We start from the raw sequence: 121,896 nt of genomic DNA on the forward strand, positions 1-121,896 counted from the left end.
TCTCTATTCTCTGCGCCTGCTACTCACTGTATAGCTTCTCTGTCTCTGCCCCTGCTATTCTCCCTTCTCTCATGGATAACCCTGGCCGGGTCCAGTCTGCTGGCCATGTTTAATATTCTTTCTCTCTCTGTTCTGGGCTTGCTCTTCCAGCTGCTTCTGGTTCTCTCTCTCTCCCTCCCTCTCTCTCTTGTCTACAATTAAACCTTTCCATACCATAAAGCAGTCATGTTGTCAGCTTATACACAGAGACGATCCAAGTTCTCCAGATTCCCTCTGCCTGCCCCCATCCCCACCCTCCACAGACTAGAGGGGCAGAGCTAGCCTGAGTCCAGGTGGGATTTATATTCCACTCCTGGAATGCAGCCATCCAGACAGGAGGCAGGGGATCCCCTCCTGGATGGCCAGCCTGTGTCTTCATCTCTGCCACAAAAGCCCAGTCTTGGCTAGGTGTGTCCAGCCTTAGAGGACCCATCTTTGACCTATGCCTCATTACTGGATAATCTTTACTTCAGGCCGGTCGTGTGTCCCAGTTCTGATCAAGTAGATGATTCCAAAAGTCCCTGGGAAATTTCATTTCTTAATAAATGGCAAGTCTCTACTTCATACTTGGAATACAGTAGATAAAGATGAGATGCTCGGAGCTATGGCAGCTCTCTTATGGGCAGGAGGTAGTCTGTACTGTTAAAGAAAATCTATCTATGCCAGAAGCGTAAAGAGAGTTCTCAGAGAGAGAGTTCCTGTTGCTAGCTCTGAGTCGTTGAGCCACCCTAGGGCTGCCAGTCGGTGACTGTCCAACAGAGATGGCTTTCTTACGATTCTATTAATTAGTTGCCCTGTTGCTTTGAGCCAAATACATCCCTAATAAATCCTGCAGGTAAACACAACCTAAGGAAATTCCATCTTGGAAAGATGGCCCTTCAGAGTGAATGATCCTGGCTTTCTAACACTAACATCTATTTGTGCTCTGTTCTTGGAGACCCCTCCCCAGTTCCTGATCATCACTGACTTAGCGGGGAAAGAGGATGGGGAGATGGGTGTGAACTGCCGGGCACACTTCCCATCCCTTAGCGACCTCTTTTGTTACTACATCCTCCCCAGCATCTCACAGAACTGACAGAGCACCCTCCTTCCTACGCTGGCCTCAAGTACTGGGTGTGTATTGATAGTGGATGGACTCTCGACTCCTTCTCTGTATGTCCATTGGCCCTTTGGTCTGCTCTCTCGGCTGTTTAATGAACACAGTTCATAAATGACATCATACATTCACCAGGCAAGATCAGGGCAGCCCTTTCGATTTTCCCAAGCCTATTCTCTACTTATGATCCCAGATGCCTTCTATAAGGCACAGTGTGGGTAGGTCAGCAGACAGAGCTGAGGACTGGGTTCCTATGCTTCTGCCCCTCCCACTACCTGGGGGCGGGGTTCTGAGGTGGGAGTAAGGGCGCATGCTTAATGTGGCCGTGGGTTGTATCAGGAACCCTGGGCGTTTGCTTTGAGGAGCCTTGGCACTCCAATAGGTGTGCCCTCTGCCTCTGCCCCTGCCTCCATCCCAAACTCCTGTGTGCCATCCCCCACCCCACCCAGTTCCCTCATGCTCCTTCAGACAGCTACAGCGCCTTCGCGTATAATTCCCGTATAGTATAATTCCAGCACACAGCCCAGACCTCTGCAAGAGCAACCACTCTGGAGCCCTACCCCCCACCCCACCCCACCCCACCCCACCCCATCTAGGAGCACTTCCTGCTTCAGCAAACACGCTAGAGCAGGACCCAGAAGCTTGTAGTTCTGGGAGCCTGACCGTGAACTGGCTGGAAGTCTGACTCTCCTGTGAGGAGGGACAGGAGAGTTAGGAATGACTGACTCTGCAAGCCTGGGGTTTGGGCAGAGGCAGGAGAGGCGGTGGAATGGTTGAAGAAAGGCCATAGGGGTCAGAGGACTGGAGGGAGGATATTCAGATTGCAAGCAGACCTTCCCCACCCTAGGAAAACAGGAAGTAGTTTTTCCCTCCTGATGCTGAGCCAGTAGGAGAGGAGTGACACCTGAGCACCCCAGACACAACTTTCTTGCCTGGGAAAGCAAGGAAACCCTAATTCCCTGCCAAGGGAAACACCTACCTAGCTTTTTGGTAGAGAAATAATGACGTCCCGTGGACATCTGTGTCATCCCTAGGTGTGGGCCAAGTTGAAGGGCTGGGACCATAAAGAGCAATGAATGGGTTGGGTGCTGGAAATTTGAGTTCCAATACAGCCCTTGTTGGTCAGCTGTGTGACCTTGGGTACGTCATTGCCCTGCCCCCTCTCTGGACCTCTGTTGATACAGTCAGTGTCTCCTGTGTATTGCTGCACTGACAAACTCTCCCATATTAGATAACGTGGGTCTCATGCTAAGACTAGCTGCAAGGAAAGGAAAGACAACTTAGAAATCAGAAAACTTGAGTTCAAACACGGAGCCCTCCCAAGTGAAAGCAAGGACCACCCCTAACAGATGAAGTTTTGCAGAATGGGCTGGTGGCTTCCCTACCATCAAGGGTAACAGCCAGTGTAGGGTGAGAGCCTGAGGGGTTTGCAAAGCAACGTCTAGAATACAAGGAGGCAGATGTGTGTCTACTCTGAGAGCAGAGAGGGCGAGGTAGATGGAATCATGGATATTGGTGCTTAGGGACCCTGAAGAAGGGCCTCAAACAACCACAACACCTGAAGCAGACTGCACAGCATATCGTGAGACCTCAGAGACCTCCAGGCCAGATCAGAACACGGCCAAGGCCACCTGTTAGTGGTGGAAGAGTCACCCAGGCCAGGTTAGAGGGAAGGGGAGCCATGAGAGAACTGGACGCCCCCCCCCCCCCAACACACACACACATCAATCTCATCCCACTGCCGTCCTGAGAGGGATGAGATGTCACGGCTAAAGGGGACTGAGCTGTGAATCCAAATCAACAGAGCTTAATTCCCTACATTTGAACTAGAAGGTAGCTGCCTTGCATGGTCTGCCACAAAGCACACCATGGGGGCCTCGGAAATCAGCCTCAATCTACAATTGAGGCTGTGTTTTCACAGTTTAGCGCCCATGCCTGAGGAACAAACATTCTGGAAGGAAGCAAGGAATCTGGATGTCACAGGATGTTGAGAGGGCTTCCAAGCCCTCCTGCTTCCCACTTATCTCTTCCTAAATGTGGCTCCCGGTGGGTAGAGGCCAGGTTTACAGATATGTCTCTGAAAAGGTTCCCTGTCATTTGGCCTCAGAGAAGAGGAGCAGAGAATGGGACACCGTCATATTTAGTGCTTGTATTGCTATGAAGAGACACCATGACCAAGGCAACTCTTATAAAGGACAATGTTTAATTAGGACTGGTGTACAGGTTCTGAGATTTAGTCCATTATCAACAGTCAGGAGGCATGGCAGTTTCCAGACAGAGATTGGGCTGGAGGAACCGAAAGTTCTACATCCCCATCAGAAGGCGGTCAGAAGACTATTCTCTACAGGCTCCCCCACAGGAAGAACTTCTCTTCTGTCCGCCCCCACTCACAGTGACACATTTCCTCCAACAGGGCCACACCTCCTAACAGTATCACTCCCTGTGGGCCAAGCATTCAAATATATGAGTCTATTGGGGCTGAACTGATTTAAACCACTACAGACACTAACCCCTCTGAGGTTAGCCTGGTTTGGACATGGTCCAAGTCTCCATATGCATAGTTTAGTCACAAATCTACTGCTTGCTGAGTGGCTCAGAGATAGCATCTCCAGACCACAACACGCCTGCAAAGGAGGTATTAACCTCACACCTACCCACTTGACCAGAAGTGACTCAGGGGTCCCTTGAAGAGAGGTGATACTCTCCAGGTTTCATGGATAAGAAGTTGAGGGACTCGAGTTTGAACTAGCTTCAAGACCCTTCCACCAAAGACTCTGAGTTCAGGAGTGTTCGCTAGGCCCCATGGTGTGCAAGGTCTTATGCTGAGGCTTCACAAGGACACAGAGGACTTCATCTGCTCAGTGAGAACTACAGATTGACACAAGGCTCCTCACCTCATGCACTTCACTTCCTGTAGATTCACAAAAATGCTTATGACTCCCACCAGCGTCATATAATTCACATAAGGTCACTCAGCGGTGCAGTGACAGGACCAGGACTCAGTCTCCTGTCCATGCTGATATCAACAACAACTTTGACCACTCTACGATCCCAGAGGAGGAAGGCATGCATGAGGAACACAGAGGATGCCTTGATAGCATCAAGGCCTTAACTGTGCCTTTTGGTTTTCAATCATCAGTATCAGCAGCTACATTACCGTGAGCAACGATACCACCATCAGCAACATCATCAGGAACCCTGTCACCTTCATCATCATCATCATCATCATCACCACCACCCCCATTGTTACTGCCGACATCATCATCAACATTGTCACCACCATCATCACATCATCACATTTATCATCACTACAGGAGTTCTTTCTCTTATCACTGTGATAGAGTCATTTCTGACATGTACAACTTAAGAGGGGAGGTCGGTTTGTTCATAAGGCAAACAGTCCATCATGGCCAGGGAAGCACAGCAGCTGGGATGCAGCCATGGCACTAAGATCTTGTAGCACACAGCTTGCTATATCTTGGTCGATCAGGAAACAGAAAGACCAGAAATGGAGTCAGTCTATGATGCTCAAAGCCCATTCATATGCCTCACACCCACCAACTAGACCCCATGAGCAGAAGGTTCCTGTCCTAGTTAGGTTTCCATTGCTGTGAAGAGACACCATGACCAAGGCAACTCTTATAAAGGGCAGCATTTAATTGGGGCTGGCTTACAGGTTCAGAGGTTCAGTTCATTACCATCAAGATGGGAAGCATGGCAACGTGCAGGCTGACATTGTGCCGAAGAAGGAGCTGAGAGTTCTACATCTGGATCAATAGGCAGCAGAAGTGAATGCCACACTTGGCCTGGCTTGAGCATCAGAGACCTCAAAGCCCACCCTGACAATGACACACTCCTTCCAACAAGGCCACCCCTCCTAATAGACTGAGCACTCAGACACATGAGTCTGTGGGGGCCATACCTATTCAAACCACCATAGTTCGACAACTTTCTCAAATAATACAGGAGACTTGGAGGGTGGCATTTTACATCCAAGCCCTGATGACCATTATCACTGTCATTACCATTGCCACCATTACCACTACTATAGCACAATCATCACCACAATCACCATCATCACAAGACCATCACCATCATCATCATCACCACAGTTACCACCAACACCATCATTCCAGTCATCCTGGCACCACTATCATCAATCATCACTATTCTATCATCCAAATGCCTCAAAGTATAAAGCACCTTACTTCTCATCCTTCCGAATTTGCCCTGTGTTGAGATTCTAACCCTTGATGTTCTCAGGCATGGAGGACTTGTAAGTCCCATTTGCAAAGTGAGCTGTGATCAAGGAGCTCTTTTCCCACCAGCCCCCTTCTTCCTGAGCAGCTGGAAGCCATGAAGTGGGCCAGCAAGCCTATTCCCAAAGCAGGCTAGACCATTGTGGTGGTTTGAATAGGTATGGTCCCCAAAGACTCATGTATTTGAATGTTTGGCCTGTCGAGAGTAGCATTATTGGGAAGTGTAGCCTTGTTGGAGTAGGTGTGACCTTGTGTCACTTTGCAGGTGGGCTTTGAGGTCTCTTCTGTTTAGCTAAGCTCAGTATGGCACACAGTCTCTTCTTGCTGCTTTGGATCAACATGTAGACCTCTGGGCTCAGCCCCCAGCACCATGGCAGCCTGCATGCTGCCATGCTTCCTGTCGTGATGATAATGGACTGAACCTCTGAACCTGTAAGCCAGCCCCAGTTAAACTCTTCGGAAGAGTTGCCTTGATCACAGCAATAAAACCCAAACTAAGACAGTATAGAGATTGTTCTTGCGATATTTTGGTGAAGAATGTGGCTGCTTTGTGTTTTTGTCTGAAGAGTCTTCCTGAGGCTAAAGTGAAGAGATTTAGATTAATTGCGTTGGCAAAGAAAAATCTCAAAATAGCCTAGTATAGACTCTGTCATGCGAAAAATAATGTTAACTCTTTTTTTCCTTTATTTATTTATTCACTTCACATCCTGATCTCATCCCCCCTTCCTCCTCTCCCCCTAGCCCCACCCACCATACACCTCCTCACCCTGAGAAGGGAAGCCCCCCCCCCCAACATGGGTACCAACCTGCCTTAGCATATCAAGTGGTAGCTGGACTAGGCACATACTCTTTCACTGAGGCCAACCAAAGCAGTCCAGGTGTCTCAGCTAGAGGAAAGGGATCCAAAGGAAGGCAACAGAGTCAGAGACTGCACCCACTTCAGTTATTAGGGGACCCACATGGACACTGTACTGCACACCTGCTACATACGTGTAGGGCACCTAGGTCTAGACTAGGCATGTTCTTCTGTTGTTTGTTCGGTCTCTGTGAGCCACCATGGGCCCAGGTTAGCTGACTCTGTAGGTCTTCTTGTGTTGCTCTTGACCTCTCTGGCTCCCTCAATCCTTCTTCCCATTCTTCCACAAGACTCCCTGAGCTCTGCCTAATTTCTGGCTGTGGGTCTCTGTATCTGTTTTCATCACCTGCTGGATGAAGCTTCTCAGAGGAGTTATGCTAGGCTCCTGTCTGCAAGGATAGATGAGTATCATTAATAATGTCTAGGGTTGGTTTCTCATGGGATGGGTCTCAAGTTGGGCCAGTCATTGGTTGGGCCTCCCTTCAATCTCTGCTCCATCTTTGTCCCTGTACATCTTATAGGCAGGACAAATTTTGGGTGGAGGGTTTTGTGGGTCAGTTGGTGTCCCCTCCCTCCACTGGAAGTCCTGCCTGGTTACAGGAAGTGGCCATATCAGCCTCTATATCCGCCACTGCTAGGAGTCTCAGCCAGGGTCACCCCACAGATTCCCAGAAGTCTCCCCCCTTGCAGGTCACCCGCTCATCCCAGAGATGACCTCCTACAGTGATTTCCCTTCTCTCTCCCAGCCTTCCTGCCAACACCCACAAGTGATCCCCATCCCTGTTCCTCTCTCCACCTTCTCTCCCGCCCAGTTCCCTCCTTCCATCCACCTCCGATGACATTTTATTTCCCCTTCTGAGTGAAATTCAAGTATCCTTCCTTGTTACTTAGCTTCTGTGGGTCTGTGGATTGTAACATGGTTATCCTGTATTTTATGGCTAATGTCTACTTATAAGTGAGCACATACCATGTGTGTCTTTCTGAGTCTGGGTTACCTTACTCAGGATGGTATTTTCTACTTCCATTCATTTGCCTGAAAATTTTATGATGTCGTTGTTTTTAATAGCAAGTAGTATTCCATTGTGTAAACGTACTACATTTTCTTTATTCATTCTTTGGTTGAGGAACATCTAGATTGTTATGAATAAAGCTGCTATGAACATAGTTGAGCAAGTATTCTTGTGATATGGTGAAACATCTTTCGGTTATATGCCCAGGAGTAGTATAGCTAGGTCTTGAGGTACAAAAAATTCCAAATTTTTAGGGAAACTGCCAAATTAATTTCCAGTGTGGTTTGACATGTTTGCACTCCCACCAACAATGGAAGAGTGTTCCCCTTGTTCTACATCCCCAGCTGACACTTGAGTGTTTTATCTTAGTCATTCTGATGGGTGTAAGATAGAACCTCAGAATTGTTTCAATTTGCATTTCCCTAATGACTAAGGATGTTGAACATTTCTTTAAGTGCTTTTTGGCCATTAGAGATTCCTCTGTTGAAAAGTCTTCATTTAGCTCTGCACTCTATTTTTTAATTCGGTTATTTGGTTTGTTGGTGTCCAATTTCTTGAGTTCTCTATATACTTTGGATATTAGTCCTCTGTCTGATCTAGGGTTGGTGAAGATATTTTCCCATCCTGTAGGCTGTTGTTTTGTCCTAATGATGATGTCCTTTGCCTTACAGAAGCTTTTCAGTTTTACAGGGTCCCATTTATTCATTGTTGATCTTAGTGTCTGAGCTATTGGTTCAGGAAGTTGTCTCCTGTACCAATGAGTTGAAGGCTATCCCCTACTTTCTCTTCTAATGATTTAGTGAATCCAGTTTTATGTTGAATTCTTTGATCCACTTGGACTTGAGTTTTGAGCAGAGTGATACATATAGATCTGCATTTTTCTATATACAGACATCCAGTAAGACCAGCACCATTTGTTAAAGACGCTTTCCTATTTCCACTGTATGGTTTTGGCTTCTTTGTTAAAAATTAAATGTCCTTAGGTGTGTGGGTTTATTTCTGGGTCTTCAATTCTACTCCATTGATCAACCTGTCTGTTTTTATGCCAATGCCATATGGTTTTTATTGTTATTGCTCTGTAGTACAGCTTGAAATCAGGGATAAAGATATATCCAGAAGTTCCTTTTTTTGTACAGAATTGTTTTAGCTATCCTGGGGTTTTTATTTTTCCACATGAAGTTGAGAATTGCTCTTTCAAGGTCTATAAAGAATTGTGTTGGAATTTTGATGGGAATTGCATTGAATCTGTATATTGCTTTTGGTAAGATGGCTATGTAATTTTTGCTATGTTAATCTTACTGATCCATGAGCATGGGAGATCTTTCCATCTTCTGAGATCTTCCTCAGTTTCTTTCTTCAGAGACTTGAAGTCCTTGTCATATAGGCCTTTCCAAATGTTAACTATTATGAAAAGCATTTTGATGAAAAGGAGCAGGCTGAGCAAGGAAAAATACAAAATGTTTGTATGGTTCAAGGATTAAAGGGGCACCAGGAAGTAGAATGAAGCTGAATCCCGTGTTCAAGGAGATAAAAGATTAAAGATATTAAGTGAAATTAAGGGAGTAGTGACCTCAGGGCAAAATCCCACCCAGCTAAGCTTCCATCTTGTGAAAAGGAATTAAAGAAAAGCTTAGGTGGTGCATACTTTTAATTCCAGCACTCAGGAGACAAAAGCATACAAACCTCTGAGTTCAAGACCAGCCCAGTCTACAGAGCAAGCTCCAGGACAGTCAAACTTAGGCAGTGAAGGAAACCATTGAAAACAGAAAGCTGGTGAAGATGTAATTGAACAAGGGAGCCACGTCCCAGACCCAGCAAACAGCAGAACTTGGCGGCTTCAACCATGTGGCTCTGGCTTTAGAATCAAGAATAGAAGAAGAGTTATGGAATCTCCCTTCAAGACTAAGGAAAGTCACTGAGGCCAGGACTGTGTCAGGGGTGTTCCTTCCTGGAAGCCTAGAAAGCTCACTGTGTGAAGCTTCAAAGGTGAAGTGTGGATTGCCTTGGAGACAGCAAGAGGTTAGAGAGGCCAGAGCCATGGGATACCTGCTAAAGAAAGCCCCACCAGACGAGGAGAGGAAGAGTTTGCCCAACTGATTTTTTATCTTGCTTTGGTCCAGTGTTTCCTTTACTCCATTTTGGAATGGTAATATATATCTTATGCTATTATATGTTGGAAGTATATGATCTGCTTTTTGATTTTTATTTTACAAGGGATAACAGTTAAGAGATTGTATGAATCTCAGGGGAGATTTTGAACTTTGCACTTTTAAACAAGTTTAAGACTATGATAGACTATGGGCACTTTTGAAGTTATGGCTCTGTTATGGCTACAAGTCAGAGAGTGGAATATGGTGGTTTGAATAGGAATGGCTCCACAGACTCACATGTTTGAATGCAGGGAGTGGCACTATTAGGAGGTGAGGCCTTCTTGGAGGAAGTGTGTCACTGTGAGGCGGGTGCACACAGTCTCTTTCTTATAGCCTGTGGATCAAGATAGAGAACTCTCAGCTCCTTCTCCAGCACCATGCCTGCCTGGATGCTACCATGCTTCCTACCATGATGGTAATGGACCAAACCTCTGAAACTGTAAGCCAGCCCCAATTAAATGTTTTCCTTTGTAAAAGTTACTGTGGTCATGGTTGCTCTTCACAGCAATAAAACCCCAACTAAGACAATAAATCTGCTTGAGGACACAGCAAACTCTGCCCCTGAGCCAGCATCATGGCAACAAGGTGCTTAAACTGAGGTAGAGCCAGGCTTCAACCCTCATGGCCTATCCAATGGCTCTAGACCCACAGAAAGGACCTGAAAGTTGGGTTGGAAATGGGTGAGCCTTGTGCTCACATGGTTAGTTTTTCATGACCACCCAATGAGCTTCTCCAGAGGGTTCAAGGAGGAAAAGAGACAATGGTCATGGACCCAAGACAGACATAGCCACAAAAGTTACCTCTGACAACCTGTAATCCCAAGTTTTGTAGCAGACAAGGTAGAACTGGGAGCCAAAAGGAAGCTGAGCTCTTTGTAAATCCACTAGGCTTGTGATTTCCAAAGCTTTAGGGTGGTGATAAGGATGATGGGAGCAGCCTGGATTCAGGTCCATCTACTGGTGACAGACCTTGGACAAATCCCAGGGTTTCTCCAGGACCTGATGCTCCATTGGAACATATATCTTGAGTGAGAAAATTTAATAATATGGTGGGAATTTCTTGATAGCATGCTCGGCAGTAAGCACATAGAATTAAATCTTCCTCGGGCAGCCCTTGGAGATCCCCAGAGTTGTGGAACACAGAACAGCAGAGCCCCAGGAGCAGCAGTCCCCGAGCCAAGCTGAGGACAAGGATCAAGCACTGCCTGCTCACTGAGTCACAATGGCCCATACACTGCTACAGACTGGCATCACACTGGCAAGACTGTTTTTGAAAAGGTTAGACAGTGTCTTGGAGGGTGGGTTCCAACTACTGTTTCACCGTAGAGACAGTGTCACCAGAGAGACTTTGTATAACCTTCTGTGCAGCTGGAGAATGTATTAATATTCTGGTGCATCTGGTTCAGACTGGTAGAGCACACTTGGCTGCATGCCTGCGAGGCCCTTCTGGGGGGAATCAGCAGAGGGAAGAAGACTCACCTCGAATGGACTCACATTCCAGTAGGTGAAAGAAAAGAAGAAAAGGGGGAAGGCTGTTAACTCGGGCATTCTTGTTCCTCTCTGCTTCCTGGCCACAGTAAGGAGAGCTACTGTGCCTCACCATCCCCTTCATGCCACAGTGGAGTCAAATACAGAGTTGCTCCTCTCAGGAAAGGTGCGGAGTGAAAAGTGAATGATATTCTGACCCTGTGTCTCAGCCACAGACACTAAAGGGATCGGTCAACCCACTTCTCCTGTCTCTGCTTCACTTACCCATCTGCAAAATGGGCAAACAATAGTACTCTCTGAGGATGCTGGATCAGATGAGGAAATTACCCAACACAAGCCTAAAATCAGATATTTACCGTTCCACTAGCAGAATATTTCCAACGCCTGTGTCTCAAGGTCATGTTTCTGGCTAGGAAAGTCAGTTATACAGAGTTGTAAATAGTTGGGCCTCAGAAGTCACAGGGTGCACACCTACAGGTCCAGCAGCCTTATGTGAGATGGGAGAGGGGATCTGCCTATGCAGGTTCCTCGGTACTGTGTACTTAGTAATGCTGTCCGCAGCCACAAGAATTCATAGATGAGTGGTAGTCTGTGTCACAATGGCAGGCTCTGCACAAACACTGAACCATTTTGTAGGGTGGGTCTGAGTATGCAAGGATTTTGGTACCCGAGAGGTCCTAGAATTATCACCTGAAGATAACAAGAGGCTACTGCAATGCAGTGTCTGCCTTCCTTAGTCATGAGGTAGGTGTCATGAGGTCAGGGATATTGGTTTTGACCCTCCCCAGCTCTGTATGTAGCACATAGTAGGCCTTCAAGAAATATATTGAAGAAATATATTGAAGCCAGGTGGTGGTGGTGGTGCACGCCTTTAATCCCAGCACTGGGGGCAGAGACAGGCAGAGCTCTTGAGTTCAAGGCCAGCCTGGTCTAGAGAGAGAGAGTTCTAGGACAGCCAGGGCTACACAGAGAAACTCTGTCTCAAAAAACAAAAGAAAAAGAGAGAGAGACAGAGAGAGAGAGAGAGAGAGAGAGAAGGGAGGGAGGGAGGGAGGAAGGAAGGAGAGAAAGAAGGAAGGAAGGAAGGAAGGAAGGAAGGAAGGAAGGAAGGAAGGAAGGAAGGAAGGAGAGAAAGAAGGAAGGAAGGAAGGAAGGAAGGAAGGAAGGAAGGAGAGAAAGAAGGAAGGAAGGAAGGAAAGAAGGAAGGAAGGAAGGAAGGAAGGAAGGAAGGAAGGAAGGAGAGAAAGAAGGAAGGAAGGAAGGAAGGAAGGAAGGAAGGAAGGAAGGAAGGAAGGAAGAGTGAGTCTCTAGTAAGACTAGAATCTAAAGTCACACAGAATGTGCTGGATGGTGACATGAACCATTTAGATGACTTGCTAGATATGTCTCTGTGGCGCAACAGACAGCACATCGAACTGGTGAATTACTTGCTCAGACTATCCCTCTGAGGAGAAGGCTTTAAAGCTGAGACTTGAATGAGGAGGAAGCAGCCATGTACACAGCCGAGGGAAATGTGTGTTAGGCAGAGACAGCACATGCAAAAGTCCCAAGGTGGAAACAGAGATGGGGACCACTCCACAGGTACAGGGAGAAGCCTGATCTGAAATAGCAGGTGTGAGACCTCCCACAGCCCACAGCAAGGAGTTCCTGTGAGAGTCTGGGGACAGTGGTGGCCACTGGAGTGTTGGCGGGGAAGTGGCCTGGTCTCACTTGTGTATGGAGATTGGTTGGCCTTGTGTGACAGATGAGTTTCAGCCGGAAGACAACAGTGTAGTTGTTCACAGAATCCCAGACTGATCAGAGCTGCACTGTAGGTCGATGTCCTTAAGGTCACACGGGCCATGCGCCAGCCACCAGCTCTGCTCTTTGTCCCTATTGCCTTTCACGCTTTGCACGGTGTCTGTGCCTGCTCTACAGAGCTGGCAGGTGACCTTCAGTGGCAGACAGCTTCTCGTTTCAGGTGAGGACGGGAGATGATGGTGCCCAGACAGGGGAGTGTGGCCTTCCTTTCTATGCCAAGTGGCTCCAACACACTTTTTCAAGCACGCACATGGTTTTACCCAGGCTCCTCCATAAGAGACACACTTTCGGATGTGTTTTGAAAAATCTTCCATATGCTAATGGAATGTCACCATCTGCCAAAGAAGGCAGAGCTGTTTTTAAAGGGAAAGCTATTACAGAACTGAGGTATTCACAGAGGGGCACTAAAGAACCAACTGTCGCTGACCTGAGGCTGACCTGGGCCACCTGTGTTACCAACATGAAAGGGAGCAAGGAAGTCTGAGACCAACTCCCCCCACACTCCCTCCCTCCGTCCCCCTCTCTCTCTCTCCCTTTCTCCCTCACTCTTTCCCTCCCTCCAACCCCCTTCTTGGAGACATGATGAAATTTCCTGAAACAAAAGCTCACAGCCCATGCTACAAACCGCTTTTGCCTTTGGTGGAAAAGTCCCCACGGCCCCTTCTATCTCCCATAGCTGAGGTACAGACCTGGCCCTGGGCTGTTTGTGCAGATGGGACTCAGGAACATTCCCAAGGAGGGAGCCAGCCAGCAAGAGCCAGGGAGAGGCAGGAGGCTGGAAAGAGTGTGAGGCAGGCAGGATTAGGTGTCCAGTGTGTGAGCAGCAGACAGGCATGGCTCCCAGGAGACGCCTGCATTCTGGGTCTGTCTGTACCGTGGCTTACCCTTTACCCTTCCAAGCACATCCAGACTCAGAAGCCACCAAAAGCCCCCTCTCTAGGCAGCTCTCAGGTCAGCACCTCTCTGGACACCTCCGTCATTCAAACCCCAAAACACTACCTGTCCAACCCTGGCCCCACCCCAATGTTTTTTTTTTCTCCTATCTAGGGGACTGGATGCCCACTCCAGGGGTTTCCCACCTCAGGGCCTTTGCATCTCCATCCGCAGCCTCATCCGGAACACCTTTTATTGACTCAGCATGTATCTAGCTCTTTACCTTTGAGGTCTTGGCTCAGTTGACCCAATCCTCCTCCAACCCCTGCCGGAGAGAGCTCCTCACTGCTCTTAATCATCTTAATTTGTCTTGTCATTCCATGTGTTCCAGCACACTGGAGCAGGCACAGGGACCATTTCTTCTGGAACACAAGCCTCCTGAGAGCTGGGGACTGTGTCACCTTTCTGTTACAGCGACTTTTAATGGTACAGGGGAGACACATACCAAATATGGGAGGGAGCCTGCCACCTGCTCTACCTCCGGCCACAGGTAAGGCTCATCGTTCCTAGGTCCTTAACACCCATCCAAGCCCCAACCCTCATCTTACCCCACCCCTGACACATCCTGTGTTCTTTCTTATTCCAGACCTCAGCATCCTTCTGAATTAGCACAGAAGACACCCAGTTCACCAGCTCAGCACAGAGCCTGATGCCTGAGAACCCCACCCCTTTTGAGATCTCAATCACACTTTGAGTGTAGGCCCAAGCACATCACACGTTATTACTGATCAAGAGTGAATACCAGTAGCTGGATTTGGTGGCCCATGCCTTTAATCTCAGCACTCAGGAGGCTGGTACAGGTGGATCTCTGTGAGTTCAAAGCCAACCAGGGCTACACAGTGAGACATGATCTCAAAAAAAAAAAAAAAAAAAAAAATCAGAGTACAATGCATGCCAAGGATATGGACAAGGAGAGATAAAGGAGCGTCTTGTCAGCATGAGGGGATCACACAGCCTGAGGCCTGGTTCCTCTGCAGGGGGTGGGGCTCTGCTGGCATCTTGGCACTCACAGAGCATGGAGAGGCAAGAGCCACCTACAGAGAGGTCAGCTATGAACCCATGGGCCAGAAGCAAATCTAGGCAACGTATTCTCCCATCTTTTCCACGGAGGACACAATGTACACCCTAGACCCTGCTTGAAAACTTGGGGCTCCTTTGTGAGGGCACAATCCTGACTGGGGACCATCAGCTCATGGGCTAGCTGCAGTACCTATGTCCCCTCTCATGCCATCCCAGACGCCACTCTGCCCTGAGCACACTCTTAGCTATTTAAGTGCCACTCACGGAGCTCCCGGGCATTATGCTAGGCATTGCTTCTGGGGCACGAACTCAATGTTTGGTTATCTTAAAGATAGATCTTTTTTAGGTTATACCACCTAATCCCCACAGCGCTCTTAAAAAACACTGTCTCTACTATCTAGTTCTAAAGCAATGACTGTCCTTGTCCACTATCCTGACAGTGCTTCTGCCCTGGGTCCAAAGTTACCCTTTCTTCTGCCAGCTGCTAGCAGAGAAGCCCTTGGAGAACGCTCTGTAGCAAGATCTGAGACCATGCTGGCTGTCGGATGTGAGAGTACAAATACAGCCCGCAAGCGTATTGAGGATGGGCAGAGGGGCCTCCCCAGGACACCAGGCTTGGGTTGTTCCTAAGACCCTCACCCTGGCTCTCCTAAGTTCTGGGTTTTCCCAGGCTAGCCCAGGAAGAAGTTCCAGAGTCACTGACAAAACCAATCGGCTCCTGGAGAGGATCAGAGGAAAGTGGAGACAGGGGAACCAGGGAACTGTGTGAGGAATCCATTTGCTCAACTCCTGCAGCTGAGAGTCCACCGGAGGAAAGCCACATGTCTGCCCCGGCACTTTTGCAGTTATGCCTGAGCAGTTCTTAGACCCACGAACTAGGTCATCGGGGCCCAGGCAAGGCACTGTGGAGTGTGCCTATGATACCAGCACCAGGGAACAGAGGCAGGAGGACTGCTGTGACTTCAAGGACAGGTTAGGCTACAGAGGCCATTTCAAAAAACAAAACAAGCAACAAAAAGCATCAAGGGTTCACTAACCCATCCTCAGGCAAATAATGGTACCCTACGACAGCTGCATGGTCTATGATAGCTGCATACCTCCTGGGTACGGGACACAGCTTAATGCAAGGATCCTGCTTGAGTCCCAAGACTTTGAAGCTCTGCAGAGACAAGCATCTAATCTTCTGACAGAGACCAAGACAACCCCACACCTAAACCTTGCCCTGCCTCCTATGAGGCTACTCGAGTCCAGGCAAAGCAGGCAGCTGACCTGAACACTCACTCAGCAATGGAAGACTAATCCAGTTCTTGGCTCCTTCCTCCTCTGGTCTTCTGTTAAATACCTCTTCATAAACCAACATCCTGGAGTGACTACTGTATACTATACACAATGCTACAAGGTCTATCATCTATCTTGGTCCTTTCCTCTATAGGCCCTAAAGTGACACAGTGAATCAGCAGATCACTAAAAACGCTTAATGTCACACTAGCTCAGAGATGCAAGCTGGTGAGGTTGGTTTAAAAAAAAAAAAAAAATCACCAGAGGATGGGGAGATGGCTCAGCAGAGGGCCTAGGTTCAATTCCCAGCACCCACTTGGTGGCTCAGATTTGTAACTCTAGTTCAAGGGCGCCTAAGGCTTTCTTATGGCCTCCGTAGGCAACCTGGTGCACAGACATACACACAGGCAGGCAGCGCTCTATAGTTTTATCACAGGCTTGACACAGGCTGGGGTTAGCAGCAGTCAAGCATGGCTCCAGTGCCTGACTTCCTTCAGTGAGGGAGTGCGACCAGAGGATTTAAGCCAAATAAACCCTCCCCTCCCCCACCCCCACATACCTTATTGTATTTAACAGTCCAGGTTTTGGGAAAGACCGGTGAAGAATGGATGAGAATGGATACACAAGAAACAAGCCAATCTCCACTCTCACTGGAACTGGCAAAATGGCATATCCTTATAACCATATACTGAACTATTAAACAAGAACGGCATGGAATAATCATCAGAAATGGGGTGTGATACAGCTCAGCAGACTGGTACCCAGCAGACACAGGGGAGGTGGGCGGGGGAGGAGGGAGCAGGAGAGCTGCGTTCCACTCTTAGGATTGTAAACTGATTTTCTTATCCAAATCCCTGTCACATGTTTTAATGAGACTTGCAGCTCCATCACTCACTCCATCTCAAGAGGAAGGGTCCTCTCTCCTGCAGTACTGGGGGCCACTTTCCCATCTTGCAGAACTCATGACATAATCATGCTCACCTGAGCCCAGATGTGCTGGGACCAACTCCAGGTGGGAGTCCTCCCTCCGCTCTTGAAGCTTTCTGGGAAAACTGAAAGTGAAGAATTCCACAGGCCAAAAGCACTGCCCTGAGCTTCACCTTATAGATGATTTTGAAAATCCACCTTTAAAGGTATGTCACTTAATTCCTGGTACGACAAAACTGCTTTTCTGAAAAATGTGACAGAACATTGGAGTACTGCAACACTTTATTTAGAGTATTGGCTTGAATTAGTAGCTGAAGTAACAATCGCCATGAAGCCAGGTCAGGTGTACTGCATAAGACTCATCTTGATTTATTGTCATTACTTAGCAATTTATTGGACAAAGGTCAAACTTTTGTTTTTATTAAGCACATTCCACAGTACAAAGCCGTCATGATAATATCTGTACAATTTAACAGTTTCAATAGCTGTTCAGACACACATTTCTTTCAAACAGATAATTGGCAAACATAATTAATTACCAGTTAGAATTAGACTACCCCAGTGCTGGAACACATTAATATAGCAGTAATTTACAGTTGCTCAATTACGGCTAGCAAAATAAAGTCCAGAGTGCACTGGGAATTACTACTGCAATCCCAGAAATTGGAATTCCTTGGGTACCCAAGTCCCCTGCTATAATTAGTAGGCACAATTTAAAGGTCGTGTGCATATCTGAAGGCTGTGACCTCCCAAGGATCGACAGGAACTTCTATATTAAACATGCAAAAACAACAGAAAAGTCCAATTGTGCAGAACTCACCTCCTCTCTCCTCCCCTCTGGGTGATCCTGTCAAATGGGTGATAACCTGTGAGGTGGTGTGTTTGCACCCTCTTATGGACCGGGGCCTACTCTCTATACATTTGAGCCCCCACCTCTCAGAAACAAACATAGAAGCATGTGAGAATGATTTATTGGGAAAACAAACTAACTAAACTAAAAAATTTTTTAAAAAACTAAAAAGGAAAGCCAACCCAGTAAACACTTCCACTACACACTGACCCCACTGCATTCACAATGCCAGGACAAGCGGAGCCCAGAGGCCGTCTCTCTCCTAGAGTGTGCTTCCATGGGAAGAGGCTTCATTCATAGAGAGGGGATGGTTGGTCCTTTAAAACAGTACTAACATTCCTTGATCTTTGAAAATAACGGCAAGGGGAAATCAAAACCTAATCTGGAAAGAGGAAATCATGTCACCAATGTCCTGCCTGGGTGGCACTCTCATGTGGGAACTTGGAGAACCACAGTGAGGAGTGACAGCAAAGCTGACCGGGCCTGAGGCAGGAGTGCCTTGTCCCCAGTATGGGCTCTGAACAGCTGAGCTGCTCCCCAGGCTCTGACTCGGCAGCCCCCAATCCCCATCAGAGTGCAGGGAGCCCCGAGCCAGGAGCCCTGGCCACAAGGCCGCCAGCCCCATCTCAGGGTCACTGCCATGTGATGGGACGCTGGACAGAGAAGCCAATGGTCACCCCGAGGAGGCGAGCACTAGCTCTCGGGGTACTCATGAGGAAAAAGAACAGTGGTGTGGAGACTGTGAGGATACCTGCCCACTGCAGATGCCACACAACAAATAACATGGGAAACTTCTCAAGTTCCATCTGAAAACACACAGCACACACACAGACAGTGACAACTAAACCCAAGTGAATACTGAAGGAAGGTCTAGGCCAGCACAGCAACCCTGGAGTCAGGTGTGACATTCTCCACAGTAGTGTCTCAGGTGCAGGGGGCCCGGCCAGCAACCTTGAGCTTGAACTGTTATGTACATTATATCTACATGCGGATACAGTATTTTAAATTAGGAGGCAAGCACTCGGATAAAGGTGTTACTCTACCAAATATAAGAAGATGAGAGGGGAACAGAGAACAGTTAATAAAAGAAAATAGCTATATTACCTGTGCAGAGGTAATATAACCTGCTTATTTTTTAAATTAAAAGAAACAGAAAGTGTAATCCAAAAATACTAAAGTAATCCAGATCTGCCCATTGTCCGACACATTCCTCTGCACGTCAGAGGCGACGGCGACTGTGACTGACAGTCTAAGGAGAAGCTGCTGCTGGAGAGGAAAGCCCTGAAGACTCTGGGTAGTCGTCTGGCACCCAGCATTTCACCAAGAATGCAAGGCTGCTTTTAGTACCAAACCAAGGCGCAAAGCGACGATGTAAATTAGAAGCAGGGCTTCTCCTGACGATCCTTGCTGTGTGTCCTTCATGGAAACATGTGCATTGGAAGCTCTGGGGTCTTCACTGAAGGGAGGGGCATGAGCTGCTGCTCTACTTGCAGTGGTGAGCTAAGGAGTCCTTCTCCAAGTAGAGCTGGGGCGCAGTGAGAAATGTCAGGGCTTGAGGGGTGGGGCTGCTCTGTGTCTACCCAGCATCTGGAACCAAGTCCAGCCCCCAAACTCAGCTGTGAACGAACTCCCTTAGGCATATGATAGCCATGTAGCCAGTAGTTCAAGACCAGGAAACCCTGATGAAGAAAGGAGAATGACATTACTTAACTAAACAGGACATGGAAGGGACGCAGAAGGCAGGTTCAAAAAGGAAAGAGGAAGACAGGGGTGGGGTAGGGTGTCAGACCTTCTCTATCTCTTTCCCGTGCCCCTTAGGCTTTTCTGACTATGCCTGGTGAGGAGCTCTGTGTCTTCTGCCTCTGTAAACCTCTAGAGTCGTGTGCTCTGAAAACATAGCTCAATGAGCACTGGACTTACAAGAGAAAGCAGTGAGGGAGATGACTGTATTGGCAGAGACAGTGTGAATAATGGACGACCAGGAGCGGGAAAGCTGCTGATGGCCCCAACCCCCACACACACAGCAGGTGTCACCAGCCCACCTTGCCCTGCAGTCCTTTGGGGTCCACAGCTGTTCTAAAGGGAGCCCTCAACTCTCACTACTGGTCAAACCCAGATGTTCACAACAGCACAGAGCCACCATTCCCGATGCATAGCTCTGATTCTTAAAGTAATTGGCTGACATGTTATACTATAGGCTGTGTGAGTCCTAACTACTCAGTTCTGCCACTGAAGCCCGGAAGCAGCCACAGTGACATATGAGTGCAGCTAAGCTGCAGTCAAACTGATATTATGGAGGTTGGAATTTTAATATCACAGAATTTTTTATATGGCATGACATTTTTCAGGTGTAAGCATTGTTTCTGGCTTGCAGTGGCAGAGAAACAAAGCAGACAGCGGGCCAGTTCCAATGCTGGACTAGTGTGATAAGCCTGAGCAAGACAGACGTGAGAGTCACTTACGGACTTGGAACCTAGACTCAAAATAACTGAAACAGACTAATGGTGTGTGCCAGTGTCACCTAGCTTCTTCTTTTAGACTTTAATAAACTAGAACGTAAGTAACAAAAAGCTACAAAGAATTAAGTAATGCTTTTTAATTAAGAGAATTTAACCACAGTCTTTAAGTAGTCATGAAGTAGACAAAGTGGGATGAGTACAGAATCCAAAGGCCTCTGGCAAATCTTCCAGGTGGGAATCCTGTTCCCAGTAGTCATGCAGACCTGGGATGTGGGCAAGCCGGGCTTCTCCCTTCTAAACTGAGCATGGAGGTGAGCAAAGCATCCTGTCCCCAACAGTATGACGGCTTTGTAACTAGAGCCAAGGACCTGCTTTCCGACATACCTGTAACCCCTCCCTCACCATGAAAAATGGCTTTCAATTTGCACAGCATAATTAACTGTTCCCTGTGGGGACTGCAGTGCAGAGTGGATGGTGGTGATGGGAAGAATGTGGATTGTCTGGTGTGTATGCATGCATGGGCATGTACATCTGTCTATCTGTCTGTCTGTCTGTCTGTCTGTCTGTCTGTCTGTGTGCCCACCTGCCCGCCTACCTGCCTGACACAGAACTGAAAGACCAGGTAGAAAAGTTGATTTCTGCACTCCAAAATCAAACCTGAAAAGCGATCCTGGTGTTAGACAGCTATGACCATGTAGGAACTCATTTAAGTAACTAGGTTTTTGGTTTTTTTTTTTTTTTTTTGGGGGGGGGGGGGTGTTCAAGACAGGGTTTCTCTGTGTAGCCCTGGCTGACCTGGAACTCACTCTGTAGACCAGGCTGGCCTCAAACTCAGAAATCCGCCTGCCTCTGCCTCCCAAGTGCTGGGATTAAAGGCACGTGCACCACCACTGCCCGGCTAGTACCTACTTTTTTAAAAACAAGCATAGCCATCATCACCTATCAATGGTGACATGAGAGCCCACAATGTGCAGCGGAGCCTATGGAGACTTTACCTGTTAGGTCTGGTAGAGGGTGTCACTCACATCACCTAGAAACCTCAGTCTCCTAATTCCCAGAGGGAAAGTAAAGCCCAGAAGCAAGGTCTTGAAAAGTTCTCTTGAAGAGCCCAGGCGGGAATGGGGTTTGAGCATACTCACCAGATTGGGCCAAAGTGCAGGCTGCTATCTGGAGATATAGGTGTAGGTTCTGGAGGGAGAGCGTGTCTCATTCTGGGCACTGGGAGGCACATTTAAGAAATCCCAAATCAAAATAGTGTCATCATGGGAGCTGCTGATGATTTGAAACTCATCAAACTGCAGCCGAAACACACGTCCAGAGTGTTCCTACAGAAGAGCAGATTGGTTAACATGCAGTGAGAACAACTTTACAGCCCCTACCACCAGAGCTGGGACTCAGCTCAGGTTGGAAAGTCAGCGCTTCTCAGAGCCTCCTGCATGGCCTTCCAGACACCGAGCTGCATCCTTTCTCTGAGAAAAAACACTCTGCTTTCTCTGAGAACAAATGCCTTCTAGGTTTTTCTTTTTTAAATTAAACATTATGTCCTACATCATGGCCTAGTAATATGTCACAAAAGAAAAACAGAGGTCATGAGAGTTAATAACTACCTAGGATATACTGTAAAACCTAACTCAGAGGGGCGAAGTTGCTACAAAAAATTTTTTTTAAGATTTATTTTATGTATATAAGTACAATGTAGCCGTCTTCAGACACACCAGAAGAGGGCATCGGATCCCATTACAGATGGTTGTGAGCCACCATGTGGTTGCTGTGAATTGAAGTCAGGACCTCTGGAAGAGGAGTCAGTGCTCCAAACCGCTAAGCCATCTCTCCAGCCCCCTATAATTTTTTAAAAAAAAGGATGACCAAGAACATCTATGTTGAATCACAGCAGACATCAAAATTCATGGTAAAAGTAAGAGTGGCCCTTACAGTTCTGCCTGCGCTAGTCAATGCAGGGAGATAAAAAATACAAACACAACTGTAGGTCTAGAGAGCATGCTCAGTAGTTAAGAGTACTTGTTGGTCTTGCAAAAGGACTCAGGTTCAATTCCCAGCACCCACATGGTAGCTTACAACCATCCAGAACTCTAGTTCCAGTGGATCCAACAGTCTAACACAAGGTGACCATATACACAAGTAGGCAAATTATTCATACACATAAAGCTAAAATAAATAAATACATATATATTTATTTTATCTTTTGAGGCAGGATTATCTATGCAGCCCTGGCTGTCCTAGAACTCACTCTGCAGACCAGGTTGACCTCAAACTCAAAAGATCCACCTGCCTCTGCCTCTCAGGTGCTGGGATTAAAGGTGAGCGTCAACAGCGTGACCCTAAAGATCATTTTCTAAAAAGAAACAAAATTGCTGAAAATTTTCAAGAAAAGCCTATCACTGTTTTCAGATGTCTTCTCAAAGGGAAAAAAAAAATGCAACAGAAGCAGACACAGCGTTAAAAGTCAACAGCTTTGAGAACACTCAAAACGACTCTCATATCAAAATACAAGTATTTATTTGGTCTTAAAGCAACAAGACATTGTGCCATTACATTGACATGGACAATCAATCACCTGGAGGGCATCAGCGTAAGTGGACTAAAGTAGACACAGAAAGACAGATCCCACAGACTGGAATCTCACAGAAATGAAGCAGAAAGAAGGGTGCAAGGGCTGAATGGGAGGAGAAAGGTGGGCTGAATCCAAAGTTTCACCTAGACTGCAGAACTCCCTGTCAATCCTCCACAGCACTAGAGTGACCACAGTAAAACGCATAGTGTTGAATGTTTCAAAATTTATTAAAAGTATATGTAGCCAAGGTCTTATGGCCTCAAACTCACGATGTAGCCAAGAATGACCTTAGACTCCTAATCCTCCTGCCTCTGTCCCAAGAGCGGAAGTTACAGGTCTAAACTACCATACTTTGTTTAAAAAACGAATTTTTAATATTTCTATCAAAGAAATGAAAATTGACATATTAATTAGTTGACAATTTTTCTATAATGTATGTTATAGACCAAAGTATCACACTATTCTCTTTAACAACATAATTATTCATTAATTTAAAATAAATTTTAAAAATTAAAGTGTTTCTATGTGCCAAAGGAGTCCAGGAGACTGAAGGGAAAACTCAACCTTAACCATCCGCCACTGTGCAGTTATAAAACATAACATTAGCACATGCTATAGACACCCCTAAGGCTACAGGAGAGATGTAACATAATCACGAGGGTGCCTGCTCACTACAGAGGACACTGCAGTAGTGTAAATGTACTATGCTCTGGATGGCCAAAATTACCCATGACTCTCTGAAAGCATGGTACAAGACACAAGCTTTCCTGGGCACCCTCCCTACTCCAACAAATCACATACCACCAAGGTGCGCAGACACAATGTGCTTGCTGGGGCCCGAGGGTCAAGAGCAGCCTGCAAGTCCCAGACTTTAATCTTCCTACAAGGAAAAAGGAGACTGAAGTTAGTAAAAGAGTTGACATTTTCTACCCATTTTTCATGACAAAACAGCGTACTTGAAAGGTCTACAACCAAACCCAATGGGCAACATGCTGGTGTTTTTAAGTTTCTGAACTTAGACTTTGAATATTTGATTTTAGAAAAAAGAACCTAAACCCTTTCAGAATTCCTGAAACCTTAAAGGGATTATTACTGCTGAGGAGACGAACACACAAAAGACTCAGGGTTACCTAAACTCATTTTCTATGTTACAAAATTCAATATTCGGGGGACTGAGTATGAGATTCCCAGGTTGCCTTTCTCCAAATGAAAAAATGTTTAGCACACTAATGGCCCACTGAGCAAGCATATATAAGGCAGGACTGGGACTTATAGCTTCCATCTGTCATTGAGAAAAAAAGGAGAAAAGGGGAATTGTATTACCGAGATCATGGGGGAAGGAAGTGTTTCCTGGTTTATTTATAATTAAGGGAAAGAATTCCCTATAGTTTAATCTGTGTATGTGCATGTCTATGTGTGCGTGTGTGTCTGTGTGGGGAGGGGGGTATGCAGGTCTGAGGACAACTCTTCTAGAGTGAGTTCTCTTCTTCACCAGGAATGAACTCAGGTCACCAGGCTTGTGCAGTAAGCACCTTCACCAATGCCATCTTGCAGGTCCTGCTCTTTATATCTCTGTTACTGGTTACAGCACAAGTTAGACTTCAGGTGCCTGGCTACAACATGATTGAGGAAAGCTTTACTTCATCTTCCTGGATCTGAGCATCCGTCACCTGACCCACTGCTATGACGGATCTTTCTCACATTGAGTTCTGAATTGACATTGCTGTTTCACACACAGCAACTTTGTTCTCGACAAGACTACAACAGCCATGCTCATGCAGATGAAACACATACCCATCATAGGCGCCACTGACAATCCTCTTGTTATCAAAACGGATGCACCGGACCAATTCTTCGTGTCCCTCTAAGACTCTTAAACAGGCACCACATTCAATATCCCATAACCTTGAACAAGAAGCAGAGTCACTGTGAAACATATTCCTGCATGGGACTCACCGCCCCCAAGTTCTGTGCAGGTGAGACTTTCCATTCTCCTTGGATCCCATATTCCCCTCTCATAGCTCATAAAAACCGCTAAATCTAACATTCGTGCTTTTAGACTAATTTAGGCAGAAACCTCACTTTCTGTTATATTTTGTTTTATGCAATTTGAAACCTCTAAAAGTCATTTTCTAGTTAAAACAAATCATCAACAAAAACATTTCAATTATGCTTAAATCCTGGGAATTCTGATGTCTCAGCTGATAATCCACAGAGCCTAATGGCCTCGGAAAAGCTTTTCTGGAGGAGATGTGGACTTGAGGCAGGAAAGGAGAAAAACAGCAAGGGAGGGCAGGGGGATCACACACAGCCAGCCAGGGACTCCACCGTGGTGGTCTTCCCATCCCAAGGAAGCTCAGTCATGACTCGTGTACACTAGGTACCAGGGTGATTCGGTTCCTAAGGAGTGGGCCTTGGGAATACAAACCCACTGGCCACATATTAAGTCTTTGCTTTGCCTGATTCACAGGGTGTAAACTTCTATGTGTTCTGATTCGGGAGTGAGAGACTTTTTTGTTTTCTACAGTGGTTTTGGTAAGAAGAAACTGATTTCTACGCACCGGATGGTATTATCTGATGACCCACTGACAACAAGCCGGTCCCGGTACTGCAGACAGGCGATACCTCGCTTGTGCCCATTCAGAGTACGAACGAACTCACAGGTGCTCGTGCTCCACACCTGCAGAAAGGCAGCAGTGCAATTAGGACAATACCTTTGGAGAGCACTGGCAGGGATGTGTACCCTACGATCCTGGCATTCAAGAGATAAAATGTGTGGCTACAGAGTAGGGAGAGAGGGCACACAAGGATCACCCCAAATGTCCAGCCATAAACTCTCTTCTCAGTTAATGATAGGCTGAACAGAAGTTGGCCAGTGTGAGTCTTCCTGGCCATGAGTGATAAAGCTGGAATAAAATTCAGGGGAGTTAAGAAGTCTAAAGTTAAGAAGATCTCTAAAGAGATCTTCACAAAGGTTCAGGCCTTTCTTTCTGTGGAGCAAAGAATCTGTGGCTATGTTTCATGCCTGCTCACATGTCACACTTCATGCACCTGACAGACATACTGAATCCTCACTGTCCGCATCTCCCACTTCTCACTAGTTTCTTGAGTAGCACCATTTATTTTGCCATAGACTCCTAATATTCCATACATGATTTAAACATCTCCTCTTGTGAGTCCATCTGTAAGATCCTGATGCACCCAGGCATACTACACTTACTACATGGTGAACCACAGAAGGACACACACAGTCCTGAAGTGACAGTGACAGCAGCATTTGCAGCTCAGCAGAATGAGCAGACATTTCTATGCCCCAAACCCATGCCATATACGAAAATTTAATTCAAAGAGATCAAAGATCAAATCGGAAGAGCTGAAATTATCAGGGGAAGAACAAAGCAGCTGTAAACCTCTAGCATTAGGCAATGGTTTCTTAGGTGTCGCAGTGAAAGTACGTACAATACAAAAAATAAATTGATAAACTGGATGTTATCAAAATTAGAGGTTTTCGCACTCCCAAGGATGACATCGACAATGTAAAAGAATGAAAGAAAAATCATTTATCGGATTAAGGGGCTCATCTCCATAGTGTATAAAAAATGGTTTTTTTTTTTTAAAAAATACAACTCAACCAGAAAAATAAAACTATCTAAGTTTTAAGTGGGCTTAAGATACACGTATCCAGAGAGGCTACAGAGACCAACAAGCAAGCAAGCAAGCACCACTAGCCACTGCAGAGTAAAAGCAAATCACCACATCCTCCTGCAGCCCAGGATAGCTAGAGCTCAAAATAAGACAGTGACAAGTGTGGACAGGTGTCATGTGGAACAAACTCCCCACAGAAGTGACTTCTAATCAGGCCCAAGTGTTCCTGACTGTCAGGGCTGCTCTTGTGCTGACTGTTGTCATGTGGCTGAGTTAATGCACACAAAACCCGTTTGTTCAGCTTCCAGACACCTATGGTTTCATGTAACACAGCCCATGACTTATAGGGTGAGTTATTAGGGAACAGAGCTGTCCAGTGCTAACCATTAGAAATCCTTAAAGCTAGCACATGCTGGCAGGACCGTAACATGGGACAGCAACCTGGAAAACCATTTGTAGTTTCCTACGATGTTAGTTAATTAAGAGAACTAAATAAACGTGCAAAAATAAATGGGTAAATGTTTATAGCAACATTATTCATGACTGCCAGGAAAGGGAACCAGCAACAGTCCGTCAGCACAGAAGGAGAAAACAAAGTGTGATCTAGTCAGAGTGAAGATAGATTTGGCCACCAGAAGCAACAAAGCATTGCTCTGTGCTGAACTGTATACTACATGAGAAAGCCAGACACAAAGGGCCACACAGCACGATTCTGTTTACATGACATGTCAGAACAGGCAAACGCAGGGGCAGAGGATAGGCTGCTGAATGCCAGGAACACGCGAGACAGGGGAGCTGGTGAATGTGATCAGCATGGACAGTGTGAAATTGTCACAGAATCAATTCAATTAAGAAAAAAAAATGTGTGTGTGTGTACACATACAAACAAAATCAGTTAACATAGATATGGGAATCAGAACTGAACTTCTTACACCCAGTGGGTTATCTTAGTCTACAATTGCTGGCCACATGTTTGCCTTCCATCTGCCCAAATGGAACTTCTTGAAGGCAGAGACATGTCTTGTTCATCCTTCTTTCTCCAGCATCTAACCATAACAGCAAACTATCAGAAGACCATAAACCAAATCTAAGCTCCACATGACTAGTGTGAGCCATGTTTGTGAAACAGAGACACTCACCGTAGAAAAGCATATGGGGTGGCAGTATGAGATGGCCCGTGTAAAGTCCCTTACACACAGCACACTCAGGGCAACTACCCATGGCATCTCATGAAATTAGCAACTGTTCTCTATTGGGACTAATGGCTTTTTCTTGCCTTGCCCGTCATGGCTCCAGAAGCATGTGGAATGGGAAGGCCTCATTTGAATACATAAAGAATAGACCCTGCCACTTGGCATAAGCCACGTCTGCCTTTTCTGTGCTGTATAGGGACAGGAACAGTCAGGCTGAAGACTGCAGACACACTCACTTTAATGGTCCTGTCTCCAGAGGCAGACACGATGTACTTATCATCAAAGTCTACAACATTGACAGCAGCACGGTGGCCAACAAGGACACGGCGTAAAGTGATATCGGTGGCAGAAGCCATGTCCCACACAGCGATGGAGCGGTCCTTGGAACAAGTCACCATCAGTCCATTGCTGAAGCGCAAGTGCAGGACAGCCTCATTGTGATGGATGAGTGTGTTGAGAACTTCACCAGTGTTCACATCCCAGACTCTGGAAGAGACCAGAAAGCTGTGAGAGTGAAGGCCAGGGAAAGGTGACACATGGGCTCATGTCACTCTTGCTGGACCAGGTATGTGCTGCCAGCAGAACCCTGACAGCAACCTTCTTCATGCTGATATATCTAAGATGCATTTTAGAGGAAGTTAAATCTGGCTATCTCACACTTTTAAGTAATTAACTCAGAGATGTCTTCATTCTGAGGAATCTGCTGCTTATATCTGCAAATTAAGCTGTGGTGTTTTATCAAAGCACTTTCTGTCTGACACTTGAGACATTGGGTGCACAGGTGTAACATCTCTAGAAAACGCCCCAACATTCTAAAGGATACTCTGTCACAGACCAGAAGACAATCCTGAAGGCTGAGCAGTGAGTGACCTGAGGCAGAAGCAGCAGCCTAAAGGCCAAGCCAGGGCAAGGGCAGCCACTGTGCTGTGGGCAGGGTTGACTAGAGTCTGACAGTGTGACATGATAGAAAAGGGGACATCATAGAACCCAGGGGTAGAATCAACAACTATCCTATCTCCTCAGTGTGCCTGTAACTGAGCAGTCATCTCTAAGCATGAGACACCTGAGAAGATTTGCTCCTTTCTGCTCCTCATTCCCTGCAGTCCCCCTCAGTCCAGCCAGACTTTGCAGTACAACGCCCTTTTCTCTGTTGGACTTGGGTCACCCTGCCTGCAAGCCTGTCAGGCATGGGAAGGTGTATAGGAGCATATCTCAGTGACGTTCCTTTTTTATCTTTGATACCCAACTACCAGTCACAGTTCCCGTCTGCAATGTCTTCTCCACTCTGCCCTGGGTTGACAACTAAAAACTAAGGTCTCCACCATTGCAATTCCTATAGATACAGTCACGGGTTACCTAAACTCAGAGTTCAAAATGCACTGGTGTGACTTCCAGGAAATTAACTTCTTAGTTTTCTAAGGTACCAACAAAGATGAAGACGATGCCTCAAAGACCTAAAGGAGATGCCTGTAATCACAATGTATCATCTCTGCCTCTCTCTCAGAGCTCATTCCCCAGGGTCTGCAAACAGCCTGATTCTCTCAGTTTCCCACCCTTCACACTTCAACAGCAGCAGACTTCTTCCCCTCTGCTCTGTTGGCAGGCTCCTAAGAACAGGAGGGAAGTTAACAAAAGGCAGTGTGATTATATAGGAGAGCATACTGTCATCTGTATAGAACATGGCAAGAGGAACAGGACACATCTAAAGCTCAGCCTTCTGCTCTATCTGCTTAGCACAACTCCATCAAAAAGAATCTGGAGATATAGTAAGTTAAAAATATGTCTAGAACACATGTGTGCATGCACGTAGGTGTGCAAATCTCTGACGAGGGTATACATCCCTGTCTCCTCAGAACTTTGTCTTTAAGATCAGAGCACGAAGCCAGAGCACTCACCTCACTGTGGAGTCTGAAGAACCAGTTACAATGACTCGTTCATCATACTGGAGGCAGAGGACAGAGCCTGTGTGTCCTGTTAGCACTTTCAAACATTCCAGGCTGCTTTTATCCCAGATCTATTGAGACAAGATCAAGCACAGCAGTAATTTAGCGCACACACTCACACAGAGATTCCCATGCATCCTGCACTCTGAATCACCAAAGAAACACACAGGGTGTAGGAAATAGGATGAACCTCAAACAGGAGAAGAAATGGGCAATACCTTCCAGCACGCAGAGTAGACACACAGCTCTCCTTACGGTGCAAGGAGCCATTAGCCACTGTGCTCATTCAATCAGCAGGTTGACAAAGGGGGTTTTTAATAAAATCTGGAAAGGGCATTTTACTCTCAGGTAAATGTGACAGCCTCTATGAGGACCCTTTAAAATGCATACTCCTTATAGCTTCAAAACTTTAAAAATATAGAACAAAGTACCAAGGTTCTTAGTAGGAAAATGCTCTACTACAAAGTTAAACTAAGCACTTGTTTAGTGCTTAGTTTAACATGTGGTGACACATGGTCCTCATTTCTGGAAAGGAAGGAAGCAGAGCAGCAGCAGCAGCAGCAGCAGCAGCAGCTCCTTTCCCAGCCTGAGCTCTTCCTTCCCTCCTTTACTGTTCTTCAGAGTTCTACTTCCAGTGCAGCACACACTGAATCCTCCATCGGGCAGCCTTGTCCACTCTGCTCTTTAACTCAGTAACATTTACTTAAAGCTCTCCACGTCTTCCTATGGCTTGTTAAGCAAAATCTTTTCAATGCTGAAGTTATCCTACTACCTGGACGTGCCCCAGCTTATCCATGCCCCACTGCAGGACACCTGCTCACTCCCAAGGCCTGCCAATTAGAAATAAAGTTGCTGCAAATGTGTGCAGGTTTTGGGGTGGACTGAATTTTCAACTGGATCATATATGATAAGAGTGTTTACTAAGAAACTGCCAAGCTGCCTTCCAAAGTAGCTGAACCATTTCACACTTCCACAAGCAACGGATGTGGGCTCTGCTGGATTCCTCACCTTCACCCAGCACTGCCGTCCGCCACACTATGGAATGCGATGCTTCTCATTGCTGCTTCCCCTTTCTTGACGGCTGGCAACATGGCCATCTTTGCAAATGCTGTTTTGTTGGCTAGACACGCTCTTTGGAGCTGTATCTATTAAGGTCTCTACCTGTTTTTTAAAATGTGTTTTCTTATTGTTGAGTTTTTATAGTTTCTGCACACTTTGGCTAGGACTCCCTCATCAGATGTGTCTTTTGCATGTATATCCTGTCAGTCTGAAGCCTGTATTTTTCTCTCAGAGCAGAAAACTGTCACACTACTGAAGCCTAGCCAATCAATTCTTTCTTCACAGACCATAGTCTGGTATTACATCTACGTCATCCCTAAACCCAAGATCATTTTACCATACAAGGTAGCAATCCAACTTCCAGGTTTTCACTCACTCAAGTGAACTGAACTTACATTCTGACAAAGACCTTGCACACATTGATTGCTAGAGGCTTCATTCACAATCCTGAGAAGCCATAGGCAGCATGCACACCCCTGAGAACTAAATGGATTAGCACACTATGATGCACCCAAGAACATGGACTGCTACTTCACACCAATATGAACTACTGCTAAACAACGCAGAAGAGTGAGGTTGAATGCACCTGTACTGAGCATAAGAAGTCAGTTCTAAAGTCTGTTGCGTGTTATATGGTTACACTAATAGGAAATGCTAGATTTTACACACACACACACACACACACACACACACACACACACACACTTGAAATGTGGGGGGGAAGCCGGGCGGTGGTGGAGCACGCCTTTAATCCCAGCACTTGGGAGGCAGAGGCAGGCGGATTTCTAAGTTCGAGGCCAGCCTGGTCTACAGAGTGAGTTCCAGGACAGCCAGGGCTACACAGAGAAGCCCTGTCTCGAACCCCCCCCCCCAAAAAAAAAAGAAATGTGGGGGGAAGACCACTGGATTCCTGGGTGTAAGGATGGTCTGAGGGAACAGGACAAGTGAATCTGGGGGATATCATAAACAGAGAGGACCAAATATGAATACGCTCAGGGACAAGTGAGATGAGACCGGGGTGGGGGTAAGGGGCGCCGAGGGAGCTGGTTCCTACCCCCAGTAGCAGAGACTGCCACACCCCAGCACCTTACCCCTGAGCATCACTCTAAAGTAATACACAGATCAGTAACTCACCTTGATAGAGTTGTCCCGGAGGCCACTGATAATTTTGTCATCATCATACTGCAAGCAGTAGACACCCTTACTATTTTCAGAGCGGCACTGGATCCTCTGCAAGTTGTGTCGGCCACACCGCCAGTTGGATTCTATGGTCTGGAGGAAGGAGGCAAGAGGTAGGGTTTGTGAGCCAACTGTTCCCGGAGATTTAACAATCTGGTATTGCTTCCAGAAGCAGAACACCAGAGACCCTGTGTCTGGTGTTTTCCCAATAAAACACAAAACAACAATGTTTCTTCTTAAACCCTCCTTGCCTACCTGGCAGGTATCATGGGATTTCCAGTGAGCTCTGGGTTAGATTTGAAACGGCCTAGACAGAATTCAGTATGTTTAAAGAACATCACTTGCCCCCAAAATACAAATAGATAGTAACTCACTGAGTCACTCCCTAATGCCAGTTAAAATACCTGGCAAAAGACTGCCCTATTACTAAGCACTAACTGAAGAGTTGTCTGATCACTGAAAAGACAAGACATTGCCAACTCCACAGAGAAATGCATTGTCAGTTTTAAGCTCCTGCCAGACTGAAATCACTGTAAATAAGAACTGAAGGAAGGAAGGAAGGAAGGAAGGAAGGAAGGAAGGAAGGAAGGAAGGAAGGAAGGAAGGAAGGAAGACAGACTTTTGCCTGGTGGTGGTACATGCCTTTACTCTCAGCAAAGGCACGGGGATCTGAGCTGGACTCCAGCCTGGTCTACCAAGGGAGTTCTGGGACAGCCAGGACAAAAGAGAGAAACCCTGGGGGGTGGGGTCCAATTCTCTATCATCATGTGTTGTTTAATGAGCTGTCAGCACATTCCCAGTATCATTAAGTACGTAAAAGATCAACAGGATGCATACTGCATTCCAAGGAGGCATAAAGCCAATTGTGAGGGCAAGTATTTGAAATCCCTAGAAACTGAGGCACAAGATGTTAAGTTCAAGGCCTGCCTGGGAAGCAGATCGAGATCCTTCCTACACACCTGCGGGAGCACACATTCTCTCCCTCCCCCTCCTCACTTTTAATGGTTAGGCTTAACTTTTTTTCTCTTGGCCTTAAAATGCAAAAAAAGTAATACATATTCAACAGAAACTGTATTTTGAATTTTGATCCTTTCCCTAGCTAGCCAATTGGATGACAGCAGCAAGCCATGACCTGGCAATAGAGCATAGGAGGAACACACCTGGACTCCACAGTGTGTTTCTCAAGTAGGCTGAGCAGCAGGCTAAGTACGTTATCCACATTTCAACCTACACTATCTTCAACTTACCATGAATTTATCAGATATAATCTCATGGTACACTGAGGGACACCTAGCCTCTGAATTAAATTTACTTGGTTAAAGACTAAGTCAATAATCTTGTTTCTCATTGTTTTCCTTTTATAAATAAGCAAACAGTTTAACCTGCTTAAGGCTACAAAAGCAGTAACTGATGAGCTAGAAGTTACACCCAGTTCTGATCAGCTAGGAATACATTCATCAGTCCAAAGGATAGTCCTAGCTCTTAGGCAGAGAACACAGAACACAAACATACAGTAACAATCCCAGGTACTGTCTGTGTCAAACAAATGAAACAAACTCTGGCTACAGGACCTGAAAGCCACCAAAAGCTCTCTGGCCTGAGACCACGGTCCAGTTCAATAAGGAAGTAGAGTGTGTCCACCAGAAGGCCCAGCCTCAGCTAGGAGGGACTATCCAAGATTAAAAGTCGTAAGTCTCTACTAAGACTAGCTGGTCTGGACTCTTAGCCGTTGAAACCAGTAGACAACAGGAGCCACTGTCTACAACTTCTGAGTCCAGGTGGAAAGAGGTTCTTGGAGTAGCTAAGGCTTGAAGTGCCTGCTGTCTTAAGAATGTAAACCCAGCCTGTACTCACAATAGAGGACCAATCACTGGTCCTCTGGCACCCAATAAGCCAAGAGTCCTTTGCTCTGAGGTCTGCATTCTTTTGAACTCTCTAAAATGCTAACATTCTCCGAAAGCTCCCTAACACTGTCCTGTGCTTTATACACGGTTGTCTCTAGGCATTCAGAGGAAAGAATCCTACAATCCAGCACAGATACCAAAATCTATAGTGTAGATTTTGTAAAATAACATAATTATGTAAAACAGCATAATTACTTTGTTTTGTGATTTGCTTTTTTATTAAGGTACTCCTCACTATGTAACCAAGGCTGGCTTTAAACTCCTCACTATGTAGCCAAGGCTGGCTTAAACTTTCCATTTTCCTGCCTCACTTAATTAAATGGTATAGTATTTTCCATATACCTATGCATATCCTCATATATACATTAAATCATTTCTAGATGAGCTTTAACAGTAAATATGATACAAACATTGGGGAGTTTCTGTGGGTTTTGTTGTTGTTGTTCTTTCTGGGTTGCCTGGGCTGTCCTGGAACTCACTCTGTAGACCAGGCTGGCCTCAGAACTCATAAGATTCACCTGCCTCTGCCACCCAGGTGCTGGGGTTAAAGGTGTGTGCTACCATGCCTGGCTTAATATAAATATTATATAAATAGCTGTGATGCTAAAATATTTAAGGAATCACAACCAAAGGAGAGAAAAAAAAATCTGGTCCATGTTCAGTACAAATGCAATGTTTCTAATTCGTTTCCACTGTGGTTGCTGAGTCTGTGGAAACACGGCTATAGAGGACCAGCTGTATTTCTAGCCAACTCATCACCTAATGTTGAGGCAAGTGCCACCGTTCACATTATCATAGGGAAAGAAACAGAGTTGGAGCTATTAATTATTATATCAATACATGTATATTTAAAGAGCAAGTGTCTGTCATTTGTGACCTCTGTGCTCAGCACAGGCCCTGGGAACATCTGGGTCCTCAGAGAGCCAGCACTGAACAAGCAGGACAGTGAACAGTCAACAAGCGGGATGGCACACGTCCGACTCTTAGAGACAAAAGCGGTATAGACAAGCTCTTCTGTGCATCTGCTACCATCAGGACTTCCTAGGCCGGGCAGTGTCTCCAGTGGCTGACAAATGTCAAAACCAGGAAAACTAACTCACCCCACTGTATAACCATCTCTCATGATAGGTTTCAATTTGTCTCTATGGCAACTTTTTAAAGGGATCCAGAGCATAATAACCCATTTAAACAAGCCCATTGTTTAGAAACATCTAGAGAAATAGTGGGTTTTTGGATAATGACTGGGCCATCTTAGCAAGCTAAACACTCCATGGAAATGCTGACTTAGGAAGCCAGAGATACTAGAAAGGAGTCTATTCCTAGCCAGATATACTTTCAGGTGTCATCCACTGGGAAGAACAAGAATTAATAGAAAGTGTATAATTCCATTTGAACACAAAGCATTGAATATATAGCATGCCTTGTACACCAGGCATTTTTAAATCATATAGGTATCTTTGGGTTTTATAGTAGTGTGAATCTAAAGTAGGCTTTACTTTGTGTACCGAAGAACAGAGAAAGCACATTTACATCACATGGGAGCTGGAAGGGAAAAAAAAAAATGTTCTTCATTCAAATAGAGGAACTGAGAGGATTTCTTACATACTTCCTACTAATCGTCAAGGTATCTTCTAGAACAGTAAGCTGGCCATAATCTTTAACTGCACCTAACACACTGAGGACAAACCAAGATGGCACCACATGGTCTTCATCTTCTGTGGTGGCCAAATCAGTTCTTGATACACCTGGGCACAGAAGAGTCAATATTAAAGCTAAACTGTCTCATTTACTCCTGAGCCTCAGCCAGCTGTGAGAGGACAGGGCTTCTTCATATGAGTGTCACCAGATAGCCCACTTGCCTTCCAGTCAGAAGGAAACCAGGGTATGGCTGAGCTTCTCCATGTTCACAAGGTTCCTAACTTTCTAAGATATTTTTATATTTTAAGGAAAAGTTCAGAAGACTCTTGGTGAGTCAGACTGGAAAGCCCCGACTTAGGGCAAGTTTTTAAATCTTTAGGTTCTTGAATCCAAGCTCACTAGAACCAACAGGAAGTGTCAAGATAGCCATGCAGCCACCAAGGGTACTCCTGAGCCTGCCTGTCTCTGGTTCTCCAGGCCACCTCCACACACAGGCAGCTCCTGCTGACGACTATGCCTACCAAGACCACTACCACCATGTCTGACCACTGCAGCTCTCACTCCAGTTCTTCTAACCCAGGTTCTCACAGAAGCAGCCCTCAGGCCTGGCACGAAGCCTCGGCCAGTGGTGCGGCTGAGCAGCAGCTTCCACCTCTCTGAAGCAGGTCAGTAGGCCTGCTCCCTCAACTATCAGAGGGACTGTGTAAGACAAAACACGAGCTCATCACCACCTATTGGGTACACTAACAAAAACAGTGAGCTGTAATTAAAAGGGGAGGGCTCTCCCCAAATTATAGGAATTATATTATAGGAATTACATTATAGGAATTATATCGGCCTGGCTGCTATTTATTGTTGGTAGCCTGCACTTCATAGAAGGACCATCAAGGTGCTCAGCCTTCACATGAAACCCAGCTGTTACTCTGGTGCAGCGGCAGCGAGGGCCATCCCACACAGGTGCCCTCTCTAATACCTGCATACCATGAGCCATAAGGTGGTTCAGCTACTGTAGAGGAGGATTCCACGTGGTAGACAACTTGTAAAATCGCCTTACCCTGCGCAAAATCTCAAAACACTGGGAAAGTAGCCATGATATACAGAGTATACAGCGGCATTTAAATTGGCAATAGAGTGAAAACAGATGTCTGAGTATAGAGGAATAACATTATTTTTAGAAGCCTAAACATAACTGAGTGGGTGGGCAAGTTTCAGCATTTTCTAGTTGGGACAATGTTAGTATCAAGTTTGCAAACCACAAAAAAAGCTTTCTACTTTCCCTGAATGAAATGTGGTTTATTAAAAGGTGTGATACAACACACCATCATTTTCCCCATGGCCAGCTCCAAGGAAAGTGCTTCAAAGCCACTTACCTGGTAAATATATAGTCACTACTCTGGAATGGCAGAAAAGAAAAATCCTACATCAGGACATTAGTTTGCTTCTAAGAGCAACAGCCTTCCATCTGCAGAGGCATTTGGGAGTGTGGGTGAACAGAGCCTGGGGAGTCAGGCAGTTACAGTTAATCAAGTCCCTGTGGTGAGTGGACAGTGAGCTGCCTTGAAAACAGCACTGCCATGGACTCTAGATATCGAGAGAGAGTGACTACCTCTGGGTGGGACACACCTCAGGTTTGCCAGGAGTTCCTTTTCAATTTAGAGGCCTGAAAACCTTCTGTGTGGCAAGAACACCCAGGAGAGAGAAACCTTTGCAGAAAGTGAAGAATGTGAACTATTCTCCACAGACTCCAATTCTCACTTCCCCATTTTCTGAACAGCAGGGGCTAGCCACACAAAACCAGGTTGTCAATTTTTCCTTAAAATACAGCCAACTTCTGGTGGCTTGATGTGGAAGGCAAACAAAGTTGGGAGAGGAACCTCTTCCTCTCTGCTCATGACAGCCCAAGCTAAGAATGATGTACTTCAGGAGTCAGCAAGCTGTCAGGCAGAGCAGAGGGTAACAAGAGTGCGATCAGGAAAGAGCCGATCTGTGATGTCTCAGGGAAAGAGAGAGAGAGAGCTGTGCACAGGCTGGGGAGACCTGGACATGCTGCTGTTCCTTTATCTTTGGGCAGTGTGCTTAAGAGCCTTTCAATGCTACCTTTTCCCTAACAGAACTAAAACAAGACCAAGGAATCTCATCTGAACAGTCAGAATTAAGGTGCTGAGTTTCCACATATTCAGAGGAAGACAAGTCTATAGGAATACAACATGCTTTTCTCCTTCACTTCCTGAACTTTCTACTTTGGAAATAGCAAACAACTAACTGAAAGCCCAAGGCTAGACAGACCTCAGCTAAAAGCCCACCTCTTCTATGTAGCACATTCTAAAACTTCTTTTAGTCTCAGTTTCCCTTTGTGATATGATACAATACAATATGGCTTGATACAGACCTTGTAAAATCATTGCAATTATCTGTGTAAATCCCTCACAATTCATGGTAGACTATAGGGGTGACAATCACTGTGCCCTGCAGGTGATACTTTTTAAAGTAGTCATTATAGACAACTCATCTGTGTGCCTCACAGACATGGATCACAGAGAGAAGAACTTCCACATTTATGCCTGCCCTGACAGAAGACAGCACACTCCTAAAACAGAGGGTGGAGCTCTGTTCAGAAGTGGTGCCACTGATCTATACTCAAAGGTCTTGTATGAAAAGCCAGAGAGTATGTGACTGGTCATGGGCTCTCCACTCAGTAACTGCATTTGTTAGAGTATGTGGATGGCTGTGGACTGCACCACTCAATACTGTGTCTGTGAGAGTATGTGGCTGACTAAAGGCTGTGACACTCGCTGTGATCCAGGGTAACCGTTTACCTTGTCAGCCCATGTTTCTTAGATTTTCACTGTGGACTTGACCTACTTTTCAGGGTGTCTAGACTATCGAATGAGAAGGTATGCTATAAACTACTAAACAAAGTATCTGGTACAAGTAAGTATCCTATTAGTGGTACACCGTTTCTGTCACTATTACTATTAGGGAGTACACTGAAGTATAAGCATCATCCCTTGTACTAAGAAATTTAGCCACAAATATTTGGAGGAGACTCTGTGGCCAGGCAGTGGTTTTCCCAAACCACACTTTAAGAACCACTGGGAAGACCACCGTGATGCAGAGGTTTTGTGTCAAACAGCGTTTCCCCATGGCTCCATTTCCAGTCACATCTGCCTCCTTTGCTAGCTCTAAAGTATTTTTTCAGCCTGAGGAAATGGTTATGGTAAGTGCTGTCATACTGTCAATTATAATGGTAGTCATGACAACTAAATAAAATAATCTACATCACCAAACCTCAATCAGATAAAGGTTCTCCCGAGTTCCTGTTTATTAATGGACGGCTTTAAACAACATCCCCTTAGAAGGAATGCTTTCTTGAAACCACTCATGGAAAGTAGGAGAGTCTCTCAACAGTTACCCCTGCCAAAGAACAGAAGGACATTTCCAAGATGTGCATACACAATGTCTTGGTGCACTGACCTAGAGCAGCCCCTTCCCTCCTGGAATGCACAAACCCTAACCTGTAATGACAGTCTGCTCTATGTCACCCACTAAGCACTGCAGGACCAAGTTTTGAACAATAAGTCAATTAATTCTTAAACTTTATGTGGCAGTGGTTTAAAATTATTGATCCCTCCCTAAAAGGTTAGTATTTAAGTTGTTTTAGAGAGCACTCAGTCAAGAAAAGAGTTTCCTCTTTTAAATAATGATATCCAGTCACACACAGATGAACCATTAATGGGATGGATCCATTAGTTCACATCTGCCTAAGAAGGGGCAGGGGATGAACTCCACAAAGGCACATGTTTCTCCATTAACGAGTTTTGGCACAATAACTTTTATGTTCATCACCTGGGGAAGAGGATTACTTCACAGTTTGGAAACTGGCTGTAACTTTATGGGAGATACTGCACTGGCCAGTGAAAGCTCAACTTTTCTGCCAAAGAGGAAACAGTGGAAAAAGCAAGAACAGACAAGAACATATGTGAAAGAGTTAATGAAGAAGTACCTGGGCGTGTCTATCCTGGTTTAAGGGAAAGAGCTTAATAATAAAAGTGGATAAGAGCACACCGACGATGTCGAATGTGGCTAACATCTCTCAGCAAAAGCACAGAGCTCTGCTGGTCACTGAAGTTCTACTCAACTTCACAACAGACCCAAAGTATAACCTGCTTCACAAAGCCCACTTCATAATGGCTTAGAATAACTTGAGACATTTTTATGAAAAGCTATGCATGACTTAAGAGGAGACTACACACATGCCTTCCACGGAGATGGCTCAAAAATATAAAAGTATGTTTACCTAAAAAACTGGGCCTTGGATTGTGGAAAATTTATCAAATTAGAATATAGTTTATCTTGGATTAACGTTTTAATTAACTGGCAGCCTTACAGAAGCATTTCGTGTTTTAGAAAAGCTGTATTTCTATAAAAAGGCGTGATCAGCTCTGAAAACAGTTACAGATTACACACTGTGACATCTATTTCCAAAACTCAACTTTTAAAAAATGTTAGTTCCATGAGTTTAGAACAAAAGGACTTTGAGAATATAAAAAGTTGAGAACAAGCCCCCAAGGGTGTCAGACAATTAAGTAAACAGTTACCTCTATGTCCTGGATAATCTTTGGGTATAATGATCTATAAAATGAGTTGGGAGGGCCATCTGTAGGTCTGTTTTTAAACAGGTACTGATCCCTGGCAAATGAAAACAAACAGATGTTACATTTCTATACATAAAAGAAGGGATTTTACGTAAGCATGCTTATAAGGACAACCCGTGTTTCGTGTCTGTTCCTTGCACTGAGTGTTAACAGTTCAAAAGGAGGGTTTCTAACAAACTGCAGTTTCCATGGTAGAGACAATCTAGTTCTGGCACGACGCTGGTCTTTTGTTTTCTGAGTACTGTCCCACAAATAATTAAGCTTTCATTTTAGAGCTCCCCCCCCCCATTAACTTTATTAGTAAAAACTTGCAAATAAAAAACAGGACACACTGAAATGAACCAGTCGCAAAGTCTGTACATTTTAATGAACCTCTTAAAAATTACACGAGGCATTCTGAAGCTGTGAACCTTCACACTGGATTTTACATTTTTACTATCAAATATATTTTTATGGTCTCCTATCTACTACGAAAAAATGAAAACTCCATGCTAGAGTTAGAATTAGAACAATTAGCTTGCTCTCCCTTTTCAGAATTCCTCATGCCCATTAGCTGCTCTCAGCCCTTGCTCCCTAGGACTGTGCCTTCCTCGAGTTGTGTGCTGTTACACTGCGCCCACATGAATAGTAAGTGCTAATGAAGCTTGTGAAACGTCTTACCGCACATTAGACTTCCTCCCATCGTGAACATACAGCCTCACCCTCCAGCTTCCCAGCCTTGTGCCTGTCTGTAACTTTCTCTATGCTGACTGAACCAGATCGCTGACAATGTACAGGACATCAAATTGCATTTAAGCTCACAGGCTTCCCTAGAAACCCCTGTGCTGTGTGTGTTTCTATTCTTCCCCATGAGCAATAATAAACACAGAAATGACAGAACTCGGGCTGCTGGAATAGCTCAGTGACAGAGCAGTTGATTCGATCCCTAGCCAATTAAAATACAAAAGTAACATTACTAGATTCTCATATTTTCCTTTAAAAATTTGTTTTATGTATGAGGGTTTTACTTGTGAATATGTCTGTGTACCACATGTATGCCTGGTGCCCATGGAGGGCAGAAGAGGGCATCAGATCCTCTGGAACTGGAGTGCCAGAAAGTTGTAAGCTACCAGGTAGGTGCTGGGAATTGAACTGGGGTCCTCTAAATGAACAGCCAATGTTCTTAACCACCAAGGGATCTCTCCAGCTCCAACTTCACATTTTTTTCCTTACCTTTTTGTGATGGGCAAAAGCATAAATGTAAAGCTTTAAGATGACTGTATCAGCCATTTGAGGTATTAAAGACTTTATAATAACAAACCCACGACAGAGGGGAATTCTAACAGCTTTAACCTATCATTTTTCTTCCTTGTTTAAATAGACTGACATAGTCACAAATATTTGCCTTGAGTAATCAAGCTGACAGTACACACAAGGCCTCCATACTTACCAGCCTCTTCTCTCTGAGAGTCCTTTCCAGAGAGGGTCGGTCCGCACCATCCTCTCAATTAGCTTCTTCCAAAGCATCCCCTCTGAGATCACTCGCTGCCATTCTTTACACACCAGCTCTGCTGCACACAGAGACCTGGCATCCAGGTAGGAAAGAATGTTCTCTGCTATGTGATCTAAGCCTTGCTCTACAAAACAAAAAAGCAATGAAAGGAATGGGTAGGGCAGTGCACAGACCAGCCCTTCTTTAAAGTAAAAACTAAGTAACCCTTGAGCAGGAACAACACGAAGGTGCAGTGCATGGAAAGGGGCATGAACAGGTGCAGCCCGCAGCAGCTGTTCTTGCCATGAGAGCTGCCCTGGGACAGCTCTGTCTTTGGAATTTTCAGAACTCCCTCCCCATTCTTCTGCCAAACTTTACGGGCCAATGGTTCTCCAAAGTTACAGCCAAGGCACAAGAGGGAAAGCTCTTGGACTGTGCTCTGTAATGAAGCCAGGATGGAAACATATTCATGAACATGAGCAATAAACCACACTCCACCATCAACTCTTGATAGCCACGGGGGTCAAAAGGTAAGACTGACACATTTTTAAGGCATGTAGAGAATTAAGCCGGGTGGTGGTGGCCCACGCCTTTAATCCCAGCACTTGGGAGGCAGAGGCAGGCGGATTTCTGAGTTTGAGGCCAGCCTGGTCTACAGAGTGGGTTCCAGGACAGCCAGAGCTACACAGAGAAACCCTGTCTCAAAAAACAAAACAAAACAAAACAAAAAAATAATTAAAACTGTTCACATTGGGCTGGAGAGATGGCTCAGCGGTTAAGAGCACTGACTACCCTTCCAGAGGTCCTGAGTTTAATTCCCAGCAACTACATGATAGCTCACGACCATCTATAATGGGATCTGATGCCCTCTTCTAGTGTGTCTGAAGACAGCGACAGTGTGCTAGTATAAATAGGTAATTCTTAAAAAATAAAAGTGTTCATATCAATCTTCTCATCTCCCTCTGACAGAGAACTATTTTCTGTTCTGAGCAGATGGGTAAGAACCCTCAAAAGCAACAGCCACATATTTACTCACTTCAGGACTTACGGGAAGAGCCTGGTCAATCTATGGACCTGAGGAACCCAGTGGAAGGAGATGACCAACTCCCAAAGTTGTCCTCTCACCTCCATACAAGTCAAGAGTGTTGTGGTACACACATACACACACATACACACACATACACACACACACACCCCAGATATATGCAAGAGAAAACTGCAAGGGCCTTGCAAAGAAATTCACTCTTTCAGCAGCAGCTCTGCCTGAGCTTTGCCATGAAGATCACCATGAGCACCACGGTCACCGGCTAGTGCATTCCTTCTTGAACTTGTAGGTGTGTCTTCTATAGCTGCAGAATGCTCAAATTTCATGTCCCAAGTTGACTGTGCACTGCTGGTTCTACACCCAAACCAAACACTGACACAACCCTGTTAGCAGCAGCTGCTGCCTCCATTTCCTTCTCTGCAGAGCATGGACAAGAACCGCTGGCTGTGAGAGTGTCGTGTCAACACAAAATGACACATAAGGAAGTCTTCCCCACCCACATGTGGCGGGCACCCATGCCTGACATTTTAGTTGGAGAAAGGGAGGCAGCAGGCATGCTTTACAAACAGAGATTGCCTTAATGTCTCAGAATGACATGGTCACACTGCTGATGACAGTTTCCAAGACTTTCATATACTAATTCAATCCTAGACTAGATCTAAGACCCAGGCTCCACCCTGAGGCTATGTGGCACCACTGCTATCCTGTTTACTTGAATTCCTTCCCCAAATGGCCACATCACAGCAGACTCCTGAGATGGTTGCAAGTTAAGATAAAATCTATGTCCTTCTCCCCAGTTGCTATTAAAACAATTCCCTTTAACTCTGTATTTGACCACCAGTGGGATAGGATCAGAAGCACTTTATGCTTATCCCACCTATAATTCAGCTTCAAATTTTCCATGTGACCTAGCCACTGCATTCTCCAAGATTCCGGTTTTTAGAACCCAGAAAGGGGTATTCCTCAGCAGACCTACATAAGGAGCAGACTATCTTTACCCACAGCTGAGTACAAGCATGGGAAATGGGTCAGAACCAAGGACAGCAGCTCTCCCCTGCAGGCTATTCCTGATGAATCTGATAATACTCCAGGTCCCGAAACTCAGCTACCAGCTCTGTATATCTAAAATAGTTCAGTTCAAATCTGTCACTTCAGTCAACAGGAACATCTGGAGAAGCTCCCATGAAGACACTGCCATCTTTAGATCATTCTTCTGATTTTTATTCTGGTAAGAGCACCCAGATGAAGAGCCAATTCAATCTGGCTCACTTCACTCGCTCTCCTTCTTACTGGTACTTACTAGCTTTGCAACCTTTCATTTGCAAGTTGGCACCAGTTGCTTTGGGTCCCTTCTTAACATATACAATCCATGCTCATTGGAGAAAAATTACAAAACACACATAAATAGATTAACTGCCAGCTCTAAAACCCTCATCCAAGAGATCTTTCATAGCTTGCATTCACCTTTTGAAGATTATCCACCCTTCCTAATTCTTTCAGGTGCTAATTAACTTTTTAAATTAAGATGAGCTGAAGAGTAATATCCAATGTTGCAGCTGCATCCAACAAATACCTCCCCAGTTCTTAAAACCTGGAGACTTGTCCAACAGTCTCCTCTGGACACCATCAGGCAGGACTATGAGCCCAGCTGCACCAGCACTAAGTCACTTTCCAGAACTTCCCAGTTCTGAACATCACTCCCAGGCTCTTCCTGAGCCACACTTTTTCTTTCCCTTATTGTTTAAGAGACAGAAAAGAACAGGTAAAACCCGAGTGGAAACAGACCAGCCTGCCATCTGCTTCCCGGACATTATCCCTACATTCCTTGTAGACTCCCCTCCAGATGGCTGGATACTTTGTCTTCAACTCTTCTTATCTGAACAATCTGACATAACGTCCAACTCTGTGTTCTTGATACCATTCTCCAAAATCCAGACACCTTGGGTGAGCGACATGTTCATGTGCCCCCTCCTACCTCTTCTATGTGTAGTCACACAGGTTGGCCTCTCTCTCCACACCACAGCTATAACTATGGATTCAAATTACAGAATCTCTCAGCTGTCATAAGCCAAGTCTATACTTATCCCAACTATAATCACATTAAAACCATGCTTAATCACATTTCTCTAGCCACAGGGTAACATTCTCAGTTCTTAGATTTCTCTAAAGCTGGGGGCTCACTGGACTTCCTCCCACAGGATATTAACAGTGACTTTACATGACTCCCATGACTTCCCCACTAACTGGATCCTCCTAATTGGTTATCAACGTGATCCATCCAATTCCCCTTTCAAATCCTCTATTCTTAGAAAGATGAAACAAACAGCAAGGCAAACATGCATTAGAAAGACAGCTGCCTTTCCATGTCTCTGTCGCAGGGTTCCCATGACCTGTGAAGAACCAGGAGAACAGCATCCAAACTTCCACTCTACTGACAAGCCAGAGCCTGCAGCCATGGGATACTAAAGCCATAGACTGGATGGGAATCAACTAGGGTCACTGACTTTCAAAAGCACAGCAACAGAACAGATCCCTCACACTTCCTACTCAACCAGCCTCTGGAGGTGACAACCTAGGAATCCACTTCTTAGAAATGCCACCTAATTCTGACAAATGGGGTTCTACTGGTGTATAGCAAGGGCACCCTAGTGGTCTTGGATCTTTCCTCCTCACTGATTGTTCACACAACTAAGCCACTAATAAATTTTTGCATAAGCAAATCTCTTAAGTATTTCCTCTTTCCAGTGCCATGAGCTCATTTAAACAATGCCCTAGTGACACCTAAGGTGAGACTTGTTTCCTTCGGTCACTACTTTAAACTCCCGTTGTCCTTACAGGAGGCAGCATGATTTAGTCTTATGGAAATGCAATGGCTGTCAAACCAGAGAACCTGGCTTACATTTTGCTTCAGTCAACTGCTATGTGAGTGGCCATAAGCAAAGCCATTATCCTTTTTTTTTGATATCATTAGTCCATAACATAGGAACAATATTAAGTGCTGAAAGAAGTTATCTCATATAAACCACAAAGTAACTCTCCAAGGTAAGTGTTCTAAATATCCACATTTTACAGGGAAGGAACCTCGCAAGTCCACTAGGAAAGCTAGTAAGATATTTAAAGGGCCAGATACATAATAGGTATTCAATAAATGCCCTTAATTTTCTCCCCTCCCCTTCAATCTCCTTAGCTGATATGAATGGTGAAGAAGCTATCCAAGTTTTCATCTGCAAAGAAAACAATGCCCATCTCTGCTAGCAAAACCAGCTAACTTCCACTCTATTAGCATGAGCGTCATATTCCCAAAACGTTTTGAGAATAATCAAATGTTCTATTTTGGGCACCTTGATCCACTGAATACAAGATGCTTCAGTAGCCATACTCAAGAGCCATATGAATCTTGCAACTTTCTGGTTTCAAGTCCACTGAGACAAAAAAAGGTTATGGAACAAATGAACGCAAGGCGATCTTTAGCCAGGGCTGAAGGGCTTGAGGTGTTACACTAAGTATTTTCCTCAGCAGTGTGTCTGGCTCTTATTACTCTACCATGCTGATGGAGCAGCCCCTCCTCCTCCTAAGGCAACACGAGGACACATCACTGCCTCAGCAGAATACAGCCGGATAGTGCACACACATTTCTGCACATCATTGCCTCAGCAGAATACAGCTGGATAGTGCACACACATTTCTGACAGTGCTGCTGGTGCTAACTGCAGGCACCTCATGAGAATTCAGAAAAATGTCAGCAATAAACTTAAACAATTAAAAGGCACTGATTTCAAAGTTCAATGTGTAAAAACTACCATATCAAAATGAACCTCAAATGTGTGATGTCAGCTCAATTGCCTTGGTGAGGCCAGCTTAACACAGCTGCTAAGATCATACAGTAACTTCCGGTAGTTCAGAGACCTTCGAAGAGCAGCTGTAGAGAGCCTCAACCCCCACCTCTGCTGCTCCTTGCTTCACGAGTCACAGCTGTGGTTATAAAATCTTAAGTTAAAAACCTTTTTAAAATAAAACAACCACCTACAACCAGTGCCCAAAGCCTTTGCTGGTTCTGTGTGAGTCTAAGGGATAAAGGAAGTGAAAATAAGCATAGGTCACAAACCCAAGGCTTCCCATTACACCATCCAGAAAACCAAATGACCAAGTGAAAATGCTTCCGAGTCACACCCACTAGGTGGTAGGCACACTTCAGACACACAGTCTTTAATCCTCCCCCACACTGTGCCTACATAGAAGAGGATGGGCAAGCCGGGCAGTGGTGGTGCACGCCTTTAATCCCAGCACTTGGGAGGCAGAGACAGGCGGATTTCTGAGTTCAAGGCCAGCCTGGTCTACAGAGTGAGTTCCAGGACAGCCAGGGCTACACAGAGAAACCCTGTCTCGGAGAGAGAAAGGAAAAAAAAAAAAAAGATTTAAGGAAAAAAAAAGAAGAGGAGGATGGGCAACTGTGTGTGGAGTCTGGGACTGAAGCCTTGGGGCTATCTAGTTCCAGTGCCCACACTTTCCACTCGTGATGCGGGGTCTCTGGCCCTGTACCCAACCTGAAGTCTCGGCTCATTCCTGCCCATCACTATGACCTTTGGTCTGCTCTATCGTATTTATAGTCTGTGATGGGCTTCTGTCCTTACTTGGGGGCTAGAAAATGAATAAACCATGGGCAGGGAGCTAAGCATTTCAACGTTTTAATTGTACAGATACCTCACCAAACTGATCAGCAAGACTTATCATCTTTTTTGAAGTACAATCTGCCTCTATTTTAAATGGTATAAATTTTCCCTTTAACAACAGTTCTTACAAACCACAAACTTAGCCTGCAGAAATTGACATTGCAGACTAAACATTTACCATGATTTTTAGAAAAGCGTATCATAATTATCACTTTTTCCACTGAACCAAAAGGAGCCAGAGACCACAAACATTTTCCACTTTTCCTATACTGACAGGTACGATGCTCACAGTAAGCACTTTTTAAAAGCCAAGACTATAGACAGTTTTTTAGAACTTATGCTTTTCACAAGCAAAAGTTTAAAATGATTATCAATCTTAAGAGTAGAAGGCCAAACTCCAGATACTTACTGAATGACTGGACACTGAACTAGCAGACTGGCTAAGTATTCTACATCGTACTAAACCTACGAAAGTGCATAGAGACTTCTCCTCCCCATAATGCTCTACCAACATAGGTCTGAGAAGAACTAACGCCAGGTTTAATCCAAGTCTACTAGCCACAAACACAATCAGCTGGGCCAGCTTGTCCCTGGCTATTAGATTCTCGTGTATGAAATATACTGACATATGTATATATGTTCAGATCAAATCCTGTTAAAACAAATAGCATTTTAACAGAAATATTTCCATGTCCTAGCCAACAGTCCATTCATTTCATATAACATTCAATACCACAAAATTCCACGTTAACAGAGATATGGACAATGCCTTAAAATTTGCTGTAATGAAAACTGAATTGTATGCAATTATACTAACCATATTTATATACATAACACATGTTCATCTGTTCTGCCTCTTCTCCAAGGCTGTGCACACCCCAGAAGAGGCTGCTGGAAACTATCAAGGGAACTTCAACAGTGCCACCTTGTGGCTATTCTGTAAACATACGCGGCAACTGCCCACATCTAAACCATTTGGAAAGCAAATAAGAAAATAAAACCAAAACAAGAGAAACAAACAATAAATAGATTTGCTTGAGAGAATGGAGGCTCCACCTCATTCCTTAGTAGCCACTGACGAGGAACAGTACAATCAGCAACTTGAAAGACTTTCCTGACCTTTCCTGGTGCAGCACAATGCCAGGGCTCTGAAGTTCCAGCAGCGCACAGAGGAGGTATGCACAAGAATCCATTCCCCTATACCTTTCTCTCTCACAGTGAAAGGTCCTCTTCTCATCCTCCATAACTACAAGTGAACTGAGTCACTGTCCTCATTAGGTTTTTATCAACTTGACAAAGGCTAGAGTTATGAAAGAAAGCAAACTGAGCATGCCCGGAGAACAGGCCAGTAGGCAGCGGTCTTCGTGGTTTCTGCTTCAGCTCTGACTTCCCTCAATGGAGGACTGTCAGCTGTAAGATGAAAAAGTGCCAACAGCTGAAAACCTGCTGCTGCTGAGGCAGGGCTGCCCCATCTTGGGAGGTTCCCACCTGTGCTGGCATGATGGCAGTAAGCGCTGCACTGACTGTCTAAGGAGAACCAGCATTCTCCTCAGAAGTCAGAGCTCAACATCTTACCAACCAAACTGAAAATGAAACACTTCAAAGTGAGAGAAAAAAGTCTTAAGTGGTTAAAACCCAAAGTACAGTGAAGTAAATACCTTCCGTGTGAGCGATGGGTGCAAGTTTGCATGTCACCAGCCCCACCACGATGTACCCCAACAGGGAATTAAAATGTCTAATACAGGTTTAAGGTATGATAGTACATCAGTAGGTTCACCAAAGACCACAAATGCAGCAGGACGAGGACAGCACAGATGCTGTGTGTTGGGAGGCGCGGGCACAGGGGGACACAAGAGGTCTCTGTGCCTTTTTGGGGGAGGGGGGAAACATGATTTTAAATATTCCCATCTTCTCATCTGTATATAAATGTCAGAGTTCTCGGTCAGACTTGAAAACACTTTTGAACAAGTCCTTGGCAATCTCTAAATTGTTCTTGGTGACCTTGATAACCCTTTGATCAAAATTGAGATCAGAGGGACATATAAAAAGTCACCTTTGTGTCTTTTTTTTTTTTTTTTTTTTAAGGATTTGCTCAGGACTAAAACTGTCATAAATACAAATAAAACTTAACCAGAAAACTGTACCCATAAGTGCACATGCATGAGAGAGGATGGTGGGACTTCACTAAGGAGCAGACAGAGAAGCAGGTGTCAACAAATGTTAACAGGCTGGAGAAAGGGACCAGGCTGGGTCCCAGCAGCCACACAGTGGTGTGGCTCATAGTCACCTCTAACTTCAGTTCCAGAGTATCCTACACTCTTGCATCCTCCATGGGCACAAGAAAACCACATGGCACAAAGATCTACATCATACAGACAATACTCATACACATAAAATAGGTAAATTGAAACAAAAGAAGAAAAAGAAAAACACTAACAAAGACACACTACCAGTTTCCTCAGCTTCTTGGCCATTGCCTAAGTATCACTTCAGACAAGGGAACAATCTCAACTCTTTGAGGCTTGCTAAGATTCAGACTTACTGTAAAGCAGACGTGTGTGTGTGTGTGTGTGTGTGTGTGTGTGTGTGTGTGTGTGCATATTTTGTATGTCTCTCCCTGGTTGGCCTCAAAATAATCCCATTTTAGCCTAATGAGTTTTGGGAGAACAGGCATGAGTTGCCATGCCTAGCTCATACATTTTTAAAATTACATGTTAAGTACAGATTGTCTAGATAAAATGAAATAGTGTTATCTTTAAAAACAGAAAAGCAGCTAGTACTGACTAGCACACAGCAAGATCAATCGCAGGAGTGGCCTGCGTTTCCTAGAAATTCATCTACTGCATTTTACTATATGGCACTTGAGGAAGGATTAAAGTCTAACTACAAATCCAGTGGCTGTCCAGAAACAACAGCTCACAGTGTACTCGCTCATTCTGCCATTACCTTCACAGACCCCACTCAGCGCTGCCAGGTTTAGGGACCAGTCACCTTGCCTGCCCAGTAACTGTGAGGAGAGATACAGCTACCTACCTGGTAAAGCGGTGATAAAGTCCCGCTGCAACATGGGCTTCAGGTAAGAGTTAATATGTCCATGCTGGTAATGACACATCCGTGAGATAAGGTGCTCCACAAATTCCACCTGATCTGACTCAGACCACTGGTCAAAGTACTTAATGCACAAGTCCTTCTCTTTCTGGTAGTTCCCCTCTGATGGCCTCTTTCTGGAGACAATCACAGATGACGTTCCATTACTTATCTGTTTTGGAAAAACAAAGAAACAATAGTTAGCTAGAAAGGTATTTAATCAATTTCATTAGAAAAACCTTTCGTCCTATGGATTTATTCTTAAAATACCAATTTTAACCTAAGCCAAATTAAGTTCTTTGTTCATTCATTTATTACACAAATAAAATGTACTGAGGGCTCATAGCCTCAAATTAACTACCACAGTAATTACTGAAGTTGCAGTTGTTTCTAAAGCTGACTGGTGTCTTAGCTTACCACTCCCCATTGTGTACTGCACCACCACTCCACCATTAGATAACTCATTTGGAGATGATCATCTTAGAGGCACTAACTGCCCAACTTGATAAGCCAGCATCTAGTCGGCTAGGAGTAGTCTGTCTCCACTTCCTCAAAATTAAAAGTTAATGTTTCTCTTATATTCTCAAGATTTTCTAAGACCTCAGATAGATGCCTGAAACCATGGACCCAAACACTACATGTTTCTGCCTATACATACATACATACATACACACACACACACACACACACACACACACACGAATGATAAAGCAGAACTTATAAATTATGCATAGCAAAAATTATTGACAATAATAGAATACTTAAAAATGCTATAATATGTACGTCTGTCTGTCCTCCCAATCTACACTTGTGAAGTTTTTCATTTAGCATGTTTAGATACAGCTGACCATAGGCACCGTGAGTGATCACAGCCAGAGCAGGGCTGGACTAATATACAACAACACTAGTGGTTCTCACAGCTGAGCATGCATTGGAGTAGCTGAGTTAACACAGACTGTGATTCTGTCTGTCTGGATGACAGTCTCAGAATCTGTATTTTAAGTTCCCAAGTGCTGCTGAGTCTGCTAGACCAGACTGCATTTCAGGGGATCACACTGAGAACCCCCATCTATCTTAATAGAAGAGGGGCCTAAAAGTAAGTCAATCTATAAAGCTTCATTTTCTCCTAATAGTTTTGACCCTTCCACATTAGTTCTGATGGCTAATAAATGCTGGCCAAACAGCTTAGGTTTTCCACCCCCTTCTTTTTGCCCTATTTCTTAGAAAATAATCCCAAATCCTGGAAAGGTATTCATCTGGACGGTTTTATATGACCAGCATGGTCCTTTCTCATCCATCAGTTCCATCGACCTTTCCCTGCACAGCAGCATCATCTAACCTGATGACACAGCTTAGCCTAAGTTGGACTCTAGGAACCCACAAGTGCAAAGAGATCTCTGACTCTGTGGCCTCCATACTTGTCCTGTGGCCTCCATACTTGCACTATAAAATGTGTGCACATTTATTAATTAAACATTTTAATTGAAACCACAGGACTCTAGGTATAATCCTGGGAAGGGTTCAGTTGCAGCACCCCTTCCCTAGAAAAAGAGAAAAGAAAAAGCCACAGATACTACTTCTTAGATGCCAGCACCCAACAATCTAAACGCTGGGAAGATGCGCAGCAGGTAAGAGTACTGGATCTGTAAGCATGAGGACCAGAGTTCAAATCCCCAGAACCCACATAAAAATCTAGACATGGGCCAGACATAGTGGTGCATGCCTTTAATTCTAGCACTCGGGAGGCATAGACAGGTGGATCTCTTTGAGTTTGAGGCCAGCCTGGTCTACAAACAGAGTTCCAGGACAGCCAGGACCATTACACAGAGAAATCCTCTCTAAAAAAAAAAAAAAAAAAACCAAACAAACAAAAACCCTCCCTGAAAAAACCAAAAACAAAATCAAAAACACCCAGGCATGGTTACACATGTTGTAACCCTAGCATGGGAGTGTGTAAACAAGCAGACAACAAGAGTTCAGGGGCTAGTTGATTGGCCAAAAGAGCTAAAAATGCAAGAGACCCTATCACCCTATCTCAAGGTAATAAGGCTGAGAACAATAGAAGACAATGTCCAGACACATCCGTGCAACCGTACATACCCTCTCCATCACCAAAACAGTAACAGTCTGTATCCCTAGACTCAAAGCCACAACCACTATAATGCTATTTAAAAACAACATCAGGTCTTTGGTTTGGTTTGGTTTGGTTTGGTTTGGTTTTTGAAACAGGGTGACTCTTGAGTGGCCCTGACCGTCCTGGAGCTCACTCTGTAGACCATGGTGGTCAGAGATCCACCTGCCTCTGCCTCCTGAGTGTTGGAATTAAAGGTGTGTGTCACCACCACCTGGCTACATCAGTGTTTTGGTGTGCCCTTGGCAAGCCATCTGCCCTTTGATGGCCTACTTGCATATCCTAACAGAAGGTAAGACCTAAAGAGGTGAATTACAAATGTCCATTAATTCCGTTAGAGACTTGTTCCCAACATCTTACGTACAATGAAGAACTCTCATTAATAGTATGTTCTCATATTAAACTAGACTAAACTCAAGGAAAAAAAAAAAAAAAGACAGAACCTCTGTAAACTTCAAAGGAAACCTCTGACCTTCCTTGACAAAAATCTTTTTAGTTTCATATCTCAAGTGTGCTTTTATGTGTACACTTCCAGGCAGGCTCAGAAAGCACTCATCTTTCACTTAATTTACATTACCCATCTATTTCCAATTCTCCATGCCACCCCCAATTCCCAGTGAGGGATAATTCAATTGGCATCTGTTACCACCAGAGGGCAGCATTGAACAGGCATTCTAAGAGTCCCGTTTGTTCAGACTCCCATCTACTTGCCTCATAGAACATGAGACAAAAGTAAAAATTCTTTGCTGTGATAAATATCATCAGCAAATATAAAAGGATATCTTATATAAAATATCAAATATAAAAGGATAAAGATAAAAGGAGATGTCAATGTTCTTTTAAGCAGAACAGCATCACAATGCTGTAAACGGAAAATAGAAGAAACTGCCTAATTACAAGCAATTGGTAATATCACAACCCATCTTTCTGCAGAGAAGACTGCAGTGTGGCCATTACAGCCCAGCTTTAAATACAGTAAGGCTGGATTAACTACTGGCAGCTTTGAAAATTATGGGAAAGACCAAAGGCGAAATGCAGGGTTTTATGGTGTTATGAGCACAATCACCAGGACAAAATCATGCTGCACACTGAAAGACCAACTGTGGAGCCTTGCAGACTACATGTGCTCATTCCTCCTTCATTCAACATCTGCTGACAATTTTCCAGAATGGCTGCTTTCACAACAGGTTAAACAGAATGATGGCAATAGCCTGCATCTGTGCACTGCTTCCTAGACCACAGTATTTTAACACCCACTTTCTTACTTTGACAGGCAAAAGGTTATTATTTCATTCACCATCTAGTTTCCCACTGAGTAACCAACAAGGAGATGGACAGATGGACGAGCCTGGATGCTAAGCAGGTGGGAGTCACTGCAGGCTAAAGGGTCACAGTGAAGACAGGATGGAGAGGGATGTGGAAGGCCAAGTATGTTCCTTTTACACATGATGTTCAAAAAGACAAACAGGCACATGTGTGCTTAGGAGCACATTTCCAGCTGCTATCCCAGCCCCCGGTGGCCCAGACAAACCCCGCAGCCCTACTGCCATTATTTGACCTTGGTCCATATCGTCTTACGCTTGTTGGGCGCACAGTATTCTAGCTAACTAACCTACTTTATAGTTTTCAAATGAGTCCAGGTCACTTTTTCCCTTTATTCTATGTATGCTGTGCCTTTACGCGTGTCCTCAGAAGAGAAAACTGCTCACCAGCACGCTTAATGAAAACACTAAACCATGAAGGTCTGTGTGTTCCCCAGACCTCCATCACAAAGCCTGGCAAAGCCTGGGAGGGTGGACAGAAAAGGAAGAGAGCCAGGAAAAGGAGACTGAGGTGAAAGGGGACAGCACCCCTTAGGAAGAGCAGGGTAGGAGGAATAGGGTGCAAATGGAGAAAAGCAGCTGTCTGCACTTGCTGCAGGACTGGCATAAGGTCTGCACTTGGCTCTAAGCCAAAAGCCTCCACCATCCCTGGGATGAAGGATTTCTACATGATCTTCTATCTTAGGTCACAGAGTAGGTATTTTAGGATAGTGCCCTTTTGGAATCTTCCAGAAAACTCCCAACATCTTTACTAGCAGTAAGGATACTTCCCAGAGAAAATGGTGGGCAAGCAGGGTGGTTTCTGAATCTGGCAACCCTACCCAAAACAGGTGGACTCTGCTCTCAGTGAGGACACAGGGAAGGCAGAGCTTTATCTACAGTCATCTGCTAGCTTATCATGCCTACCTGCCAAAGAGCACTTTTCTTTGGGGACTCATCTTCATTTTGATCTTCCATAACTGAAGTGTTCTAAAGGGGGAAAAACAGGTTATTTGAATTATGCCAAGTTCTGCAAAACCTAAATGACTACAAGACACAAACTTTGAGATCCCAAACTAGAGTGTATGTAAGGATGTAAACCCAAGAACTCTGCCTTGTTGCTCACACATGCCATGCTGGGTCAGAAAACTATACTCAGCTTTCATAAATCAATAGTAAGCAGAGTTGTCACTTGACTGAGGAGCCGCTAACTCGTAGGGTAGCCTTCAGCACCACTGCTGTTCTACCGCTTGTGGCAGAAAGCTCGGAGACTCACAAGTTCCCAATGGCTGCACACAATGTCTCCTAGAATGCCTGCTGCTCAGTAATGCATCCCACCCACCAGCAATTAAAAGTGACAAGGCCTCCAAAGGCCCTCCTCCTTCCCCCTCCTTCCACAGCTGGGGAACGGCCTTGTCATCTCTCCCTCAAGAAGAGGATGCTGTTAGTCACTAACAATCTGGCTTGCCTTTGGAACATGTTTTCTTTCCATTTCTGTGTTTACTACACAAAGAAGTACTGTGTAATCATCCCTTTGGTGACCTAGTGGCTCAACAGATGCCCATTAACTGGAGATTATACATGACTGGGTTTTCCCTTTTGAAGCTTCTACGAACAGCTAAGTGAAACCTTAATGAGAAGGGGAAGTAGGTGAGTTGTGCTCAGAAAGGAGTGACAGACAGCTCGCGTGTGGTCAGGGTGCTCTAAGGTTCCATCCCAAACCTAGAACTCTTAAGATTGGAACACAAAACTTCAACTCCTACATCTGTCCTGCAGTATTTTTGGAAGGTCCAAGGGAACCTCTGTTTACATCTTCAAGGATAAACTTTCTCAAACTGCCCCCTACTTTTCCTTTATCCTTGGGTCCTAAAATGTGTGGACTTAACCCAAAGTACTTCCCCACAGAACAGTGGATCCCCAACAGCTGCTAGGAGTCAGCCCTGAGTATGAGTCACTGCTGTGTGACCTTAGGCAAATGAAATCACTCATCAGAGAGCCACGGGGTGTGGTAAGATCACCAGTGCTGTGCCTGGTGCTGAATCTCTGGTCAAAGATACTCTCCTTCCCCTCTTTGAGGACACTACTTTCCAAGGTTTCCTTTGCACATGTTTACAACTTCAGTGACCTGGGCAGAGCAGAATGGCTGTACAAGGAAATTCTTCCTCAATAATCTTAAAAGTCACAGAATGTCAAGATCAATGACAGAGTATAGGAGAAAGGGGGTGTGGGAGGCAAGCAGTATGTCCTAGTGTTCAAACCCAGGGGCAACAGTGGACAATCCTGAAGCGGAAAGATGGAGGAGAAGTGAACATAGATCTACTGCATCTATGATCTGCTGGAGCACGGGAAGGGGCTGGTCCTGCAGCTCCAAAGCTGTAGGATCTCCATGACACAGGGCAACAACAGGTTATCTGAGAGGAGTGCCAGTGAGGTTCCAGTGTTGATGGTATAGCAGAAGGCAGAGGCCTTAAACCAGAGCAGTGACTTACTGCAATGCACATTTCCAAGCAACAATGTATGCACAAAAGGCTACACTGTGTGACACACTGCAGCTTCCATGACTCGTGGGTGTTTTGTTTGTTTGGTTTGGGTTTGGGTTTTTAATTTTCTTTTGGATGGAGGTTACAAGGGCAAAGGGTGGGTATGAAGGGACAGGGAGATGAGTGGGATTGGCAGTGCATGGTGTGAAATTTATAAAGAATCAATAAAAAATTTTTAAAAAAAGAAAGAAAGAAAAAGAATAGCAAGGAGACAGAAGCAGGCCACACAAGGAAAGCACAGAGCATGGAGAGAATGGGAAGTCAAGTGCAAGAGAGCCAGAGTCCTTGTCACTCATAAGGCCGGTATTATAGTCTATGCTTAAACCTTCTGCAATCTGGACAGTATCTTTGTTCCTTACTGCCTGAGTATGGCAGTTAGGAAGAGTGGTTCTGACCTAAGCATTGTCATGTTTTTTACTCAAGAAAGAAGCAAGAATGTCCAGAGTCCTGCAGACTACACCAGTAACAGCATCATCACTGTGAGAACTTTCAATTCACCTGTCCCACAATAGCAAAGACATTAATTATACAGCTGAGAGGAAGGCTCTTGTGAAGAAATAGCAACTATTCTCTTCGTGCTAAATTACAGAGGCTAAGTGTACACACTTCAGTGAAACCCTCTGAGGGCCAGACTAAACCTGCCTCCTACACATTCCCCAGCTTCTCTTATGATACTTGAGAAAAGCTACAACAGAGACCACTATTCAAGCTATACGATGAGGCTGGGTTTCATGATTTCCACCCATTTCTACAGCTCCAATGTGAGCCCTCATTCTGCTAGAAAGCACACTGGACCACATTCCCAGTAAATCACTTCTAAATGGTATTTAATCCTACATAGCATGAGAGATACTGAGAGAAAAAGGACCCTGGGTCTAAGTTCGTTTGAGAAACACTGTCTATGTACATGAGCACACACAGTCACCCAAGCTATCACATGTTCCAGTAAGGGACCAGGCTACTGTACATTCTGTGAAGAACTCTGAGTCAGACCTAGTTAGTTTCTACTGCTTCCCTCTAGCTAGGTGGACATGAGCAGCCCTCAGTAGTAATCTCTGCTAACAACAGCTCCACATCTCTAGACTTCAGACAAACAGCTCTGACTAAAGGGGAAGGGATGCTTTGACAGTCACAAGCAGAAGCCACTTCTTTAGTGCTTTCTCAGTCTTCCACATAGGATTCCAGAGACTTCTCTTGGGAAAACTGTCTGTGTCACACACTTGCGCACGCACGCACACTCACACACAGTGCATACACAACATGGGTGCACACATTTTTTTATATTACTTCTTAAAAACCCACAAGTCTAAGGTTCAGGTGGAGCCAGATTAGTTATACACATCCAAACTGTCAGGTGAAACCATGGGGTCAGCCCATCTGAGAGGTGAAACCCTCAAGTCCCAGAGTTTCTGGGATAGGGGGATTCTTTGAAGACCCACACGCCTTCCTCACTTCCTGCTTATAACCACTTCTTGTCTCCTGTCTGTCAGTAACACCACACAAATGGGTAAAAATTTAGACCCTCTTTTTCTGAACCCACCAGCAAACAATACCATCTAGGAAGCAGCCAGTGGGACTCTTGGGAGATTGGCCTGGGCACTACTGATATGTAGGGACAGAAAATGTCTTGTTATGGCAGCTGTTGTGAGCATTATAGGAAACAAAGGGTATCCCAGACTTCTGTCTGTTGTGTAGCATGGCAATGTGACCATCAAAGTATCTTCAGATTGCCACTTGTCTAGGGAAAAGGAGGGCAGACTCAGCCTGCTCACTTGAAAGGCAGTACTCTACGAGTGTGTGCGGTGCACTGGCCTTCAGAGGATACTACAGGGCTGTCTGCTTGGCCCACGCAGCACTGTAGGCTCTTCACATATGCGTAACTGTAGCACAGCCACATGGCTCCTTTGTACACTAGGCCCCAATGGAAGGGCCTGTAAGCCCAGGTTCTTGGAAGGCTGAGACAAAATCGCTGGGTCTGAAGCCAGCTTAGACCACAAGGTGAGTGGTGCATATCATATACACAGTCAAACTGTATATTTACCTCCCTACCTTCTAGGCTAACCCCTGTTTACCATCAGGTCAGTTATGTAAGAATCTTATGTTATTAAAGAGTTCTTACTAGAGATTCATAGGCTTTAACAAAATAGTTATAATACTCTGAGTAATTTTCTGTCTCTGCTTAAACCACATTGCTATGGCAAAATGGTATGACTATGTGGCATACAAAACCTAAGGAAGGAAGCCCCGCTAATCACAGTACAACAGACCCAACCCAAAGTACAAGATTCCAGACCTGCCACCAGAATCTAATGTACTGCTGAGATCTTCTGCAAGTAATATCAATTAAATTAGAAACATCACTATGTACCTTACCTAGCAGTCTACCAAGAGTAGAAATGACAGCAGTTGCCATTTTAAAGATTATGGGTGTCAAGGCGCCACGGCCCACATGCAGAAGTCAGAAGGCAGTCTGCAGTAGGTTCTCTCCTGCCTACCATATGGGTTTGAGGACCAAATTCATCAGGCTTTACCTGTACCCACCAAGCCAGTGCTCTGGCCAAAGAGTTACCATTTAATGACTGTCCACAATAGTCAGGCTTTGAAACTTTTAAAAACTGTGTATGAATTCCCTCTATTCATTATAACATCCCTACCAGACAAGTATACAAATTCGAGTTTACCAATGACAAGAACCATAACTGAGAAATATTATTATTCAACTGGCCTGCTGTTTCACATCAGGAAGTACCAGACTTCAAAGCCAGCTTCTTTCTCCATACATAAATGCCTCAGTAACAGGGTGCACGTAGCTAGTTGGGATCCTACAAGGATCCCAATCTTGTTTTAAACACCCTTTCTCTACCATCACAAGGAAACTAGACACCGAGGATGTGGCCTTTAAAAACACTATTCAACACTGGGCACCATGGAAGGGCCTGGAATCCCAGGTGGTTGGGGGCTGAAACAAGATATTGGATCTAAAGCCAGCTTGCACTACAGGGTGAGTTCCAAGCCATCAGGGACAACTTAGCCAGACCATGTTTCTCAGATCTACAAGGAAAAAGAGGCTGGTACAGCTGGGTGGCAGAACGTTTGCCTGACATGCACAGGTCCCGGCTTCATCCACAAAGCAAACCCACCCAACATTCCAAGGAGAAATCAAGTAGTACAAATTTCCATGCTGAGGAAAAAACACTGGCTTGATTAGTTGAATCAATTAGTTAGATCTCCATTAAATGTACCCAAAGACTTAAAAAAAATTCTAGTTTTTAAAAAAAGCACAGTTTTAAAACTGCCCTAAGGTACATAGTCTGTAACAAAAGGCTCAGCAGAAGCTTCTTCTCCCCCACGACTTTGTTAAAACTTCTCCCAGACTGGACTGGAGAAAATCCCAGAAAACTGCAGCCACCAGCGATGTGAAGGGCTTTCTCCCTTCTCACACTATGTGACAAACACTGGAACTGCCAGTCAGCTTCCAAACAACTCATCTCCATTTTCTTTAGGCTTGAAGATAAGTAGGGAAGTTTCTTTGCCGGTAGGTGTCGCTAAGCAACAAAGAATATATATAACTTTGAAATTTCCCCACTTTGAGAATCATCTAAAAGGAACTGGCCCTCCCTAGTGATTGGTGGTGTCATTAACTTTCCTAAGTCTTGCTTAACATTGTGTCACTGAAATTTTTAAGTACAACAGCAGTTTATTCTTTTTCATTTTTGTATACTATTTTAAAACTTCATTATCACTGAGGATTTAGCTTAAAATCAGAGAGCTTGCCTCCATAAGGCCCTGGGTTCTATCCCCGAAATTCCCAAACTGTTACATGGCACAGTCACTTCCATCCCAGATTTTCCTTTCTTCTTCCTTGGTGTTTGAGGTCTGGCCTGGACCTCATACAAGCAAGCCCAGCATACTGGGCCACATCCCAGTCCACTTTCAGCATTTACAAATAACTCTGCTGTGTCTTCTGGTATGCACATGTGTGATGCTATTAGGTCTAGTAACAAGTACAACTGGATCACTGCAGTACATGCCAGCATTCTCCCAAAGCCTGTGCCTAGCTTCAAGTTCCCAGGTGACTTGTTTTCGGACTATGCATTTTCCCCTAGCCCATTCACACAGCAACCCTGACCTTCAGTCATAAGGTAAGGCAACGGGAACCGCTCTCTGCAGGCTGGACTGGCAGGCCGTGGGGTGGGCGGGACACGGCTCTTAACGTTTTCAGAGGGAAACTCGCAGATATCAAAGTCTAAATGAATGCATTCAGAGGTCTATGGGGTCCATGGCCGAGTGGAGTTCCCCCAGAGGGGGAGGTGGGGTAGGTCCCTCCAGGAAGGCAGGCAGCCAGCCTTAGACTTGCAACCCCGCTGTGCGAATCATTGGAGTAATAAACTACTGTGGTTGGTCTGCACGGGCTCCTCTTTTAAATAAAAAAAAAAAAAAAAAAAAGGTAATATGGCTGCCTCTGTGACATCAGAAAGCCTAATTTAAAACTATGTGAGATATGTAGAAGAACAAACTACAGTATGCAGACACACAGCTGTCTCTCCGTATCTGTTCAGACCTGATCTCAGGAACCTCCTCAGAAGTCAAACCGGAAGAACAACTGCAGTGCTCACACATACGCTTCATGTGTGCTCTTTAAGCCACCTCTAGACTCCTCACGGTCCTGTCCATAAAATGCTGTGAGCTGTCCCGCTGGACAGTGCTGCTCAGTGGATAATGATGACAGCAAAATGTGTACACGTCCATGACACACATAGTCTTTTGTTATTACACACACATTCTCCTTTTGTTTGTTTTTATTTTTTTGTTTGTTTGGTTTTTGGGGGTTTTTTTGGGGGGGTTGGTTTTTTTTTTGTTTTGTTTTGTTTTTTTTTTTTTTTTTTTTTTTGGTTTTTTGAGACAGGGTTTCTCTGTGTAGCTCTGGGTATCCTGGAACTCACTCTGTAGACCAGGCTGACCTCAAACTCAGAAATCCATCTGCCTCTGCCTCTGCCTCTGCCTCCCAAGTGCTGGGATTAAAGGCGTGCGCCACCACTGCCCAGGCATTTTGGTAAAAAGACTTATTTAGCTGGGTGGTGGTGGCACACGCCTTTAATCCCAGCACTTGGGAGGCAGAGGCAGATGGATTTCTGAGTTTGAGGCCAGCCTGGTCTACAGAGTTCCAGGATAGCCAGGGCTATACAGAGAAACCCTGTCTCGAAAAACAAAAAGCAAAAACAAAAAAACAAAACAAGACATTTAATTTATGTATGTGAGTACACTGCAGCTGTCCTCGGACACAACAGAAGTAATGCATTGGATCCCATGGTTGTGAGCCACCATGTGGTTGCTGGGAATTGAACTCAGGACCTCTGGAAAAACAGTCAGTGCTCTTAATTGCTAAGCCATCTCTCCAGCTCCTTTGTTTTGACATTTTTAACCTGACGTTAGTTAAATCTCTCCTTGCAGGTAGACAGCCATTCGTATACCACAAAATGTGAGCACAAGCTCAACTACTGTTGATTAGTTTGGTGAGTGATTTTTACTATGAGCATTTGCCTGCATGTATGTATGGGCATCATGTGCATGCATGTCTGGTACCTATAAAGACTAGAAGAGAACCCTGGAAGCCCTGGAACTGTTGTTACCAACAGCTGTGCTCTGTCTTGGGTGTGCTGGGAACTCACCTGGGTCCTCCACAAGGGTAGCAAATGTTCTTAACCATCTCTCTCTAGTCCTGTAGAGACTAATTTGACAATGAAAGGCTGTGAGCCACAATGAATGTGGATCTCATCGTGCAAATTAAACAAACATTAAAGGTAAATAAATAAATAAATAAATAAAATGTAATTGAATACCAACCACATCACAATCACTGATTACATATTGTCCAACATACCATCAGATCCATCCAAGACTAAACCATAACGCCAAAAAACTACAGAGTTTATCAAGACAGTTACACTTACAATACGGTAGCTACCACTTGCTGAGTAATTAAAACTGGGAAGTAAAAAATAAATAAAAAAAAAAAAAAAAAAAAAAAAGAAACTATGTCCATCAAAAGCTTGATTGACTTAAAGAATAAAGAGAAAACAGATTCAACACAATTGTAGTCAAAGTAGCAGGAGGCCTCCCAGGCAAGCCTCTCCTCCCTGTTGCCACACCCGCCCCTAACCTAAGCACCACTGCCACCCACCTGCCATATACACAGTGAGCAAACCTAAAAGTTCATAGAGAAACACAAAGGGCCCAAGAATCAAAGCAATCTAAAGAACTAAGCTAGGGGATCCACACCATGGAATCCCCAGTTCTAACATAAAACTATAACACAGGATAGCCATGAAGACAAACGAGTAGACACATGACCAAGGGAAGAACACAGATCCAAACACAAGTCCACACAGTAAGTTCACCTGACTAAACACTGGTGACCCTTCAGTGCAGGAGGAAGAGAATGGTCTTTTTAGTTAAAACACCATAGAACTTGTTATTTTTAACATATCTTCAGCCTTCTCCTAACCTCCACACAATCTAGTGTTCACCAGCGATCTAAATATAAATGATAAATAATAAAGCTATCAATATTTATCCAACACATGCTTATGGTATTGGGATGGGAAAGTTTGCTTAAACAGAACACATCCTTTACTGTTAAGCTCAATGCGATAAATTGCAGTACAGTTAAGTAATTCTGCTCATTACAAGCATTATGTGTGTGTACATATGTGGAGACCAGAGTCAATGTCAGGTGTCTTCTTTGATCCCTCTCTGGGGTTTGGTGAGGCTGGCTGGCCAGTGTGCTCCCAGGCTCCTGCTGTCTGCCTCCCTGTGCTGCAGCTACAGAAGTGCACCACTGGCCTGGCTTTCACAGGGGTGCTGAGGACCTCATGCTGTGCAATACTGACAACTGAATGAACCTCCTTTCCCAGCCCCTGAAAGCATTATTAAGTGTGCAAAAAGCATATTTGCATCTGGTGACAGTGAAAACATCCTAGGAGTGAAGGTGATGATGCTTCATCCCACACTGCACAGGACAATGACACACACAATAGCTCTTACTTAACAAAAAACAAAAAAACCCACAACTGAATTCCAAACAGGTAAAATACATATACAGGCATTATACACACATACACAAATAATTATTTTTTAAAGTAATCAACCAAAATATTGCCTCCTAGAGATAAAACTACTGCCATTAACTTGGTGCAATAATCACAAAGTACCTTTGTACATGCATAAAAATTGTTTAAGACATGCTAGCGAAACTGCTTTTTCCATGCGTCTCTGTGTACATACATTTTTGTTTAAGTGGCTGCAGTTTATTTCATCCCATAAGTTGTGAGATCAACAGGAAGTAAAGATACTGTTTTAGTTCTATTAAGTACAACATGACAACAAACTTTTGCACCTATAAGTGCCTCTGATTTGGGCTCCCTGAAACGTAGATGCTTGGAAACCTGAGTTTCATAATGGATGACCAAACTGACTTTCACTGTCTCTAAAGTTATCAAATATTTTCCTAAAAACAGAATCTACATCCAAGTCCCTTTATCCAACAGTCACTTCCTGCCCTGTGAACAGAGAGCGGCACTTCCTGACACAGCTCTGTAACTCCCAGGAACAGGCAGGAAGCCCTAAAGTTCCTCAAACAGGGTAATGACACCAGATGAAAACACTTAAATCTAAAGAAGGAAGAAATGCAAAGAATAAGAAAGAAAATGCTAATAAAATAAAATTTAAAAATCAGGCTATATACACATTAATTTTAACTGACAGACAATGTTGCTAAAAGAAATTTAAGGCACAAACATCTAGATACCCTGTGTCCAGGGGTCACAAAACTTAAGCAGTCAGTATTACCACTGTCAGAAACACAAGACAATGTCTGTCAGAATCTCAAATGTTTTTGGAAGAAAGAAAAATCCATCATAAAACTTCTATGAATCCCTCAAGAGACCACAAATGGGATTTTAAAAAACAAACAAACAAAAAACCCTGAAGAAGAAAAAAAAAAAAAAAACAGGAACAAAGCTGTGTTTTAAAGCACACAGGACAGGACAGCCACGCTCAGCAGGCACACTCAGATAGTTAATATTCAAAGCCCACTCACGATTAGGAGCTGTCGGGTAACACTTACGTATGGTCCCCTCTGACTTGAGCCCCATACCCCAGAAGATGATTGGGAAGCGGTGCTTCATACACTGATGACCATAAGGACTAATGAAGGGAAGCTAATCCCAGCACCTTGGAAACAGAGGCAGGCCAGGGGGAAATCAATCAAACCCTGTCCCAAATTAAAAAAAAAAAAAAAGTAAAAACCTACCTAACACTATACTTTATGTTCCAAGATGAACTATTTCCCCTATTCTCAAGAACAGAGCCAGAATGCTCATTCATGTACCAAACAAATGTTACTAGTCATAACCAGTACAGTAAAATCAAGAAAACACAAATAAAAAAACACCAAAAATATGGATGGCAGCATATTTGTGTAAAAAGAAAAGGAAAGCACACACCAGAAAGTAAAAGTAATACACAACAGCAAAGCTGCAGGACACAGGGATGAGATCAAGGGTGGACTAGGGCAATCAGGCAGGCGCTCAGCAAACCTGACGTCCAGACACAGCAGGAGGTTAAACAAGGCCTGGCTCTTCCTTGTGCCTCTCTGAGCAATAGCCAGAACAGACATAAAATCAACAAGTCTAGTGTCAGAGTCATGACAACTAACAGAGGGGAAGGGTGCATGGTAAGAGCTAGCCTTTGAAAGACAATTCTTAAGCAAAACAGAAATATGAAAGGCACTGTGAAGGAGAAATCCCTCAACTTAATATAGAACATCTACAAACACCACACTTACTGGAAAAAAGTCAACTTTTCTGCTAAAGTCTGAACTATCAATCCTTTCAACAGTGTATTAGAAACCCTCTTAGTGCAGACTCAGGATGGGAGGAAAGTCAAACTTCTGTTCACATATGGCACGACTAAAAAAAAAAAAAATCCTGAAAAGGGTGGAGGGGGTTGCTGGCAAGGTAGCTCAGTATTTAAAAGCGTTGCCTGCTCTTCCAGAGAACTGAGTTCATTCAGTTCCCAGCACCCACGTGGTGGCTCACAAATGTCTGTAACCATCATCAATTTTAACTATCAGACAGACAATGTTGCTAAAAGAAACTTAAGACACAAACATCTAGATACCCTGTGCCCAGGGAGCACAAGCAGTCAGTATTACCACAAAGTCAGACAGACAATGTCAGAATCTCAAGTACTCTTTTGGAAAAAAGAAAAATCCATCCTAAAACTTCTATGAATCCCACATAAGACCACAAATGGGATTTAAAAAAAAAAAAAATGTGAAAAATAGGACCAACGTTGGGTTCCCCGAGACAATCAGATCCTGGGGCCTCTGATGTCCTTGTCTGGCTTCCAAGGGCACCAGACATATGCACAGGCAAACATCCATACACATAAAAGTAAGTTTAAAAAAAAACGGAAAAAGTTTAAAAACCTCCTGTAATGATGCTTACAGCAGGATATGGACCACATACTTAAGGAACGAAGTCTCTTCAACAAATGGTGCTAGGACAACCAGAGACAGAAACCAATGACTCTAGATACAAGCCTCTCACATTTCCCCAAAGTAATTCAAATAAATAAGGAAACTTGTTAATAAGGAGTTAAACTCAAAGCCAGAGGGCAGATGGCTCATTGGGTAAAGGTGCTGGCCACAAGCCTGAGGACCTGAGTTCACTGCCTGGGACCCACGTAATGGAAGGAGAGACCTGAGTCCTACAATGTCCTCTGAGCTCCCACATGGATCACAGACGCAGAATCAATCAATCAACATAATATGCAAGAATTTTACAGAGGCCAGCTGTGGTGACACACACTTTTCATCCCAGCACTAGAAGGCAGAAGCAGGTAGATCTCTGCGAGTTCAAATCCAACCTGGTCTACACAGCAAGTTCTAGCTAGGGCAGTAGGACTATACAGAAAGTATCTTTCTCCCCCTCTCCCTCTCCATTCCCTTCCCCTCTCTCTCCCCTTCTTCCTCTCTTCCTCCTTCCTTTCCTCCACCTCCCCCCACTTTTTTTTTTGTTTTTGTTTTTTCAAGACAGTTTCTCTGTGTAGCGCTGGCTATCCTACAACACACTCTGTCGACCAGGCTGGCCTTGAACTATCATCTGCCTCTGCCTCCAGAGTGCTGGGATTAAAGGTGTACACAGCACCACCACAGCTAAGAGACCCTATCTCAAAACAAAAACAAGAAAACAGAAACCAAGAACTATACATTTCTAATATTATAAGTAAAAATAGGAATAAACCTTTTTAACTTTAAAAAGGTCTCCCCGACCCAAGGAAAAAAAACTCCAAGTGAAAGCAATACATCATGGCTAGAAACTAAGAACCACAGAGAATCTTAGAATGAGAATATCTGGGGATACAGCTCAGCGGCAGAATGCTTGCGCAGTTAAGGGACTGGATTCAGTCCCAACTACTAGGGTGGAGAAAAAGAATCCTGAGAACATTCTCAGGACAAGACAGCTCAGGTGACAAAGTAAAGCATACCTGAGGGGTTGGGCAGGCGTGAGACGGAAGCATCAAACTTTACTTTGTACATTCATCCAGAGAGAGAGAGAGAGAGAGAGAGAGAGAGAGAGAGAGAGAGAGAAATTGGTTCCCTAAAAAGATGTAAATTCAAACAATTTTTCCTAATGGGTTATTAACACAAATATTTTGTAGAGAAAAAATATGTATGCTAAAACTCAGTCCTAACATACATTTGGAAAATACTACTCAAGCAACTGTAAAGCTAGCATGGTGACCAAAACAGTAACTAGCCATTTGGGAGGCTGAGGCAGGAAGCCCTTACTGAAGGCTAAGTGGAGGAATGGGACAGCACTGGGGCTGAGGGTTTGAACTCATGGGGCCGGCTTCCATCCATAAGAAGGTAGAGGTTCCAGAGAGAACCAGGTGGCATCTCCTAGCATACTGGCTGGGCACTGAGCAATGATATCTCACCAACACTCAACACTCCCATTGTACTGAGTATAGGAAAACCCAAGAGTATAGGAAAACACATGAGTGTACAGAGCACTTAAAACAATGACAAAGGTACATCAAAAATGAGCTGACCCTGAAGTACCCACTAGACAAACTGAGCAATTTGACCATCAAAATAATGACTAACAGACTACGGCCTACAGTAAAACAGGGAAGCCAACTACTGACACAGTGGATGAAAATCAAGTGCCAGGGAGACAGATGCTTGCATTGACTCTAAGGACCTCTCTACAGACTACAGAATTACAAAGGGATAAAGAACTTTATTATGAAGGACGCCTGCTGGGCTCTACTTAAACCAAGCGATCACTGTTCAGAAGACAAATCAAAATCACACTCAGCCTAGAAGGTGCTCTGAGCACAGAGCAAACCCTTGTTCTGATCCTACCACAGATGCACAAGGAAACCTACACCAAGACACCACCTAACAGCTAGTCTGCAACTCACACAATTGGCAGGGTTACCAGGATCCAGCAAAGACAGAAATGCTAACCCAGAATGAAAGAGGTACACCGAAGACAGCACACCATTCCTAAATGCATGGCCTACCACAGAGGACCTTCTGAAGAACTTTAGTGATACTTAGGTAGGGCCTGAGGACTGATGTCAGCAATGTGTCAATGTTAACTCCCTGCTGAGTCCCACCAGACTTCTAGGACACTATCCCTGCACAAGGCAGGAGAGCAAGACAGCAGCCAGCTTTACTTAGAAACTTTTAGAAACGCTGTTTTTTGTAATGCACCTGCAACTTTTCTATGAGCCTGAGGACAGCTCAAATGAAGAAAAAGAAACCTTCCAATGGCTTGTCCACATTAATATCTAGCACTTCAAATTATGTGATCATACAACTAAGCATGGATATGATGAAATACTTGAAACACCCTCCCCCCTTTCAGTTTAAATAGAATCAGGTTTATCTGTTTACTTATTTACTTTATTTACTTGTTTATTTTTGCAATGCTAGGGCTGAAGTCAGGTCTGCACCCAGTCCTAAGCTTTTTTCTTTTTATTATTGGTATAAAAAAGTTATTTTTATTTCTAAAAAATTAAATCCTGGGACTAGGGAGATAGTTCAGTACATAAAGTGCTTTACTGGAACCCATGTAAAAAGCCACCTGCAATCCCAGCATTTGGGAAGCAGAGACAGAAAATCCCTAACAGCTAACTAGACTAGTCAGAATCAGGGAGCATCAGATTCACAAGAGACCCTGTCTCAACAGAATGGAAAGATACCCAACATAAACTTAGGATTCCCACAGCATAGCCATACATGTGAGTGCACACACACACACACTTAAATCCTTTCTACACATTTTTTTTTCCCACCAGAGTCCTTCCTTGCCCCACTGTCTTCCTCGTCTCATCCAGTTCCCGGCCCCATCACATCTTTTCTTTCATTTTGTTTTTGGCACCCACTGAGATTGATTTAGGGCAGCCTACATATACATGAACATTTTACCGCAGGTGGCTACACTGAATAAAATGGCTCTCACTCCCTATTTGTGTCTACAGGAGGAATGGGGCCTCCTCTGGCTCCCTGACAGCATGCATGGTATGTAGGTCTCATGGTGATTGATCATCAGAACTGTGAGGGTTCAGAACAGCAATGGCCATGCCCTGGCCAAGAGACAGTGTTCCACAATCCACTGCTTCTGCCATTCCTTAGTTTCTTCCTCAGCCCCTGGCCCTGGAAGGGGTGATCCAGATGTCTCATTTGAAGCCCAACTTTTCAAGAGTCAGTCAGTTTCAGCATTTTGATCAGTTATGAGCCTTTGCAATTACCAACACCCATTGAAAAAATACACTTCTGTGACTGAATCTGAAGACAGAGCTAATCCATGGGTGAAAACAAAGCTATTTTGAAGGCGCATCAATCCCACTTAGCAAAACCACAGCAGTGGCTTTCCCCACTCAGCCTCATGGCCTCCTCAGTCATGGGCTTCTCACCAGGTTTACAAGGGTTTGGGGTGAATTCCTGTAGTGGCAGCCTCAAATCTAATCAGAGTAACTGGTTATGGTTATGAACACACCCCCCCCCAAACTATTACTGTCAGATGATCTTAAGAAGCATTTGGGGCCAGCAAGATGGCCTGGCAGGTAACAGCACTTGCTCTGCAAGCCTGATACACAGAGTTCAATCCTTAGAACCCACGTAAGGTGAAAGGAGAGAACTACGCACGCATGCAAGCACACACACTAAAGAAAAAGGCTGAACTCAAGCTAGTGCTGACTGAGGACACTAGGTTCATGTGTTTCCCAGGCCATCCATGATAGTGAGGAGTGCAGTTCTGATCCTTCTAGGATTACTTCATGATTCTTTCCTACCTGTCAGCATAGATATTATCACTGTAACCCTTAACTTTTCCATTCCTTTTGTTTTAAAGATGAGAGATTTTGAACTGGAAAGATGGCTCAGTGGTTAAGAACACTGGCTGCTCTTCCAGAGGTCCTGAGTTCAATTCCCAACAACCACGTGGTGACTCATGACCATCTGTAATAGGGTTTGAAGCCCTTTTCTACCACATAGGTGGACATGCAAACAACACACTCAATCATTAAACAAAATACGTAAGTAAATAAAAATGATTCTAATTTTTGTTTTGCTCTTTATTTTGAATTAAGCAACTAACAAGTTGCTTAATATTAAAAGTAATATTACAGACTCTAGTAAAGCACACCTGATGTTCTCAAGGGATAGGAAGCTTCCTTATGTAAGATAATTTGTGCTTACGTGTAATCTGTCTAGGACTGCCAACTTGCTTTTTGCATTAGCTGGTCATAGCATGATGGGCTACAGGGGTCCCAGGGCTGATAGGAGATGTATGAGAGAGTATACAACTATGGTAACTGAATCATCTCAACACACAACTCTAGACACACTGTCCAGGTAGCTCGGCCAGAAGGCCTGGGCTGCTGAGAGAGAGCTGGCACAGCTTCATGCCTGGAAATGTCTCTGGGGCTCTTTCTCCCGGCCAAGTGTATCCAGGGGATGTTCTTTCATCAGCCATGAGTTCAGCTGACTCAAACATACGCTCAAGTTGCTCGGAGTAAAGAGCTGCCATGTGTCATGATGTCTGCCAACTTTGATGCCACCGGCAACAGGCGTTCCAAATTTCTCAAAATAATTAACATGCCACCTTAGTGAGGGTGTGGTGAGATGTGTTCACAATCAGAACCATGTGACAAGTTCCCCCAACCCAGCCCTGTGCAGTTCAAATGGAGCTAAGGACGGAGGTGACAAGTGCACATTGTATACCTAACACGGAGACTCTGAGTGACAAGTGCACACTGTAGCACCTAACACAGAGACTCTGAGTGACAAGTGACACCGTATATACCTAACACGGAGACTCTGAGTGACAAGTGCACACTGTAGTACCTAACACGGAGACTCTGAGTGACAAGTGCATACTGTAGTACCTAACACTGAGACTCTGAGTGACAAGCGCATACTGTAGTACCTAACACTGAGACTCTGAGTGACAAGTGCACACTGTAGTACCTAACTCAGAGACTCTGAGTGACAAGTGTACACTGTAGTACCTAACACAGAGACTCTGAGTGACAAGTGACACTGTATACCTAACAGAGACTCTGAGTGACAAGTGATACTGTAGTACCTAACACAGAGACTCTGAGTGACAAGTGACACTGTATACCTAACACGGAGACTCTGAGTGACAAGTGCACACTGTAGTACCTAACATGGAGACTCTAAGTAACAAGTGCACACTGTAGTACCTAACATGGAGACTCTGAGTGACAAGTGCACACTGTAGTACCTAACACGGAGACTCTGAGTACCTTGGTTAGTACCAAACTGTGGGATGCTTTTAAATCACATTATAGGAATGTATAGGAAAAAGCTAATATAAGCATCCTGAATAGGCCAGGAGTGATGGTAACACCTTTAACCTCAACACTCGGAGGCAGGAGCATGTGGACCTCTGTAAGTTTAAAGCCTGTCTGGTCTGCACAGTGAGTTCACAGTGAAGACAGCCAGGCTACATAGAGTCTATCCCTCAACAAAACAAAACAACAACCCAACAACAAATATCTAAATAAATGTACAAGGCATAAAGAAAAAAATGAAGCATCTCAAATTATACTCAAAAAAAGTCTCAACTACGTGTAGAATGTGAATAGATTCAAAACTTTAAAGGTGAGGGTTATCTCTCACTCTCTGCTTTTACCCCAATCCTGTTATTAACTATATATTCAGAAAAGATTACTGTTTGTTTTGTTTGTTTTGTTTTCAAGACAGGGTTTTTCTTTGTAGCCCTGGCTGTCCTGAGACAAACTCTGTAGATCAGGCTGGCCTTGAACTCAAGAGAGATCTACCTGCCTCTGCCTCCAAGTGCTGGGATTAAAGGCACATGCTACCACTGCCCAGCTAAAAGATTACTTTTTAAAGTAAAACAAAATTACAGCTAACTGGCTTAAAAGCAAAATCAACTTTCGTCCAAAGTTATGCCAACTCACAGAAACACTTAAATTCACAGACCTGAGAAAACCAAGTGCAAAGCAGTCCTGCTTATGCAATCCAGTGAGAACCAGACCACAGAGCCCGAACCTTTCCCTCTCACTATAGCTGACTGCACCCACTCTTCAGTCAGTGAATAATTACTGAGTACCCACTACCTACCGGTCTAGAAACAAGTGTGTTTACCAGGCACAGCACAGGAAAACATGACCTGTTTTTTCTCAGAACATGGATTGGGGTGGGGTAGGTGTGGCAAGAGACAGAAAAAACAAACCTACAATCTAATTTCAGCCAGTGCTAAGTGCTACGAAGGGAAAAAAAAAATCAAACCCCAAAGGATTGAGCAGTGGCCAGCAGGACATCATTGTCCACTCAGAGTCCTCTCCACAGACAACTGGCCCTGCGAGCTACCCGTGGCATAATGGCACTTCTGATGACCAACATAAGACTTTGAAAAGCTGTTTACACCCTAACTCACAGACAAGCTCTGCAATGCCTTAACCAGAGGGGTTCCTAAGATCAGAAACCAGCCATTCTTCAGTCCTACTGCCTCCCTTCCTCCTCTCAGGCACAGTTTTCTCACCATAAAACAGATCTAATGAGGAGGCCTGGTTGACAAAGTACTGCAGAGGATGTACAGGGCAGTTCAGGAACATGTGTAAGCAGGTACACGGTCACTGACTGTCTGTCAAGTTCCCACACTGCCAGTCAGGCTTTCCATTCCTGCACAAACATCATGACCAAGAAGCAAATTGGGGAGGACAGGGTTTATTCAGCTTACACTGCCACATTGCTGTTCATCACATACTGATCTCCCCTTAATGAACTAGACTGTCTCTGAACAACTCTTTTGAAGTGCCATGCCTGTGCTGTGAGCAGCCAGCCAGACTCACTCCATCAGCTATAAATTCTCATCAGATATCGGTGCTATGAATGACACCCATTTGGCCAGATGGACAACATGTCTAGTAATGTTACACTCCCCTTTTCTCTTTTCAGTCTCTGTCTGCACTTAATCTCTAACTCCAACACCAGCACCTCTACCTCAGGCCTAGTTTTGTGATCGCCAGTTTCATGTATCTTCTTGCCTAGGCTATTGTGGCCATTGTCTGCTCAAACACTAAGCCAGATGCTGCTGGGAAATTCTGAGCTAACTGAAGAGTGTATATACTGTGGCCATCTGCATTAACAGTGCACACAGTGTGGCCATCTGCATTAAAAGTGTGCACAGTATGGCCCTCTACATTAAGAGTGCACATAGTGTAGCTGTCTGCATTAAGAGTGTACACAGTGGGGGATAGGGGAAAAAGTATGGCCGTCTACATTAACAGTGTATATAGTGTGGCCATCTGCATTAAAAGTGCACACAGTGTGGCCATCTGCATTAAAAGTGCACACAGTGTGGCCATCTGCATTAACAGTGTACACAGTGTGGCCATCTGCATTTCACCTGAAAGTAAATTGGGAACCAGCATGTGTCAAATGATAAGTCCTCAAGAAAACTTGGGGAGTCAAAGGAAATTTTTTAGCACTTACATATTTTTTTGAGCAGAGAGACATATAGAGGTCAAAGGACAACTTGTAGAAGTAAGTTTTCTCCTTCTAAAACAAAGCGGGTCCTGGGGATTGAACTCGGGTCCATCAGGCAACAAGCATCTTGACCCTCAGAGCTCTCTTGCCAGCCCTATTTCTGGTTTTCTGAGTTAAAGTCTAGGTAGTCCAGGCTCTCGTCCAACTCCCTATGGAGCCTTCCCTGAGCAGGGGCAGGATGAAGCTAGTGCTAAGTACTGGCAGGGCCCTTTGTTCAATCCTTCACCAATGGGGAAAACAAGATTTTCCGCACTTTCCTAAGATTTCTATCCTTCTCAGCCTCTCGAGTGCTGTGATTATAAACACACACCATGATACTGTGGGCCTTTTTATAGCAGTCAGTGCCAATTGTTCCTTTTCAGTAACTAAATTTTTAAACATTTAAATGCTGACGGAAAAAAGTGATTTGTCAAACTTGCTTTTTTTCAGTTACATCCTCTTAAGTTTGTTTTAAAATGTCCTGGAGAATTGCAAAGTCAGAGGTCTGAAAACTGCTCAAGATTGAGTGCTTCTCATGTCTGCAAGTGCTTACAAAGTTCCACCCCAAGTTTCAAATAAAGTTTGCAAATAAAATCCTCCAGGGATCAACCCAGAGGTATTGTGGGTAAGGGAGAGTTCAAGGAACACAAAAATCCAGCCTCTTCTATGCCTCTGCTGACTCCAATCAAGCCAGAGCTCACAGGACAGTTAGAACACTGTCATTATCATCAGAGCTGTCTGGCTGCAGGTGAAATGAGCCCCCCCCCCCCCAGTTGGTAATTGGTAGTGAGGTTACTGCCAGACAGGAAGGGGGCATCTGTTTTGCCCTGATCTACTAGGAATATGACCTAGGGCTATGTGTGTGTGTTATAGGTTTGCAAGGCCTGGTTTCTATCACTAAGCTGTATCTCTACTCTGGTCGCTGTATTTTACAAATTTTCCTACAGAAAAGAAAGGTATGGTTTTTAATGTTCATAAAACATTAAAGGCTCTTACACTGAGAAATCCCAAAATTCACCCTAAGCATCATATTTTTTAGACCTGAAATGCAATAAAATAATCATTAGAAGTAACAAACCCTCAGCGTTTAGAAAAAAAAAAAAAAAAATGGACAAGTAGTCAGGAGAGGCTTCGGTCAGGCCAGAAGCACATGACCTGATCAAAGGCCACATCACCAGCCTGGGCTTCTACAAATCAAATGGCCTCTTCTTCTACAGAACTCACTGCAAGCAAAGAAAGAAATGGTTTTCCACCCCTAAGAAGTAGACCCTAAGAAGTAGATCATCAGCATGAAGCATTTGGTATTACCATCGAGTTAGCCAAAACCTTGAAAGGTAAAGAACTACCTGCCTGTCTTAAAACAGGAACAGACTCCAGCCTCAAGCAACCAGAAGATAAATCTGGGTTTGCCAACTTGGAGACCAACTCCACATCCAAGCCACCTGGCCTGCTACATTGCCACCCTGTAGTAGCCACAGTCTGCAGTAATGCAGCATTCCCAGCCCTCAGCTCACTGCTGAGTTCTTTACAGCCCAACAAAACAAGAAGCCGCTAAGAGGAAGTCAATGAAAACAGCCACGTGGCCCTCCCTGGTGTGTCCCACAAGCATCCTACCCTTAAGAACACTGACACTCTTCAGTCACTGCACTGCACCTCTGTGCTCCATTTGTGGCTTTTCAGTTTTGACATTAAAAGTAAGGGGAATTTGTTTCAATTCTAAAATGACCATTGCCAAGTTAAAGAAGGCAGTAGTCCCTGCAGTCTGGGGCAGCTCTGCAGATCTAGGTTCATAACCCAGTTTTCTGTTAAATAAATATATAGCCTCAGACAAGTCAATCCAATTCTATAGCTTCACACACAAAGAAGCAGCCCTGGTAATTTCTGCAGAGGATCCTAATGATGGCAGGGGCATGACTGGGAGAAAGCCTGCCTGTACACGTAAAGCCTGCAGTTCAATCCTTAGGACCAAAACCAAACCAAGAATCGTAGGTCATAACACATAGAAGGTAGAAAATAAAAGGTATGCCACCAGTGTTAACCTCAGGACAGAGTTCTGGTAAATCAGGGTCCTTGGATTATCTGATCTAAAAACCAACTGGTCAAATCTGGGCTTGTGAAGTAAGTGATGCTGGCTCAGCTCAGCTGCATTCTGAGACATGCAGACTTTTCTACAACATGGACAGTGGTCTAAGTTTAAACTGGCTAAATGATTCTAAAAGTGTATGTAGGTAACTTCAAAGCCTTACTGCATGCATGAATGTACACACACACACACACTTCATTCGAAGTTCAGTTTGGATTTTAATCTGTGGTTCTGTTTACTACATTAAGTTCCTTGACAGCAGGAAACAAACTGCCTCTCATTTGCACACTTGAGAAAGGCCCCTCCACTGCACACCAGGGACACAATCATGGCAGTACTTTCTCAGAAATCAGGAGTATTCCTTTTGGCAAAGGGAATATTTGAACTTAGCATGTTTTTCTTATTTTAGGTTCAAATTAACAATGACTAAAGAAACCATACATTATTTATCACTAGTACAATTTCCACAAATGAAGCTATGCTAAAAAGCCAGGAAGAAGGGAATTTAAAACCCAGTATAGGGGGAAGAGAGTCTGCACAAGGCAGCCATGGATCTCAAACACCTGCTCCAGCACTTCACACTCCTATAAACCTTAGCCAGTCAGCACACAACATCTCAGCCTGGAAGCTACATCATCTGCTTCAGTTACCACACAAGGTTGTCATAAACCTAATAAATATGAATCAACAAACACAGCTGGTAAAAGACTGCTAGCCCCCTTCTCTGCTGGCAAACTCTACAAGGACCTAAATTAAGCCTAAATACAATTACTACCTTCATTCCCACTTTTTCAAAATGTACACAGCCAACCACATAGGACAACAGACTGAAAGTGCAGGTTATGACAGTGTCAATGTATCAACCAACCCAAGCAAAGTCAACCAAGGCTCTATCCTCTTCTAGAGTCTTTTAAATGACTCTGTTGAGGCATGCGGTGTCAAGGACAGCCGTCATTGTAATAAAACAAACGTTGAGCATGTCAACAGGTGCCTGTCACTGTCTGGAGACTGTGGCCCAGCCCTGAGGCCTCTCCACATAGACAAGAGAAGAGGAAGGAAAGGCCAAAGCTGCAGCTCAGTGACAAGGCAGTTACCTAGAAAACACAAGGCCCTGGGTTCAATCCCCAACACCAGAAGTTATAACAATAATTATATTTTTAAAAAATAATAATTATATTTTGAAAGTAAGAATTAAAACTCCAATCATATTTTTGTTTAAAATAAGCAAACAACAATAATATTTATATAAAACAAGTAAGTGGAAAGAAAGGAAATCCTCCAGGTTCATTTTCACATAGAACAAAATTTTGCTAACTTCAAGCAGCTAAGCCCTTTGGTTCATCTTACTAAGCTACATGCCTTCAATTATAGGCTAATCAAAGGAAAAGCTTAATAGTCAAAATTCCCTATATGCATCTAAAGGCAATATTGCTCCCGTTCATTGAAACAAGGTCAGATGAAGGAAAGGGTTCATCTTTTTTTTTCTCAGAGGAAGGTGACTCCAAAGAACTTTGAAGGCATTTCCCCATTTTTAGGAGGAACCTGTACTTCCTCCCACTCCCTAGCACCTACAGAGAACCCACAAAATGGTACCCACACACTGCCTAGTACGCTCTGCCTAGTGCCTTATGTTGACCTATAATTTTAACTGCATGTAGCAAAGAGAACCTCAGATTAATAACTTAGACTACAATTCTTCCCCTACTTGTACTGCCAGCTCTGACTAAAACTGGGTCAGCCCACTACAAACCAAGGGCAACCCTCAAGAACACTTGAAGAGACACTTTTATAATGCAAATGGCCATTCTGTAGAACCCGGGAGAGAGATCACAGAAACACTGCCCTTTCTAGGCAAGAAACCTGAAAGAAATACTCAATTCTATTATTTCAGACTGTAACCTATCTTCTTCCATAGGCCAGGGCTGTATGCCAAATCTAAACTCCATCTAGCTGTTAATGAAGTGCCAGCACAACTGTCTAAAGATAGCAATTTCAATCAATAACCACACCAAAGCCACTCAGAGGCTGGACAATAAGCAAATGATGGCTCAACATCAATATAAAAGAAACTTCCTTCCAAACCCCTAGCACCATTTAAAAACTGTACACACGAATAGTAAGCCTTGAGAAAGAACAGTGAAATCAACCATGGCATCAATATCCCTCTGACTCATTTCCTAATATCTGTGCAGTATCATCAGGACTCCAGGAATTTAATACTGCTTTTAAAAGAAAGTTATAGCAATCTGTATGAACTATGCAGTAATAAAAGCTGATACTGCTACTGACACACTGAATTAAACACACTCTTTAAACAGAGCTTCCCATGTAAGGCCATGATAGTTGAGGCCTTGGTTTTATCAGAAGCCATCAGGATGTGACACCAACTGCACTCCCGCTAATAGTTTTATCCTAAGCGACCCCCTCCCCATCCATCCAAAACCCCCACCCAATATTACTTTTATCTGTGGAATTCTCTGCTGGCCTTGGCCTGGAAAACTGGGTGGACCCTGAGGACAAGTATCAGATCTGGCCTTTTTTTTTTTTTTTTTTTTTTTTTGGAGTTGGCTCAAACTGATGGTTCCCAGCAGCATAAAGCCGTGGTCTTCATAAACCTCAATTGGTGAGGTTTACAGTACAGTGTTAACTGGTGAGTCCTTCCCCTCTCTTCTCTCTCTTTTTTTAATGGAGGAGAAAAGGTAAACCAAAAGATGTTTCAAAACAGAAAAAGTGTTTTAATTATGAAACCCTTTTAAGTCAAAACCGTTAAAGGCAGCCAAATGGGAAATATCAGAGTGTTTTGTTTTGTTTTTCAGAGGTTTAACAATTAAACATGAGAATCACAACTCTGAAGTGAGGGGGAAAGAATTAAAAGGCAAGAGCAGAAAGGGGAGCAAGAAAGGGCCCTTCCAGCCCTGTCTGCTCAGAAGGGCGCCTCCTAGTACTCCTCCTCCACGGGGTCCAGGCTGGGGGAAAGCAGAGGGTTACACAGAACACTTAGCAGACTTAACATTGGATTAAACACACTACTGCAAGTTTCAACAAATGTTCATGGCATACGTAAAAACACATTTACAACAAGAAAGAAGAGAGGCACCTGGAGACATCTGACACTGGGCATGCTCTGCAGGCAACTCAGTGCGCACATGCTCTCTACCAGGTTGGCGCAGCCTAGCCACAAAGACCTTGGCACAGAACACTGCAGGATGACAAAAAGGAAGGAAGAGAAGAAGCAGTTAGAGGCCGCAACAAGTCACTCCTTCACACAGGCAGCTTGAGTGTTAGTTGGGGCAGGGGTGCACCCATGCAGTTTAGAGGGCAGGGATGGTCCTGTTTTCTGAACCCTGGGGAGCAGGCCCCTTTCCGTCTTATGGACAGGGATTTTGTGCTGCCAACCACTCATTTCATAGGATACAGTAAACAGAATCAAGAGGGAGAAAATGCTTAAATGAAAACCCACTAGAGGGAACTGGGATTCTGAGTGTGAGGCAAGACCACTGGAGAGAGCGGCAATTCCACAAGACTTAACGGAGTTCTGCTCTATCTCAGTCTCAACTGCTTAGGAAATTACTACAGTAGGCCTTCTAAATGGATCCCCCTAACTCCCCCACACCACACTATTAAAAAAAGGGAGACTCAGTTGTTGAATAATTTGCACAAGGACACACAGCATAGAGGGAGGAGTCAGGGTTTTAAGCTTCAGTTTATTAGCTACCAAATCCCACATTCTTTCCATAAGACCGGGATGCCTCCTCTATAGAAAAACTTTGGCGGCCTAACATTCATTATGTGAATACAGTTTTATACTTCTCTACAGTAAAACTGCAGGAGACGTAAGAGAATGAGGCAAAGGAAAAGACAGATAAGTAATAGACACAGGCAACTAAAACTGCTTGAGACACATCTTGTTCTCACAGGTCATCAACATCTCTGAAGTCTCAGAGAAAAAAAACTTGAATTTTGTGACCTGTGACTTTTCATTCTGGACCTGATGTACAAACTTGGTGATAAGACTAAGAATTAAAAGCTTGCCAGCCAGTGGTGACAAACACTTTTAATCCCAGCACTCAGGAGGCAGAGGCAGGTGGACCTCTGTGAGCTCAAGCGCCACCTGCTCTACATCGAGAATTCCAGGACAGCCAGTGCTACACAGAGAAACCCTGTCAGAAAAACCTAACAACAAAACAAAACAAAAGAATTAAAAGATTAATTCACTGACCCCATTCTACTATTTAAAAAAAAAAAAAAAACTGTTGCTTTCAAAGGAATTAAGAAAAGGTAATGTAAAACTGAGCTCATAAAATAGCTAATAATAGTAACCATCATACTAGTATTTAATAAATATTTTTATTCTAGGATCAATTAATTTACAGAGGCAAAACCCAATAATTACACACAAAAAATAAACAAAGAAACCCTGAAGATGGGTGCTTAAGTTCTCCTGAAACACTTCAGAGATCTCAGGCCCCAGCCATGCTTGTCCACCCTGGCTTCTTGGTTTACACTTAGTAACCTCTACAATCAGGCCAAGTGTATTATCAACAAAGAAAGCTTTGCTTAAAATCAGATAGACCTGGGTTCTTACCCAGCATTTCCTACTTACTGGTTACAGCTCACCTCATAATACAGAGAGAAAAGGTTCATTTAGAAAAGGCGTGTGAGCCCAGGACACAGAACCAAAGATGGCGAATGGACCAAGCAGCAGCACACCTCTCTAAGCAACAAAAGCCACCACATTCCAACCTGAGTGCTTACTAAAGGCTGGGCCTGGGCGACTCAGTGTGGGGAAGCGACTGCTGCTCCAGGACAAACTCTGTTGTCCATCCATTTTGCAACATAGAAAAGCAACCACAGAAAAACTTGAGAACACCTTTGTAAAATATGATGAAAATAGCTGCCATCTCTTGACCTCCTCTAACCTGGTCCCATGACAACTGTCACAGTGACCTCTCACAGTAAGTCCTGAAGAGCACACGCTATCTCGGTTTACAGATGATCTGTCTCAACACCACAGGCGTGTGAGTGATTCCACTACAATCAAGTCTCTACCCTGAGGTCCCGTTACACACACTAACTGTTACATGTACTAACTGGAATAGTAGTTCTATCAGGCTGTGTGGTCAGAGAAAAGACCCACAACCCATGTTCATTACATGGATTATTTAAGTTAAATAAACTCTCAAATATCCTCAATAGTTCAACTTAGGACTCTCTTGGTGATTCTGTTGTTTTTCCTTTTGGCAGTCCTGGGACTGAACCCAGGACCTTTGCACCTGCCAGGCAAATGACTCATGAGTAGAATCCCTACCCACAGATTGACGTTTCTTTCTGGACTGTTTAGTTTGCTGAATCACAAAACCACTCGGATCCTAAGCAAGAGGATCACAGCATCAGTTTCTGACATATCAAATGAACAAAGCTCACTTGCAATCAATTTTCACTTTTCCAGAACGGTCATGTTCCTTTGTAAAACTTACTCATGAGTTCCCGGAAAGCATCCTGCTACTAAACTATACACCTGATTCACACCATTTTTAAAGTCTGACATAAATTTGCGTATTCCAGAGAAGAGTTTTGTTTGCTTGCTTTGGCTTCTTTTATTATTATAAGTTTTATTTATTTGGGGGGGGGGTGGGGAGGGAGGCCTTGAGAGCAAACCTCCCATGCCATGGTACAGGTGACAGGTGAGAGGTCCAGGGATGGGTTAGATCAGTCAGTTCTCTCCTTTTGTCCTCCATGTAGTTGAAAGGGTTCCCAGGATAGAATCCGGGTCATTGTGCCGAGTAGCAAACACCTTTACCTACTGGACATCTCACTTGCCCTGCTTTTTGTTGTTTTGGAGTTTTTGTTTGTTTTTGAGACAAATTCTCACTCTGCTGCCTAGGTGAGCCTCAACCTCATGACCCTCTAATCTGAGCCTTCCCAGTGCTAGAACTAAAGGTGTCTGCCAGCATGTCCAACTCTATTTAGAAAGCAAAAAACAAAACAACAACAACCCAACTAGCCAAACAAACCTTTAAAGGTCTTGCTGCTGGTCTAATTCCAGGAGCTTATCTCCTACCACTCACCGCAGATGCTGTAAAATGACAGCCATGGTCCCTGAGATGTGACCAGGTCTGCCTCGAGAACTACAGCTCACTACCACTTCCATCTTCATGCACATTACTTTTCCAATATTCAGAATAGGAAAATGGATTTAAAGAGACGCAACTTCTTGTCTAAAAACCTCACACTGCCAGGTTTGAGCTGGGCTGATCCTAGTAATCCTAAATTAGAACAGCAGCTCCACAGCTGACAGATCTGCCTCAGAACAGGACTGCAGAGACAGCAGCTCCAGCCACCTCCCACCTGGCTGTAAAGCAGCTGCTAAAGCCTCCTAGTCAGACAGCTCGGCTCAGCTCAGGAGGCCTGCAATCTTCCAGGTCAAGATGAGGGCTATGCCGGTGGGAGTCAGAAGGCTAACTTAAGTTAAGAGTGCTCCATCCCACACTCAGTTATCCTGTGGGTAACTAGCCACACACACTGCTAGAACAGTCTTTACTCAACAGAAAAGGCTACTATAGGAAATCCACGCACTTTGTAATGAGGAAATCCACACAAGCTGCCCTGAGCCTAAAAATCCCAACTTGAAAATGGGCAAAAACAAAAGTTCTATACTCGTCTTAGAACATCAAATAATCTGCAGCTGGGACTTTAACAGTAATTGGTTTGAGATGCTTTCAATTTAAATTCCAGGACTTGGTAGGCAACTCAAGTTGTCATTTTTTAAAAAAATAATAAAAACTGTCTTCTCATCAGTTATGTTCACAATGTGACTGGCTGTTCCTCCCTTCTTGTGTATTTTTAAATATCTTACCTTAAATATCTTAATTTACTGTTATAATAGGTCTAAGAAATTTACCCTGAATAGCATATCTACCAATATGAACAAATATGTATCGACCTACTTAGTCACCAACCACCAACAATGCCAAGCAAGTTTTTCTTCTTATAACCTCAGCCTCAAGGCCCACAGACTCTCACAAGAGCCATTCAGGTGCCACAAAATCTCCAATATACACTTGTCACAATTTCATATTTAGCTACTTCTAATGTCCAAAATTCTAATTTAAGATTATTCATAGAAAACATGAAATTATTCCTACTAGGTTCTAGTATTAAAGGCAAATATAAATCAGAATGGATACCTCTTCAACTCTACCATCAAACAGAACACTGCCCAAGGAACCCAGCGGTGCTTCCTGATTCTGCCACGTTCATCACCAGGTGGGATGCACTTGAACTCGGTAAAAGACAAGAACAGCTTTCTGGCATTTTCCAAAAGCTCCAAGTTTATTAAAGGGGGTAAGAGAGAAATGTCCTAGGCTCTCTTTCTATTACCATAGGAACCACAAATCAAATAAAAAAGTAGTTGCCACCATCCTGTCTTCTCATTGGCCAGCTTGCAGAGTGCTCACAAAGGCTATCGTTGGTCTATTTCTAGATAGGATTGTTCCGAATCTTCTGTCCTGATTACTTCTCAGAGAGGCAATTCTTTTAAAGCAATGCACAGAGTTATGCTGTCATCTCTCTGATGTTTCTTGATTTAGAAATCTGCATTATTATTGATTCCCTGTAATTCCCCTCACAGGTACTTTTCTTTAAACCCCTTCTCAACAAATCAACCATTGCCTTCATCAAACTCACATCAGAATGCCTGAGATGACCAAGCTGAATGTCCTCAACCCCATCTCATTCAATAAAATCTATCTGCACAGAAAAAGTAACAAGACCTTCCCCTAGACACGGGGAGATATCTGGACAATGTATAAACACACATATATACCACACATAGACAACCTAGCCAAAGGAGGAGGAAAAGCCTAAAATGATTGAGTAAGAGGCAGCTAGCGAGAAAAGAAAAGATGGATTTCAAGAAAAATAAAGAACATAAGCAAAGCTAAGAACTGCACAACCTCTGCACGGGCAAAAGCTGGCTGGGTACTTACACACCCAGGGCCAGAAGTGAAATGTAGGGCCAGAGGCAGCTCAGCAGCTAGGAGGACTTTCTGCTCTTCCAGAGGACCTGCATTTGGTTCCCAGCATCCATATAAGATAGCTCATAACCACCACTAATTCCAGCTCCAGGGGGATCTGAGGGGTCTGACACTCTGGCCTCCATGGGCACCGGCATTCTTGTCTACATACTCCCACATCAACACACATACACTCACGATTTAAAATAACACATCTTTTTTTAAAAAATGGGTCATAGATTCTTAGCTTAACAGGTAGGAAATGGAGCAGACTATCAATCTACAGCCAGCTTCAAAGAAAAAACCTATTTTCTAGAACATGTAGTAAACACAGAAGATGACAGTTTATTCACAAAGAACGGAATGATAACAGGTAGAAGTAAATAGTACAAAACCACAGCTGCCTTTAATAGGTTACTGTAAACTTTGTTAAAGTTCAGTATGTATGAATGTTGGACCATTTAAATTCTGTTAAGCAAGAAATCACAAAATTCAATAATCAGGGGCAGGGAAGAGGGCTCAATAGGGGAAGTGCCTGTGCCTGTGTATAAAGGCCTGTGTTCAGATCCCTAGTACGTACAAAAAGCTGTGTGAAGTGGTGCACACTTTGAAACCGTAGCGCTGGGGAGACAGCAGAAGGATCCTTGGAGCTCTCATTGGCCAATCTGTTTAGCTCATCACTAGCTCCAGGTTTGATTACAGAGGGTCTTAAAAGCTAAGGTAGAGAACACGGGATGGCATTGCCTCCACATGAGAGAACAGACATCCATGGACACACACACTACATACAAAACTGTGTTAATTCAACAATCAAACCACTGATGCAACAACAGTAGGTGGTGCTCGACTATGTGAACAGAGAAGTGAGTCCTGGCAGCTAGAGAAAGGGGAGAAAGGGTACAATCTGAGGAGTGAAAAGGCTGTATCTCTGGGAACTGCAAGGCACTCAGTGATTGTTGGTTCACACACTGCAAATTTCGCTCAGCGCATGAGGAGCCGATACTTAACAACACTCACAGTCCAAGTCTTTTCTTCCCCATAATACTTCCATTATGCCCTCCCTATTAGATGGAAAACAAATTATGCTGATGGAATGGGGATAGTAGACACAGGAGTAAAAGAAAAGATTCGTTTCAGAGAGGACACTGGGCAGTAACAAGCGCTCCACTGAAAATCTCCAGTCAGCATCAGCTCTCTAAGCCAGGTTTAAGAGCCAGCAGGACCCACTCAAATTTCTCAAGACAAATCAAAATTTTAAAACCATGCTATTGTGTCTAACTGCTTGACCTGTCACCTGTCAAGAAACAACATTGTCTGTAACAGCAGAAGACCACAAAGCTTTTCCAAGTCTCGGAAGACTTAGAACCTAGGCTTCTAATGTTAAACAATGACCTGAGTTCAATCCCCCAGAGAACACAATGGAAGGGGAGAATCCACTCCCCAAAACTATGTTCTGACTACCAGTTGTATCATGGCTCATTCGTGCAGGTGTGTGTGCCCATACACACACCCCAAAAATAAAGTTAATTCACAATTCAAATGCATTTTCCATACCTTTAAAGAATATAATACTGGCTCACACCTTCATGTAGAACAACAGTCTTTCAAACAGAATGACACTTTGTTAAAGACAGAGCTGGACAATAACCATGTGTCATATGACCATGACAGTTAATACATAATTCTTAGCAACTGCACTTTAGAACTGCATACTTACTTGTCACTGATATTACACCACAGTATTTTCAAGCTAAGATATACAATTAGGAAAAAAATGACAAGAAGAAACGGGAGAAGAGGGAGGAAATAAGGAGAGGAAACTTACTATTTGCTGAATTTTAGAGATGCAAACAAGGCCAACAATGATAAAAACTTGATAGAGCTAGAACTTAAGGCCAAAGCTCAACGTATTCTTATACACTATTCTCTCAGTTCTTCAATGTTCAATTACTTCACCGTGAGTGATGGTCCAGAATTAGACCCTCAAACCCCTAAGCTCACGAAGCCATCGTGATCTCCATAGGCATCTCCAGAGGAGGCATAAAGGGAATACTTTTTCTTTCCGCTTTCTCTGTTATGTCTGTTCATTTTACAGCACTAGAGTGTGAGCCCAAGCCTTACACATGCTGCAAGTAGTCTGTGGATGTCCCCAACCTTTCTTTTTGCTTTGTGAGTAGCACACGGAGCTTAATTAAGGTTTGGGTGAGGGGTTATTTACAGGAACATGTACAACTAAACTGTCAGTGGCTACACCACTTAAGAAAAAGTCTCTTGCCTGCCCCCCACCCCCCGCCCCAGCAACCATGAACTAACTGCATTAGTGAGTTAGAAGCAGGCCACTCTCTACTTCGTAGCAAGTTCCAGGCCTGCCTGAGGTATGTGAAATCCTTCCCTTAATCAGGGGTGGGGGTGGAGGCAGGTTTAGAACTAGAATTCTGACTCCAAAACCCGTTTCCTTTTCTAATTTACACTACCTATTACTCTCTGTTTAATATTAAAGCTCTCCAAACTGGTACATCCCCCTGGTTAATTCAAACTGTATCAACCTCTTACTCCTATCTCAGCCCTAATGGAGTGTAACTGGGGAACTGACATACATAACCTCTGAGGTGCAACTGCACCACATGGATTCAGAGTCTGAAAAGCACATATCATTGACTCATCAGTTTAAAAATAAGATATTATATTAAGGGGAAGAAATGAAGACATTATCTAGGAACACAAAGACATCCATCAGATCAAATCATACTAAACATAATAGTACACAAAACCTCCAGCAACACAGACCAAACAGTAAGTTATGAAGTACCCACAGGAAAAGCATGATGTTTGCCACATAGGACCATCCAGCAGGAGCCTATTCATGACCCAGATAAATGTTCATTAAAAAAAAAATTCCAATACACTTAATTTAAAAAGCTTTAAGTGAATAAAAGCACTAACTCAGGACTAAAAGTTATGGCCCCATTTTAATACTTATAAAATGCTCAGAATAAAATGCAATTATTTTATTTCAGTCTATCAGTCAACCACATGCACCTGGAAATACATCATCCAAGCTTCAAGTTCCTATGTCGTGAGGATAAAACACTGGCCTTTCCATCCTTACTCAGGGATCTGATCACAGCAACTTGTGTCTGACCTTCAGTGAAGGTGACAAACAGATGGGGATAAAACAGCCGTCAGCTTGGCTATGCTCTTAGGTGGCAAGATGCTACTGTAGCTTTATTTTCATGCCTATGGCTACCTACCAGGTAGCTGAGCTCCAGTCAGAAAGCTAGTGATGATCTTCTACCTAAGAGGACGCACACTGAACCATACTTTACTGTGGCAGCTTTCGGTTTACCGTGCCCGGCACCGGGAGGACTTCCATCTGACAGGACAAGCAGCAGAGAGGCAAGTCCTCAGTACTATCTACGTCCTTCCTTCCCATTGGCTATGGTTCCATGGGTTTCTGCCATCAGGGTTCCTGTGTGCTGAAGACTTGCTAACCAGCATTGACAGCACTATGAGGTGGTGGGTTTTTAAGAAGGGCCTAGAAGGTGGTTAGGTTATGGAACACTGTCATACTAAGAATAATGTAGCTCATGGGGTCTCAGTTCCCGAGAGAGGATCTTGTCCTAGTCTCCACATGATCTCTTCTGAATGCACTCCCTGCCATTATAAATACATCTGTAATGTCACAAGATCCTCATCAGAACCCAAAAGATCCTGGACTATCAGCCTCTAACCCTGTTATCTCCATAAACCTCTCCTCTTGGAAAGTACCAGCAATGGGCGTTTTGTCCCAACAACAGAAAATGAATTGATGTAGCACTGCACGCACAGGTGCAAGCCTCATCCCTTCCAGGGCTTTCTACTTCACAAGCCAAAAACTTCAACAGTCTTTGGAAACGTCTGCAGAAGATTCTACTGCATTCTAGCACACCAAGTTTTCATGTAAGAGAGTACAAAATTTATGTTTTATATAGAACAACAGAACATATGGGAAAAACTTTCTTCCCACATGATAGTCTTGTTTTTCCTAGGAAGAGAGATAACTGCTTCAGGAAGTTGGCTCGAGGACAATTAGCTTTTTCATTTAGGCTATTTGTTTATTTATTCAAAAATATTTGTTGTAGAGGCCAGTATACTGTATGCGTCAGCAAACATGGTAAGAAATGACGAAATCAAATCTTTTGGTATGGGAAGTGGTTTCTGTAAACAATGCTGTATGGTTTGTCAGTTTACTAAAGGGGGAGATGTGGCTAACTAACTCCCTACAGTGCAAACGCTGACCACGAACCCCACCTCACTGTCTCCCACACACAGTACTGAAATCAGTTGATATTTGAAAATTCTTTTGTAGATCTACTGCAAAACTGTCCCAAGTTTTCTCCATCTAACATGATTGCTGACTCTGTAAACTATGGATTAGTGCTTTAAAAGGAAGGTGAGTTAGGAATTCAGCTCAAACCTGTAATCCCAGCACTCAGAAGGCAGAATGGCCATAATCTGCAGACGAGCCTGGGCTATAGTATGTCTGAGAACAACCTGGATGATATAGTAAGTTCCCAGACGGCCTGGGCTAGAGTGACCCTGTCTCAGGAGAAAAACAAAAGCAAGAAAACAATCAAATCAAATCAAAACTAAACTAAAAGCAAGGGAAATGCATGCTGCTAGCGACCTTGGGAACTCAAACCTGAACACCATCTAAACAAGCCTCTCTCTGCTAGCTCTAAACATTAACAACTTCAGAGTTAATCAGGCCCTACTTGCCCAAATAAACACACACTCCAATGGTAGGTCCTCAACACTCAACACTGTTTTTACAGACAGCACACTTACAAAGCAGTGGTGATCAAAATCCTGCTTCTTAGAGGACAATCTGGAAGTGAAGAGCAGCAAGCCTGGCTACAATGGGGCACATGTTTTATTAGCCCCTAATTTAAATTCTGTATTACATTTGTGTTGGTTGATTTTGTGTGCCTGAGTATTCGGTGGGCAGTATTATTCCTTCGAACTTAAGGAAATGGACTCTCTCTTTCCACTGTGAGGGTCCCAGCATAGACTCAGGTCCAGCATGGAATCCAGTTAGTCAAGCGCTGCCTTTGCTTGACTATCCCTGAGCCATATCAGCAGTCCATAATTCTATAACTAAATTCACACTTTTCTTTCCCATATGGCCACTGTTCCCATACCGTAACTGATTTTAGGTAATAAAGCTGTGTGCTTTACAGCCCACCAGGCACCCAGAACAACTGTGCTGTCTTTCAGTCTAGCTTCAGTAAGAGATTCCCGCTACTCTCTTTGAGTCCTTCCACACTGTTCCCTACAGGTAAGGAGACTTCTCACTACTTAAATCGCATGCTGGTGGTGAAAGGGCCTGTATAACCCTTGTGTCTGTGTCTTTACACTGCTTTTCCAACCAGGTCCTCTGCATCTCTAGCCTTCGGCTATAAGTGTTTAGCCATTCAAAGCAACTAATCTTCACTGCAGACAATGGTAAAGTCAGCCTTTAACAAGGATAATAAGTGATTCTGCAGGCATGCTCATGACTATGGGTGCACTGCAACACTGCTTACAGAGGAAGCAGCAAAGCCATACAAAGGCCTGATATAAAGAGATGCAGGATTCCTACCAACTTGCCCAAAACACTTTTAACACAACTGTTTCAATAACTTTGTGACTGACTTAGTTATAAGCAAATAATTAAAATACTCCACAAACCAGTAACACAGATGTGTACCTGGTCTTTGCTGCTTTGTGGGGTCTTCTTTTTCCGATCCTTTGTTCCCCCCCCCTGCCCCCCTTTTCACCCACTATCACAGATAGGAGAGAAAGAAGGATAGAAGAAAGGAAGAGAGAGAGAAGGGAAGGGAAAGAGGAGAGGGAGGGAGGGAGGGAGGGAGGGAGGGAGGGAGGGAGGGAGGGAAGGGAGGGGGAGAGGGAGAGGAGAGAAAGAGAGGGAGATTGATTGATCTGAATCTAATTTCTTTCATGTTTCTTCTTTAAACACTATTAACAAACCCATCAACCACCCCTTCTCAGGGGCCTTATCATTTATATACCCTCTGAAAAGTTCCCAGAATTCCAAATGTCACACAGTCGCAAAAACTATCTTCAGCTGGCAAAACCATGCCCCTGCTAGAGTGAGAGACAAAACATGGCCAGCAACTACAGACAATCCGAAGCAGCCCCCTGTTCCACACCTGAGATGAACACAAAGCACATTCTTATAGTATTTCTGTGTTTTTTAGAGAAACCAAAATTCCAGAATTCTCAAGACTTGTCACTACACTGATGTCACTGGCATAGTGAACGTTTTAGTAATGGAGCAAACACAGAATGCGAAAGTGTGACGACACACCTGGAACCCCAGGAACCAGGAGGCAGAGGCAGGACTGCAAGTTCCAGCTTGGTCTGTGCCATGCAGAACAACGAATGAGTTGCACAGTTAAGTCTGCAGGGAGGATCCTGGGACACGGCTCAGTCAGTGACATGCAAGCAAACCGTAAGAGCTAAATCCAATCCTCAGAACCATGCAAAACTACCAGGCCTGGTGGCACAGACTTGGAATCTCAGTTCAGGGTAGGCAGAGAGGATACCTTTAAGATACATGGAATCACCCAAAAGCCAGTCTAGTCTACTTGGTGAGCACCAAGCCAATGAGAGACCTTGTCTCAAAAGAGAGAACCAAGCTTCCTGAGGATGACACTTCCGGCCCTGACTCAAACATGTACATACATGCCCACACAACCATGCACATACAACTTTCACAGAAAAGGTGGTAGAAAGCAGCTAGGGAGTTATCTTAGTCAATTAACTGCTTGCCCTTCAAGGATGGGGACCTGAGGTTGATAGTGTAGAGCTGTCATCCCAAAGCTGAGGAGGAAGAGACAGGCCAGTCAGTCCTTGGAGCTCCTTGACCATCAGCCTAGCTAATCAAGCTCCAGGCCAAATGAGAGAGAGATACAGACTCAAAAACCTATGTGGACAGCAACTGAAAAAGTACAACCAACAATGACCTCTGACCTCCATACACATGTGTATGTGGAATCTGTAGAAAAAGAAATAGCTACTACAGTTGGGAGATGAGGGCAAGAGGCTAAGAAAATGAGATTACTGCCTCTTTGAAATTATTCAGCTGGGTAGTGGTGGTGCATGCCTTTAATCAAAGCATGCAGGAGACAGAGACGAAAGGATCTTTGAGTTCAAAGCCAGCCTTGTCTACAGAGTGAGTTCCAGGACAGCCAGGGATACACAGAGAAACCCTGTCTCAGGGGGGAAACAAAATCAAATTTAAAAGCAAAAAATAGGCTTAAATATAACAAGAAAGTAATAAAAGTTATTAATTTTTTCCCTCAAAACTATACTTACTTGTTATAACAAGGTGTTTTATTACAAGAAATAGAAGATTATAAGCAATCAGCAAGAAATAAACCAATTTATAGCTTAGTGGTCTCAGGTCCTCACAGAATCTGTATGCAACAGCCGCTCAATAAATACCTGCTGAGTGAGCAAAGAATCAGCAAGCCAATCCTAGAATAGTCTCCAGGATGGACTAGAGACAGGGCTCCGAAGTTAAGCACATTGGCTGCTCTTCCAGAGGACCTGAGTTCAATTCCCAGCAACCACATGTTGGCTCACAACCATCTGTAATGAGATCCGATGCCCTTGTTTGGTGTGTCTAAAGACAACTACAGTGTACTCCCATAAAATAAATCTTGAAAGAAAAGAAAGGAAGGAAGGAGGGACAGACAGTATACTCACATAAAATAAATCTAGAAAGAAAGAAGGGAGGAAGGGAGGGAGGGAGGGAGGGAGGGAGGGAGGGAGGGAGGGAGGGAAGGAAGGAGGGAGGGAAAAATTAAGTTTAAGTAAAAATTATAGGAGGCTACCATTTGGAACTGAACTCCTTCACTGGGCCACATCAGATCAGACTAAAATTCAATGTGGAGTAGCCCATGCTCATTTCACCAAATTAAGTTATCTTACCTTTCTAGGAATCAGACAAACTGGCATGACAAAGAAGGTCCCTCTGGTGCAATCTTTAATCTATCCCTCATGTAACCTGAAGTGACCTTTATTAATATACCAGTTGTTTTTCTATTCTGCATCTCCCTGCCCATGGAGAAGCAACTCTGACAAGACCAACTGCCTCAGCCTTCTCAAACCTCCCCACTCACTTACCCAACACCAGGACTGTGTTGAGTATGCAATGCATGCAATGAAGTGTTGCCTGATCCTAGAAATACAGTTTAAACCAATCAAGATCTGTGTTAATTGGGTGGAATTTTATCCTCTTACACACTCAAGTTTTGTTTTGTTTTTTGAGACCAAGACTTACAACATAGCCCTGGCAGTCCTGGAACTCAAGAGATCTGCCTGCCTCTGCCTCCCAAGTGCTGGGATTAAGGGCATAAAATGGCACATCTATTGCAAGATGTTTTGGCTACTTATAAGTAGGAACAACACATAAAAGCTGAGGAGCATCAAGTCACTCTGTAGGTGAAAGCATGAGGTTAAACCAAGATTAAAGAGGACTACGGCAAAGGCTCGCAAGAGTGCAAAGCAAAGCAAATCTTTGCATGCTGCTAGAGAAAATAAAATCGTAGCTTACTGCTTTGGAGAAGATTCAAGGTTTATTTTTTTCTAGCTACATGTGTACATATAGTGGTATAACGAATACACAGATCATCACTGATGCTCTCTCTGCTGTACCCTCTGCCTCCTTCCAGGAACAATGGCTTCTAAACATTGGAACTCCCTAAGAGTAAGGGAAGACCACTTCCTATCTATAATCAGCCCATTCAACCAGACCTGAGCTTTTTTGAGTAACGTAACTCACAAGTTTGCTTTGGCAGGGGAGTTGGCAAACAACCACCTCTGGCACCTCTTGATCAGAGGGTTCAGTTGTATCCTTTATAACATCCTTTCAGGGGCTGAAGCTATGGCTCAGTAGTTAAGTGCACTAACTTCAGTTCCCATCAGTGCCAGGGAATCTAATGCCCTCTTCTGGCCACCACAGGCACTATACACATATGCAAGCAAAACAAATCTTATAATATCCTTTCATAAAGCTAGTAACCCTAAGTAAAGTGTTCCCTGAATTTTCTGTGCATATTACTGAGCACGAGGAAGAGGGTTGTGGAAACTCCCAAGGTAAGCAGGTCACAAGAAGGGACTGGGAAGTGCTGTCTGAAGTAGGGCAAGCTGGGATCTAATACAAACACCAGGTAGCACTGGAACTGAACTGAATAACAGGATCCCTGGTAGGAATATGCAAAGAACTAGAGAACTGCCGATGTAAGATACACCCAAACACACAGTGTCACAACTTTTAAGAGTGTAAAAGGGGGCTTTTTCCTCTCTGAATTTGAACTGTGCCGACAATTCCACTCTTAAGCACATCTACCTGGAAACAAACATCCTCAAAAGTCTACATAATGCTCCCTTACACTATTCCCAAAAACCAAACAATACTAACAAACCCTCTAACAATAAAAAGAACTTGAATAAGAACAATTTTTAGAGCTGGAGAGATGGTTCTCAGTAGGAAAAGAAGGTGCACTTGCATAATCATGAGAACTTCGTCTCAATTCTAGCACCCACAGAATAAACGAGGCAACCCACAGATGTCTGCAACTCCAATGCTACAGGATCAAACTCCTTTTGGCCTTAAGGCACACACCTGTACATGTGCATGTATTCATACAACACACACACACACTCTAAATATTTTTAATGAATGAATGAATGTGTCTTAAAACCATGCTGAGCAGAACAAAGCAAACATTAACTGAATACACAGTATATACAATGTTAAATGATTCTATCCATGTGAGACTCAAGAACAGACTGAACTAACCAAGTTACAGAAAGCAGGACACTGGGGACACTGGGGACACTGGGAGAAGGATAATGACTGCAAAGGGAAGTGAGGAAGGTTTTTCTTTTTTGTTTGGTTGGTTGGGTTTTTGGTTTTTTGAGACAGGGTTTCTCTGTGTAGTCCTGGCTGTCTTGGAACTCACTCTGAGGCCAGGCTGGCCTTGAACTCAGAAATCCGCCTGCCTCTGCCTCCCAAGTGCTGGGAGATTAAAGGCGTGCGCCACCACTGCCCGGCAGGTTTTTAAAAACACAGAAATGAACTATTTGTTGATTATGGTAGTGGTTATATGAGCATATGCATTTCTGAAAACTCAAACGCTACACTTAAAATAAGTAGTACATTTAACTAAACATCAACTCTACTAAGCTAATTAAATAAAAAGCAAATAAAGGCTACAATAAAGATAACAGCACACACCTGTTAGGCCAACTGACAAGGACTGGCAAACCATCAGGTGATGGATTCTAGTAGAACTCTGCCTTAGAGACAGAAGCTTAAACTGGACTAGCATCTGCAGCTGCCTCAGAGGACACCTGAGCCATCTTCTCTAAGTTCCCAATATGCTATCCACAGCCCAACTCGTCTCTATCAGTTGTCTTATCTAAGTTCCCTATGCCCACCAATAAGCCAACGTTTCTATCTCAGAGCTGTACACTCAACAAAAAGCTGGGATTCTGTCTACTTACAAGTGTTATCCACAAGAGCAACCAAAACTTGGAAGCAACTCCAGTATTTATCAGCATCCCTCACATACTCAGCAGTCCAGCTACAGAGTAAAAAGAGCAATGAACTAGAAATGGAAAATGCAAAAGGGGCAAAGATTACAGATGCACAAAATGGGAGAACTTCACAGATAAAATTATGGGCAGATAGATGAACATCTGACTGAAGAGACACAGCTAACCTCTGCAAGAGCTGGCAGGCACTGGGAACTCTTCAAGGGCTTCGAAAATGCTCTCTATCATATCCTGGGTAGCAGTCATAATATGTGTTTTTATTTTGTTTGCAGTGCTGAAAACTAAACTCAGAGCCGTGCCCATTCAGGCAAGGCACTACTACTGAGCTAAATCTTCAACCCAGGACTTTGTGTTCTAAAGAATTTTGTAAGAACTTACAAGTCTGGCAAGACGGCATTTGCATTTTGCTGTGTGACCTGGGGACCTGAGTTCGATCCTTAAAAAAAAAAAAAAAAATACTGGACATCTACAATTGGAATTCCATCACTCCTATGGTGAGAGGATTCTCCTGCCTCTGCCTCAACACAGGACAGAACTGACCCCCAAAAGTTGTTCTCTGACCTCCAAGCACACTGTAGATGTGCACTTCCATACTCACATAAACATAAGTGTTTTTTTTTTTTTAATAAGAATCCTTTTGTCAATTCCTGGGCACACTGTGCTCACATCTATCGGTACACTCTATCCACCCTAGAGCTAAAATGACTCACTTCCTCCGCTGCCACCATCTGTTACTAGCTTGTCGTTTCTTCCCTAGAATAATCCAACAGTCTATTAACTGCTCCAACTTTTCTTGTTTCAATGAAGCCTCCAAACTGACTGCCAGAATAATCTTCATAAAGCACAGATGCTGCTCACCTTCCACAAGCCACATCCACTGCACTGTCTTCTGGTTCATGCAAGAATCACAAGCCCAGATGCAGCAGCAGCAGGTACCGGGAGGGGAGGGGAGGGGAGGGGAGGGGAGGGGAGGGGAGGGGAGGGGAGGGGAGGGGAGGGGAGGATGACTGCAAGGCAGACAAGAGAGCACAAGTTCTGCTTCAAGAGGCCAGTGACCACTATGCTCCAGTTTTTCATACAAAACCAGAAATGGGTGTATTGATATGCAGGGTCCCAACTCTTAAAATCTATGCAGATCAAAGAAAATTGTCTGTGAAATTCCTGTCCATATGTAAACTAGTCTGTAGCTTGTGACCTAAAAGAAGTCCAAATTTAGTTATAATGGACCTTTGCAAGTTCATATACCTCAGTTGCTTCACTCAAGCTATACCAAGCAATCCACAGCACTCTTACTCATCCCTTATCATAGAAATCACACACCCTCTGCCAGGCATAGGTAACACATACTGGTAATCCCACCCCTTGGGAGGCCAAGGTAAGATTGTCATACATTCAAGGCCAGCCCAGACTACATAGCTAGACTCTGCCTCATAAAAAAACATGAGAGTGAGCAGATACCTGCTCTCACATGCACATAATTAAAAATTAAAGGGGTGTGGAGAAACAGCTCAATGGTTAAGACTACTTAGTGCTCTTGCAGAAGACTAGGGTTCAGTTCCCAGCACCCACACAGTGGTTCACAACCATCTGTAACTCCAGTTTCAAGGAATCTGAAGCCCTTTTCTGACCTTCATGGGCACCAGGCACATATATGGTGCACATACATACATGCAGATAAAACACTCATACACAAAAAGTGTGTGTCTATACATATTAAAGATAAATAAATATTAAAGAGAAAACAAGATAGACAACTTTCTACCATTGTCCCAATTATCTTTGCTATGACAGTCCCCTGCCACAGTACATCTATGTCCACTTCTATTTTCTGCCATGCCTCAAAGAACAGCTTTTTAAATGTGTCTTATGTAGCTGGAGAGATGGCTCGATCCAGTTGTATAAGCATAAGGCTGGGACTTCAGACTTTAACAGCCATGTAGACACTGGGAGTGTTCTACATGTACTTTTTTTTTTTGGGGGGGGGGTTCAAGGCAGGGTTTTTCTGTATAGCTCTGGCTGTCCTGGAGCTCACTCTATAGACCAGGCTGGCCTCAAACTCAGAAATCCACCTGCCTCTGCCTCCCAAGTGCTGGGATTAAAGGCGTGGGCCACCACTGCCTAGCTGATTTTTTTTTTTTTTTTTTTTTTTTTTTATAACAGCCCAAATGGCACAGGCTCCAGATTCATCAAGAAACCCTGTCTTAAAGAACAAAGCAGAGACTGAAGAGAAAGACACCCAACACCTTCCTCAGGGCTCCTGTGCAAACATACATATGTATGTATACACCACACCAATATAATCAACACTCACAAAGTAAGCAAATAAAATGCCCCTTATAAAACTGTCTTTTTCTAACTCCCACAACACAAAACATAATGATTTATCCATATAAGACTGAAAACTACTGGAAGTAACATATACAGCTGATTCTATTCTCTAATCCCCATAATACTAAAAATGACATGCTCGAGAATAAATAAATTACTTACCTACTTATGTAACATGTGCACCTCACCTTGATGGCCAGTATGTTAATAAGATCCCTTAGATTTTTCAATATTGAGACTATCAAGCTCAGAGGGGGGAAAAAACTGTAATATTAAATTTGAATCAGAAATAAGATGAACTCATAGTTCCTTTTAAATGTACTTCTTAGCCCTGTCTACCTTAAGAGTCTACAAACAGTAACAAATAGTTTCTAGAAATAGCCCCATAAAAAGCCACAGTGTCACACGACATAGACCTGGGACAATCTGGTCCCAAAAAGCTAGGAGAGACACAAAGACTGGCAGGGCCACATCAAAAGAAAATAGAAGCTACTAGCAGGGGCTCTCCTTAACCAAATCTGGGACACTGAGAATCCGTGAGGATGGTAATTGACTGTTAACACACGGAATAAACAAAAACCCACGAGAGTAACGATGACACAGATAGAAAGGTGGAGAATCAGGCTAGCTCTTTAAACACTAGTTAATAAACAAAAGAAGAACGACAACTAGACCACAATTTTGTAACCCTACTGCAATAAAAGACTTGAGGGTTGGGAAGCTGGAGTCTCTAGGTGAAGAGCTGTAAGAAAGACTGTTACAAGGTGTCCAACAGTGCCCTGCGGACAACCTTGCCAAGAGCAGAGGGAAAACTGCAATTGTCACAGAAATCTGGCTGCTGCCACCTTACCCAAGAAACAATGTAGCACAGCTCTTATTGCTTGGTGATGTGATTTGGTGTGAGGGACATTTCTCCTATGATGAAGCATTCCTACCAAAAAGCTTAGCTTGGATGCAGCTCACCAAAGCTCTAGTTTACAGGAACTAGAAGCTGAAGAAGCAAGTTAAATGACACCGTAAGGAAATAGATGAATGTGGAATGCTGCACATCACTGCACATGTGTAAGGCAACTAACTAAACTGAGCTCTTCCGAGAAGTCAGTGGGGAAGAGGAACAATAAATAGCTTGTTCTAAATTAAGACAGCAGAGACAACTAAGTACAAATTTCAGGGCAACAATATCAAAATGTCTGCAACTACTCTCAAAAGTTTTTGCAACAAAGAAAAGATTTGTACCAGGGTAAGAAAGAAAGGAAGGAAAGGAAAAAGGGGAGGGAAGAAAATAAGACGGGAGAGAACAGAGAGAAGATGCCAAGGTGGCCTATGATGATTGCTGGGCACAAAAAAAAAACCCAAAACAAACAAACAAACAAACAAACAAACACTTCTGTCTGTCTGACTCCCAACTCCATGTACATATGCTATTTTTCATGCAAGGTCAAAGAGCTTAACCCCAGCGCTACAACAACTACCCATCAAGCAGAAGGCCTGCGTTTGGAGGCTGGGCAGGGACAAGGACAACAATTTTTAAAGCTTCCAGTTTAAAGTCCACTTAAGACCATTAGGAAATGAGTGCAGTCGGAGGCAGAGCCTGTGCACAGTACAATGCTAGGGATCAAATTCAAGCCCCTGCACATGTTAGGCAAGTCACTGAGACAACCCCCCCACCCCCAAGGGCAGGGCCAGATTTTTCAAAGTACCTACCTAGCCCAACTCCTCCTCAGAATCTGCCCTAAAGATATACTACTTCATATGTGAAATGGCACATATTCAAAGTTATTCTTATAGTACTATATGTTACAACAAAAGACTGAAAATGATCCACGTATTATTCATCAGTCCAGAGTAGTTACACAAATTACAGCTTATTTATATAATAAATCAGCTTGCATTTTAAAAAGCATCCCCTAAAAACTGAGTGTCCTTTAGGAATTGATAGCTAAGATGATCACATCATATTTTACATTAAAGTAGGTAAGATTTAGGGGCTGTACAGATGGCTCTACAGTTAAGAACACAAGTACCTGGATTCCATTCCCAGTCCCCACACAGTGGCTCACAACTGTCTATAGCTACAGTTCCAGAGAAGCCAATGCTCTCTTCTTGCCTCCTCTACTACCAGGTACATATTTGTGGTATGCAGACATGCATACAGGCAAAAACAAACAAATACTCATACACGTAAGATAAAATAATATTAAATAAAATAATTTAAAAAAATAATGTCCAGGCCATACATGATAGAGCATGCCTTTAATCCTGGCACTCAGGAAGCAAAGGCAGGCAAATCTCTGGTCTACAAAGCAAGATCCAAGCTAGCCAGGGCTACAAAATGAGATCCTCTTCTCAAAATAAAACAACAACAATAAAAAATATTAGTAATAAAAATTAGATAGGCATGTACAGAAAAAGGTTAGGTGTGATAGAACAAGAGTCTTACATTTTCTTCTGAATTGTGTACCTTATGACTCATACAGCAGATACATATAATTTACTTTAAAATGTTAAATATTGATGGCCATCTCCCAAAAGTCTTAAGTGATTAAGATAAATACAGCATGTAGAAAAAAAATTACATTAAAAATCCCTTAAGGAGGGCATGAAAAACTAAGTCAGCAGTTAGGAGCACTTGATTCTCTTCAGAACCCATATGACAGCTCATAGCCATCTCTAACCCCTCTTCTGGCCTCTGTGGGCACTAAACACAAGTGGCACACATACATACATGCACACACCCACACCCAGGAAATAAAAACAAAGAAATCTCTGTTTTAAAATCCCTTAAGGCAGTGGCTCTCAACCTGTGCACTGCATCCCTTTGGGGTTGCATGTCAGATATCCTGCACATCAGATATTTACATTACAATTTATAACAGTAGCCAAATGGTTATGAAGTAGCAACCCCATAACTACTTGGGGGGGGGGGCACCACAACATAAGGAACTATATCAAAGGGTAAAATGTTAGGAAGGCTGAGCACCACTGGTCTAAGGAATGGTGAATTTGAGCTCAGAGAACGCATGAACTACACAGACTCTGTCTCAAAATTAACTCCCCAAAGGAAGTGCTATACTAGAGACCAACAGCATCTTGATTATTCCAACACGGCTAATTTTGACTCCTGCTCTAGAACAGCTGCTGCTTTAACTGACAAGTAGGTAAAATGGCTGACTTGTATTTAGGCTTCATGTTGTGATGTTTAAAATATCTTTTTAAAATACCATGGTTGCACTCACCAGTGCTAGGTGAGAAACATTCAAAACTGAGGCTGGCTAAGAGGGGAGGCATCTCTCTGCCATCTTTGCTCAGGTTATTTTTCTCCTGTTTTAGTAACCAGATGTAGAACTGAAATTGTGTGAAAGAATAAAGGATGAGTATAAAGTGAGCACAATGACTCTGAAAATACATATTAACAACTGTGCCTCGTTGATTAGCCAGTGAGAGTGAGAGAAGACACACCTACTGTAATGATCTCATCTGTGGATGGGAACAGGAACTAGCAGGCTGCTGTGAAGTCAGGGTGAGAGAGAAGTGTAACCACATCTCCTGGTCAACATCACAGCCCAACCCTGTGTGCTGGCATTCCCAGATAGTCTGTGTTTGAGTAATCTCATACAGCTACATGAAGGCAAAGCTCCCAAATGTCCTATTTGGTGAGCTCAGACCAATATTACACACAGATACCTTTACCCTTAGGTTTTCTTCATCTATAGGTGAATCAAATTCATTATTACTCTCACCTACCATAAACTCACTCTTTCTCCTCCCCCGACATCATGTTCTAGTCCCGTATTACCAATCCTAAGGAAGAAAGCAAACATCTACCCAAGGGCTCAAGGCAGAAGAAAAAAATCTAAAGCTCATGATATCACTCCTCAATTCTGCTACTAAAACCAACCCCTAAACTCTGTAGACCCACCACCTACAACTTTCACAAACCACAGCACCCCATCAACCCTCCTGTAAGCACTCTGGCTCCCTTTTATCACTGTCGCTAAGCCTGACACATCTCTGCCTTCAGTCTCCTCACCCTGCATCCACTTCACCAAGCTACCTTTCTGAAACACCAATTTATTTGTGTTACCCTTTCCACATCAAGAACAGAAAGAAAATAACAAAACAAAAGCAATGACCCAGTAGGCTGAAAACAAGCTCCACTGAGCAGTGTGCTGTCATGATGGAGAATGGACCACCAGGGATGGGGTCCTCAGTATGCTCTTATGTGCAGCATACTACATGACCAAGTTACATACGTACATACGCTCAGTAAGTCAGCCATCTCCTTAAGAGTAGAAAATGGACAGAAAATGGGTCACAGTAGTGACAAAGGAACTCGAAGCAAAAAAAAAGGGGGGGGGGGGGGCTCAGTAGAAAAGCTCTTGTCCTACAAGCTGAAGGAGGGGTCAGAATCCCCATCCCAGCAGCTAACTATACTAGCCAAACCATGAATTCTGGATTCAGTGAAGGTCACTATAATGAGAACTCAAGTAAATAAAGTAGAGAACAATGGAGAAAGACATCAACTTCTGCCTCTACATGAACACACACGTGTGCACACACCAATAAATAACACATACAATAGGAAAAAAGAGAAGAGGAAGAAACAAGGACCTCTTAGACTTCTAAGTCAAAAGTCCATTCAAGCTGAATGTTCTAAGTGACCTAGTTGCTCTAAAAGCAGGTACAGTGGTGACATGCAGCTATAATTCCAGCACTGAGGAGGACGAAGGAGAACCACAAGTTCCTGCCCAGCCTAGGCTACACAAAACCCTATCTTAAAACAAAAAGCAAAGGAAAGGGGAAAAGAGAGGAAAACCCAAAATCTTGAATGCCTTAATTAGAAAAGGTTTTGAAGTGAGGTTTTGCCTTCAAGAAATCTATTCACTCCATGGAAAACAAAAAACAAACAAACAGAAAAAGTTCTCTCCAATCACCCAGTAGAGAATCTTACTTAACAGATTTGAGCCCGTGATATGACCTGCTAGGTCAATGGTTCTCAACTTTCCTAATGCTGTGACCCTTTACCACAGTTCTTCATGTTGGGATGACCCCCACCAAGCATAAAATTATTTTCTGTACTACTTCATAACTGTAATTTTGCTACTGTTTTAAACTGTAATGTAAAAATCTGATATGCAGGATATCTGATATGTAAGCCCTGTGAAAAGATTGTTTGATACCCCGCCCCCAAAAGGACTGACACTCCTAGGTTGAGCTGGGCAAAGTTTCCCTATAGAAAGAGAATGTTGTAGTCATTTTGGGTAGAGTCTGCAGGACCCTCTGAATTAAACTAGCATATAAATTAGCATCTACAAATCCCTGTATAAGAGAGTACGTGGGCTGGGGATGGAGCTCAGTTGGTAGAGTACTTGTCTAGCAGCACAAAAGCCCTGAGTTTGATGCCCACCATTTAAAAAAAAAAAAAAAAAAAAAAAAAACAGTATAATAGTGAATTCTAGTAATTATCAGCACTCCCATGTGGATGCTGGAACATCACAAGTTCAAGGCCGTTCAAGGTAAGCCTGAGAGCTACATGAGACCCTATCTCAAACTAAGAAAGAAAAGAACGTACTAATCATGCCACCATATATATAATCACTGTTAACTTATCTATTAGTTTCTGGTTTTACCAACAGTATTGTAAAACTACTGATGTTACCCTAGCCCTAGGCTAAGACACACTTTGAGCACAATGACTGAATCAGATTTCTGGGAACTCACAGCCAGCCTCCCAATATTAGGATTACAGGCCCATGAACTGCCACACCCAGCTCATTAGTTTCTCAAGTAAGAAAAGTATATACAGTGTAGACAGGATTTCAGCCTGTGTCCCATGACTGGATGTTGTTCTAGACAAGACCACAGAGGATAAAGGCACTCTCTGAACCCTTGCTGCCCGGACTCCCTCTCACCAATGCTCTGCAGCACATTATTTCACCACTGTGACCTTTGCTTCCCTCGGCAATGAAGCATTGAGGGCTCTTACCTCACCAGGTTTCTGTAGGGAAAATGAGTTCCTATCTAAACATTACCTACATGAATCTTCATAGAGAAGGAGAACTCAGTAATTTCTGCCTGTTCTTTCTACTTCAACAGCCATGACCCACTGCTCTTAAGGTGCTATGCTAGAATATTAGCAAATGCAAAGATATCCAACTGAAACAAGTCAGAATGTCAGTCTGTAACACAAAGTTTTCAAACATCATAGGGTGTGGGGAATAGAGGGAATGTTAAATAATGAAAAAAATTGTATTTTCAAGAGTTACTTGAGAACATCTATCCTCTCAGGCTAACAGATGACAGGTCAAAAGAAGTGTATGCACTTGAGCTGTAAGCTATTTGAGTAAAGCTAAAATACTATGAAGGAATGGGGGAAATGTAGGGTTAAATTCAATGGGGATCACTGTATACAGCACACTGTATTGTAATGTACTGTGCCTCTCTTATGCTTCTAAATTACTTTCATATTCACCTGAACTGACTAAAGATCTGTTGAATTTTCACAAAGCAGACAGAACACCAGAAATTACTAAAATACTGTGTTGCTAGTCAACTTGACACAAGTTAGAGTCACTGGACAGGGAGAAGATTACACTGAGAAATGCTTCCATAAAATAGGACTATAGGCAAGTCTGTAGGGCATTTTCTTAATTAGTGAGTAATGGGGTAGAACCTGGCCCACTGTGAGTGGGATCATCCTGGGCTGGTGATAATAAATAAAGCAGGCGCCGGGCGGTGGTGGCGCACGCCTTTAATCCCAGCACTTGGGAGGCAGAGGCAGGTGGATTTCTGAGTTCGAGGCCAGCCTGGTCTACAGAGTGAGTTCCAGGACAGCCAGGGCTACACAGAGAAACCCTGTCTCGAAAAACCAAAATAAATAAATAAATAAATAAATAAATAAATAAATAAATAAATAAAGCAGGCTGAGCAAGCCATGAGGAGCAAGCCATGAGGAGCAAGCCAGTAAGCAGCAACCTTCCATGGCTTCTGCATCAACCCCTGCCTCCAGGTTCCTCCTCTATTTGAGTTCTTGCCTCAACTTTCTTCAGGGATGAACAATGATGTGAAAGTGTAAGCCAAATAAACCCTTTCCTTCCTAACTTGCTTTTGGGCACAATGTTTCATTATTACAATAGTAACCCTGACTAGGACAAACATCATGCCAAACAATGAACTAGCACAGGTTCTTCAAGTAAAACTCCATTGTGAGGGACTGTGGAGATGGCTCGGTTAATAAAGTGCTTGCTGCACAAGCATGAGGAGCTGATTTGATCTTCACCCACATAAATTAAAACAATAACATACATAAATAAAATCACATCAAAGCCTGAGGTGGCACACCTATTATCTGAGCACCGGTCTCCTGGCCAGTGTAGCAAAACCAGTGTTTAGTCTCCAAACTAAGGTGTAAGAGCTACTGAGAAGACACTTGCCATCAACCTGGCCTCCATGTACCTTTATCCCCGAAACAGACACAGTGAGCACATATACATACCTACACACACACACACACACACTCTCTCTCTCACACTCACTCACTCTCTCTCTCTCTCTCTCTCTCTCTCTCTCTCTCTCTCTCTCCACTGTTTAAAAACAAAAGTGAAAATCCAAAAGGCTTAACTACAAACCTCACTGAACATAAAAACCCAGGCCTGAATCTGCCTCTGACACTGACTAGCTGCATGGCCTGGGTAACCTGCACTTCCTCCGTACTTCTTCTGAGCTTCATTCCACTGTCTAAAATCCAAGTGACACATATGGCAATTAAAAGACATGCCAAGTACCTACCAACAGTGAATCTTCCTGAGAAGACCCTCTAGGAGTCCTCATGCTAGACTACTACTTTACATGGTATATATAAAAGATAATCTGGCCCATTATCAACAATTAATCCACGTAAGAAAATGTTTCAAAATGGCCATTTATTTTATAAACTATCCCTTTAGAACTCCCAAAATCCCTGTTTACAATATTCTCTGTTGAGATCTGATGAGAAGATATTCAAGGCTCTAACTGTAATCCTTACATTATGCAGTTTTTACTGGTAATTCTGTCATAGCCCCTTCACTGACTCACAAACACTAGGCACAAATATCCAATATGCCTTTCATCCTCTAGCAATGAGGGGGTGGGAGGAGGAGATTTGTTTGTTGTTGTTTGATACAGCCTCACTTTGTAGCCCAGGCTGGCCTCCAACCTGCAGCAATCCTCCTGCCTTACCCTCCCAAGTATTGGGATTACAGGTGTGAGCCTAAATATGCAACTTTGAAAAGATTTTTTAAAGTGTCTTTCAGTGAGGTGAGTCCACAAAACAACACAACACAGGGCAATGGCTTACCTGGAAAGTGTTTTGCACTTCAGATCCACCACTGACTGAATGGGGATTCCCTTCAGACTAGTCTGAGAAAAGACAGCAGTCAAGCATCTTCCAAGATTCTTTCCGTTTACTGTATCCAGCTTTCTTCAACAAAATCCCAAACATGCACTTCGGTAACTGTTGAAAGACAGAGAGCAATCCATACACCCACCATGGCACCAGCGGCAAATGACAGCCACCAAGAATGGAGAGAAGGGCCGGACAGAATGGTGGGTCTGAGGTACAGACCTTGGCCATGAAGGGCCTGGGGCAGTACCCTTCATCTTGGCATTGAGAGAAGTATTCTACATAACAAATAATGAAGCACAGCTAATATTAATATTTATGCATGACAAACAGCATATGATCCACAAATGAGAGGAACTAGAAACTCACTCAACCGTCCACATCAACTGTCCCCAACATTCAATATAATGATGTCCTGTCCGTTTTCTAGGACAGCTCTTCCACCATTACAAAAGTAGTTTGCAAGCCAAATGAAAATAAGCAAGGGTTCGAATACCTCCCAAAATTCACTGACATACCTAGCAAAGAATCATTTGGTTTGCCGCTGAAAAGACATCAAACCCAAATATATTACTCAAAGCCTTGGTGTTCAACTGGAATACAGACTATTCTTAAAACACATGACAGTAAGTGTGAGCTTACAGTTCAATAAAGGCCAATACCCCACAACAGCTAATCATCAAGTAAACCAAAGAAACAACAAAGCACACTAATCAACAACTTACAAGATGACACCTATAAACATTACAGTAAATCCAAATCCTAGTAACATTCTTTTTCCACTGTATGAGTTTTCTCATTAGACCACAAATTCTAACAAACTATCACAAAAAGAGAAAAGACACTAGTTAGAAGACCAAAGAGAGTGTGAAGACTGAACTTACTTGTCACACTAGAGCCAAAGTGTCCCAGCAGTACTAAATACCTGACAGACCAGGCCTCATATATTTATAACCAACATTTAAGCCGGGAGGTGGTGGCACACACCTTTAATCCCACCACTCGGAGGCAGAGGCATGTGGATCTCTGAGTTCAGGCTAGCCTGATCTACAGAGTTCCAGGGCAGCCAAGACTACAAAAGAAACTCTGTCTCAAAAAAGAAAAAAAAAGGAAGAAAGAAAGAAAGAAAGAAAGAAAGAAAGAAAGAAAGAAAGAAAGAAAACCACCTAAATATTTAATTCTCAAGAACTTCTCCCAAGTCCCCCATCCATAGGAGGTAAAGCCTGTATCATTTTCACAAAACACAGCTGCTTCCTAGGTACAAGGGTCAAGCAATAAATACTTTCAAAAGGCCCTGAGTTCATGAGAACTACAAAAGGGTGAGAATTTCAGCCTGGTAACAGAAAGAGCAAACTCCACACATTATTCCACATTACCAAAGAGCCATACAATTCCAGGGACAATTAAGAGCATTAATGTCATAGCAAAGCACATCTCAAAGGTATCCGAGTCCTCTCCTGGGTTAGCAGCCATCTAAGTTCCCTTCTCAAGTCAAGAGACTTAACTTCTCAGATGCAGAACCATCCACAGGTGATGGTGACAGTGTGCTGACTTCCACTCCCTGGGCACTGAATGGCCAGGCCTGTCTGTGAGTAAACAGCACCACAGTGACCAGATACAAACACTAAAGTCCTCACAACTTAAAGAAAGCACGTAAGTAAAGCACCACGCCAAGAGAAAGAAAGAAAAAGCTCAAGCTGTCCTCACTTGTTGATGTTACTGAGCCAAGAATGACTGGAGGCTGAGGATATGGCTCAGTTGGCAGAGGGCTTGCCTAGCATTCAAAGTCCCAGGGTCTGTTCCTGGCACTGCATTAAAGAGGTGCACACCATTCTAAGCCCAGGACTCTGGAGGTGGAAGCAGGAAAATCAGTAAGAAGTTCAAGGGCATCCATGGCTACATAGCAAATTCAAGGCCAGCTTAAGATACATGAAACCTGTCTTAATTAATTAATTAAACTGGAAATCCAGGTGTGACAAAAGTATCCAGTGAACTATGCTGGCAGCTAGTTGCTAAAACAATATACTCTTTTTCAAAGTTCAACTTACATCCAAACTGCAGGACAGGACACAGCAAACCACTTCATCGGCCAACTTGTTTCTCACCCTATTGAATCCTCCGGCCTTTCCCTGTACTGGTGAGTTAATTTTTCACCCTTCCTTCAAAGAAGTATCTCTCCAATGCCTAACTGGTGACAGGCTTTACGGAAGATTAACAGACGAAGGTGCAGAGTGAAGTCTGAGTCCTCCCTGTCTCTTCTCAGATAGCCAAAGTGTACTTTATTATCAGTTCTTAAAGTGGCTAAAGGTTCTCCTTAGGTCCTTAAGCAGTTAAGCTGTAGAGCCCACGCTGGCCTTTCCCTTCTGTAGAGAGGTCTTTCTCCTGGAGACCAGCTCCCACGCTCACTGCATTCACACACTTCTCTACCCACAAGCAAGCATTTTTCTTTTTTCCCTCCATTTTTCTTGATAATGTCCCAATTTCTACTTCACTACAGTGACCTGTGAGGCCTTTGTTGCCTAACCATCAGAGGGAATTTCCTAAGCAATCTTCCTGCTGACATCACGAAACCCTACACAAAAGTTACCATTTGTTAAACCAGTAAGGCCAAGGTTAGACACAGCAACTGGACTGTCAGGTCCTCCTCGGCTGCCTCTCATTCGCCTACAAAGCCAAACTTCCTGTTAAGCAATTGTGATGAAGCAGAAACTTAACAGAGGGGAACTCTTTCTTGACCAACAGGTTTTCCCCCATTGTCAACTAATTCAATAAACAACAATCCAACCTAGAAAGAAATATGGTTTATTCAATTAATAGTCAAAATCACCAGCTTTGCCAAGAATCAAAAATTTTCCTCTCACAAAACACCCTAAACCAATGAAACACCAATCAGAATATTTAGTGTTCACATACATTAACTGCCAGTCTCATTTTACTGGGACACCCAATCCAGGGCTGGGGTGGAGGTAGGGTTCTCTCCAGAGCTACAAAGGTCTGATCAGACTAACTAACCATTGTAATACCTCCCATATTTTCCAAACCATTGTGGATACTGTAAAATATTACCATTTCCCTCAAAGAATGACTCACTATCTATGGGCTAAAAGCAACTGACTGTTAGGCCTCTAAAAATAAATGCATATACATGCAAATAGCTTTACAAATAAACATATGCACAACTCATGAGGAAAAAAATTAACTTTTACCACACCATCTGTCCTGAATTTGCTTTATAAAATGCAGGTCCCTGAAGGCTTGTCATAGTGGCACACACCTATAATCCAAGCAACTTGGGAGAATGAGGCAGGAGGACATCAAGTTTGAGGCCAGCCTGAGCTACATAGTGAGTTCACTCACATACACACCCACACAAATACACAAATACACTTCATGCTTATGCATACACAATAAAATGTTTTTTAAAAAGAAGCATCAGCCAGGTGTGGTGGTCCACACTTGTAATCCTAGTACTCGGGAGGCTGACACAGTCTGGACAAGTTAGCAATGGTCTCCAATACTAAGATTAAGAAGATCTGCACTTGTAGGTAAGAGTTAGTAAGGCTACCCCCACTGTGAAGTCCTTTCATATACATGTCTCTTGAAACCTCCTCCATAATTCAGAAGGCCCCCCAGGTTTCCATATGTGTACTGCTGAACTGCCTGATCAGGCTTCCTTTAAAGACACACAGTGGGTGCAGAGCTTTGACAGAAAATCAGGTGTCTTGCCCCACTGCCATGCCCTTTCTGCTAGTTAGGTATGATTTCTAAGGTCAGGAAACACTTACACCAACCATTCTCAACAGCACATATAAAAGGAGAGGAGCTTCCTCAGTTCTTGGCTGACAGATGGTCTAGGACGCATAAGTCGATACATGCATACATGATGACTAAATGTTCATACATGTCGTGTGTGCCACACACCACCTTCCATACATGATGACTAAATGTCATACAGGTCGTGTGTGACACACACCACCTTCCATACATGATGACTAAATGTTCATACAGGTCGTGTGTGCCACACACCACCTTCCATACATGATGACTAAATGTTCATACATGTCGTGTGTGCCACACACCACCTTCCATTCTCATGTCAGTCTTTTTCGTCTATGTACACCTTTGTGCTAAACTCGTTGAAAATCTTAAAAGGACTGGGCGGTGGTGGCGCACGCCTTTAATCCCAGCACTTGGGAGGCAGAAGCACGTGAATTTCTAAGTTCGAGGCCAGCCTGGTCTACAGAGTGAGTTCCAGGACAGCCAGGGCTACACAGAGAAACCCTGTCTCAAAAACCAAAAAACCAAAAAAGAAAAAAAGAAAGAAAAAAACCTTAAAAGGATGGTATTTAAAAAATAAAGCCTCAGGCAATGGCTTTTTATCCCAGCACTTGGAAGGCAAAGGCAAGTAGGTAGATTTCTGTGAGTTCAAGGCTAACCTGGACAGCTACAGAGCAAATTCCAGGAAGGCAAGTGATATACAGAGAAACCCTGACTGGAAAAAAAAAAACAAAAACAAACAAAAAAGGGGGGGGGAGAAACCAACCCTAACATTAATTTAAATGAATAGAATAGCCAAGCCACTGATCAGCACACACTTTGCACACAGTGAAGGAGTAAAAGGATCACTGGCTGCAGCTCTGACACTGGTGTTTGGACCCAACTGCAATTCTGGGTAATTCAGTAAATGATGTTAAGGTTCCATAAAAGTTAAGATTATTATGAGCATTAGAAACAGGTAAAGTGGGTTGGGGATTTAGCTAAGCGGTAGAGCGCTAGCAAAGGCCCTGGGTTCAGTCCTCAGCCCTGAAAAAGAAGAAAGAAAGAAAGAAAGAAAGAAAGAAAGAAAGAAAGAGAGAGAGAGAGAAAGAGAGAGAAAGAAAGAGAGAGAAAGAAAGAGAGAGAAAGAAAGAGAGAGAAAAGAAGGAAGGAAGGAAACAGGTAAAGTGTCACAAACATAAAAATGGCTAAGATACAGAAAGTAGTCCACTACTAAATGAACAGCTATTACAAGAGCACACTGTGTACATGAAGAAGCTGTGGCCAGAAGAAGGGCAGAAGGTCTCATCTCCTCCTATGAAGACTGTATCATTTAATGGGGGACACAAACAGGTACCTACAGTATAACCACAGACTATGCAAAGTACCACCAGATAATTCAAATGTCAGGATTCATTTAAGGATTATTCCACAGAAGCAGTACTATGCAACCAAACAAGATGTTATCTGCCACTACCACACATCAAAGGGTGGCCTCCATTCCACTTCTTGGGCTTATAGAGGTTTATCAACATAAGCAGAAGAGAAGACTGCTGAGATGTGACCTAAGTCAATCTGGCCAGAGGCTGCTCAAGGATGAAACCTTTAGTAAGCAGCAGCCTTTGCAGGGCAGTGGTGGCACACGCCTTTAATACCAGCACTTGGGAGGCAGGGGCAGACAGATTTCTGAGTTCAAGGCCAGCCTGGTCTACAGAGTGAGTTCCAAGACAGCCAGGGCTATACAGAGAAATCCTGTCTTGAAAAAACCAAAACAAACAAACAAACAAAAAAACCACAGCAGCCTTCAATAAATGTACTCACAGCAGTCTATACCAGTGCTGACAACAGAAACAGTGTGATAAGAATATGCAGGACCACGGTCCCCCAACTCTTCCTGGAACTGGAACACAGAAAAGAAATTGGGAAGAAAGGGCAAAGAGAGGCAGGCTCAAAGAGGGCAAGAAAGTGGCAGAAGGGAGACAGACTGGAAGAGGGATGGAAAGAGGAGTCAACAGGCCTGGAAATGCATTCTCCCCAGGATCCCAGAGTCCTTAAAACAGCTCTAGAACTCACAGTTCCAACAGCACTACCCAAACAACACATGTGTGTGGGTCTAGGAGTCTGTGGCAGTGGCCTAGGGAGTTTCCTGAACTAGCTCTCTACTTAAAGGACTACAGGAGTCAGGGCCATCCTTGTCAAATCTGAAGGACATTCAGCCTACTGCAAATTCTCAGGCAGATTATCTATTTGAGGCAGTCTTTCTAAACGGGTCAGAGTCTATAAACACATGTGGTTTATTTCATCTGGGCCCTGTTGAAACCCGCATCCATTTCTGCACATGTGGTGAGTCTAGCACCAACAGAGAGCAGTGAGTGGTAAGTGTAGACGCCCAATGTCTGGAGACTCACTGAACAATCCTACCTGCTGCATGAAGCCCAAGACAGGAGGAGAGTGGGAAAAACTGAACCGAAAAGAAAAGAGAAAGACAAACAATAATTTACCTGCATGGTTTCTTCCCTTTCCCTAGTTTTGCAGCCTGCCTATACTTCAATAGCTCTAAAAATAGCATTGAGATTGCACCTTCTTCTCTTTAGTCTTTATTACTTCGTCCACTTAGGAGCTGAAAGCAAAAGGGAAGTGACTCACTCAAGGTCTCTTAGCAGAGGGCAACGTTCCAATGGCCAATAACTCAGTGGAAGTGTAAATAGGCAAGTTTTGTTCATATTCATGAGGCAAAATTACCATCCTGAAACTTCTTTAAAATTACATGTACTTATTTGCTGGGATGGGGTGGCTTTACAGAGATTTCTTCTCTTCTTCCTCTGTGTGAGTCCTAGAGAATAAAACTTAGTAGTCAGGCTTGGTGGCTAGCACCTTTGCCTGTTGGGCTGTGTCCTTAAACTGTTGCAGCTTTTCGCTGTCTTTTCATGGGAGGAACTAGCCACCTGTCTGTCAATCTGCAGCTTCCTAAGGAATGCCTGTACATCAGCTCGTGCTCCCAACTTAATGTGATGCATAATGCAGTTTGCATTCTTCCCACTGAAATCCGCCAAACCAGACACACAGCCTGGTGAGCTCTGAATATTTCCAAAATGGATCACTGATGTTTTATCTCGCTAATAATAAAGTTGATTGTTACAGGGAAGTTTAGAAAACAGGTCCATAAAGTTGGCCCAGCACTGGGCCAGTAAAGCCATGAAAGCCACAGGACAATTAAATTATTCACTGTCAGCAACCATAAATTCATTGTCTCTTTCAAGAGTTCATTTACTGCTTTGCTGAGTATGGTGGCACAAACCTATAATCCCAGCACCTGGTGAGCAAAGAGATTGGAAGTTCAAGGCCAGGTTCAGCTACAAAGTTTCAGGCCATCCTGGGCTACACAAGGCCCTGCAAGAGGACAGGGAGCCATAGAAAGAGAGAATGTGTTAAGAAGAGAGAGAGGAGGCAGACTGATAAGAAGAGGGAGGAGTAAAGAAGGACTGAGGTGAGAAAGGAGAAAGTGGGGAAACAGAGAGCCCATGTAAGGTTTCTGTTAAGGTCAGAATCCTAGACACAGAATGCCAGGACAGAAGCACCTTTGGTAGACAAGGCCTCAAGTAGTCACAAAGACAACAACTGGGTTTTAAAACTTCACTATTCTGCTTTCGTCTTTCTCCTCCAACTATCCCCTAGGATAGCTAGGAACAGAAGCAAAGTGTATACTATAATAAATAGGTGTAGTCTCCACTACTGGTATTCCACAACCAATATGAAGTTATTCTCAAATATTTTAAACTATAACACATGTTGATCATAATTGAAACCAACCACAATGAAAAACAGGTATCAACAATTTGGAAAAACTGAAGCTACACACCTTAAAATTACTCAAGTAACATGCCATATACATAAACACAGTAAATCGGATCTAGCAATGGAAGCCTAGTCACTACAATTTTTGTTTGTTTAGGTTTTTTGAGAAAGAATTTTGTTTGGATGTTTTTGGGGAGGGGGTTGTTTGTTAGGTTTGGGGGGACAGGGCTTCTCTGTGTAGTTCTAGCTGTCCTGGAACTCACTTTGAAGATCAGGCTGACCTTGAACTCACAGAGATTAACCTGTCCTGCTTCCTGAGTACTGGGATTAAAAGCAAGTGCCACCATGCCTGGCACATTTTTTTATCACATTTCTAAGAATCCTACATTAAACCCCTTTTATGTCTTCATTAGGTGACACATCTTTAGTTTAATGGGAAATATTATCACACAAAGTCTAAACCACCCATCAGGATTTTATGGACACATGTGCTCTATCACTGAGACTGCACCCCAGCACTCAAAACAAAACTTTTTCAGTTATGAGCTTACAAAACCAGTAAATGTGGGTCAGAGTATTTCTTTAGTCATATGCTAAAAGCCATGCCTGGAGTTAGTTACACTGTATTTCTTCTAACTCTTTTGAAAACGAAGACATTTTGGTTATTTCAAGTGAATGTGTTTCAGTATGAAGCACTGGTCACTATGAAAGCAGATATACTGTTTATCTGTAAGAAGATGGAACATGTATGAAGACACTTTGCCAAAATAGAGGCCATCAAGATGGCTCAGCCAAAGGCACTTGATCATACATGCCAAACAAAGTGAGTTCAAGTCCCAGAACCCAGGTAAAAGCAGGAGAGGAACTTTGAAAAGTTGTCCTCTGACCTTCACATGCCCACTGTGGTGCATGAGTGAATTCACAATAATACATAAATAACAACTTTTTAAAGACATTTTGTCAAAATAACCCACTCTGAAAGCCCCCCCAAACTCTTATAACCAACAATTCAATGCTGAAAAAAAGGAAAAGTCCTCAGAACCTGAAGATAAAGTGATAGAATCCCTTTGAACACACACACACACACACACACACACACACACACAGAAACTTCCAGGTTCAATTTTCAACAATCCAGTTCTGCACATTGTGCAGAGTCCAGCAGACATGAGACTCTGTATTCATGCTACTATACGTCCATTTTAAAATGTGTACCTCAGCTCCCTGAATAACATCATCCACAGAAACCATGAGGCTATCCAACAGACTTTCAGTATCACCATTTATTATTTATAGCATTAAATGGGGGAAGTGGCTCTGATGTCACCAACCCTACCCAGTGGAATCACTGACTCAATAAGCATTTCACACTGGAGAAACTCTGACGGGGAAAACATCTTGCTAAAGTTCAGCAGATCGTTCACCTTTCCTCAATACGGTGGAGCAGATACTAGTTGTTACTTTATTAGTAGAGATACAAAGAAACTATCAAGGTTTTCACAGGAAGAAGCCCTTTGTATGTCCACTTGCAGAAGCTGATTTCCTCCCCAACTCTCCTGGGCCCAGTGTGATTTCCCTCACGTTCAAATTGGCAGGTAATACCAGCCATACTTTATTTCTTCCACCAATGAGCAAACTCTTTACTTTCCCAGCCATTCATAGTCCGGTTTCCAAAAACCTTTCTAGCACCAAGTCAGAAACGGGTTAGGGGTGTCCGGGGAGACCTGACCAGCCTGGCTATCAATGGTTTCTAACAGTAAAGTGATAGCTGCTTCTCCGTGGGTCAAGAACCACCACCCCCACCACCACCCCCACCACCACCACCACCACCACCACCACCACCCCCCCCCCCCCGCTTTTAAAAGAAGAGAGGGTGGCAGTGATGAGAGCGACCTCTTCTCCCTCTCCTCTCATTTCCCAAATGATAGAGTTATGGTTCCCTTTCCTGGGGGATGGAATTCAGAGTACCTAGGGCCTTGCTATACAAACATCCTTCACGGCAGGGTAGGAAACCCTTTGTCCAAGAAGCCTGACACCGCAGGGGCCCGGAAAAGAGGCCCCCTTATCCCGTACAGTCTCAGACTCATAGGCACCCACAACATCCCAGTCCAGAGGGGCCTATCCTGGCATCCACACAGCGGTAGCTTGGGGCAAGGATGCTGAGACCCACCCCCACCCCACACCCCCCTCCCCCCGCGCCTAGGTTACGGAGGCCGAAGCGGCTCCAACTGGTCTCGGACTCCCTCCCACCACCATCACCCTCGGCTTGAGCCCGGCTGGGAAGCGCGATGCAGGCCTGGCCAGAGGAATCCAGAGAAGGGAAAAAGAAATCCCCTTCTAAAAAGAGTGTGATGGCAAGGCGAGAGTGAGCAGTGGCTCCGGGAGGAGCCAGGCAGGGGCGCCCGAGACTGGCCGGAGCCCGGGAAGGGGAGGGGGGGTAGGGGCGCGGGGAGTGGAGGCCGGGCCGGCCCAAGAGCCGGAGGCGTCAGCAACAAGCCATAGCAGGGGGCCGGCCGGGCCCAGACGGCGGGGAACGAGGGCTGGCCTGGCGCGGACGCCGAGGTGGGCAGGCCCCCGGGCCGCCGGCCGGCCGGAAGAACTGAAGGCCAGCGGGCCGCACTCACCATGAGCTCGATGGTCTTGTCTTCAATTACCGAGTCGGGCTCCATGGCGGCCCCGGCGGCCCCGCCTCGCTTTCTCCGCTCAGCAGCGAACGGCCCGGGCGGAGGAGGCGGTGGCAGCGACGGCGGTGGACGCAGCTCTCGCACCCACTCTAGCTGCCAGCCCGCCCGGGCCGCCGGCAGCTCCGCCCTCCCACTCGGCGGACGCAGGACGCACAACGAAAACTACAACTCCCGGCAGCCGCGGCGGGTCGCGCAGCCTTGTGGGAGCAAGAAGCCTCTCGGTCCACTCTGCCAGGGTTCCGCCACCGGAGAGAGCACCTAGGGGAGCGCAGGGCTGGGAGTGTGGGACGTGCAGACCTTGAGTATCTAAGGCTTACTCAGTATAGGGCCTCGCGAGCGCCGCGACTACTTGTCCCAGAAGTCCTCGCGCGCAAGGTCTGCTTCCGGTTGGTCGTTCCTGACTTCCTGGCAGCCGGTGGCTGCCCAGACCCGGATGGAAACTCCGAAGCAACTCCTCACTTGTCTGAGATCTTTGCGGTGCAACCGATTTCCGCATATGCGCAGTGGGTGTCTGCAGTGCCCACAGGTCGTCTAGGTGGCATCGCGGTCGCTCCGTTGTGTGTTGTATTTGATAGGGACAGATGGTAGAGACAGGTGGGTCCCAGGTTGCACTAGGAAGTGTGGGAGGGGGCCCGCGAGCCGGAGGATGCAACCAAGGAAAGATGGGTATCTCAAGAGGAAAAGTTTGGAGATTGAATTGGGAAACAGGTGTATGGAGATCTGCTACACTGACTGGGAGGAGCTGAGCCACGAGAAAGAAGCTGTTCATTTTGAAGACATTTAATTTTAAGCATTCAGTTTCTACTAGTACTGCCCTAAACACTGGGAATGGCAGGCGAGACCTCTGTTCTCATGAAGCTCAATTCTAATGGGAAGACAGTAGATATTAACCAAGAGTTAGAAGTGCTATGACGAAGCCGGGCAGTGTTGGCGCACGCCTTTAATCCCAGCATTTGGGAGGCAGAGGCAGGCCGATTTTTGAGTTGGAGGCCAGCCTGGTCTACAGAGTGAGTTCCAGGACAGCCAGGGCTACAAAGAAACCCTGTCTCAAAAAAACAAAAAAAGAAAGAAAGAAAGAGAGAAAGAAAGAACAAATGCTATGAAGAAACACATCTAGAGACTTCCAGTGAACTCTAACTCCTTGTGACCTCCAAGTCTGTGCCCTCGATTCAAAAGCCCCCAGGAACACCCAGATAGTTGAACAAGGTGGGTTTATTTCTAGCTGAAGCAGAAGAGAACATACATCATGATGAATCATGGACGTCTCATTAAGAGACCTTGAGTAGTGTAGAGAAGGATTTGAAGGGACTCTGGAGCAGATACACACAAGAAGTGGGGATAATAAGATTGGACACTTCATTCTTATCTTTTGGGAAGTTATATAAGACTGAAACTAATCCAGTGTTTGGTGACAGCCTCTCATGTTAGCCAGATTCAAGTGTTGAGTCTTGTAGCTGTGTGACAAGGGCTTAGACAATGTTCATGTTTTATCTGTGTTCACAAATGATTGTAGAGTGTTCTTGTTTCTGTCTTGATCCATAAGATAAGGCCATAGAATGGCCTTGTCTAATGTTCATGGTCTGTGAAGTTGTTTATGTTTTACAGGAGACCTGGCAGTAAGAGCCAGGCTCTGGCTGTTATAAAGTATCTTGTGGGCCTGGCTCATTGTACCCAGCCTCTTCACAGTAGCAGTCACTGCTTTCCTGCTTCTCAAGTGTGTTTCAATTCTTTGCCCTTGTGAAGAGGATGACTTAGAACTCTTTCCATTCCCAAAGTGCAAGGCATTACAGTAATCTGTATGCATCCAAACCACAGTATAAATTCCCTGCACTTAGAGTTTGAAATTTTAGAATCTTATCTAGTGGCTTTCACCAAGAGATTGAAAGAAAAGCAGCTGGGAAAAGCCCAGAATTAGAGTTACTGCCAATACCTTGCTGTCTGGATTTCCCCAAACTCTCTTCCCTTTCTGGACTTGGGGCAGTCAGAAGTGTAATGAAGAGGTTTAGGTTAACTGACCTCTGTTTCAGTTACCTATTGCAACATAACCATTCCAAGGCATGGTGGCTTAGAATAACAATGGTTTATTATTTTATACAATTACGTAACTTAACCAAGCTCATCTGGACCAATGTGTTCTAAGCAGAGGTTACATATGGGGCTGTAATCAGCTGGGAACACCTTCAAAATGATTTCTCATCCCTCTGGGGCCTCTCAAGCTCCTGAAGGGTGGCTTGAAAAAAGACTAGAGCCATCAGCAAATGCTTATTCAGCTCTGATTGCTGCATTGGTCAAAGCAAGTCAGATGTCCAAGCCCATAGCGAGTGAGGGAAGTTCCATGAATACTGAAAGACTAGTTCATTGGAGTTCACCAATGTAACAGCCAGCCAAGATCTTGAAGATGCCAGCACCTTTCATATGATAGAGCATGTAGGGGGTACAGGATGAGTATGAACCTACCATGTGTTTGTTTAGCCTAGACTACCATATTCATTGTTTTAAAAATCGTCACACACTGAGTAGCACATGCCTTTAATGCCAGCACTCGAGAGACAGAGGCAAGTGGATCTCTGTGAGTTCAAGGCCAATCTGATCTGAAAAAGGAGTTCTAGGACAGCCAGGGCTGTTACACAGAGAAACTGTGTCACAAAACAAAGAAACAAAAGAAAACAAAAAACTCTGTCATATCCCTAACCTGAAGGCCCTGGGTTCAACACATAGCACTGCCAAAGTCAGTCAGTTCAAAGTTTTACACTTTAAGGGAACTGAAGAGACCGGCTCAGTAGCTAGGAGTGCTTTCTGCTCCTGCAGGCCTGATTTCAGTTCCCAGCACCCACACTGGGTAGCTCACAACTGCCTGGAACTCCTGTCCTGGAAGAACTCTGGACACCCTCTGGTAGTCCCTGCAGGCAACTGCATGCCTATGCACCTACCTCAGCACACACAGAGTTAAAAAATAAATCTCAACTTCACATTTAAAAATCTGTGTTTTAATTTCTCTTGAAAAATTAGAATATCCGACTTTTAAATCTGTGTGATAACAGCACAGAGTGGCTCAGTATCCGCTACCTTTCTTTCAGAAAGTGTCTTTATATAAGTAAGATTCCACCGTTGCCATCACCCCTTGTACTCTGTTACCTGTGTTTCAGTCCATTTCTTGCTGCTGTAATGAATATGTGAGAATAGATGACATATAAAAAAAAAAAAAAAAAAACCTAAGGCTGGGCTGTGGTGTGCATGCCTTTAATCCCAGCACTTGGGAGACAGAAGTAGGCCATCTCTCTGAATTCAAGTGAGTTCCAAGACAACCAGAGCTACACAGAGAAACCCTGTCTTGGGGTGGAGGAGAAAGAAGAAAAAAAAAAAAACTGGTTTAGTTCAAGCAAGAGCATGGTGCCAGTATCTGCTTGTCATAGGTCAGTGCCTATCACAGGGTCATTGCAGGCAGTGGTTATCACATGGCAAGATGCTAGAGCAAGCTAACCAGAGAAAGCTCACTCCATGGCCAATCAACTCTCTTATTAACCCATTAGTCTGTGAAGGGGTTAAATAATTGATGAGAGTAAAAACCCACATAACCTGACCCTCACAATGGGGACTCGGAATCTTTGGTGCCACATTTATACTATAGCAATCTGCATGCTTTTCACTTGCATACTAAATCCCTGAGGATATCTAAGTTTGCAACCCCTGGCATCAGAAAACCTCACAGTTTCCGTCCTTTAATTAAAATCATATGCTTCCTGAAAAGAAAAAGAAGACTAACATTATTGGCTTGGATTCCAAATGCTCAAAGGGATTTAAAAAAAGCATGTTTATGACAGAAGCCTTACATAAGCTGAGCCAAGGCTGACCTTGCTCTGGCCCCTTAGACAAGAACCTGGGTGTGCAGGAATTCTTATTGCTTCAGGCTTGGTGCTAGCTGGTGATCAGATCTGATCATAGACAAAGGCAGAAGAAAGTTGTAAGGCAGTTTCTGTCCAGAGCTTCAGACAGATCTGGGCCAAGGTTTGCAAGGCATGCTGACAGTGAAGAGGTGCAGATCTATGACCCTCAGCATGACGCTGAGGCCTTGACAAACATCAGAGTGTATACCTCAGACAACCATGGCAGAAAGCACATACCACACAGTGTAAGGTAACAGCCAGGGGTCTGATGTCACACTCCATAGTCAGATGTGTTCATTTATCTGCAGTAACCTATATGTGTGTCTGTTGGCAGTTGGCTCCAAGCCCACCCATTCTTGCCATTCTTTGAGATGCTGGAGCATGTGGACTGTGCTTCACTTCAGCAGCAGAGAACATGGGTGTGTCAGAATGAAGGGGCTCCTGGTCCTGCCTCTGCTGTACCTTCTTTCCTTATTGCTTTGATGGCCCAAGCAGCAAATGTCATACAGACTGGGGGGGGGGGGGGGGGCTCTGCCTGCTTGCCTGCCTGCCTGCCTGCTTGTCTGTCTGTCTGTCTGTCTGTCTGTCTGATGTGTGTTCATTCTCTATCTCCCTCTGTGTATGTGAGTGTCTCAGATTTGTTCTCTCTCTTCCTCGTCTTCTCTTTCTCCTTTTCCCCCAAACCCCGTTCTCAATATCAGCACCATGCCCAGCTGAAGTAGTCAGTTCAGTGCACCTCAGTAAGTTACCAGCTTCCCAGCCCCAACTTGCATTCCTTCAACAGAGAACAGAGCCTGCAACTCCTGGATTCCTAACCCTCAGAGACTATATGAGGTCATGTTTGTTCTTTCCAGGCTGTTATGAAGTAGATGTTACATAGCTGCCTATAGCTGGGGGAGCCCACTCATCTAAACAATAGACTCCAAAAGATCACTTCCAATCAAAATAACACAAAGTCTTGATAGAATTTATGACTTTCTCTTTTTATTTTTATCTGTTGTATATGTGTACAAATGTCTGGGCATGTGCATACACACACACACACACACACACACACACAGAGAGAGAGAGAGAGAGAGAGAGAGAGAGAGAGAGAGAGAGAGAGAGAGAGAGATGGATGCCCAGGGGAAGACATCAGGTGTCCTTCTCAACCGGTTCTTTCAGTAAACCTGAAGCTCACTGTCTAACCTCAGCTGACTGGTCAGTGAGCTTCTGAGGTGTGCCTCTTTCTACCCTGAAGTATATACAGCCATCTCTGGCTTCTCCAGCAGTGTAGGGGACTCAAACTCAAATCCTCTTGCTTTACATAGAATGCACTCTTACCCACCGAACCTGTCCCAGCCCCTTTCCTTTCCTGTGACTCTATGGACAGTTTTCGTAGGGTGGCACTTTAAAATAGTGTGCTTTGATCCATAGTGAATTTTAAAAATTCAAATATAAAGTGATGACTATACAGAGCTTTTGATTCAGTTCCTTTCCAACTAATATCTTTTGAGACCATTAGCAAAGAGTATTAAAAAGACAGATTAAAAGCAACACACTCAAATATTTTACCCATAGGATGAGATTATATATCTTTATTTATCTATCTATAAAATTCAGGGAAAAGATAACTGTGAGAAAGACAGTGCCTAATCAGGCTGACCAGTGAATTATGTATGTTAGTATGTGTCTATGTGTGCATCTGTGGAGGCCAGAGGTAAAGCCTGACATAGGTTGCTAGAACCTGAACTTAGGTCCCCTGCAAGAACAGTGCCCACTCTTAACTACAGAGCCATCTTTTCTGTACCAGGGAGATACATTTTAAACTACATAAGTAAAAACATTTCTATCAATCTGCTCCCAAATATGTACTGAAATTAATTTTTTTTCCCATGAGACAAGGCGAGAGAGTCACACGGGAAGAGGGAGAGACATCGTGATTCGAACTCAGGAAGAAGGGCACAGCTGCCTTCTGGAGGCGGCCACGCAAGGCGTGCGCCACCGCTGGCTTGCTTGAAATTAATACTTTTCAAACTTTTTAAGCTTATCATGTTAAATAGGACACCTGCAAATGAAAGCATAATTGTAGGTTGTCTAGAATCTACTGTGCCACGATAGCAACCTAATCTTGTGTATTAGCCAGAACTCAGTCAGAAGTTGGTTATAGCAGTATATGCCCATAACCCAACACTAGGGAGACAGAAGCAGGAGGACAGGGAATCCAGAGCCATTCTGAACACCCTCAGCTACATTGTGAGTTCAAGGCTAGCCACACCTACACAAGGCTATGTCTTGAGAAAAAAATAGGGGCATTAAGATGACCTCAGTGGGTAAAGCCATTTGCCACGAACCCTGACAACTGATTGCAGTCCTTGGACCTACACTAGACACATATACATATGAACACAAATTATTTTATGTGTATGAGTATTTTGTCTGCATGTTGTATGTATGCACACTCCATTCATGTCTGGCGTCCAGGAGCCAGAAGAGGACATAAGATCCCCTAGAACTGAAGTCACACCCAGGTTGTAAGCCACCACCCAGGTGCTGAGAACTAAACCCAGGTTCTCTGCAAGAGCAACAAGAATTCTTAATTGCTAAGTCACTTTTCCTGCCCCAATAACATTTTGTTCGATTTGGCTTTTTGGGACAGGACAGGGTTTCTCTGTGTAGCCCTGGCTTTCCTAGAACTCACTCTGTAGACCAGGCTGACTTCAAACTCAAAGATCCAGCTGCCTCTGGACCCAATAATGTTTCAAATGGAAAATTTAAAAAAAAAAGGGGGGGGGGAATCAAAGAACAGGGACAAACCAGAGTGTATCCAGGAGCTTTTTAAACTAGGAACTGACTTTGTGTCATTGCCTGGCCAGGCAAGCACTCTTAGTGAAGCCGTTGCCTTCACAACATGAGCTGGGTCTCAAGGTGCGATCATCGAGAAGGAGAAGTGATGTGTGGTACACACTGGCTCGGTGTGTCTTGCCGTTTGTGTCATATATTCTAGTTGAAGACCCTGTCAAAGAGCCAGAAACACAATGAGACCCAGGAGTCAAGAGAAGAAACCTTAAAGGAAGACTGTAGGA

The 121,896-nt window shown here is 44.0% G+C and overlaps 1 protein-coding gene across 8 annotated transcripts; it reads right to left on the reverse strand.

Annotated features, from left to right (window-relative positions):
• Positions 1-17,194: 17,194 nt before the first annotated feature.
• Positions 17,195-115,271, reverse strand: Fbxw11 (F-box and WD repeat domain containing 11). Of its 8 annotated transcripts, none has more exons than XM_034504866.2 (14): positions 114,888-115,271; positions 104,668-104,823; positions 54,585-54,647; positions 50,172-50,397; positions 41,382-41,568; positions 39,896-39,986; positions 31,711-31,848; positions 29,470-29,588; positions 27,811-28,060; positions 25,298-25,416; positions 24,531-24,641; positions 23,538-23,616; positions 21,304-21,489; positions 17,195-19,384 (listed from the first exon to the last, which is right to left on the reverse strand). In XM_034504866.2, exons 3-13 carry the CDS (start codon positions 54,633-54,635, stop codon positions 21,328-21,330), a joined length of 1,533 nt encoding a protein of 510 aa, XP_034360757.1. In that variant the 5' UTR covers positions 54,636-54,647; positions 104,668-104,823; positions 114,888-115,271; the 3' UTR covers positions 17,195-19,384; positions 21,304-21,327. The 8 variants fall into 8 exon arrangements, with proteins under 8 accessions (XP_034360757.1, XP_034360754.1, XP_034360758.1 ...); XM_034504863.2 differs by lacking the exon at positions 104,668-104,823 and adding an exon at positions 78,476-78,577 and having other exon boundaries at positions 114,888-115,084; XM_034504867.2 differs by lacking the exon at positions 54,585-54,647 and adding an exon at positions 78,476-78,577 and having other exon boundaries at positions 114,888-115,083.
• Positions 115,272-121,896: the final 6,625 nt, after the last annotated feature.

The sequence above is a fragment of the Arvicanthis niloticus genome, chromosome 6, assembly GCF_011762505.2.
Source record: "Arvicanthis niloticus isolate mArvNil1 chromosome 6, mArvNil1.pat.X, whole genome shotgun sequence".
Lineage (NCBI taxonomy): Eukaryota > Metazoa > Chordata > Mammalia > Rodentia > Muridae > Arvicanthis > Arvicanthis niloticus.

What these genes read in the sequence shown, in the direction of transcription:
- Fbxw11 (XM_034504863.2), bottom strand. Translation starts at nt 114,932, where the DNA reads ATGGAGCCCGACTCGGTAATTGAAGACAAGACCATCGAGCTCATG. An exon ending in TCTTCAGACTCCACAGTGAG is followed by an intron (nt 28,061 to 29,469) that starts GTGAGTGCTCTG and finishes GGTCTCTTCCAG; the next exon opens with AGTCTGGGATGTGAACACTG. An exon ending in TGTGTCTGCGCACCTTGGTG is followed by an intron (nt 21,490 to 23,537) that starts GTATGTGATTTG and finishes GCTCTTCTGTAG; the next exon opens with GAACACTCTGGACGTGTGTT.